Source organism: Amblyomma americanum, chromosome 1 (assembly GCF_052857255.1).
Source record: "Amblyomma americanum isolate KBUSLIRL-KWMA chromosome 1, ASM5285725v1, whole genome shotgun sequence".
Classification (NCBI taxonomy): domain Eukaryota; kingdom Metazoa; phylum Arthropoda; class Arachnida; order Ixodida; family Ixodidae; genus Amblyomma; species Amblyomma americanum.
The window spans coordinates 313,443,255-313,587,433 of NC_135497.1; the positions used below are offsets into that span (position 1 = coordinate 313,443,255).

General features: G+C 43.8%; 4 protein-coding genes across 7 annotated transcripts; 1 reads left to right on the top strand and 3 right to left on the bottom strand.

Moving 5' to 3' along the window:
* Positions 1–7,964: 7,964 nt before the first annotated feature.
* Positions 7,965–52,498, bottom strand: LOC144115359 (aldo-keto reductase 1B-like). 2 transcript variants are annotated; one of them, XM_077649716.1, is made up of 11 exons: positions 52,361–52,498; positions 51,455–51,568; positions 32,893–33,060; positions 30,845–30,961; positions 29,849–29,926; positions 29,648–29,764; positions 25,652–25,758; positions 22,966–23,047; positions 13,760–13,843; positions 9,432–9,514; positions 7,965–8,108 (listed from the first exon to the last, which is right to left on the bottom strand). In XM_077649716.1, exons 2-11 carry the CDS (start codon positions 51,527–51,529, stop codon positions 8,066–8,068), a joined length of 954 nt encoding a protein of 317 aa, XP_077505842.1. In that variant the 5' UTR covers positions 51,530–51,568; positions 52,361–52,498; the 3' UTR covers positions 7,965–8,065. The 2 variants fall into 2 exon arrangements, with proteins under 2 accessions (XP_077505842.1, XP_077505841.1); XM_077649715.1 differs by lacking the exon at positions 52,361–52,498 and adding an exon at positions 51,763–51,902.
* Positions 41,079–71,238, top strand: LOC144115360 (dnaJ homolog subfamily C member 12-like). Of its 2 annotated transcripts, none has more exons than XM_077649717.1 (5): positions 41,079–41,126; positions 57,290–57,368; positions 59,931–60,061; positions 64,909–64,984; positions 71,047–71,238. In XM_077649717.1, the coding sequence occupies exons 1-5, from the start codon at positions 41,094–41,096 to the stop codon at positions 71,136–71,138; spliced, it is 411 nt and encodes a 136-aa protein (XP_077505843.1). In that variant the 5' UTR covers positions 41,079–41,093; the 3' UTR covers positions 71,139–71,238. The 2 variants fall into 2 exon arrangements, with proteins under 2 accessions (XP_077505843.1, XP_077505844.1); XM_077649718.1 differs by lacking the exon at positions 41,079–41,126 and adding an exon at positions 52,361–52,499.
* Positions 41,659–50,974, bottom strand: LOC144116453 (uncharacterized). Its single transcript, XM_077651184.1, has 8 exons — positions 50,878–50,974; positions 48,898–49,097; positions 48,795–48,821; positions 47,785–47,847; positions 47,611–47,682; positions 47,340–47,414; positions 46,763–46,825; positions 41,659–46,298 (listed from the first exon to the last, which is right to left on the bottom strand). The coding sequence occupies exons 1-8, from the start codon at positions 50,961–50,963 to the stop codon at positions 44,035–44,037; spliced, it is 2,850 nt and encodes a 949-aa protein (XP_077507310.1). The 5' UTR covers positions 50,964–50,974; the 3' UTR covers positions 41,659–44,034.
* Positions 71,239–76,304: 5,066 nt separating the features above from the next.
* Positions 76,305–131,853, bottom strand: LOC144115361 (inhibitor of nuclear factor kappa-B kinase subunit alpha-like). Of its 2 annotated transcripts, XM_077649719.1 has the most exons (19): positions 131,757–131,853; positions 131,218–131,354; positions 128,981–129,199; positions 127,262–127,420; positions 124,118–124,207; positions 120,483–120,607; positions 117,786–117,893; positions 116,791–116,911; positions 114,718–114,912; positions 111,283–111,509; positions 108,438–108,539; positions 104,814–104,869; positions 94,446–94,525; positions 91,902–92,014; positions 91,765–91,811; positions 87,447–87,549; positions 84,188–84,335; positions 81,511–81,662; positions 76,305–78,866 (listed from the first exon to the last, which is right to left on the bottom strand). In XM_077649719.1, exons 2-19 carry the CDS (start codon positions 131,320–131,322, stop codon positions 78,797–78,799), a joined length of 2,220 nt encoding a protein of 739 aa, XP_077505845.1. In that variant the 5' UTR covers positions 131,323–131,354; positions 131,757–131,853; the 3' UTR covers positions 76,305–78,796. The 2 variants fall into 2 exon arrangements, with proteins under 2 accessions (XP_077505845.1, XP_077505846.1); XM_077649720.1 differs by lacking the exon at positions 131,757–131,853 and having other exon boundaries at positions 131,218–131,445.
* Positions 131,854–144,179: the final 12,326 nt, after the last annotated feature.

Here is a 144,179-nt window from a genome sequence, read left to right on the forward strand (position 1 = left end):
TCCATCGCTTCTTACATTCCCATCCTTCCTTCCATTTGTCTATCCAATCATGCATTCATCAATCCATCCATCCATCCATACTTCCTTTCTTCTGTCTGTCCTTCCATCCATCCATACTCTTTCCTTTCTTCTATACATACATCCGTCTGTCCATTCATTCATCCGTATACTTCCTTCCGTTCTTCGGTCCATCCATTCATCCATACTTCATTCATTCGTTCGTCCCTTCTTTTCTTCCATCCATCCATCCATCCATCCATCCATCCATCCATCCATCCATCCATCCATCCATCCATCCATCCATCCATCCATCCATCCATCCATCCATCCATCCATCCATCCATCCATCCATCCACCAATCCATCCACCCTCCCACTTTCAAATCAAGGGACATCATTTTTACTTCATCCTGCACTGACCTTTACTTCATCCTGCCTCCTTTCCTTCCTTGTATCCATCCATCCTTCCTTCCTTCTTTCGTTTCTTTCATTCTTCCTTTGTACCGTCCTTCCTTCCATCCACCCTTCCCACCCTCCATACATCCATCCATCTATCCTTCCTCCCTTCCTTTCTACATTTCTTTTTCTGTCCATCCTTCCATCCATCCATCGCTTCTTACATTCCCATCCTTCCTTCCATTTGTCTATCCAATCATGCATTCATCAATCCATCCATCCATCCATACTTCCTTTCTTCTGTCTGTCCTTCCATCCATCCATACTCTTTCCTTTCTTCTATACATACATCCGTCTGTCCATTCATTCATCCGTACTTCCTTCCGTTCTTCGGTCCATCCATTCATCCATACTTCATTCATTCGTTCGTCCCTTCTTTTCTTCCATCCATCCATCCATCCATCCATCCATCCATCCATCCTATTTCTGGTCGCGCAGTTTTGGTTTATGTCATGTGCGGTCACAGAAAATTGTTTGTGCTGCAGCGGCAAGCCCCGCCGCGGTGGGTTAGTGGTTAGGCGCTCGGCTACTAATCCGGAGTACCCGGGTTCGAACCCGACCGCGGCGGCAGTGTTTCGATGTAGACGAAACGCAAAGGCGCCCGTGTGTCAGCTGTGCGATGTCAGTGCACGTATAAAGATCCCCAGGTGGTGGTTGAAATTATTCCTGGGCCCTTCACTATGGCGGTACTGCTCCATTTCCTTTCCCCAAAAACCAAATTTACAATTTTAATTACGGTGGGCTACAAGCCTCTGAGTGAATAAGCTGCTGTTTTGTAAGGAAAATTGTCTGAGATCATATACAGGGCATTTTACTTAAGACTGTCAGCAGTTTTGAAAAAAATATGCTTTCTGAGTTAGAAGAGCACTTATTGCATTGTCAGCGGTGTAGTGCATCAGGATATAGCTGAGGAGTGCTATCTAGCTGGTTAGTTTGCAACTAATACTGAATAGTTAACTTTTTAGGTACTGCCTAACAGCAATAAGTGATCTTCTAAAGCTTATTTTTTTTTAAAATTGCTGACAGTCTTAAATAAAGTACCCTGTTTATCACATCTCAGACTATTTTCTTTACAAAACAGCAGCGCTTATTAAAGCAAAATTGGTCACAACTACCATGGTCGCAACGCTACTGTTTTCTGGTTGCGGTTTCGTTTCTGCTTGAGAACCGGTAAAAAGTTAAGAATGACGTCCTTAACTGCGTCAAGAGCGCGCGAAATAGAAACGTCCTATTTAAAACGAAAATGCGCCTTGGCTAACGCAAAACGAACTGAAAATGTCTCAAAGATACTGAATTTCAAGTTTCCGAAACAGGTACAAAATGCATATCAAAGTAGAGTGCCATACTGAAGCAGCTAGTTAGTAAGAATTTAAATCATGTTGAAGCTATGAAAACGGCTCGCACACAATATAATTGAGGTACGAGTAGAAAAGTAACTTTCAAATGGCGATAAAAAAATTCGCAGTCATGTCGTTCAGCTTTCTATTTTGGATGTTTTTTTCTCACTTCAAGGCGGCGTAATTCAGCGTAGTTCATTAGCATGACGGGTAGAATGGCTCCGCGATTGCATTGAGGATGATGGCCTCCTTCACAAATCCCGCAGTTCTCTCCCCCTATCTACCCCACCCTCTACTCTCCCAACTGCAGATTCCGCGGTGGGCACGCTACCCTATCATGTGGGCGTGCCCTATCACCCCCTTCCGCTTAATCACTACCGAGGACCAGTGGGAGACCACGCTGCGCAGCTCGGAGCCGGGCCTTCAGGCTCGGCTCGCCCAACGGGCACGGGTGCCTTTTGCGCTTCGCCTCCATCGAAACGCGGCAGCTCATCGAAACGAGGCGAAACGCAAAAGGCGCCCGTGTGCTGTGCGATGTTAGTGCACTTTCAATATCCCCAGGTGATCGAAATTATTGCCGGAGACTTTCACTACGGCACCTATTCCTTTCTTCTTTTAGCTCCTACCTTAAAGGGACTATGCAATTAATTAAAAGTCGCTTGCAAATGTTTTCATTGCTTAGAGATGATGCTAAGGAGCATCCACACTATACGAGCACACGTATGCTAGCTCTTCCCGCCCCTCTCGCCTTTCATGCATGAAGGAAGGTAAGAACTCATGCTGAGAAGCGACAGGAGCACCCGACATCCGCGCTGCCGAACGACGCGTGCTCGTAGGCATGACATATGCGCTGCCCGGCTGCATAGTTTCGGTTTCACCCGTGAGCGGGCCCACATGACGCACCTCCTACTAATACTCGAACACCTCGGACCGCTCGTACAGTCCAGCCGAAATGAAACGCGAATACACATATGCAACAATTTTCTACCTTGCAGCGAGGTAACCGGCCATTTACTCAGAAATAGGAATGAGGCTAGCTGTATACACTGCAGCTGAAAGTATGCAGGTAAAATATTTCGTTTTCTTCGCAGGCACTGTTTGCGTTTCATTACGGCCTGACCAGGGGAGGAAAGCGCGAGCTACTTCCGTTCCGGCTAACTGAAAAACCTCCGCTGAAGCCAACTCCGTACACCGTCCGTTGTGAACGCAACTGAAGGAGAAATTGGCGCTAGCGTCTGTAGTAAAGAACATGATCTAACCTCAAGGGGGTTCTGAAAGGAGAAACGGTCTCTCGCTCGCTCTATCCTTTTTGAATTTCTGACCCGCGCGGCCGTTGCAATCGCCATGCGTGTGACTCGCGAACTCCGCCTGTCGCGCGTGCTGTCGCCTGCTTTGCGGTGCCGGTCACAGACACTTTGGCGTCGTGTTTCTTCATGTGTGAGTGATGTCGGTGCTGCGACAACTACGGTGGTGTTTGGGTTTGTGCTCGTGACCTTTGTAACTGCGAAGAGTGCAGCGAGATCGGCCGCACGGATACAACGCGGGAACCGCAACCTGCGCCCGCTTTCTCGGGAGCCACCGCCCATTTCGGCGCCGTGGATCGTGAATAATGATTTAGTCACTGCTGTTGACGAAGCAGCAATCGGGTTTGGTCCGCACATGTGGGAATCGGTTATGCAGCTGTAGGCCTATGTTAACTGAATTTCATTGGTGTCGCATATATCAGCATGGAGAGTGAAGGCAGTTGCGTGATAGGGCTTTTCTTTCACGCGTATACGTAAATACTCAACAATTTTTTCAATTGTCTATGATTGTAAGGCACATCATTCATGAATTAAATTGCATGCACTCACGTACTACATGTGCACAGGTTGAATTATTGCGTGAAAATTATGCAGGAATGATCGCACATGTATTACGTGAATGGTGCACGAAATGATGTACTGAAAATGTCGCTTGCGCCGCTTGAGATAAGCCTAACACCTCTGGTGCGCCTACACACATTATTTGTATTGTATGCAATGCTGTAACGCATATACGTGTAGTGTATTTTGAGGAATGTTTCTTTTCGACTGAAGTAACGGGAAGGATATATGTGTCAATAAAGCCATGAAAAATGTTCTCTGTTCCCCATACATTGGTCCAGCGCTGCGGTTATCATTGTTGACCAGCAGAGCAACCAATATTATCATGGCAAAGAAAGGGAGTACGAAAACCCAAGTAAGCGCGGCGCAGAGACCACGTGCAGCAGGCGGGAGACGATACGTACCCACCCACCTCCCCTAGTGGGCCCGATTGCGGGCCAGTCCGCACGTGAAGCAGATGCCACGCGAACACCCCACGTGCCCGCGTACTGTTGGGGTCGTCCGTTGTCATGGAGATAACTCGCACACCAAACGCTATGAACGTAACTGAAGGAGGAATTGGCGCTACCGTCTGTAATTCGTGGCCGCTGGGATCGAGGTATACGAAGTTGACCCCCACCCCCCCGTTCGGACAGCACATATCTAAACTCAGTCAGTTGACAGCTGACGCTGGCTGTATATTGCTTGCTGATAATGTGTTTAGAGAAGTTCGCTCACATTCGGTGAAAGAATATTCAACGTCGTAGCTATCATTTAAACACATAACGACATTATGGCAAGACGTACGTCGCTGCGTTTCTATATAGTTTATACGATGACGTCGGTGTGAAGGGTCGCATACGGGAGGCCCCGGCATTGTTGAAAAGAACTAACCCGGCGACCAGTGCCCAAGACATTTTCCCTGCCTTCAAATTTATCGACCCAGACATGTCGGCGAAGACGGTGGTGGGGAATGCGGCGGGCGATGCAGGAGACAGATGTGCAAAGATAGACAGACGGCTAAAGAGGAGAGGCTGCGCGCGGTGCCCTACGCAACCGCAGTCTTCCATGCGGTTTGCGCCGTGATCCCCCCCCCCCCCCCCCCCCCCAACCGGCGCGCGAAGACGGGCTCGTTTGTGCGTTTGTGTTGCAGGCCGACAAGCGACCTTACTAGCAGTGGACACACCGGGCTGCGTAATGGCTCGAGGTGGCGGAGGAGGTCGGCGGCTGGCACCAGACGGACTGACTGCAGAGAACCGTCGCCCTCTGAGGGACACCCGATCCCCTTCGACCCATCCCCAACGGCGCCATCGGCCTTCCCGTCGTAACAGCCGCGGATTCCTAGAAGTTTGGCGGGTGCCTTTGATCCGCTGTGTGAGCAGCGACGACGAAAAACCGTTGGGCGAAGATTACCCAGAGAGAGAGAGAAAGGGAATCTCCGGAGAGACGCGGCGGGGGCAGCGGAGACAAAGGAAAGGAGTCGAGCAGAGACGGGCGAGGCGAACGGACGCAAGATATCGCGCTGGTCTATAGTCAGCGAAGCCGGACCTCAGCGTCCGTAGCAAACTGACCGCCAGCCGAAACGCCCAAGAGTCCTGTGGCCTCGACCCGTCACAGCACCGCCAGCCGAGAGACGCCGGGAAGAGAGGCAGACCCCGGGAGAGCCGAAGCAGCCGCGGCCCGCCGACGCGAGACGATTGGAGTGGAGCCCCGATCTGCTGGATCTACAACCAGAGGCTCCTGAAAGCCAGCGGTGAGCGGACCAGCAGTTTCGCCTTCAGGCAGAGAATAAATATTGTTTTGCCGGGTTACCGCCTTGTTGGCTCATTTCTCCTCGCTTCAGCAGGACCCGTAGATTCTGTGACTGACCCCCGACAGGTGGGAACGTCACATCAGTAACGCCTCAGGTCAGTATTTTAGTCCAGTCGCCTTACTTTTTCCAAAGCTTTCGAAAAGATAGGAAGGACGGAAATCGCACGACAGTTGGACAGGTTGTTTTTTCCCCATCCTAAGATAACATAACCTTTAGCATTCTTCATCCCCCATGGAAAAGTGGCCAATGAGAGTGAATTGTAAATACATGCGCTAAGCATGGGGCTATTACATCTGCCACTAATTTAATGAGTTTAATTTGAAGCCAATCTTAATCCACGTTATGCTTTGCATGAAGATAAAGTAGAAAAGAAAAAAATTTCATCAGGGTCTGTTGAATGAAATGCAACTGACTCTCAGGTTCCATATGTTAAGAAATTAGTTGCTACAGCAGGACTTGCACAAGGTTTAAAGCTTGTAAAGAAGCTGTTGAATTCTTCAGAAAGACAGGTGCCTGATATAAGCTTGCCATTTATATTAAGCTCTCCTTATTTTTTTCTGACGAAAAACGTCGTTTAGAAATTTACAGAAAACCTTAGGATTAATTATTTTTATTATTGTTTTGAAGCAAGCACACTCGATAAGCAGCCTTGGCAGTTCTTAGCTCTTTGGACATGTTTTATACACAGCAAAGTCATCAAGGTTGCGCATAGTCATAAAGCATTTGAAGAGCTTACTCTTGTGTTTCATCACCTTCATGTGTATGGGTGTGACCCATGGCTTCCAAATTTTCCTACAAGTGGTCCTTGTTTTCCAAGCGGAGTACTTATCATAAATGGAAGAGCAGAGATTGAAAATTGGCTCCAAGTCTACTGCAAACAGAGATTTTCTAAAGCTGAAAAGGTTCTTAGTGATACAATGAAAGGTGAACACTTTACGATTACATTTTGTTACCTGTGATAAATTGGCTTAAGGCTTATGGGGGTTTAACGTCCCAAAGTGAATCCGGCTATGAGGGACGCCGTAGTGAAGGGCTCCGGAAATTTCAACAACCTGGGGTTCTTTAGTGTGCCCTGACATCGCACAGTACATGGGCCTCTAGAATTTTGCCTCCATCGAAACTCGATCGCCGCAGCCGGGATCAAACCCGTCTCTTTCGGGTCAGCAGCCGAGCGCCATAACCACTGAGCCACCCTGGCGGGATACAAAAAAGTGCAGTGATCACTAATATCTGTTACAATAGTCCCAACACATTTTAGAGGGCGGGCAATATCAACTATAAATAGATCAAGAACACTTGATGCTATTTGAGTAAGCTTTGTAGGCAAGGTAATTACATGAAAGAAACCATTAGACATGATCTAATGCCGCATGCCCTCTCGTTCAGGCCACTTGTATGTTTGCACATGTGCAGTTGGTCAATAAACATATTATACGACCATAATTTGTTGAAATTTTAAACGTAGTAGCCGGGAAATCACGTTTTCCTGGAACGTATTAACCGGGGAGAATATAGTGTAACTCTATGGGACATTTTTAATGTCCACGATTTTGAGCGTACGAACCGGGAACGTATCAATGAGGTTTTACTAGCTCACAGCAATGCAATTTTGATTGTGCATTCAAGATGCAAGCGTGGAAAGGTCACTTTCAGACTGAATAATGATGGCGTTATCATTTTCCTGCTTCCTCACCATGGAAGAACCCCTCCTCTCTTTTGCTAAAAGCACGCCGCGGTGTGGCCACGTTTTGATGGAGGCGAAACGCAAAAGGCCACCCGTGTGCTGTGCGATGTCAGTGCAGGTTAGTCCCCAGGTGGTTGGAATTATTCTGGAGCCCTCCATTAGGGGCCCCTCTTTATCCTTTCACTCCCTCCTTCATCCCATCCTTCAGGGTGCCATTGAAGTGTGTATTGAGAATTGAGACAGGCCATTTCCTTTCCTCAAAAAACAATTTATTTGTAACATATAAGTAACGTAGATCCCAGATCCATCGCTGTGACCGGTGGCCTGTTCATTCATTGTGGCTTTGTGTAGCAGATTTCCTTCAGCCAAGTCATGTTTGAGGGTGCAAACAACGCGACACGGGAGTGAATTAATTGTCATGTGGCAATTTTTAAGCATCGTGAGCATTGTTTTAAGCTCAAAGAAAGTAACCATGCTAAAGTCAATTTGAACTAAACAACTGATATTGGCATTTTTCAACTTGCTGTGCACTAACGGTCAAAAAAAGGCTAGCTAATTTGTGTTTTAATGAACTAATTAGGAGTATTTAAAATGTGCCAACTATGCTCAAGATGAATCTCACCTTGCACTAGTCACATTTTTGTAGAGCACACTTTTGTTTTTTAAAGCTTAGTACAAATTAGCTGAAACACACTGTACATCTTACAACAAAACAAAATTTGTCTCTGGACAGAAAATGATGCAGTTACGAAGGCTGTGTTGCCATGCTACCATGATTAAATTTAGGAATCATACTGCAGAGTCTGTGCCAGATGATAATTCAGCACGAGATTCACAGTAGTTCAGAACTTGGTTTATTCAATACAGTAAAAAGTTGGGACATGAACACAGTATCAAAGTTAAGTGAAAGCTTTGAGAACAAGCACAGTTTCTCATGCTGAACCTTGGAATGGGTAGTACTTGTGGCTGCTGATCCTGTACCAAAGAGAGAAAAAGAAAGTGTAGGTGCTAAAGCATGAACGAACCTAGATAAGGCTGGCCAACTTGCACAGCGTAGCAAGCTACTGTATAAAGTATGCAACATTTTTTTTTTTTTTACCAAAAATGGAAGTGGAAAGGCACCCCTCATGCAATGTCACACTATACCGCGTCGTATAGGTCATCAATGGAAGCTCTGAGCACCAAAGTGCACAGAGCATCACATATCAGAACAGCAGCGAAACACTGAAGGAACTCATCACTGGTAACCAGATATGGCGAAAATGTGCACGAGCGCGAGATGAACGCTTTGTCCGGAGGAAAGCACGATAGAACACGTGAGGTGTAAAACCCTTTTTTCGTTCTATTAAAGTTCCATCCCCAACGTTTACAGCACCGTCGATGTTGCACATTACCGGCCTTCTGTCTTGCCTCATTTTAAAAATAATGCAACCGTTGTAACAAAAAAAAAGACGAGTTTAATAAAAAGTAACTTCACAGCAAATTTTTTCTCTGTACCAAAATTTGCTGACCCATTCATGCCTTAGGCATCACCTCAACAGTTATCAGTCAACTCATCTTTGCGTTTCTTTACCAGTCGTTTAGCTACCTTGGCTTGTTTTGTGACTTGCTGTGCTGCTTGGTCAGCACAGCAGTCAGTGAACTTGATGCTGGCACATATTTCTCAGCCCGCAGAGAGTGTTACAGCCTTGGGCTAGCCCAAAGTCTTCTAGAACCTTGGTTCTTGCTATGGTGCCATTGTTGAAAGCCAGGAAAGCATTCATGCAAAAGTTAGACCTAGCTTTCTGAAGGAAAAAATTCACTAAGGCTGCCACCTATTTTTTTTTTTTTAAGAATATCTTTACACTCTCAAAGTTAAACTACATCAATGCTGACAGACACAACAACTTTCTGAATGCATGCTCCCGAGAGCTGGCTACTGCCATATTGTTCACTAGACTGTCGTGAGTGCCTCGCGCTAGCACGGTGGAAGCAGCACTGGAACCCGTTTCCGACGGACCATAGAGGAGGCGTTTCGACAGTTTCCTCACCCGATGCAATGGTCTACAGCAACTCTTTCCCAAATATCTTTCGCAATTTTTCCATATTAGTATTGCAGGGACAAGCTTGACAAAAGGTCAGAAAAACAAACTCATGTATTACAATGCAAATTTCCCAAAGTCACATGCAATATAAGTTTTCAGTTTTGCCTGCCCAGAAAGCAACAGGTGTTCAATAAGGCTCACAGAAAATTCTACCCTAACAAGCATTTCAGCATACAAATTTATCTCTTTTGACATAATGAAAAGATGTACTTGCCAAGAAAGATGAAGGAACCTATGATTTCTGTTAAAGCCATTGATGGTCTCCATTTCCTTTGGTGTAAGTTTGAAGTCAAAGACCTTAAGAGAATGGCACAATCAGCAGAGTCGACAGAAATCATGTTCAATGTAAATGGTACACAAGCAGAATACAAAAAAAAATCAGCAGAGTCGACAGAAACCATGTTCAATGTAAATGGTACACAAGCAGAATACAAAAAAAATGACAAAGATATAATTTAAGCACTTAGCTAATGAATCACAGATTTTTTATTCCAGATAAAACAAAACCTAAGTACCAGAATAACAGTCATGTCATCACCAGTCTAGTAAAGTCCACATCAAATAAGAGGGTTGGGTTAATGAGTTTTTAGGTTTTTACCTGCCTGAGCAAACCACGGGCTATGAGTAGGGGTTGGACTTTCCGGATTTTATTTTTTGAATATCTGGCGGACTTTTTTTTGGAGTTCATTTCAGAAGCAGTTTTCAGTTTTTTTTTTCGGGGTGCTATAATGCAGTAGTCCTGCGTGATAAAAAGATACTAAGAGTTTGGCTTTGCGTTTTTGTCAGCCTGAGCATTTGATTTATCAGTAATTAGTGCACCAATGGTCGTGCTTAGAGCTCTGCTAGTATGAAGTGCTATCGCCATCAAAAAAAGTGATGGAGCCGTCAGTGCAAGCTGACTTCTAAAAGGCATCGACACGCTCTGCGTGTCGATGACAGCACTGGAACTGCCACTTAACCGTTGCGGTAGCGAAAACATGACACTTTCCATGAAGCTCATGCATGGTTTCGACCATGTTTTGACTTTGTCTCCTAACATGCATGGATAAACCTGCTTAACCAAGCAACCGCCCAAAGTGGGTGACAACAGTGAACAGCGCTATGCTACCGGATGACGTTTGGCGATAAGGCGGTCTGCAGAGGCGTGTAAGGTAACGGAGAAAAATCTAAACTTGCAAAACAGTGCTACTAACCCAACGGTACATGCTCTACGTTCCTGGCTTCCATACTTTGCATTTTTTCCTTTGACTGAGTGAAACTCCTGTTCAATGGTTGGCTAGCTGTGGCATACATACCAAGGATATGACGTTTTATGGCTAGAACCGCATTTTAAAATTGAATTCAGCATACTTTTATGAGTTTTTTTTTATGCTTAAACTGAAAACTCCAACCCCTAGCTATGAAGCACACTGTGGTGAAGGGCTTCTAATTGATTACGATCACTTAGGGCTTGCCTATCCAGGCGATATTCAAATAATGCTGCCCCATGCATGCTGCACACAGCCAATTTATGCAAGAGTTATGCTTTATAACTCCCCTGGATTCTTTGCCATCTTTGCATACATTCCTTTTGCCCGGTGTCCTCTTTTCCACTTTAACATACTACAGTAGAACCCCGCTATAGCAGGATATAGTAGTAATAACTCGGATATAGTAAAGTGAAACAGCAGTCCCATTTCACCTCCCATAGACGACTGTACATTTTTTTTTCAATTATAGTAAAGATTTTTTCAAATAAAACGGCTATAGTAAAGAGGGTCTGGCCGTGGGGACGTACCTCCCGCGGAATGAAGACAACGCGAAGACGATAAAACGGCGCTCGTTGAGATAGCTTTACCACTAAGCACAGAAGCTGTGAGGAGAAGCCAACTTAACGCCCTTGGGGCCGTGAGACAAAGCGCGCATGAAAAAAAAAATAGCAGGCTATGAACGCTGAAAGGAGGAGGCGCGGGTCGCTGAAAAAGGAAAGCCAGTAAAAATGCAGTGACGGGAAGAAAAGGGGCGAACATTCGCAGAACGGCAGCGCGAAGCACAGGGCATAGCACTGCGTGAGCGGTACTGCCTCGCCTCGACTGTGTCGCACGCGTTTTACAACTACTGCCTCTTGAATGACTCTGAGGCTGCGGAAAATGACACCGTGTTCACGCTAAAAATTTTGTTTTCACATGAAATCAAACTCGCGTTATATTCGTAGTCGCATTGTAAATGTGGTACTTCCTCAAGACAAACAAAATCGAACACGTGATTACGTGAAATGTGAGAACTAAAAATAAATAATTATCACATAAAGGGACAGTAAGAGCAGGATGCAAGGAACTTGCGAGTTTTTTTTTTATAAACCAAAACTGTGTTTAGTAAGTAGCCAATGAGTTGCCAGAGAGCATCCTCAGAGCCATGCCATCACCAACAACTGATATAGTAAAGACCCTGATATATATAGTAAAGATTTTTGCTGGTCTGAGTCACTTTGCTATAGAGGGGTTCTACTGTACTAGTTATCTCCCCATGCGCCAAGTGTCCTGCTCAGGGACACTTCAATGTAGTTTCAGCTAGAACGTCAACATCTGTTAGCTCTCTAATCCATGCTGCTCTCATTCCATCTCTTAATGTTACACTTACCAATTTCTCTTATACTGTACTTACTCCGATTTTAAGCTTTCCTGCTAGCCCTACAGTCTTGTCCCAATTTTTCCCTCTAATGTTCTGCTCACAGACAAAATCTACTGTGATTCTACCAGGCCCAGTTAGGTATGTGTACTCATTCAATACTTCTAGTACCTCACACTACCTATCACAAAATGTTAGTCTTTTGTCAGACTAGAAAAATACCTTAGCATTCTTCATACAGACTTCCAAGCCCTTTGTCCTTTGAATGTTGTTTATTCAGGCTGCCATATACAGAAGAATATCTACACAGGCAGGGGACCCTCGGAAAAGGCAGGCTATTGAGGTCCTCAGTAATGTGATGTAATTCACATCCTCAGTTAATTAACAGGCCAATGGAATCGGCAAATCACAGGTCATCAGGACATTCACTGTTATCTCTAATGCCTAATTCTTTCCAGTCTAAAGCCCTAAATATTTTTGTATGCATGCCACATCCAACAATGAAGAGATTGTGTCCTTGTCCCATTTGGTACTTCCCCACTTTCCTCACTAAGAATTACAGTTGATGAGCAGCCCTTGGAGATATATTCAAGCTCTGATATTTACATATGCTTCCCAGGTGCTTTGGTTACCCCCTGTCTACATGTCTGCCGATGTGTCTGCTCACTCAAATGCTTTTTCGTAATCTGTGGAGGCTATGTATATGGGCTCATTACATTCCACAGATTTAGAGTAATGGATTTTTACATGACAAAGTAACACCGTGGTCAATGGGGCAGCCCTTAGTAGAAGGCTCTGGGTTAATTTCAACTACCTGGGATTTTTTAACATGCATAAAATTTCTGTATGCAACAGTTTTTTACGTTTTACCTCCACCGAAATGCAGCCTCCATGGCCAGGACTGACACTGTGAACTTGTGCATAGCAGACAAACGTAATAGCAACTGAGCCACCATAGTAGGCACAGCACAAATTGCTCCATACAATGATTCATAACTTTAATGTGATCAATGGCTGGAGTACCTTTTCAAAAACTAGCCTGTTCCCTTGGTTTACCGACATCCACTTTCTTTAACACACAATGAAACCTCAAGGTGAATGATTGCTTTTGCATTTCACCGCCACTGAAATGCAGCTGCTGCCACAAGGAATAAAAAATGTGAATAAATTTATTCTAAGCAGAAAAATGCTGGACTTGCTGAGACACCACGGCAGGCAACCTTGATAACTTCTCGAGGCCTTCACCGATCAAATCATGCATGATATAAGCCTCTACCTCCATTATATGTATTATGTTAAGCGACCAAATTAAACAAATAAACACAAAAAGTAATGTGCAGTTGTTTCAGAACAGCTCCAGAAACAATCTGCCATCAAAGAGGCACAGCCGCCGAAGATGTGAACTTCTTTAAAAATCACTACGGCAGGACAAGGCGATAGTTTGATAACCGCAGCTGAGCTACATGTCGCACAGAAAGGTTGGTCACTACTACACACTTTCTTTTCAGTCCACAGAAATAGTTGTTAAACAAGTGCATAAATGGGCCGTCAGGGATATATTTGCAGATGTCACAAGTCATGGGAACCATTCAACAATTCTAAGAGAATGAAGCACAGACGTTGCATGACCTGCCGTAACCCTCCAGAATAGCTTGCTGCAGTAGTAGTCTGCTGGATGTAGGACACGTGAAGGAGCACACAGAACAAGTGCTACCAAGCTGGCTAGGTAGCACATGACCGCTGTGCCCTTCCTTCTGTTCTGTGCTGATTTTATGCTCCACCCCTAATGAGTGGCCCTTCAGTAGACTCTATTCAACTTTATGATACGTTACACCTGTGTAGTTAAAATGAGTATTTCAGCTACAATTCTGTGCAGCAGGAGGGAAAGCACGGTCACATGGACAGCAATTAAATGTTAGCGCAAAGCATACATACATCAAGGTTGGAAATGATCCTTTCTTTTGTCACACTTTTAGGGATGACAATCACTCCTCTTTCAATCTGGTAGCGAATCAGAACCTGGAATATGTACAAAAAAAGCAAATGTTGCCAGCTTCCATATAAACAGCTTATTTATGGTCCTACAGATTTCAGAGTAAAACCCTTCCTGCCTCTTCTGAAGCATTCAGCAATACAGCTGAGACTGCTCAATATAAGTCACGTTAAATGCATTATATACAGTACTCTGAAGAAAGGCTTTCTAGATGGAGACTGCCAAGAACCAGAAGTAAAGAAAGTGATGGAGTCTCAGTCTGATGGAAATGTTTCTAGGGACACTTAAAGGGCCACTGACCGCCCTCTGGTCAAAAATATTTTCTACCTCTCTGGTAGCAAGGCATCGTCCCCGGAAGGTGCGGCTGCAAATATTTTTTTGAAGAGACTCATTAATAGCATAGTTACAGCCATCGCAATCAAGCTACTTCGCCATGCTCCCTTCCTTCCGTTCCCTCTCAAGATTTTTCTCTCTCGCGCCTCGTCGAGTAGATTCCGCAAGGAAAATTCGCCTTTCCTCCTTCGATGTTAGCCGGAGGCGTGGTGTCTGGTGGAGTACGTCTCATGTTTACATCACGGGCCTGCCTTGAAACGAATTGTTCTCTTGCTTTTTGCTACCCAGGATATTTCATGGGGGAGGAGGGGGGGCGACGACGACGAGGGTCTCCCAACACCCTAGTTTGCTCCTTGGGTCTTCTCCTGGTGTCTGGTCGCGCTTTTTTTTCTTTGTCCTTCCGCGCTCCAGCCTCCCTTAGCCGCGGCTGAAGGAGGCTGTTCATTGCCTGAAGTAGCCTTGGATCGTGGACGTAGTCATCCGGAGTGAAGTGCCTTCAGCAAGCCACCACGTTCTTGACTGTAGTCTGGAAGGCTGATGTGTTGCAGCCAGACACGACTCAAGGCAGAATCTTCTGGCAGTCTGTGCCAGATCGTGGTTCGACTCCAGTCGCTGTGTGCACATCCAACGACGAAACAGCGTCGTTGCATTTTCCCCGCACACTGAACGATCGAGAGAAGCGATTGGCTTGACCACCTCAACACGTTAGCGAGTGCATCTTTTAGGGATCCCCCTTTTCATCCATGTATTTTTGTTTTTCTGAGGCTTCCTCACCGTTTTACGGCCGCAGGAGCGGGAATTGCTTTTGTTCGAAATGCACAGCTAAGCGCGAACCCAGGAACCATCCGGCATTTCTTGGAAATGCATATTTGGGTTTGCGCTTCTTCGTGTGTGTTTATGCATTCTATGTGTTTGTGTCCTTAGTCTGCTCCTAAGTTCCTGCCTTTCAACGAAGCCGAGAAAAACCAGGACAGTGGCAACAAGATGGACGAGCAGTCTGTGTGTGGGGCAGTCGAGTGTGCGAGCAAGGGAAAAGCTCTACGACGCATGACACGGCACACGTACAGAGCAGCAGGAGTAACTAAAAAGCTTGTTTTTTTTTGGAGGGGGGGCTACGGAAAGCGTGCGCGCAACGAGCAGACGACGCCACGAACCGGCTACGCCCACCCTTCGCCCGTCAGTCAGAACGACGCAAAAGTGGAATGGCTCTCGCGAAAATTTTAAGATGACGTCAACTTGAACCAGCATAGAGGATGAGGAAGTTGGCTTCTCAAAGGAAAGAGCGAACGGGCTTCGATTTGAGTTTTTACTGCTTTTCAGGGCACACATGGCTCTAGTATTTTGCAGAGATTATATTCAATGCCTCATCTCAGCACTGGGCTTGTTTGTACAAAATGCTCAGACCCCTGGTCAGTGGCCTTTTAAAAAAAAAAAAGCTGACGGCAGCAAGAAGCTACACAAGACTGATGGATTACCATTGAGGAAAACACAGCATTTTCCCTGAATGAAACGGCGACTGCATGGCTGAGAAGATTGCGTCCCCACTTTTCTCAGCCATGTTACATCATTTTTATGACTTGCAGCTTTAGGCTAAATCAGAAAAAAAAAGATGAATCTCTCCAAATTACAGAAAATGAACAAAAGTAAAGCTTTTCTCCATGAATTAGAATTTTGTGACAATATTTATCAACAGATGATGCCACCATGCTGTTTGCAATTTGAAGTCCAGCTTACCATCTTTCATGCTAATGGCAGCTTTGCCATTTGGAAAGAGAGCAAATAAATCAGAGCTTGAGCCTGGCTAGTGTTTCTGAAGTTGCCACGCATGCCGGCTTCATGCAGGCCCACTAGCCAGCACATGAAGCGAGCGATGCTTTGCATTCTGGTGTCTTGACTAGTATGTTTCGACAGAACTTGTCAAGCTGTTTTGCAAATTTGGCGGTGTTACAAGAGGTTCTAATAGATGGCACCAAACACACCAGTGACGAGTCGGGTCTACGGCAATTGTAGGAGCCGCGAGCAGCGCGCCAGACGAACGAGCTGTCGGCCGCCGCCTTCCTCCTCACTCTCATGTAATCACGGAGCAGACGACGTCTCACGTTGCAAGCGTTGCCTCTCGAGCTGCTGCGCAGCAGACCCATACCTGTATTCCTTCTGATCATACCTGTGTAGCCGCGGGACAGAAATAAAATCTCAGTTATCCCCTAGCACCAAAAAGTCCTCAGTTTATTAAGCCATCCTGCTGTAAACAGGCATGAAACATGGTGTTAGAAGTGTAAAAGCACTGTCAGCGCATCAACCATGGAGAAGATACCACCACCTGCGAAATTCAACTCCACTGGCAACGCAGTGGAACAGTGGCGAGCCTTCAAGCAGAGCTTCACGCTGTACCTCAAAGCAACGAACACAGCGAGAGCAGCCACCGACCGGCAAGTAGCACTTCTTTTGACCGTCGGAGGCTCCACACTTCTCGACATTTACAACACTTTGGACTTCGGGGAGACGACCGAAGCAAGACCACACCTAGAATTTGACTACACGCATGTGATCAGCCTTCTCGACGTGCACTTCCTCCCGAAGCAGAACGAACTGTACTCACGATACGTCTCCCGATCGAGAATGCAGCATCTGGAAGAGCAGTTCGATAATTTTCTCATGGACTTGAAATTGAAAGCGCCCGTCTGCGGGTTCGGAAACGAACGAGATAAAGTGATGCGCAACCAGATCGTCTGTGAAATTCAGGACGAGAGAGCGCGAGCGGACATCCTAAAGCTCAATGATCCAACCCTTGAGAAAGTCGTCAAAGTGTGTCTTGCTCACGAGGCTACAAAACTTCAGATGAAAGCGTATAAAGAGGGATCAGCTGCAAGCGAGAGCGAAATCAATGCTGTAAGGAAGCATAATCGTCGCACCTTCAACAGTTAAAGCTCTAAAGAAAAGAGAGAACCTCCTTCGATGGCGATTGCAACGAAATGCAAGTACTGCGGAGGAAGCCACGAACGTAAAAGAACAGCCTGCCCAGCTTGGAAGCAATTGTGCATGAAGTGCAAAAAGAAGAACCACTTCACAGCAGTATGCAACAGCACCAAGGTAGTGGCTCGTCTGGAGGTCGATAGCGACGAAGAGGACATATTGGCAGTCAACAATGAAAAGCCCAGCTCAGTCTACACACTCCTAGAAGTGAACGGAAATGAAGTAAAATTTCAAGTACACAGTGGAGCGGCAGTTGACATGACAACAGCCAAACACGTCCGTCCACAGCAGCTGAGAGCGAGCTCAACGACACTGCAAGCATGGAATGGAAGCAAAGTTTGCTCGAAATGCAAAGCCCAACTTGAGGTAAAAGCCGCAGATGGAAAAAAGCATGTCCTGGAATTCGTAGTTAGAGATGAGCTCACACCTCTAATCGGAAGAACAACAGCAGAAAAAATGGGTCTCATAACAACTGACTACAACTTAGTAGCAACAGATGACGCTCCAGAAGAAGACCTCACAAGGCGCTTAGTGGAAGAATACCCAGACGTCTTTGGAAAAGCATTAGGAATGCTACCGGGACAAGTACACCTTGTAACTAAACAAGAAGCAATCCCGAGAGCCATAACAAGCTGCAGAGTGCCTGTCAGCATAAAACCACAATCGGAAAAAACCCTGGCGATGAAGGAAAAAAGAGGAGTCATAAAAAGCATCACCGAGCCAACACAGTGGGTGAGCCGAATGGTCGTGGAAACGAAGAAAAATGGCGACATGAGAATCTGCATCGACCCACAAACGCTGAATGAAGCACTGGAAAGAGCGCCACACGCTGCCTACTCTCCACAATGTCCTACCGGAGCTTGCAAAAGCCAAGATCTTTTCAAAATTAGACCTTTGAGAGGGATACTGGCAATGCTGCCTCGATGAAGATTCAAGCCTCAAGACCACGTTCCAAATGCCCAGTGGTCGATACTAATGGCTCCGCCTACCGTTCGGACTAGCGGTAAGCAGTGAAATCTTCCAGAAAAGACTGCAAACGGCACTTGAAGGCCTCAACGGAGTTCTGTGCATAGCAGACGGTATCCTTGTCTACGGAGTAGGTGAAACTGAAAAGGACGTGCATAAAGATCACGACAGAAAGCTCGAAAACCTTCTTCAGCAATGCCGGCAGACAGGAATGCGTCTCAATAAGGAGAAGACGTGACTATGCACAGCCATAACCATTTTCCTGGAACATTACTGACCAAGGAGGGACTGAAAGTGGATCCTGATAAGACAAAGGCAATTCAAGAAATGCCTCAACCATGTGCAAGGTGTGCAGAGATTTTGCGGAATGATTCTAACTATCTCTCCAGATTCCTGCCAAGAATCTCACGAGTGCTGGGACCACTGAGAAAGCTCACAGTCAAAGACGCACCATGGCATTGGGGAGAAGAGCAAGAACAAGCATTCCGAAGTGCTAAAGAGGCAGTGACAAGAGCTCCTATTCTCGCATACTTCGATACGCGAAAGCCAGCCTAGATACAGTGCGACGCCAGCGATCTCGGACTGGGAGCGGCTCTCTTTCAAAACGGAAAACCTGCGTCACTCGCCAGCAGAGCACTAACGCCGACAGAAATGCGCTACGCACAAATAGAAAAGGAAATGCTAGCGATCGTCTTTTCACTGCACAAATTTCATCAGTACACGTTTGGAACAGCTACAATGATCATCAGTGACTGCAAACCTCTTTAGTCTATCATGAAGAAGAGACTAGATCAAGTCCCAAGACGGCTGCAAGGGATGATATTCCAAACGCAAACGTACATCATCACCATTGAACACTGACCAGGGAAAGAACTACTGGTAGCCGACACAATGTCAAGGGCATTCCTTCCCAGTCAAGACAGTGAGGGTGAACTCGAAAGCATCAACGTAGTGAAGTACCTTCCAGTGTGCAAGGAAACTTTGGAGAAAATTCGCGATGCTACGAAGAGAGATGACTCCCTGCAAAGGCTAAAAGCAATCATCGTGTCAGGATGGCCGCAAGCAAAGCACCAAGCGCCGCGAGACATGCAGGTCTACTACCCATTCAGAGATCAACTCACAGTTGAAGATGACCTCATCTATAAGGGATTATGACTGCTCGTCTCAATGTCTCTACGTCGGGAAACAAAGAGAACCTTCATGCAGCACACATGGGAATTGAGAGCTCTCTTCGCCACGCCCGCGAGTGCGTTTTCTGGCCAAGGATGAATGCAGAACTGAAAGACTACATTGCAAGATGTGAAGTGTGACAAAAGCATTCGCGTTCCCAGCAGAGAAAAACTCTCATGCCTCACCCGGAACCGAGGTACCCGTGGGAAAGAGTCGGATGCGACATCTTCGAGCACAAAGGAAAGAACTTTCTGGTGACAGTTTACTACTTCAGCAACTATTGGGAAGTGGACCAACTAAAGGCAACCACGTCAAACCATGTGATACTCAGGCTGAAAGCCCACTTCGCCAGATACGGAATACCAAGAGTGCTAGTGAGCGACAATGGATCACAGTTTGCGAGCAAGGATTCAAGAAGTTTGCAAAGAGCTGGAATTTCGACCACAAAACCTCAAGCCCGGGATATCCGCGTTCAAACGGAATGGCCGAATCAGCGGTGAAAACAGCAAAACTCCTATTGAAGAAAGCGGAAGAAAGCAATTCGGAACCACAACTGGCATTCCTCAACTTCCAAAACACACTGCTACAAGGACTAAACGCCAGCCCGGCGCAACTGCTAATGGGTCGCCGCACAAGAACGACTTTGCCGATGACAGCAGAGCTGCTGCAACCAAAAACAATAAATTTGACAGATAAGAAACGTGAAAGAAGGCAAAAAACAATATTTTATCACGACAGCCATGCGAAGGACTTACCAACATTGCAAGAAGGACAAGAGGTAACTGTCCGCCCCATCAGAAGCAGAGCATGGACGAAAGGAACAGTTACAAAAAGAGTTGATGACAGATCATACGAAGTCAACGTGGGGGACAGTGTTCTGAGAAGGAACCGAGTGTTCATTAGAAGCCACCAAGAGAGCAAACAGCAACCAAAAGGAACCAGAAAAGAGGGAACCAGAGCCCAAGGAAAGCGTTGCTGAAGCTCAAACTAAGGAGCAAGAAATCCAGCAGCGCCCTGCAGTGACTCACACGCCGGTGCGACCCCAAAGGGCAAGAATGCTCCCCAAGAGACTGCACGATTTTATTGTTGGATGACGGTGAACTCGGCGAACTAAAAAAGGGAGGATGTTACAAGAGGCTCTCATAGATGGCGCCAGTCACACCAGCGACGAGTCGGGCCTACGACAAACGTAGGAGCCGCGAGCAGCACGCCAGATGAACGAGCTGTTGGCCGCCGCCATCCTCCTCACTCTCATGTAAACACGGAGAAGACGACGTCTCACGTTGCAGGCGTCGCCTGTTGAGCTGCTGCGCAGCAGACCCATATCAGTATTCCTTCTGATCATACCTGTGTAACCGAGGCAGAAATAAAATCTCAGTTATCCCCTAGCACACAGAAGTCATCGGTTTATTAAGCCACCCTGCTGTAAACAGGCAAACAGGTGGATTTCTTGTCAAAACAATGTTGCGTGTGAAAGCAACAAGCCAATCATGGCCGGTGAAGAATACATTTCATCAGGTGCAGTTACTGAAATTCTGGAAAAGTGTTACTGGAGTCTTTTGCTTTTATGTACTTTTCTGGCTAATCCAAGCTGTCTACTTGGTAAAAATGTCGTTTATAATCTTGGGACACTGATTTCTCAATATAGCTCAACTTAGTACTCCCCTTTACTATCCTGTAAAGCAAGGGGACCTGACTTTACCAAGGCCTGCCAAAAATAAAGACTCCTTTTGAAACATTAGCACTGGACTAAAGTGCGCCACCTGCACGAATTATTGGCACCCACTGCACTAATTACCTCCAGCAGGGAAAAGCACACATATGTGCAGCAAAAAAGCTTACGCTTGCTTACCCGTGAAAGCTTTCACGTGAAGCCACTGACTTCAAAGGACCCCTTACCAATGGGAGTTTCACTCACGGATATGGGGGTTTCCATGTTTTGGGAGAAAGGATGTGGGAATCAAGGATATCTGAGTCCAGTTCCCTTAACGAGCAACAGTGACCTCCTTGAGGCAGGCAAAGAACACAGTGCACGACGGGGTTAGCTTGCCATGTCTGCGTCAGTGCTGCGAGGACAATGCACAACCACACGGGCGGCAAACATGATGGTTGTGGACCCCGTTGATGCCTAACTGGCGTGTAGTACACTTGGGAACAGTCGGGCTGTCACCAGGCCTAAATGATCTACACTTGTAGTGCTTACATGGCATGAAGGAACCAGCAGGCCATGAAAGAAAAGAGAGTTCCCTTTTTTGTTTGTTTTTCTCTTCCACCAAGAAGAGAGAGAATGTAGCACAGTGTAAAAGCGCAAAGGGCGTAACTCGTGCCACTCGGCCAATCATGATTTCGGGTGACTTTGATTGGGTACAGTCTGAATGTGGGTTGGGCTCTGAGGCTCTAAAAACCGAGCACTAGAGCCTGGTCAGTGGCTTTGGTCTGAGGTTATGCGCTCTGCGCCTTCGGCTCTGCCAATAGGGAAGGTTCTCCCATGTTAGACAGTCCCAAAGTTTTGTTTCTCTTTTTATGTTGCTATATTTACCCCGTAAATAAGCGTACATAAACTTGGCTATTTTATTTACTGAAAAAAACCTTCGTCTCCATGATCATCTTTTTGTTTCTGGCGCAAAGTTCCGTCTAGGATGGGTGTACAATGGGTACAAGGTCTCTGCTACGACTTGGGAGAAGAACCGCAAAAATATCACTCCACCCTTCACCTCGAGCTCTCATGGATGCATTATATGTCTTGCTATCACATTTCTAACAAGGTCAGCAGCAAAGCTCAGAAGAACATCGGTGAGTTTGAGTGGCACATCTGTGAACTGAAAGACATTGGAAATGTCTCAAGAAATAGCCACAGTTTGTTGTCAAAGTAACCATGATGGAGTAAAATGTCACAAGAAAGAAACTGCATTTACTAGACAATATTCATTGTTCAGGCAAAAATGCCCAGAAGCCTAAACTGGCCAAGCACTTATGCCATGCAGCCAGCATCACAAATGTCCTTGATTCTCTAGCATAGTTTTTCTGAGACCTCCCCATCAGTTAAATGCAGGTGAGCATCATTGTTTTAGATAGCAATAAGTGTCACCTTTGTCAGCACAAATTTCGCACCCATTTGTTCCCAAGAGCATCGCCACTGTAGTTGCCTTGTACTCTGATGTACTTGCAATCACAGGGTAGGCTGGAGGCTTGACTGTTAGCCACAGAAAGCACATTTATCCCACACTATTATTCAGGCCAATGCAGCCAGTCATACCAAGCCGCCTGTTGCAGCTGGACACACAGCCTTTCAAGACCACGGCTGCTATCTCTCCACGCTCCACACCCTCGGATTCCTTTCTGCTAAGCTGGTCTTTTTCTTTTCACAGTTTTGCAGGTCAACCGGTTAATCTTCCTTAGCAGCCATCATGCCTGGACAAGATTCACGCTCCCCATCCTAACACCCTTCCCACTTCACGCCCTCCTGCCCTTCACCGGGCCTTCCTCCTCGGAGTTAAGCCCCTATTTAAACACCGCCAATGATGGATGCTTTGCCCAGACGAAGACAAACCCTCTTGATGAAACGTTGGCAAAACACCCTGAGTCTGTCCTCTTCCTTGTTCACTTTGTGAATGTATACATATTTGTACAGCCTTGTATAAAGTATCCGGGATCTTAATTTTAACTGTGGTGGGCACAGGCAAGTGTAATGAATAAACTCATATACCTGAGCTGCAGTCTTTCCGTGAGCCTCAGCAATGGCCTTAATTGCAGGTTCTTCCATGAGAAGTGGGTCTCCGGCCTTTGCCCTAAGAAATGTACATAATTAACCAGTGTCAAGGTATCAGTTTGGTTACATTTCACAAAAAAATCGTTCAAGTGAGGATGCAAAATTGTTTTAACCTCCTATCTTAGCCCCGCCACGGTGGCTCAGTGGTTAGGGCGCTCGGCTACTGATTCGGAGTACCCGGGTTCGAACACGACCGTGGCGGCTGCGTTTCGGTTTGGTTTGGTTTATGGCGGTTTAATGTCCCAAAGCGACTCAGGCTATGAGAGACGCCGTAGTGAAGGGCTCCAATTTTCAATTTTCTCCTATCTTATGTAGCATAAAATATGGACGTGATAAAGACATTAACATATCAGAACTTTCAGTATGGTATTCTGAACTTGAATACTATAAAAGATGTGCTACATTAGGTCAATAATAACCAACAAAAAGTGTGGAAAAGAAAAAAATTGACCCAAAGTTACAGTGGTGTAACTATAAAATCACTGACAGCTAGTGAACAACTTGAATGCAGAGAGGTTAGCACTTGGAAATGGATCCGTTTTGCTGCAGCTTCAGCGGCATGCACTGTTGGGGTCTTGATACGAACGCCCATTGGCCTTGCTTTCTGCAGCATGAAGCAGAGTGTCGCAACTCAATAAGCTTGCCACTCTCGATTACCCGGTTTCGAGCACGCTGGAATGCTTGTGCAGCAGCATGGTTTGGTATCACTGGTTTCCCCATCACATCTGAGGGAGAGAATGCTATGCAGCCAGCTGGTGAGCCTGCCAGCATGTGCTGCCCACATGCTGCATTTTTTCACGCTCACCTCAGAGTTCCTGGTCACTTGCTCCCTCTCTATTCGGCACACCTTTCCACCCCTGCCCACCTTTCCCAACCTTTCCTTGTCACTTGTTCCCTCTCCCCATGGCGTGCCTTCCCTCTCCTCTGTGCTGGCGCCCAATGACGCCACAATATCGTGAGTTAGGAGCACGAACAGCTGTCACTATAGAATGTTTTGCCAGTAGTGATTATGCACCTCTGCATTACAAGTGATTATGCATCTCTGCATTACATGTGAGCATGACCCACAAGTGCACTGACAACCCTTGTGAAGTGCACACTTGCGTGGGTAGCTAACATGAGTACTGTCTTCACAGCCTGCATCACACCGTACTCAACAACCAAAAACAGCAAGAAAGTTTTAATGCTGCCTTTTGAAATAAAAAGCCAAGTGAAAACTAACACTGAAATCTTCTTTACAATAACTGACAACACAGTTTAAACTGTAGGAAACCAGCATGTAGTTTTTCATAACAAGGCATTCAATAAACTATGAGCAGTGTTCTAAACTAGGACAACGGAGCGGGCAGGCAATTTTAAAATCATGCATACTTCTCAATATAAATGGCATAAGGTAGGAAGAATTCTTTCAGCTATACAATTATGACTCAGCACAACTACCAGGTGTTTCAGGGGAGCCTGGCAAAAATTCTTAAAACAGGGTTTTTGAGATAAAGAAAAGCTTTTTGTGTAAGTCATATCAGTGTTGTCGGACGTCAAAAAACAGGCAAATCACGTTAGCTAGTAAAGTGATAAACAGAAAATGTTTAAGGAAATTTAGTTGAGTTACTAAACTCATCTAAAAAAACTCTTGCTGAGAACAGTAAAGCCGAGACAAACTTTACGAATGGTACAGAAAGCTGACGAGCCTGTGACTGCACTAGCCACGCTCCAACGACTCATCCGCTCTGTCCTAGTCCTGATTTGAAAAGCAGATGGCGCTGGGTGTCTGATTTAGGCACACCCCCAGGGCAGCACAGGACGTGCCTAGCAAATTTTTTGTAATCAAGAAAACTGTGTTTTCCTTGACTTTCATTGAAAACTGCCAGTTGTGTTTGAAATATCCCTTAAACATAGCTAGTATATTGTCAATATGCATTATTTTATGAGAAAACTAATAATTGTAAGCCTATATTTTACTGTGTAGGAAGAGAGGGCATGTTTTGGTCCTAGCTCCTGCTTCATTGCCAGAAAAAGTTGTCGCGGAGTATAGGAAGTGTCCATGGAGTCAGGGCTTTAGCAGCATGCGAAATTATCAAATATTCGCACAAGCCTATTAAAAAGACAACTTTCACATAAATGTAAACATTGTAATCGTGGAGTTTAACATCTCGAAACGACACATAGGCTATGAGGGATGTTGTAGTGGAGGGCTCTAAGTATCAATTTAGACTACCTGGAGTTCTTTAATATGCGCTGACATTGCACAGCACAAAAACATTTTTGTATTTTGTCTCGAAGTGCAGCTGCCATGTTGGGGTCGACTGCGCCCTCGCAACCGGCAACAGAATGCCAAAGACACTGAGCCACCGAGGCGAGTCTTTCACATAAATGAAAGCTTGTTAGTGGCCTCCACCATCAAGCATGACAGTTTAACGGTGAAAGTAATCAGAACAAGAAAAACAAATACGTATGTGACAATAAGCATTGCAGGAGTAACGACACAAAAGTGACTTTCAATGGAATGAAAGCCTTTAAACTGCTCACCAGTAACCTGCAGTAGAAAGGCAACAGTGCAAAAAAAAAAAAAAGAAGAAGACAAGGGACCTCTACATGTTAGTAATAAATCATGAATCAAGCTTACCATGGGCGATCAGGTGAACCCAGTGGGCTGTAGGCAGTGACAGCCACATCATGCTCTTTGCAGAAGTTGATTAGATCGCTTTGGTTCAAGTAGGGATGGCATTCAACCTATAAATGCAGTAAAGCAAAGGTTGAAAGTCAAGAAATGATAACATATCTCTCATTACAAGGACAAAAATACTTCAAATGTTTACTGAAAGGCCACACATTTTTTTACTCTTCAGCAGGTGTAGACCATACCTGAGTCAGGCCACGCACAGCACCATTCCAACTAAGCAGATAAATGAAGACAAATTAGTTATTTGCAGACATAATGTGGATGTTTTTCGGCATTCCAATGGTTTGTGACTGGCTAGCAGAGGTCCAAATCAAATAATGAAAGCAAACGTTCAACCAATGAAATCAAAATGTAACAGTATACCTTTGATTTCTGCTGATTGACCTGCTCAGTGATGCTTCTGTACAGCTTCCTTCTCTGAATCTGAATGCTTTCCTTTCTTGAGTGCCACACTTTGTCCACAGTTAAAATCTACCCAAAATTACGTCAGTGTTACTTGCTACCGTTGTTAGACTGTGCTAGCAAGCAAATGTGTTGCCCCAGACCCTATGTGAATGTTGCACGAACATGGCCCTCTACTCACACCGCATCAGAGGGCCCTTCATTTCAAGTTTTCTTTTTAAACTATGACATAAAGATCAGGCATTATTTTTAAATTAAAAACCTGGTAAGGATTGAATTTTTCTTGAAAATGTTCTATATTTTGAAAATTTTTTTCAAATTATTTTTACAATAAAAAGAACTAACCACGAGCATTAAATCTGTTGGTAGACATCAAATTCATCCTATCCACAAAGAAACAGTAAAAACGAGGTTGTGGCCAGAAAATGTTTTCAAAGTGACATGTTGCTTTTTATTTTTTCAAAAGCTCTCTTTTTACTTTCATTGTCATCTACATTAGCAGCTTTCTGTGCCCATTCTAGAACTGTCAAGCCTCTACATTCATTCCCACTGTCAAGACAATTTTTGGGCCTCAAACTTCCCGCAGTATTAGAGCAGTACTGCCACAATTCCGAGGCTTGTCCATTTATTTGCATTGCATGTGTTCTCATTAAAGGGACACTGAGGAGAACTCTATCATTTCTTTTTCGTTAGCAAAATCTGATAGTTCGGCATTTCATGGCTTTGTTGCCGCTTGTCCGGGCGCGAAAGATGCATTTATTTCAAAGAAATTTGGATTCGAAGTTGAGAAAGTTTTTCCCGCTGCTCTGATTCAAACTCGAGAACTCTTATGACGACACGGAGAACTCTTATGACGTCACAGAACGGAGTGACGTGATACGTGACGTAAACGCAGACTCCGTGATTTCTGACGGCTAGCGGTGCGGTGCGCAACCTTCCTTTGCCAGCCTCAGAGATTCGTGGCTTCCATGAAGTAAGGAAAATTCCTCCAAGGTGGCGCCTCTTGTCCTAGGAAGTCATCACGCTTGTACTTGCGAGATTGGCCTGTGGCGGCGACACCTGTATTTTGGTTCTTGCCATTTTCTACATTACAAGAGCTTTGTTTCCAGTAAGAGTGGCGTTATTGTGATCAGGAGCTGCTATTCTATCGATACAAGCCAACTTCAATTTCTCCTCAGTGTCCCTTTAAAAAAAAATTGGAGGAAACACTTAAGCTCCGCCATAAGGGTATGACGCGATAGCACATTTAATGCACATATATGCAGAAGGTCATTTTCTACTTTACATTCATAGATCCCTGGGAGTCCTCATACCCCTCCTGGCACAGCGGTACAGCGGTTAAGTGATGTTCCATTGTCCTGCGATGGCAAGTGCTCTCAGCGGAGGGCCTTGTGCGGCCCAGGTTACTCTTTTGGAGTGACCAATCATTAATTTAACTGCCACCTGCCACGATGGGCAGTTTGCTTTGCTCACTATCCGGTGGCCAGGTTGTGATGACGCCTCAAGGTCACGTGACCTAGGTTGCCCACCTGCCTCCTAGGTTACTTTTGGCACCACCTGCCAATGTCATGCTTGTGATTTTTTTGCTCACAACGTCGAAGCTGACAACGCCAACACTGGATTCCCTGGATAACGGGACCTTTAATGCTGTCGCGTTAAAATGTTCTCATCCGCATATCCACTCCTCAGGAACAGCGAAGCACTTACCAGCACAGAGAACAGGGGGCATTTGTAAGCTCATTTGTTATGCATTAGAATAGAAGCTAAATACAGTGATACTTACTACCCAGCTAGTATGTTCGCAGCTAGTGCGTCTTCCTGGCTGCAACAGTCTTGCAGGCCGGTTACACAGTAGCTTCTATAGATTATCATGTAATACAAACTCAGCTCTTGCATCCCAACTGTGGGAGCAGTCCTGCACGACACATTGCGAACACCACGCCACACCTGCCCGTGCAACGTATGCAAGAAGCCATTTTAAAGTCTGACACGCACCTCAAGGTACGTTTCATGTGTGCACAGCATGGCTACAGCACACCGACCATAGCGAAACCCTGTAGTGCCCATCAAAGCTTCACTCCACTCCACTGTGTTCCAACCCAGTTCCAACACGATGGCTTCCAACATGCTCAGACTACGCTGACAAATCAAGCACTTGCAGGTGGCATGAAATTTGTTGCGGTTGTTGACGGAGTTTCATCGGCGCTGTCAGGCAAGTACAGCCAATTCTAATAGATAAGAATTGAGTAGGATTAAACCGACCGCAGCGAGAACAGAGCAGAAGCGTACATGTGCTGCAGCTTCGCCCGCTCGCTGTGGTCTCCAAACCCGCTATTGCTTCCTTCTATTGACAGCTGCTCTGGCGGCTTTAGAGCCATCACAAGATCTGTGCACACAGGATGATCGCAAGTGTCTTTCGAGAGTGACGATCACAAGAGTCACAAAAATACTTGCTAACTCTAGAGAAGTATGTTGTGCTTGCAGGAAAGGAAAAGAAAGTGGCAGACAATAGTGTACGACTTTTTCATGCGTTGATATTGAAACAAACCTCAACCCAGTTCCCTCCTGCCGCTTTGCTTTTTAATGTGTCCGGCTACTATGTTTTGCAGCTGGTACATTTCTTTTTCCTTCTTTATCAGTGGTCCAATGAAAAACGTGACAGGGGGTTTCTACTGTAGCTGTCAACATTACAGTTGGCTTGTAATGCAGGGAATGCTACTCGTCGCAGGGATGCTGCTTTTTTTCCCCCCCGAGATGATGCACAGAGGCAGTCATGTATACATTAAAAACCTGAAAATTCCAAACCAGCTTATTCTAAATCCCAGTTCATTTGAAATTTTTTGAGAAAATTTGCGACACTATTTTTAACCGATGATTCGGGCAGCTAGCGCACTGCTGACTAGATAATTCGCCAACTTTGATTATGCCTCCGAGACTCCCTATGTGGGCGAGCGCCGTGCAGACTCGGCACCATCACTCATCTCGAAATAACTCGAACACGCTTTCAGTGGGTGCAAAATTTACCATGCAAGTTTCACCGCAGCATTTGTGCAGCGGTGCGGTAATGTGCAGAAAATGGCACAGTACACAATCCAGACCAAAAAACCAAGAACAGCACTTTGGACATCACAAAGGATATATGCACGAACGTGTCAAGCAGACGTTTACTAACCGAAATTCTGGCAACCGCCCGTGACAAAACTACCTTGCTCTACCCATTTTACTTCCTTTTTGTGCAAATCAACGGGCTGCTAAATGGATATTTCTAGCTGCCCGACAGAGTTCAATTTCTTTCCCTGGGGACATTCCTGCGGCAATGGCTGCACTGTAATATGTCGCGCCAGGCGCATACCCTCTTTAGACCTGTCTACAAGGCCTGGCATTACCACCATATCTTAAGATATTCATTCTGGCGCACTTTGGTGCACTTTTGGTCATTTTTATCAGGATGGTGTAACAGACTGTTTGATGCAGAATGGCGCAGTTGGCGAAAGAGTGGAAGCCCTGCATAACCTCTCAAATATAGGCTGTACAAACCTGCAACATTGCAGGCTTGATTTTGGCTGCTCCCAGAAGGCGAAGAAGCTGGTCTTTGTTGAAGTTGCAGACGCCAATGCTTCGAACTAGACCTTTTTCCACACATTCTTCCATGGCCTATGAAGCAGAAAAAAATTGTAACGGTGAAGGCTCGTATATTGCATGTAAAACAGGTTAGAATAACAGGTTAAGATAACTTACCGCCCATGTTTCAAGATAGTCCACGTCGCTAAAGATGAAGTCACCCGCTTCGTTTTTAGGAAACATCTCACCACCTTCCTAACAAATTGGAAAGGAGTGAATAGTGCCAGTCAAAACAGAATAGTGCAAGTCAAAACTTCCCCTAACACTTAAAGAGTCTTGACTATGATACCACATGTTCAATAAGTGCATAATTGGGAAAGGTGACTGCTACTCAAGTCACTGCATTGATGAAGCAGAAGACACATTGAATCAAGCTGTAGAAGGTTCTGCCTCAGCATGTGCTGGCAAGTTTTAGTGAAAAAAAAAAAAAAAATTATACACAACTTAGGTACCTTGCAGTAAGCGGTATTTCACGCATTGCTCTATTAATATCATTACAAGCAGCACAGAAGTGCAATGGTGAGATTCAGTGCAAAGCTCCTACATTTCTTCTGTGCTACCTTGCCAGTTATTGGTCCACATAACCTTTTGAGCAGAGCACAATTTCTATGCCCTGACTTAACAATGCATAAAGTGTTAGACTAAGTTAACAGGCAATGCACAAAAACACAAAGATTTCATGTCCAAAAGAATTGAACCTTTCCCGAACACACGAATTTTGGTTCACCGTAATGTAGTGAGCCACTTCTAGCTTTCAAAAATCCTCTGCCAGATTTGACAATTACCATGAAATTTACATAAACAAAACCAAAGGTAGTGATGTCAATTATGTGCAAAAGCTGAAAGTCACCCTATACTGGCAAGCTTGAAGAAGCAAGCACGTCATTCCTACTTTCAAGGAACCTTGATAGCTTACGGTGAATTATGAGGCTTAAACTTAGCTTTCTGTTCCTGAATTCAGTGGGCTATGTCAGCCAGCTGTTAACGGTTCTTCAACCGATATGTGGGGCAAACTGAACAAAACCTTATTAAGTGTTAGCGAAAGGCAGTGTGGGCTGGGTGCTTTCTCACTGATTTGTGCAACTGCAATAAATAATCACATGCAGACCTTACCTGGTAGCCCATTGGCCAATGCATCAGATAAAGGTCAAAGTAGTCTAGGCAAAGCTTTTTCAGAGACAATTCACAGCACTCAAACACCTTGCTCCTGCTGTGGTAGGTGTTCCAACACTGAAATGTTGCAATACAATCTATTTAGTTCCAAGCAAAGTGGTCGCTATAGCAATAAGGAGCTTGAATCACGCTGTGTACACATAATAGTACTAAAAAAAAAGAGCACTTCAAGCCTCGAGCTCACAGATATATTAAAAGCCCGCTAAATAAGCTAATAGTGTCAGAATTCCCTGCATGCCACTATATGTTTCACCTAAGACTGTCAGCAATGTTTAAAAATAGGCTTTTTGAGTTAGAAGGGCGTTTTTTTCGGCCCAGCATTGCCAGTAATGAGTGCATAAGAATACAATACAGCTAAAACGAGCTAACTAGCAGGCTGGTAAACTAGAATACTGAATAGGTGACTTTTTAACTATTACTGTTAGGCTCCTCATTTACTGAGAGGCTTGTACTGACTGTAACTAATACCCATATCGGGTTTTGGGTAAAAAAAGTTCAGTTCTTGTCACCACTGCAGTGCAAGCGATTCTGGGGCTGCTCATGGCCGAAACTGAAACCACAAGACCAGAAAGAGCACTAGCCAGGCCTGCGAGCATGCGTCGCACATCAGCGCACCTGTCACATACTCTCTGCCCACTCGCTGCTCCCAGTCGGGTCCTGCAAAAGGAGCATGGGACACCCTCACTGCTGTGTGGCGTGCGCTCACAGGCGTGGCTAGCACTTTTTCTGGTCTTGTGGTTTCACTTTTGCCCGTGTGCAGCCCCAGAATTCCTTGCGGTGCAGTGGTGATGAGAACTGCATCTTTTTTAAATCTAAAAACTGATATAGATATTACTTACAGTAGGCTACAGGCCTCTCAGTAAATAAGGAGCCTAACAATAATAGTTAAATGGTTAACTATTCAATATTAGTTAACCAGCCACTGACAATGCCATGCCAAAAAAAAAAAAGCCCTTCTAACTCAAAAAGCCTATTTTTAAAAATTGCCGGAGGTCTTAGGTGAAACACCCTGTATATTTCAGGAATCGGTGAAGCGAATGAGTCCTGCTTCATGAAAATGTGCTCAAATAGTAATTTATCATGTCACTCATTCATAGAAGAAAATGGCAAAAGTTAAGGAAATGCCACTCCAGTTCTGCTCTTCAGAACAACTAGTTTAACAAGACAAATAAGTTCCCAAGTTACAGCTGCTCTATGCAGCTACCTTGTTTACATACAATGGCATGCTCAGTTACAGCTCGCCAAGCATTTCTTCAGCACGAAGTTGATTCATGCCACCAAATTTTCAAAGGGGATGTAAAACTCTACAGACACAACTAGTAAAATATACTGCAAGGATTGTTTCTACATTTCTCACACAAAGCTCCCTAAAAGCCCAGGCAGCTCCAGCTTCCCAGTTGCCACTTTCCAGTCACTGTTTTGCCCCAGAACAACTATTCCAAGTAAATGTAGAAGCTTGAACAAGTTTGCTGCTCACTGCAATGGTAATCCCCACACAAACAAACAAACAAACAAGGATGAACAAAGGAAGCCCAAACACAGTGCTGTGTTCATGTTTTCTCCTTTCATCCGTTCTATTTTTTCACTGCGATTACTACTGTAACACTCCAATCGAGTTCCGATCTGTGGTTAGCAAGAAATCCAATGCTTGTCGAAGCAAACAGCTGATGGTGCTTGAAGTCATGCCAATGCGTGCATAATTTATCACACTCCTCCTCCTTCAAATTTTCTCCAAACTCCATGTCATGCAACACAGGTAAGACATTCCTTTACCTACATAAGAAACAATTGCACATATTACATGTGCATTTATTCTTCACTTCCTTTAATGAGCATTTCACGCTCACAACTGCAGTGTTTCTCGTACTTTACTGCTTAAACAAGACTTGACATTGCTTGGCACCAAATTATTAAATAAGGAATACTTCAGTCAACAAAACGCAAAGATTAGCAGTGCAATAAAGTATAATTCACCAAACAATACAAACTTTGCCAGTGATCCAGAGGTCTTTCCTTTCAACAGTGCCATCCTTAATTTTATCTGCAATGGCTCTGCCAACCTCTTCTTCATTCTGATACGCAAAAGCACAATCAATGTGCCGGTATCCTGCATCAATGGCAATCTTTACAGCTTCGTATACCTGGCCAACTTGAGACTGGAACGAAAAGAAAACGCAGAAAAATGGTTCATTCAAAAGGCCACACCAGCATGGTAGCAGAAAATAAGTTTTCAGACTTTAAAGCCAGTTAAACTGGTTTACATACCTTCACAAATAACTTTAAAACACATCAGCAAGCAGGAATAATGGAATGCATAAGAAGCACACACAGATAGCCGATACCAATTCCAGTAACCATGTCCAGCTGCAGTACACAGGGCAAGGTATGCACAAATTTCACTCAAACAGTTGAAAATACCATGCATTCACCACTTCTATCAACAATGCGAGATAGTAATGATCATCGAATTCACTGTTCTTTCATTGCTACAAGCGATAAAAGGATGAACATATTTCTTGCATAACGAAGTACTTCTTACTTTGCATTTTTAAAAAAGGAGTGGGAAAATTTGCTTAGTGCCAGCTGCAGGTGACATGTCATTCAAGCCAGCCCCTGCTCAGACTGCAAAAGAAAACTGGCGGGTACACTTAAGCTCCGCCTTAAGGGTATGACGCGATAGCTTTAATGGATTAATGCCCATATATGTGGAACTGGCCATTCATAGATCCCTGGGAGTCCTCATACCACTTGTGGCGCAGTGGTGCAGTGATCAAGCGATGTGCCACTGCCCTGCAATGGCAGGTGCTGCCAACTGTGGGGCTTATGGGACCCAGGCTGCTCTTCCCGAGCAACCTCTTTTGACCGGTCATTAAAGGTGCACTAAAGAGGAACCAGTACTTGTCTTTTTACCACGGGAACTCGACCTACATGTTCCGAGCATTCTTAGAAACTTCGATTGTCCTGTGCTGCCAATTTCCCTAATTTAAATCAGACTGAACGTCCCGGCTCCCGCCTTTTTTTTTTTTAACTCAACGCTGAAGGTAGGAGGAGTCAACCAATGCATGGAGTGCCTTTCAGTCAGGCACGTGGTGGCTTCGCTTTCGCTTTTATTTTGTTTTCTAGGTTTCTGCGAAAAAATGGTTTCAGTCACAGACAACATAGCCACAAATTAGGTCCATGGAAATAAAAATACGCGTGGACTCTTTGATTTACATATCACTTTTCCGATGGCAAAGAGGCAAGCCACCACGGCACTGGCTGAAAGGCACGCCACGCGTTGGTTGACTCCTCCTACCTTCAGTGTTGAGTTAAAAAAAAAAAAAAAAACAGGTGGGAGCCTGGACGTTTAACCAATTTAAATTAGGAAAATCAGCAGCATAGGTCAATAATTTGAAGTTTCTAAGAATGCTCGAAACATGCAGACTGAGTTTCCGCGGTAAAAAGACGAGTTCAGATTCCTCTTTAGTACACCTTTAATTTAACTCCCACTTGCCACAGTGCGCAGTTTGCTGAAAACCCGGTGGGCACGTTATGACGATGCCACAAGGTTACGCAACCTAGGTGGCCCACCAGCCTCAGAAATAATTTCCGCCGTCAAGCAACCTTAAATCCGCCTCGTGCAGTACAAGCCCATCTTGTGGCCATTTTTCTCAATGGGGGGTCAAAGATCCATTTCCCAAGCATTTCACCCTAAAGAAGCCGAGCACCAGGCAGGGGAAAGCTTGTACCTGGAATGGGGATTCTTGAAGTGAGAGAATGGTACAGCTACTGGTGTGTTGTTACTTCTGCACGTTGGAGGATATTTGGAGGGTAGTGTAAGCTCATACATTACAATGACTGATTGTGTACTAGAGCTATGGCTTTTTCAGGGCTATCAGCAGGCACTGAATGCATTAACGCGACAGCATTAAATGCCTCATTCACCAGAGAATCCGGTGTCGGCGTTGTGAGCGAAAAATCACGGGCATGGCTCTGGCAGATGGTCCAAGAGAGCAACCTAGGGGGCAGGTGCGTCATCTAGGTCACGTGACCTTGCAGCGTGATCACAACCTGCCCATCGGATAGTGAGCAAACTGCCCACCATGGCAGGTGGCAAATAAATTCATGACTGGTCGCCCGGGAAGAGAAACCTGGGCCACACAAGGTCCACCGCTGGGAGCGCTTGCCATCGCCGGGCAGTAGCGCATCAATTAAACGCCGTACCACTGTGCCAGGAGGGGTATGAGGACTCCCAGGGATATATGAATGTAAAGTAGAGAATGACCTTCTGCATATATGAGAATTAACCCATTGCGCTATTGCGTCACACCCTTAAGGCGAAGCTGAAGTGTTCGCTCCTCCAATTTTCGTCTTCACTGTCGTGCTAAACTTTGTTTACAGAGCGAAATCCCAAGTGGCCGCTTTTTACATTGACAGCTTCTCTAGGAATTACGGCATCTGTTGCCATCCACTGTCAGCATGGCATGCCATAACCAAAAACTTCTCATTCATTTGCTGGCATCAACACTGTGAACAGCCGGGCCTGGGAATAACAGAGCCACAAGGGCAAGTAAGCTGGCACTCTCAGAAATGGACCACCAGCTGTCATGCAATATGGGTGGGCAGCAATACTGCTATTAATGCGATTTTTTGCCCCAGCAGAGGGTCAAAAGTCCAGAAACTTTTCATGGATATTTTTTAGTCAGGTTGACAAGTGCCTTTTTTTTTTTCTGTGTCGAGAGAATAGCTCCACTGGTTGAAAACAAACCACCAACTCCTACTGAGCATGCGCAGTCCATATTAGAGACAGGGACAAGTAACAGACTGCAGCAGTTATCAAGCACACTTTCCACTCTGCAACGCACAGTTGGTGCCACGTGGAACCGGATCACGCATGCGTCTCCCACGTGTATTTGTTTTCAACCAGTTTTCGCCCACTCCTCAGAAGGCATCACACCTTGTGAAGACGGCAGATTAACCCTTATCTACCCATTCTAAGGGGCCGTTGGTTATCTACTCTCTGAATTATGTTCCCTGTCATATGCCTATTTCTTCGTATTTATTTCAACCAGGACATCATTAACTTGTGTTTGTTTCCATTCTGTTTTGCTCTACTCCTGTGTTAACATTACCCTTATTACTACCTTTTCCATACCTCACTGTTTAAGCCTTTTTGTTATTCTCCAAGTTTCTGCCCCACAGGCAAGTACTGCCAAGGCACAACCACTGTATACTTTCTTCTTAAGATAGTGACCTGCGAGTACCTACCCAATGCCCTCCACATACGCGATTCTTATTCTTCCAGCTATTTCATTCTCATCTGGATCTGGAGTCACTACTTGTCCTTAGTAAACATAATCCCTTGCCTTTTCCAATACCTCCCTACCTATTGTAAACTGTTGGTCCTCTTCCCACACTGCTGAAAAACACGTTTTTTTCACAATTCTTAGTCCCACCATTCTGATTTGACGGTTTAGGTCCTCAGTCAAGCACTGAAATTCCTTCCCAGAGTTGCTTGGCAGAGCAAAATCAGAAAATTGGAGGTTACTAACATGCTCTCCATTAACTCTCATCCCCAGCTTTTCCTAATCCAACCCTCCAATTGCCTCTTGTAGACAAATAGTGAATATGAGAGGAATGACTGTGTCACTCTACCTGATGCCCTTTCCTGATTGGTATTTTATCACTTTTCCTGTGCAGAGGTATGGTTGCTATCTAGCCTCCGTTGATATTTTCTAATACCTTTACATATGCCTCTTCCTCAGCCTGTTTACGCAATGCCTGCATGACTGCTGATATTTTGACAGGATCAAATGCTTTTTGGTGATTCAAGAATGCTACATACAGAGGCTGGCTGTATTCTGTGCATTCTTCTACAACCTTACTGATGGTGTGAACATGGTCTATTGTAGAGCATCCCTTACCGAAAACCAGCCTGCTCCATGGGGTGATCAAGTCTGCTGTTGCTCCGATTCTCTTACAGACTACCTATGTAAATAACTTGTAAGCAATGAACAGTTAGTGAGCTAATCGGCCTAATTGTTCAATTCTTTTACATCCCCTTTCTTACAGATCAGCATGATGTTAGCATTCTCCCATGCTTCTGGTACACTTGAGGTAATGGGGCATAGTGTGTACAGGGTGGTAAATAGAAACCTATGCCAGGCTTTTCGCAAAACAATCTCCGAAGGCTACAGCCCAGCAAGCAAGGTTTGAAATATTAAGCATGCGAAGATAAGCTACCAGACTCGTGTTTTATGACTGTAGTGCACATTGTCCTTTGTGGAAACCACAACTGCATTGGTTAAATGGGAAAATCAACCATAATTCTAACACAAATCAATTAACAAACACAGCATGGTCTTGCCACGTGCTTGGTAAAGACATCACTGCCGACACTGGACCAAAAGAAGTCCAATTAGAAATCATCCAAGCCATCATCCAGGTCAGCACCTAATTCACAGGTATAAAGTGTGGCCGTCACTGATGGGAAATTTCCAGATATTGACAGCATAGCTCTACCCTCAGTTAAGCCATGAATGCGTCTTGCTGCACCACATCTTGAATTAACCCAGCTGTGCAGCAAAGTGATGAGCTTTGGGATGCAGCAGACTGCATAGAATTTGAGCAGCTTCTGAAATGAAGGCATTGAGACAGGGTGACCTACAGCAAGCAAAACAACACATTTTATTGATGTCCTTTCACAAGAACAGTTGGTGAGATCTGGAGGCGGCTTTTGCAGGAAAGTGTGCTCTTCTTAAGGGGACACCAAGGACAAATTGAGGTCGGCTTATACCAACTGATTATAACAATCTGATGACAACTAGCTACTTTTACTGAATATAAAGCTTTTTTTCTAAGTAGAAAAGACAAAAAAAAATTAAATCCAGGTATTGTCAACAAAAGCTGTTTTCACTGCAAACTGCGATGTCATCAAGTGCTTTTTTGCACGCAGATATCTGAGCTTAGACCACCACATGACACACTTCCAGTCAGCAATCATGATGTCTGTAATTCTCAGTACATCATCATTGCCGTAAGTTTGAATTGAGCAATGGGCAAAAGTTATTTTCAATTTAAAATTTCTCAGGAACAAATACATCTTTTACTGCGGAACAAATTGCGGAGCAACAAAAAGCCAAACAAATGAATTTCACTAAGCACGAAAATTAGATGCAGTTGTCTTCAGTGTACCTTTAAATTGAAACACTTCATACATCAGTGTGCATATTTGTGCCTTTGATAAAAGATGTGAACTACTAGAAATATGCTTGCTACACAACACTGCTCCTGTGCTGCCTACTATTACAACTGCATGTTTCTGCGGAGATTGATCAAATTCTACTGTTGCGACATCAACACACATAACGGCACCCAGATGTGATTTCTTTAAAACCAAATATTCCGTTTTTCACACTGATGTGCTATGCCCAACAACATGACTAAGCAGTGAAAAACGCCCATTTCCTCAACATAGCAGCAGGCAGTATCATGAGTGGAGCTCAAAATAGCCGCTGCAAGGCCTTTGTAAATTTTTACTGCAATGACCAACTTTCACAATGGGTGGGAAGACAAGCAGGCTTATGCGGCCTGTTTATGCCAAGTTAAATGTTTTGCACAGTCATCAATTCTTTCATGGTTTGATGCATGACGTCTTGAATTTTTTCCTTCAGTCAAAAAAATTTATGTATGGTGGCCACTGAAAACTGGGCAGTATGTTACGCTTGTCACTACTGCCTTACCAAAATGAATATTACAAAACAAAAGAAGACATGCTAAGACAAAAATGATAACTTGTTAGGGCTGTCCCAAGAAATTTATGGTGCATAGACCAGCATGTCTGTCTGCTTTTTGGCATGCTCTTTAATATACTGGGTGTCCCAGCTAACTTGAGCCAAGGGTTAAAAAATAAATTATTAGAGACAGGCGAGTAAAAACAGTTGCATATTGGTGACAGCCATCTTGTGCACCACAGGCAATTTTTTGTTTCACAATTAATAGTCTAATTCAGTTTAATTATCTAAATTAATAAACATTGACATTAGACAACAAATTGCATTTGAAGAATTGTCGAGCACCTTCAGAATCCCCCCTTCCACCATTTACGATAAGGAAACCCTCACGCGTCTTTTTTTCCCAGCTCCAAAGAAAGCCCGCGAAATACAAAATAAATCACGCGACTAATGCACTTGTGCGCCAAACTCGTGCTGCTCTCAAGCGTGGTTTGAGGAAACGAAATCACCTGCAGCCTTGACTCGCCGGCCTCGCACCAGCGGCAGGCAGATAAGTTGGGGGTGGTTTTTCGTCTGCGTCAGTCAGTGGCCCACAAGCCAGTGCTAGTTGAATGATTTATAATTTATAAATTATTTATAACTAGATTTCTATTCTCATGCTTTTCTGGCTTTGGTTTCATGAACCGAACGACGTCTGTGACGTGCAGTTGGTGTTTAGGTCACGTGAGCACGAAAAAAAACTGCCACATAGTCGCTGATACGTAGTTTTAAGTCACTACAACATTTCAAGAGCTAGAATGACATCAAATGATGTATCAGTAGCTATATTACTGTTTTTTTCATGCCTCACGTGACGTAAACACCTACCACACATCACAGCCATCATTCGGTTGATGAAACTGAAATTGCATCAAGAAGAAATTCAATTATGAATTATTTAGCAGCCGCAGGCAAATACCACAGGGCAATCCATGTATACTAATGACTAACACATTCTTTGAAAAAGAAAGAACTCCAGCAAAAATTTGGTGTCTATACTCCTTTAAATCTTGAAAATGAACATTCTATTTGCTGGCAAAGAAGAGCTAGCATACGATAATTTTATGTATTACTTTAAAGATGCATGTTATTCTGGGTAAACATAGGCTCGATCTGTGGCAATTATGCCACTGCAGTTCAGAGGCTGCTGCAGAATTTCCACCAGCACAAACGCTGGTGATATACCTTGCCTAAATTTTGAGCAGAACAAAGTGAGAGTGAGTGAGAGTGCGAAGGCATCGATCGAGTACATCTCTGCTGGCTGTCACGTTGCCTGGCCGCCGCCGCTTGCAAGCGACACGGCGTGAAGATGCCGATGTGTGCAATTTTTTAGAGTGCTGTGGGTATTTTACAACGTCAGAATCACAATTGTGTGCATTAATTTATTATTGTGAATTCTTCATGCATATCAATGGTTTTGGTCACGACTAGTGGGCAAGCTGCTGGATATAGTACATGCACGCGTCTTTGGTCGCAGCGTGCCAACTGCAGAATTACTCCTGGCTGTTTCCATGGAACCATATGAGGCACAAGGGATTTTCTGACACGTGACGAGATCGGCTTCATTCCATGCACTGCTACCCTTACTGGAATACCGAAAGCCCGCCCACCGTCAGTGCGCATGCACTGATTCGTCCCGATGCGGCAGGTGCGCAGCTATTGGGCACTATCTGGCGCTCTCAAAGCAATATGCGCATGCGCACTGACGACGCGCGGGCTCCCGGTACTCGGGCAAGGGTAGCACGGTACACGGTATGCTAAAGGTGTCTGTTAAGCTTTCCTTGTGACGAGCCGTGTTCTCCAGCCGAAAGTCAGTGCGCTCGCACCGTATCCCTGCTCGCATGTGACGAAGGCTGAGCGGAGTCCGTTTGGCTCGCGCTAACTTCGAACCTGTTGGGGCTTAAACTCACGTACGCTAACTTTCGTGAGAAGACATAGCTGCGTGCTGGGCTCTTGCCTAGTCTAATTTGCGCCAGAGTTCCGTCCAGCCGGAACCTAACCCAACCCAACCTAACGTATCCCAACCCAAACAGCCCAACCTAACCCAATCCAACCTAACCAAACCTAATCAAACCCAACCCAACCTAACCTTCCCTAAACCAACCCATCCCAACCTAAGCCAACCCAACCTAACCCTACATAACCATCACTGGACGGAACGCTAGACACTCCGTTACCGGAAACGGATCGTTCACGCTTCTGGCTTTCCGGTCGTTCCCCCGTGCAATACGGTGGAGCACGTCTTTGCCCCGGAAGGCTCGTCGGCCTGTTCACGCCGCTGTACCAGGCGTAGGCCTCAAATCGATTCGACATGCGTTTTCCCATGGCTGTGAGATAGAATCTAAAAATTTATGTGATATACATCATATATGCTTTGTTTTTCGGAGAACATGCATTTCTTACGGATTGTTCTGCGCACGGCGAGATGCGTACGTGTTATGCCGGGTACAAACGCTCGACCCTCTTCACAGGTTGGTGCAAAAGAGCAGACGGCGCAAATGCTATACAGTGATAGCCGGCTGTTTAAATTGCGAGCAAATCGGAGCGACAGATTACGGGACTGTTTACTAATTAACTGGGAACCGAGCAAAAGCGCATGTCTGCTGGGTCACTTCGCTTGCCGCCGTCTCAAATTGGTGCGACAGCGGGGTTCGCTACGCGCAGCGGGGCGTAAAGACACCGATCTATGTCATTTGTGGGTGCATGGTGATGTAAAAATAGGCGAACTTCTCTGGCAACTCCTCGAAAATCGCGAAGGAGCTCCATACGTGCATACGCGTAGCAAGCCGTTGGACGTGACTTTAGCCAAGGGCCTACAGCGACGTCCGTCGTACCTTTTGAACATCGGCAAGGGTGTGACATTCCCGTAGAGCCAATGGGGACGATTTTGAAATGCGACGGTGGCGGTGCCTGGGAGTTGGCGGTAAAGGCATAAATTGCTCAAAACTTTTTGAAACAAGCTCAGCCAAGCCAATCCAGAAAAATCCAATATGGCGGCGTTTGTTTACCCGGCTCGTTGCGGGCGGTTGCTCGCGCGTTCGTGGTGCTGGCGGCCGCTAGCTCGATGCAAGCTTCGTAAATACTGGTGACTTGCTGCTCCCGCGCTGCATTCCCGCTTGATTTCCTAAGTACTTACGACATCTGCTTACCCGCTTTTGCATTTCGATGTGTCTGTTGAGGCAGCACGGTGCATGGTCGCGAGCGGCGCGGCCAGCGCGGCTGATTAGCAGCTGCTTAGGGCGCTCGCTCGAGTACCAAAAACGTAAATAGTTTTCTCCAAAGAACAGTTTATTAAAGGAAACATCAGTAGTGACAATCGATGTACAAAAGTGATTTTAGGCATCTTGGGCATTGCAATATCAGTGACAATCGTTCTAAAAATCAAAATTAAATTCCATTATGGAAACCTAGAACACATGAGCGAGTGCACAGAGAATATATACAGGGTACAAAGAGGTAAGGTACTATCAAGGTAGGTCCGGTACATATAAGCATGTGCTACATTCATGTAGCATATGCTTTTGTGCAGGTTCAGATGAACAGCAGTGAAGTACAACATCCGAGATGTATTGAAATGTATCTGTCTGTGGCTATGCATACACACATACAGAGAAGGGCAGCGAAAAGTTTCAGCCTTTCACTCGTTGCATCAGACTAAGGACAACATAATATGCTGCAGTGCTAAAACTTAGTAAACAGATGCCATGAAAAGAACTTAGGTAACCTTGGGCACGTTTAGCTCTTGGCAGATGAGTTACAGGCTTGCATGCTTTAGGACACAGCTCGTCTGCCATGCCCTATTTTGGTTTCTTTGTTTTGTAGATACCAAGGGGAGGAAGATGCAACCAGGGCAGGCCGAGAATTGTGTGGAGAAGCGACTTTATGAAAATTCTCTGAACAGTTGTGGCCGTGGCTGGTGACGAACAGTAATTGGAGGTCATTAATTCAGCTTGCGATGACACATTGGGGTGTAACAAAATATGCGTGCGTATAAATAACTCATCTGAGAAATGAAAACGCACAGGGTTCGTAACAGGCCAGTAATGTTTCTCTATGTGGCGTTATACTGCATCTACCACAATGTCCAGTTATTATATTACTGAATGGTAAATTGCAAGTGGTCCGTGTACTGTACAGTATCTGCAAACGCTTATGGACGCCACACAGTTCAGCGTAATGCGCCGGCCGCTGCTATTGTGCCCCTCATGACCCATGTGTTGCTCCAAAAGGTGAAACCCCAAACGCTACAACTTCCAGAAGGAAAAAAAAAGCAACTACAAATAGCACCGCAGCATATTTCGAGCACGCTTGTATTGGACACCAGCAAACATGTCAAACATTTTTCATCTTATGCGTACACCCCTCTTAAATGTTACAGAGCCGAGCACCTGAGCCAGTCCGCGTTTGCTGCCTGTGGGTTCTGCTCTCTGTTTCATACATCAGGTGCAATGCTGTCAAAGCTAGCGCTCTTGTTTGCGCTGCCTGCATCCATGACCAAAAAGTAGTGCATTCCTTGTGGTGAGCGAAACATGGTGAATGCTTTGCCTACAGGCTTACTACATGACGCATTTGTCATGAGCTTGATTAAATGCACTGTTATTGCTGACGACACGCTGTTGCTTTGTCAATCCTCAGACCACTCGGCCACAAAACAAGCACGGAATAACATACCTCCCTTCATTTTTCCTTGCTGATTACTTTCGTACATTTCACTGTGTTGTACCTTATGTATGAAATGAACTGTAGCTATCACCAATTTTCCCAGCAGCATAACAGAGGGCAAGCCATGACCAGAGGTTGCCAAGTTATATACCACAAGAACTCCTGGGTTCCGCAGAGCACTTTTTGGTTTTTGCGAGCACCTGAATCGATGTATGCTTCAACATTATGGTGTGCTTCACAAATTTACTTTTTGCACAAATGGCACTGTTACTGATCATAAGAACTATGGTTAGCATACAGCCAGTCATTAACTGAATTCTGGCATTCCTTGAAGGGCACTGAGCCTGTATACTTGTCACGCAGGAAGAAAGAGAAGCCAAAACAAAACGGTTTCCCTAGCACCTCTTGTAAGTTGTTAGCATTCAGCAATATTAATTTGAGAACCAATGGTCATAGCAATGCTCATACTAACAAGGCACACAAGGCTTCTAGAAGGCAAACTTGTACTTTGTAAAAGAAGTAACGCAGCAGGAGCAAAAGCAGTCAGTACAGTATATGTGCAATCGGAGCAGAATTACGGATAAACAGGTACATAAATACTTATATACATAAAAAATAAATAGTACAACAAAAAGTTAAAGAGAGAGCACATGTGTAGTAAGTAGGCAGCATTAAAAATCCAAATACAATAATATCCTAACACAGTGCCTCATGAATTTAGCCGGCTAATTTGCGCCTCTTTCTGGCGGGAGCACTCTGTTTTGTTTTTGACGTCATGCTCCTGTTTAAAAAGGAAAGGTGCCAATGCAGCCTTGTGCGGCAGAATAATTTAAGGAATTTAATTTTGCAGCCTAATGAACAGAAAACAGCTTGCTGGTTAGGCATCCTCTCAACAAGATTCCTGGACACATTGGACAAATGAGCACAGCAAGAGATTTCTTTTCTGAAGGCCGAATCCAATTTCTTTATATAATTTAGACATGCCTCAGAAGTTGCGGCAATTGACTGGAAAAGGTGCTCGAAAACACCATTCTCCTTGAGTAGTGCAAAGAATTGGTGTCGTCCATGGAGAGAGCCACCGTCTGCTGCAAGGAGTGTTCCCTCACATGTGCATTCTGTGGTTCTCTGGTCAAGAAAGCTCTTCACAAGAGTGCCAGCGACATGGTACACAACATTTTCGTATACTATGTCAGGGGCATCTTGTGAAGACGCCTGCAAGTCAGATGAACCTGAGCCTTGCTGCCTGCTGTGGCTTGTGCTTGGAGTGCTGCTTGGTGACAATACTGCAGAAACACTCTCCAAGTTGGTGAGGAACGCATGTGTTGTCACTTCGCAGTTTCCTTGCGAAAGTTGGAAAAGTTGGCCAATCCAAATATGTTTTACAGCAGCCACGAATTGGTACACATTAGGTGTCTCATTGCAGCCATGTTTTTGACGAACTATTGCAAAAAAATTTTCCAACGGATCCTGCTGCAACCGACGAGTGAAAAGATGAGTGTAATCGAAATCTGCCTTTAGATCTGTCCACAGCAGAAGTAAGGCTTTGATTGTAATCTGCCAACCTTTGATGGTGTGTGGTTGCTTGTCCAGAGGACCACCAAAATGCCATTGGGCGATCCAATCTATGCACGACTCAAGGAAGACATGATGTTCCGAGCCTTCTGTCATTGCGTACCGCAACTTGTCGTCCTGCTTTTTCAGGGCCGAACTGTTCAGGCAGTCAAAAAGCTTATCCATCCTTTCCGTGAACTCTGCTGTAAATTTTGCATCAACAGGAAGCTCTTGAATGGCAATGAGAGTGAGGAGTGCCACAGATACGGATTCGCTGAACACTTGTGTGGCGTACTTCACTCTCATGTCAGCAAAGGGCATCCTGTAGATGTGTTGCTCTTTTAGTTTTTTTGCCAATCTGCTTTTGAGATGCTCAACTGGTGTTTTGGAGGCCCAATCAATGTGACGAGTTTTTTTGTAAAGGGTTTCGATGTGTGTCCAGTCAACAACCTCAGAGCCAATGGTGAGCTTATGTCGTCGCAAATTATTTCTTGTGCATTTGATTAGGTGTGGGGTGTCAAACATGAAGTATATTTTGCGGTTGTTGACAACAAAATATGGTTCATGGATAGAATGGATGAGCATTCTTGACAGACTCACATTGTTCGACCCTTGATCACAAATGACCGCTTTCACCAGAAGACCTTTGGTTTGAAGCTGCTGAATTAAATCTAATAGCAGCTGGCGCATTGCAAGAACTGAAGTTGCATTGTGGGACGCTGCAAAGGCTACTGGCTGCATCCAACTTCTTGATATGCCAGACACCGCCATAACAAGGGCTATGTTTGCCACACGAGAAGTCCTAGTATTCCCATCATCTGTGAAGCCAATTACAATATCTTTTGATTGATCATACATCAAATTTTTTTTCAAGGATATTTCATCGAATAAAAGACAGCATGCTTTGTCTTGTAGTGGCCAATCTTGTGTAATTGATTCTATTGCATCCATGGCACCTGGAATGATACCAGGTGTCATTGGGATGTCTGCCAGCCAGCGCCTTAGCGTCCTCACATGTGGCAAATGGAGCATTTCTCTGAGGAAGCGATAAGCTTTTGGAGAGTGAAAGAACAAATTGAGAGCGAATTGTTTCATTTGTTTTGACCAGTGCTTTTTGGATTTCGGAAATGAGCAGAGCCTGATTTCAGCTTTAACCAATTCAAAAAGGTCTTGTGGCAAATGCGGTTCAAGCTTGTTGAGAGCCTCCTGCTGCGTTACTCGCCTTGTGTCGTGCCTTTTCCTAATCCGACTCAGTGCCTTTCGGTACCTGTCGCTTCGAGAATGCAACTTCTCGAAGCGCTTTTTGGTGCGAGGGGTGTACACAACTGCGCCCTTCCTCCGCCGACTCTTGGGCGTTCCTGATGCTGGTGTCATCACTGGCTGTCTGACACTCTCTTTGGCACCGCTGAGGCCACTAGGACCAGCTTCAGCTGCAAAAAATATATAAAAAAAGCATATTTATGTTTGCCTCAGAGCGAGACCTACATCTACATCCCTCACAAAATCAAGATTAGGGTGCAGTCACAGGGCTACAGGTTGCCAAACTTGCAGGGCAATGTTTTTGTGTGAAATGATGAATACAGTCGTGCCCCGTTAATATGATCCTCGCTGATAGGGACAGTTGCTCGTAATACAGACAGGGTAATAGTTAATGGATCTCATTGTTATCCATGTGTTTTGCCTGCTTAATATTCAGAGCAATTTTTCATGACAAGCTTGAGTTAAGCAAATGGAAAAAACCAGAAATATTTATGTGCAGTAAAGCGATACCTACACGCTGTTACGGGCCTGCCGATACCCATCATGAATATATCAAGGTTACCGATGCATACTTTTTCATTGAAGTGGAAGGTTGTAGTTTGCAATAAATTCTAATGTTTTCTTGAGTACTTACCATAATCAGGTGAGTCCCATGATGCTGATGCAATCACTCTGATGGGTGTGCTTTGGGCAGCACCTGTCAAATAAATAAACACACTGTGGGAGGCTTCAACCAAGTATTTTAATTCTCAGGTGCACATTTTTAGCCTGGCTACGCAGCGTGTATGTGAATGGTAAGCAACAGGCTAGTGAAGCAATTTCCACAACAAGTACCTGAGAAGGCTATCCAATGTTTTCATTGAGCTGAATGAAAAATTACCTGTAAATATAATTCTGTACAGATAACACAGGGGTCCACCACGTAAACAATGCATTCATACATATGCACACAGAAAAATATATGAAATACTAGTTGGTGAGCATAAAGTTAACACTTGTTTCTTCTCTTCTGAAACAAATGTCTGGCATCCGAAGTAGTGGTACAGTAAGATGTGCCGACGTGCACCTAATTATTGCACACCACGACATAATTGCACACTGCTGCTATTGCAGAGGGTTAATTTATTACGTGCAAATCTGCAGCAATAGTGCTGCAGTCCATTGTTGAATTTTCATAGATTATCACTGCACTATTAGTGCATTGCACCTACCTTCTTCGTCAGCTGGGGGAGGGGGCGTAGTCTGCACATCAGTGAGCTGCGGGGCACGTGAAGAGTGTGGGTCGTCTGCAATTAAACGACCACTTAGACACTCCCAATCTAAAGAAATCAGCCAGCAAAGTAATTACATATGTTTATTTTTTTGTGCTATGACAGAGCCCTCAGCATAAGTAATACTGCATTACAGGGTTAGCCTGAACCAAATGAAAAGTTCTTCATTTCAAGCTGTAATGTAAAACAGATCCTGACTTAGTGCACCTACCTGTGTCATGGACAGCAGAATCTGCACCAGCAATTGTGCCTAGCCCAAGTGTTGATGGCAACGGCAAATAGTCTGAAATATAGGTACCACTTAGTTACTCCCAAGGAAAACAAACCAACTGGTGTAGTGAGACATTAGGAATGTTTTCCTATGCAAGATTGCAGGAAGGCTTACCGTGACCAAGCATGACTTCCACTGGTGCAGCAGTGGACTGTAGTGGTGAAGCGGATTCAATGCCTATGCGAACAAGGAAAAAAAGATAGCCAATCAAGCTCTGCATAGCAGCACCTTCTGCTCAGTGCACAGTATGGCCTTGATGTTCTATTTGGAACGGTTTCTCTTGCTGGGAGTTAGTGTGATCTTAAATTGGGTTTAAATCGTTTTTGTGAGTTTGTAGGCAGTTATGATTAAAAAGGAAAAATTTGTGCGATCAATATACCGCGACATACAAAATAGCGCAGCAGCACACAGGAAGAAGAATGAAAACACACAAACGAACACTTTACTGTGAACCACGAGGCCATAAATTCACTTGATGTGCATTGTAGGAAATACAAATCAAACTGCAAACCTATCTATGAAGCGTGCAATGTCACCACTATTAATGCTTGCAAACTTATTCCCGAAATCATTCAGGAAGAAATCAGATAGCCTAAGTGACATGTGCATCGCTAAATATCCTGGCGGGTTGCTCCTCAAAGAACCATTTTTACCTTAGAAACCGGTAAAATGTTTACCCTCCATGCTTGCACAATATGCGGCCACTTCATGTATAATTACCGCCTCTTGTGTCACAATAAGCTGCTGGCAGTTTGTGCGTGTGTGTGTTCTTTCTTGACCCTGTGTGCTATTTTGGAGTGAATTCGCGCAGTCTGCCCTCTATTCACCGCAGCGAACAGTAAGTAATAATGACAAGAATACTAAACATAGAGTTGTAAAAATTATTTTCCTCACTGCTGCTGGAGTGCACTATCCAGCATCTGATTGTTAATATGGTTGAGAAATTTAAGCTACAACATGGTACACAACTGCAGTCTGATGCAACTGAAACAATGGCCACATGACATTGAAGCAGGAAAGTTTTGTGCCCGGGAAGTGATGTTTGCAGTTAGCCTCTATGAATGCAATTGTTCCCTTTGGTCTTACATTTACAGGATGGGTTTTTCTGAAAATAGTGCCCTCACCTTGTGCCGCACCTTCTTCATAGAAATCTGCAACAAAAAAGCCACAGGATATACTGAGGGATCAAGCTTGGGAAGAATTTACTGGGAGAGGAATTTTGCTTACCCGGGTGCACCAAGGCTCTCAGACGAGGCTCATGCACCTTCACGGAAGGGACTGCTTCATGCGTGAGCCTTGTGCAGGCATCACTAGTGAAGCAATCCCTCGTGAAGTGCTTTGAGCAGAGCCTGTATGTTTTGTAGACCTTTTCCCTTGGTGTCTCCAGGAGTTCAAGCCTATTGGCATATTTCAGCCAAATGGAGAATCTGAAAAACAGCCAAATAACATGATTTCATACATTTTAAAGGTTTGCATACCTCACTTCAGGAATGCTTATTAGCATCTCCTTACACAGCAAAGGGGTACGAACATTATATAACATATATGCGTGAAAACTGTGGCAGGATGCAAGCAAAATAAGACAGCAGTTTGTAACAATGTGCCACAGCCTGCTAGTCTATTGCTATGCTGGCCAATCGAAACGATGAATGAAATCACCTTTTTAATGTCTGGCTATGATCGACAAGCCAGAACCTTTAAAATTCTTGAGCTTATGTTTTCTTTTGTGATCTGCTTTTGGTTTAGGTAACAATAACTAGTTCTTTGTTCCAACTGCTTTTTGGGTGCGGCATAATTTTGTGCAGCAGATAGAAATGGGGACAGAGCTTCACTGCAGACTTAAGCTCTATCTGATCATAGCAATTATTCCACTCACACTTTTCTCTAGGTAACTGCATACTAACCACCACCCATGATTCGTTCTTTTCTAATTCCTCCATTAAACACAAGTGCCAATGTAGCTATGCTATGGCAGACAGCTGCTTGCCCACACATTTGAAGTCTGGATTAAGAACAGCAGGTAAATGAACCAGTAGGCACAGTTTTTCATCTTTTGCTTTCACTGTGATCAAATGGGAAGTGTGAAAGGGATGTGAGCAGAACATCAACAGGAAACACTGCTCTTTCAAGAAACTGAAGGTGCAGGCAAATAGCATGGGTCCAGAAGAAGGGGAAAAAAGTGCTTAAGCAAGGGAAATGTCCCAAAAAAGACACAGACAAGAAGAAAGCGACCTTCGCCTTCCCCTCACCCACCCGCCGGAAACGAGCGTTTCCGGCGTACTAGGCGAAACTATTTGCGAGCTTCCCAAAAGCTGTCAAGGACAAGGCGCGAGATAAGAGACATATGTGAGGAGATGGGAATAATGCGGAGAGTTCAGAGCCCTCCAAGGTCAGTCGTGCGCCCCGCGAGCGAGCAGCGTAGAGGACAGCCGGGGTGGAGTGTGGAGCGAAATTTACAATGCTGGAGCGGCAGCACTACGGTAGGCAATAGTTTCGAGAAACGCTTCCACGGAGTACATGGGTGGTTGAGCGCGGATATCGCGAGGAAAAGCTCCGGTAAAAGTAAGAAAAACAAGACCGGCGGACTTTCTATATGCGGCTCACGGCGTGCAATGGACTTTCAGCGCGGTGTCCAACACTAGTGGTGTTAGTCTGAACAGCTCGATAATTTATGTGACGTGCATCACTGCTGCAGAAACCATGCACGAACACGCAAGAAATAATATTCAAGCGCGCTGAACTCCGTAAAGAAACAGCCAAACTGAGCATTACAATTACTCCGCTGACGACGCTATAGGCACAGAAGTTAGAATATTCATATTTAAAATACACTCTGAGGGCACCGGAATCTGCGGGGAATAAGCTTTTAAAGGCAGCGAGAAAAGTCAGTGAGTCAGACACACACACACACACACATGCGAACAAGCAAGCAAGGTAACTAACGGTCCCACGCTTATGAGAGGCAACGGCTGTTGGGCCATCTCAAACTGCAGCACCTTCCCTTAATTTTGCTTTAATGTCCTTAAACGTACTTATCAAACTCATCTCGCAAAACCAAAGCCACTGCAGTAAACAGCGCCAGGTAAAACTAGTTCTATTCCGTCGGCAATTTCAAATGGTAACGACCAAGGGCGGTCAAAACAAAGGCACAACGGTCGCCAACGGCTATGCAAAGAGGGATACGATAGTCAGTGAATTCATAAATACCTGTGGTCAGAAGGAAATCTGAAGAGATGTTCTCCACTCTTGCCGGATGTGCTGCACCACTTCGCGCAACAATACATATGCGACATGACGCTGAGGACGGTAACCACGCTGGTCCAGTGCGCACGTCGCGTCGGCAGTCGCTCGCGTAGTTTCGGTATGCTTGCGCCGGTCGCTGTCGTCTGCTGCCACTGCGCTGCAGCGTTGCCCGCGGCGGCGCTGGCGGCGCAGACGCGTTGTGTCATTTTCGCAATTTATTTCTTTGATATACTATTTTTAATGCTTACGACTGGTTATATTTTCATTCATAAGCATGTTTGTGTTGTCTACTATGGTCGAGAAATTTTACTTTTTATTAGGCTTGACTCCAGCCGCGTTTGCCGCCAGATACCAGGATCGCTGCAATCGTTCCGACCGTGGCGACACTTACGGCGCGGACGCGCAACTTGCAACATGCCACAGCACTGACATCGGGCAGACACTTGATATTTTTGCCCACAAAGTTTTACAACCTTCAGAGGCTAGTTGAAAACGCGGCACTACATCACGAGGAAAACTGACGTCATGTCCGCGCGTTTACCTTCCAAGTTCCAAGGCCAATGGTAGGAATCTTGTAACCCGATGAAAGCTTCACGAAGGGAACCTTGCTCGTCATGTTTCCGTGCGTGCGTTAAAAATGCCGACACCGAAGGACCTGTCAACACGTCCAAAGTCAGTTAATAAGTGAGGTACTACGTACATTCATTAGTTATCAACTGGCAAAACACAGCATGCGCAGTAAAAACCGGTTACAAATGCAACGCGAACAGCGAAGTTCTTTGAGCAGAAAGTCTTGATCATTGGCGAAAAGTTATCCTTCGAAACAACGGCTGAAAAATACATTGGTACCTCAGGGCCACTACGTTTTCTTCCAATGCCCCTTGAGCGCAAAGCAGAAGCAACGACAAGTCAGTCCTCAAACCACTCAAACCGCCCAAAACCGCCTGCAAACTAGCAGCAGTGGGTTGTAACTGGTCAGCGCCTCAGTGGTCAACTGGTGGGAGCGCTGTGAGCGCTGCGGGGGCGGCGAGAGTGCGACGGAAGTGTGCCTCGATGCGCGCTTACAGCTGAGAGTCTGCAGCATCAGTGGTGTCGTTGGACGGCTGGTTCATATAGCAATTGGTTCAGCAGCGCTTAGGGAGTTTTTTTTTTTCCCCTTTATGATTGGAACTTTGTCGTTTCGTTGATTGTGGTTCCAGGCGCTGGTGGTTCTCATGGCGTTGCTTGTAGCCTCTCTCGCATGCTACTCGCTCCTTGCTCGCTCTCTCGACTGGACGGATAAGCTAGGGAAAAAAATCGACCGTCTTCGGCTCATATCCCTAGACTAGGGCCCCTGCCACCAAATAGCGCAAGTGGCGCAGCGAAGACAGTGCAGCTGGCAATTTAAAAACACGTTCTGGGTGTGGTTTAAAGTATGCCATAGATTAATTAACCACTTTTATCTTACCTGCTAGAGGTGAAGGAAAAAAAGGAGTTGATAAAGTTCGTGTCATGCAATGGAAGCCTTCTTAGAAAATGTTCTGAAGGGCCCTTGCAAGGCGCAGGTTGACTACTACGAGGTGCTTGGATGTGATGAACTATCTACGGTACGTTCTCTCATTGCATTTATCGAAATGATTGCGCTGCTTCGCGTCGTGTGAAGGTCTGTAGAAGCGGCTTTATCGACTTCGCACAGATAGCGTCCGCGCCACTGCTGGTCCTGTGCGTAAAGTGCTCACAATCGATAAGCGAGCGAGGTCACGGAGGCAATCAACAAGTGTCTGATCTCGGAAAATTCTGCTGCTCCTTCTTGCCGCGTCTCCTTGCACATTTTGTCCTCCAAAGTTTTGTATGAAGCGACGCATTTTGCATGCATGATGTGCGCAAAATGTCATCAGTTGCGGGATTACGTACAATTTTACGTTAATTGATGGAGATGCGATGCCTCCGTGCGTAAAATGGATGCGAATGTAAAAAAAATCGTTACATAGAGGGCCTTTAAAGGAAGTGCAGACTGAATTGGGTAAAGTGTTGTACTTGAGTGGGTTTTGACTGTTTCCCATGATTGAAGATGCGCCGAAAAGTGCTAGCTAGCCCAGCAAAAAAAAAAAAAAAGGTCCATTTGGAATCAAATCTAGTTGGGTAGTCCTGTTGGCGTCGTTACTTCCAGTTGGGCAGTCCAATTGGTTCTGCTGTCCCAAATGAATAATCCAACTGGGAGGTCCAATTTGAACGTCCTTGGAACGTCCACTTGCACGTTCCCTTTGGAGCTTCCAATTCGAAAGTCCAGTTGGAAGCTAATGATTTCCTTGAGTGGGATCTGCGTATTTGTTTCTACAAGCACAGAACAGTGAACTAAAAATAAGTGTGTTCTTGTAAAAAAAGATGTTGGAATTATGCTTAATCTGCTATGAATTCTTTTACTTTTTTTTGCCATCACTGCAGTTGTGATAAATACAATTAGAATTTTGTTTTTTGGGTCATCAAAAATCCTGGAGCCGAGAGCTAAAGGCAGATAAGACTGCCTGACAGGTGCACCATGTAAAGATACAGAGTGTAGGGATACGTTTATAGCAATACTGTGGGGCAATGTGCACAAAAGACACACACACACACACACACACACACACACACACACACACACACACACACACACACACACACACACACACACACACACACACACACACACACACACACACACACACACACACACACACACACACACACACACACACACACACACACACGCACGCACGCACGCACGCACGCACGCACGCACGCACGCACGCACGCACGCACACACACACACACACACACACACACACACACACACACACACACACACACACACACACACACACACACACACACACACACACACACACACACACACACACACACACACACACACACACACACACACACACACACACACACACACACACACACACACACACACACACACACACACCAATGCATTTGATGGAATGAAAGAAACAACTCGAATAATGGAATAAATAAGGACATGAAGCATAATGCACCTAGCGGGTGCCAAGTCAACAATGTCAACATATGTCAAGTACCAACAGTTGACAGTAACTTTGCCCAATAGACATGCTCCACTGGTTCTGTGAGGATCCAGTGAATAGGGTATGTAAACGCAAAGGAAAAAGTCTTTCAGTCACATATATTGAACTCTTCTGTGTTTGTCACCTCTTCAGGCTTGTAGTGTTCCTATGGTTGGACTGTCATGCATTCTTACCTGTGGACCACTTAGAGCTGCCACTTAAGTTGAGAGCCATCAGTTAACCTAATATTGCAGTTCGAGCATCAAATTGGAATGCCCTTTCTTTACCAATTGGTTCCAAATACACAATAGGAAATGTTTACAACTGGAAGGCCCAATTGGAAGCTAGTGTATTTTCTTTAACTGGGTGGACATTCCAATTATAGCTCCAAATTGGTTCAAGTAACTGTTCTTTTATCTATAACTATCTGCTATAACTGTCTGTTCTTTTATCTATAACTAGGAAAAAACACACATCAGCTTTTCAGTATATGCTTAATAATATTCATCTTGCATCTGTCCTTGAGCATAAGCACCTTGGTGTGACACTAACCTCTGATTTCAGATGGGATTCGCATGTTAACATCATCACATCTAATGTACTAAAACAATAAAGGCCGAGTTTGGGCGAGTTGGTTTTCCATGCTGAACGTAAAAGCGCAAAAAACAAGGACGTAGAATAAGCACACAACACGAGCGCTCACTTCCAACTGATCTTTATTACATGCAAGAAATAGATTTTTATACTCTCGATAATGCCGGCAAGGCATTACCACCGAGTGGTGAAAGATAGAAGACAGTCATCGAGCGTCACACTTGAATGATAAAAGATAGGACATCTCTTTTTGTGAGAGCAGAATTGACGGAGCACTTACGCAGTCATCCCCAGCTCGCGCTATCTCCAACGCCTCAACAATTTCGCGCGTAATTTGACATTTGTTCCCGTAAAGAATTTTGCACTTGTGAAAAAGAGGACGACAACCCTCTTCTTCTTCTTTTCCTTTGCTTTTGCATTTTAGACAATGAATGCTCATGTGCCCCCCTTTTTTTTGTTCACAACATAGTCATGCTCACCCAATCGCTCATTTAGGCATCTTCCTGTTTGGCCTATATAATATTTACCACAGGATAATGGCACTTTGTAAACAACACCTTTCGTGCATCTCGCGAACGGCTTTTGATGCCTGATCTTGCAACCAGTTTTTCCTGGGCTTTCTGATGTGCTAAGCTTGCATAGTGAACTCAGCTTATTTGGGGCAGAGAACAACACGTCAACGTTTACCCTGTTGCCAATTTTTTTAAGACTGTGCGAAAGCTTATGTTTTTGCACTTTTACATTCAGCACTAAAACAAGTCTTCTTCTTTAATAGGCACCTTAAACTAGCACCCTCTGAAACAAAATTACTAGCATATAAAACTAGTGTAAGACCAATTCTAGAGTACGCCGACAACGTTTGGTTTCCCTTTACTAACAAGCTAATTAAAAAACTTGAAGGGGTACAGAAAAAGGCACTAAGGTGTGTATATAATAAATACTCCCTTACAGACTCACCAACACAATTACTAAAACGTGCAGAACTCCTAACCCTAGAGAAAAGAGCAAAACTTGCAAGACTTAAAATTATGTATCAGCTAATACACAACCAACTAAAAGTGCCCGCTGCAAAATACATAACGACCACAAAGGCTAGATCGACCCGCCGCAACCTCACACACAAATTAAACGAGTTTCCATTCCGTACTGACATATTCAAATACTAATTTTTTTTCTTGAGCTACATGCGAATGGAACAATATAAAACCAGATATTACTAACAGCTCATCATTAGATACGTTCAGTTCCCTGGTTATAGATCACCTGTTTGTTTCCCAGTAGTTCAAATTCAAATTAAAATTCCTTATTTATCCAAGAAAACACAATAAAAGTGTGTCCAGCACTGTTTGGACCCATGGCCGTAGGCTAGTTATGGGTCCAAAAAATTGAAATTCTATAATGCAGACACTTCGTGACATGCACAATAAAAACTTGGAAGAGCGGAAAGAGGAATATGTACATAATAGAAATCACAAGGAAAACATAACAAGGAACGGTGGCTTCAATTAAAAAACATGGTGCATGTTCAATTACAATAATAAATGGGATGCGAACAGCAGATACATGTACTTTACCGCATTTAATTCATGCGCTGCAATGAGAATGCATTTAATGCATTCTCATTTTCCACACTTTCCTATTCTGTCCTGCTTTTTACTGTTTTGTTCGTGCCTAGACTGAAATTACAGCACTAACAGCAGCTGATTTCCTTTTTTTGGTATACTTGTCACCATGTTTCCAGCCTATTATTTGTACCTCAACTTGAATTCTCTAACCGATTTTGTAACTGTTTTTGCCATATGTTATTGTTCAAGTCGTTTTACTTACCAATATGTGCACTACACCTGGTTGTATCATTCACAGCCCTTCCTCTTACAGTCCTTGATGGGACTTACAGTATCAGATAAAAAAAAAAAAACACACACACAGTTGGGAATTTTTTATTTGAAAAGCCCAATTGGAAAACCTTTTTTTTTTTGCCTGGGAGGGAACAAAGTGTGCCCAAAAAGATGAATTTCTTGGTTATTTCTCTAGTTGAAAATGGCTTTTGGATATTTTACACCAAGATGACAACTAGTTAGAAAACAGGAAAAAGTCTGTTTGTCACACATAATACTAATAGAGTAATCATGAAATGAATACTCAAACTTTGTTCCCTTTCATATTGGAGGGACCTGTACTTGTGATGTGTGTATTTTTTTCATTTTAATATTGCATATTCATGAAAATGCATGCCAAGATCAGCGAAAACCTAACAGCTATGCTTCTGTTTCCCTTATGTGATATCACTTGCACTGTCTTTTTATATCTGCATTAATTATGACAGCGTACTGTTATTTAATCGATTCCTGCAGCAAACTACAACTAAACTGCTTGAGTTGGGCTTTTGAGTGTAGGGGTGTGAAGTTGTAACATTCAGCTATGTTGTACAAAAGCACATAAAATCCACTTTTTTTTTTATGAGACGTTTTAAATGCATGGTTCATTTTGACATGTGCAGCTCGAAGTGATAACAAGGTTACTATTTTGCCATTACACATAAATTCACTGTAAGTTTACTATAAACTGTATGTGAAATTACTAAGCTAGAGTAGAAATTCTTCTCCAATACAGGTGGCCAACATTGATCACGTGCTTGCTATTTTATGCACTTCTGTACAGCTGTTTTTCAAATTAACGAAAATGCATGTAGAGAAGGGTTTGCTCCTAATTAACATTGCTTCAATTTGCAGGATGAACAACTTCTTTGTGAATATAAGGTGAAAGCCCTCAAGTTCCACCCTGATAAGAACCCAGGCAACCCAGAAGCAGGTAACCTGGAGGCATCTAGGCTACCCGCACTATTAGTTTGCTGGATGGGGTGCTAAATTTTAAAATTTAATTCTGTATCATTGCATATGGGCTGTGGTGGTTCAGTGATTAAGGCTTTATGCAGCCTATAACATAAGATTCCAGGTTGGACTTGTGACTGTAACAGCTACATTTTGATGAAAACAAAATACATAAATACCTATGCTTTTGTGTACATACAACACACCATATACCGGATGATTCTTTCAACGTTTACAGATCTTTATTTTAAAAAAGTGTGAGATACGTCAGTGCGATGCATGCAGGTAGATTGTGCAGCAAGGCGGACATTATGTACATGATATAGTTGCATTAATAGATGATTGATTAGCTAAAATTATCCCATGAAATTTTTATTTTAGATCTTAGGGGGCAAGATTATATTGTGAAATTAAAGGTCGTCAACATCGAAGGTGAGCCTAGTTTAAAAGGGGCCCTGAAATGATTTCGATAGACATATTCTAGGGCAACAGATCTGTAAAGGTGGTCCTTGTGGGTATTTGAGTCAAATTTGAAAGCTCTCCATGGACCATATATAATTTCGAAATAATTTTTAAAAATTGCTGCTTGCAGTAACTCGCAACCGATTAGGGCGACACCCCTCACCATGTGTCCCTTACCCTGATGGCATCAGTGGGCAGAAGAGCCAGCCTTCAAGCTTGCCCCGTCTGCCCACTGATGTAATCGGGGAAGGGGATGCACAGTGAGGTGTGTTGCCCCATTCGGTAGCGAGCTACTGCGAACAGCAGTTTTTAAGAATTCATTCTGAATTGTAGGGTCCACGGAGAGCTTTCAAATTTGACTCAAATACCCGCAAAGACCACCTCTACAAATTTGTTGCACTAGAATATGCTCATCGAAATCATTGCAGGGTCCCTTTAAAATTTTCTAAATTGGAAATGTGAGTTGAAATGTCAAATGCCAAAAATGCACATTTGAAAGCTCATTGAGTTGGCTTTCATGCATTGCGTGTTTATACAGCGGTGTTGCTGTACATGGTAACATCGCCAAAATCAAGTTAACTTCTACATCATCAAATACACAAAGCAGGAACCAACTCAGTGAGCTTTCAGATGCATATTTTTTATGTTTGATGTCTCGAACCACATTGCCAATTAAAAAAATTTAAAAACAGGGCTCGCCTTCGATGTTGATGGCCTTCAATTTTGCAGTATGACCTTGACCCCTAAAATAAAAATAATAAACTAGATTAGTTAATATTGGTTAATTAATAATTAATTATTGATTGAAATCAGGTACGTAATGTCCACATTGCTGTACAGTCCACCTGCACAAACTACACTGATGTATCTCCCACAGTTTTTAAAATAAAAATCTGTAAATGTTAAAAAAATTGTCCTGTACATGCATGATGTTCATAATAAGAATAAACCTGCAAACCATTCTAAACTGTTCCAGTTTCAAGGAAGTGGGGAAAAAAATAAAAAATTGACTTTCAAATATATGTAAGCTTTACAGTTGTGCCTTATCCAAGTTATCATATTAAACCAAACATGCAGCGTGTAACTGTCAGCTAGAGTTGCAGTGGTGGCTCAGTGACTGTGCCAAACTACTACTCAGCATGAAGTTGCAGGTTCAATTTGTGGTTGCATTTCAAAGGAGGCAGATATGTTTCTGTACTGAGGTCATGGTACACATTAAAAACTGGGGGTTCGAAATTAATCCAGAGCCCTCCATTATGCTGTACCTCGTAGTTGCTCCCTTAGCTTTTCTTTTTGATGAGCTTAATTGTAATAACTGTTCTTTGTTTGCTTTTGTACTCATGTGTGCTGGATTGGAGAGATGCACACTTTAGGAGCACATAGGTAGCATATGTGGTGGCTGCTGATAGTTTTGAGTTTTCATAATGGGTGCAGCAGTTGCAGTGTAAATCGCTGCAGAGCTGCATGTGAAAGAAGTGTGATCATTTTGCTTTGCAAGGACAAAGCAGAAATGAATAATTTGAAAAAAGGCAGCTGCGTCTTCTTGGAAGGTAGTAGGTATTGTGGCTAGATGGCGCAGTTGCCTGGGAACCACTGCAGCTATTTTGCCATGCGATATGTATATTAATAGCCCATTTTGGGTGGAACAACGCAAATGGAACACTGCTCCACTAAAAATGAAATATTACCAACTAGCTCAATTGTCCAACCTACTATACTATTAAGTAAAACACGTTGTTGGGCTAGTTGATGAATTGCATTAAGGAAAATAAAACCAGCCAAAAAAACAGATGTATACAGGAAACTGAGAAGAAGACATGACAGAGGCTGTCCTGCCTCTGACCTGTCTTCTCCCCTCTGTCCTGTCTTCTTCCCAGTTTCCTATATGTGTTTATTTCTTTTTTGGCCGGTTTTATTTTCCTGCTACACTATATTAACAGCTGTAGTATGGGCAGTCTGAACATGGCAATGTTGTTTGGCATACTTTGCATAGATAGACAGGTTCAAGTGTACTGTGCTTATGTGTTTAGCACTGTGTGTTTCACTGTATTGAAAGATTATTCTGTCTTGTCATAAACAGCTCAAGAATTCCAAAGGATCCAGGAAGCACGAGATGTCCTGCTGGATCCTCAGAAGCGAAAAAAGTATGACAAATGGAGGAAATCTGGGCTCAGTATGCCGTTTCAGCAGTATGTCAACCTTAATGTGACGGTATGTTTTTTATGCCATAAACTGACCAGTGGTTTGCTCTTGAGGTTGCATTACATTTAAAAAATATATTTTGAGAACCTTGTCAAAACCTTGCCAGGAGTCTCTCAGCACAAAAAAGTGAGTGTGTACTGCACAGAAGACATATTTCAACTTAGTAAGGCATGTTGCCGGGCTAATTGGTTAAGCATTTTGAAACTGAAAAAAAACAAAAAACAAAGAAACCCTGGTGCAAAAAAATTCACACGGACAAAAGAGACAAGGAGACAACGGAAAGGCGCCAACTTCCAACTGTCTATTGCACAAGAAAAGCATGTACATTTCCGCAGTGCTAGAATTATAGCTCAGTAAGGCATGTTGCCGGCCTAGTTGGTTTAGCATTTTGGAACTTGGAAAAAAAAAATATATTTTAAAATGTATTTTAAAACATATTTTAAAATGAGTGGGTCACTGTCATGTATTCGCAGGTAGACTAGAATTCTTTTTTTTTTTGTGGGCTATGAGGTAAGACGAAATATTAAAGGAGGCCTGAAAACACCCTTGCTAGTTTTTTCATGTCATTAAACATAATTTGTGGCATCTGTTTGTATTCATGTGGTCCGGTTCATCACTGAAGATGAAACGCCACTGTTGGCTAGTTTTCTTGTGTGAAAAAAGACAAGGGCACCTTCACAGGCGTGTTGGCAAAAAAGAAAATTATAAAGGTGCAGCATGATGGCGTATGATTGCCCGAGCACAGAATTGCCACTGCTGGCCTGTACAGGGCTGGAAATGTGCACCTTTAAAGCGGCCTTGAACCACCTCTTGAGCATGAAAAATTTATACATTCAGCGAGTAGAGTACATCACCTTGAACATTTCAGCCAGGTTGCACATTCCTATGTGCCACTTCATGCTCAGAAATGAAGCTCAAAAGTAAGCTGTCCATTTCTCAGAGTGACACTTTTACTGCTATAGCTGTACAAGGGACCTTCTCTGGAGTTAACGATGTCACTGTTGGCACAGTATTTAGGAACTGAAAACTGCCACATTCTCCTGCTGACTGAGGAGAGTGTTGTCGAGGTGGCTGTGAGACCTAAGGTACGGGAAGGGGAAGGCACTTTTGAGAATGTGCAATGAGTGGTCTAGTGATCCAGGTGTGGTTGCAAGTGGATGCGCTTATGGAGCAGAGGGGTGGCAGCACTTAATGCTGTCACCTCTTTGTCCCAAGGGTGGTGAAAAGTAAGGTTTTTCTTTCTGATTCACATAGCTGTGGGGCAGCTGCTGTGTAGCTTTAGCACCTGTACTCTTCTGTGCTGCTGCTTCTCCTGCTACCATTGCTGTTCCTGGAGGTAACAATGATAGTAGGGTTATCCAGGGCAGCGGTGACCAGATTTTCATTACAAAATAAAATAATTGTTTCACTAGCAGCAGACAATTTCTATCGGCTCTTTGCATGACACAAAATTCTATGGATCTATGCACATAGTTTTTTTCCATATTCAGTTTACGGTGTCGTTGAAAAATTTTTGGTAATGGTGACATTCACTAAAATAGTTCTAAGCATGCTTTTGTATACCTGTATTGCCACTTAAAATTAAAGACAGGAGAGAATGGAGGAACAAACAAGGTGGGAGGAAAACTTTCCTTGGCTTTTTTCATTCTCTTGTTCCATTTGTTGTGTTGTTCTGCTGCAATGTAGCCTTGCAGAGGCATTTTAAGTTTCAAATGGAGGCTTTGAGACTTAATCCAGTTTGGCTAAAAGATGCATAATAATGCAAGGACAATGTCCTATAGTTTGTTCATTACAAAGTTCTAGCATACTGTGCAGTTTCTGTCATGTACGTACCCGGTTGAAGAAAACATTTGGGACCAATTGAGTTCTTCAATTGGTCTCAGTGAGTAGCAACTGGAAATGCAGAAAACCAACTGGTTTTAATTGGATTTTGAGTCCCAATATGCCACCCCCTTTGGCTGCTCCAATACCAATTGTAGCTCTTTTAAGTTCCAAATGGCTTTAGAAGTGCAGTTGGCATTCCCAAATCGAGTTCCAGCTCCAGTTTGACAGTACATTTTTCATTTGAATTCCCAATTGGAATCTGCATTCCCAAGTGGAGCCCCAGTTCTAATTACACAGTCTTACATGTTTCAGTTGGCTTTTCAATTGCATTTCTGGTATCAAGTAAGTCTTTCAGTTTCCAATTGACCTCCCAGTTTCATTCTCGGTCCCAACTGCATAGTTGAAACAGTTTGTAAAGTTCCAATTTATTTTTATTATTGGTGTTAAATTCCGCTCGGTTGACCAGTTAGAGTTTTTACTCCAAGTAAACCTTCAGACTGAATAGTATTGTCCATATGTGAATCATACTTTATGCACACTAAAATTGAAATTTGAATTGCACTCCAAGAGTGCAATGTGTGTGCCAGCTATGATGCCAGCTAGGGTTAAGAAATCCAAGCAAGCTGGTGGTCACAGAATAGTCTGAAGCTGCAGTTGGCTTCCTAGTACAAAAAAATGACAACATTGGATAGTATACAGTTAGACTTTGCAATTGGAAAGGCCATTTGGAAGTCAGTGATTCCTTGAATGGGATCTGTAAATTTGTCTCTACAAACACAGAACAGTGAAATTTAGATTAATAAAAATACTAGCAGGTTAGTCTGTTGAATTGTTTGCATCATTTCCATCATCAGTGTGGTGTGAATAAATGAACTGACTTCACTCCATGGACAAATGCCACTTGTTCCAGCAGCAGTGTCCCATGAATGGGGTACAAGTAGGAACAGGTTGTATAAAGTTCTGTTGATATGAGCTTATGTTTGTAGTGTGCGACTGTGGTGTTCATTGAATGAATGTTCAAAATCATGCCATTTTCATGATTTAAATTTTCTTATAAAAATGTTGGCACAAGGCAGAGCATCTCTCAACAGTCCAACTGGACTAAATTTTTTTTCACTGGGTATCGCTCCGTTAGGTCAGCCTGTAACAAACTGTGTGCCAGCTTTGATAAAACCAGTATATCCCTGAACTGTTTTCATTTGAATGTCATGTCCCTAAATGATTGTGGTCGCTGCGGTGGCTCAGTGGTTATGGCGCTCGGCTGCTGACCCGAAAGACGTGGGTTCGATCCCGGCCGCGGCGGTCGAATTTCGATGGACGCGAAGTTATAGAGGCCCGTGTACTGTGCGATGTCAGTGCACGTTAAAGAACCCCAGGTGGTCGAAATTTCCGGAGCCCTTCACTACAGCGTCCCTCATAGCCTGAGTTGCTTTGGGACGTTAAACCCCCATACACCAAACTAAACCAAACCTAAATGAATGTTGCAATGTGGCCAGTTATTATTCAGATGTTCTTTATGTGCTTAAAAGTGGATGGTATTGAGGAAGCAGTTGCAACTGCTGCTAATAGCACATGTGAGTTTGTGGCATGCACTGCAGTCTTAATTTCTCTTAACTGAAAAGCTGCCAGGTCAGGTGGGCACCTTAACAAGCGGTACATTGCAGTTTAGCTGCTGCATGTAGCATTAGCTGTGGCCACAACTTCTGTATACCACTTGTGGTGGTTCCCACCTGAAATGGCAGCTTTTCAATGAGAAAAAAATGCAGACTGTTCCTGCTGCAGGATTTTGCAGAACTGCTCCAAGTGATAAAAATTAGAGTCGGATCATTTTACAGCAGTCATCAGCTCCCTCTGTGTTGGAACCTGCAGAACTCATTTGCATCAAGTAGAAACATCACTTTGTGTTTGGGTACAGAAAAAACTTTAATGGCCAGGGTTCTATGGCTGTTACACTTTTCAGTAAGGCTTCAGGAAAATTGAAAAATCTTGTTTGTAAAAGAAAAGATAAATTTACTCTTTAACACCGAGCGTCACAAATTCAAGACATACCATTTGCACACTCTTTACTCATTACCACATGGAGCCTGCATTACAGTGTTTGATGTCATCATGTTCTTAGTAGCCAGTGCTTTCCGATCAGAATGTTTGGCATCTGTATGAGAAAGTTATGTAAAGAAAAAGGGGGCACAAATGTGTGGCTTTCAGCCAGTGTTCGACAACTCCTCATTTCTCATTTTCTGATAAGTGTTGCATAAAAAATAGGTAGACATTTGTTGGGTAAAAAATTTTGTACTGTCCCTGGTCCTTCAAGGTGGTTCAAGGCCTTTGAGTTGGTCTTTCAAGCAACTCAAAATAGATGCACAAAATGGGCCAAATGCTAATTGTTTCTTATTGCCGACATACTGATTTCTCAAATTTTAGCAGCACTAACAAGGTTTTGATGTTGGCCTTTGAATGGATGTACTTTAACTAGCATTATTTGGAGGTAATGAATTTTTTCTTTGATTCCTTCATAATTTGGACATAAACGGTTAATGGTCATCCTACACAATAAAAAACATAGGTCCAAAATGTTAGCAGCAAGCAGCTCATAACATTACTGTATTTACTCCCATAAAGGACCCACTTTTTTTTCTGGAAGTTATGAAAATTTTGGGGTGTGTTCATTACTCAGGGATCCCGGCCGTGGTTGCTGCGCTTTGTTGGAGGCAGAACGCAAAAGGTGCCCACGTGCTATGCGATGTCAGGGCGCATTAAAGAACCCTGCAGTTGGTAAAAATTAATCCGGAGCCCTCCTCATAGCTCGCGTGTCACTTTGGAATGTTAAACCCCGCAGTTTGCATTTGTTAATTTATATTTTGACAACCAAAATGGCAGGCGAATTCATTATTTGAGTGTGTTTGTTGTGTGAGTAGGTAAATATGGTTGGTGCAAAAAATTAGTCACTTAAATGAAACTTTTACTTGTCAGAAATGGAACAGTGGTTTGTGTTAAACTAACTCTTTTTACTGTTTCTCTCTTTTTTTAATCAGTCCCTGCATTGGGTCACCAAGAAGACTAAGGAGCCCATGCTAATGGAGCATGGGTACCAGGTGCCTATGGAAACACGTATGCAGCTTTTTTTGCTATTTTATGCTGCATGACAAATGTACCGCTAAACGATGCCACAGAATTTGTCTTTTTGGTTGCCCCTCATCTACAAAAAGGCCAAAGAATAGAAATGAATGCTAAACTGTGAAGAGCATGATAGAGGTTCCCTTTGAGCTTATCATTTCCACCATGGCAACGGAATAGTGCAGTGGAGCCCAGATGTGTTTGCTTACAGGTATCAAAACGCTCAAACCATGAAAGATGCACAGACGACAGCTAGAAAAGAAAAAAAAAACATGTGGCTGCTGCGTAAGACTCAAAGGGAGCCGCTTGTTACCATTGTGTTTCATACGAGAAAAGTTTTGTGTGTGAAAACTTACCTCAACATAAAAAGACCCCTGTGCATGCCCAGGTATATCATCTTGCCATTTCGGCCTGTTGGGCCATTGGCTACAACTACCTGCCAGCCTCGCTCATTGTCTGGAGTATCTTGGCAGGCATAAGTGCCACAGGCAGTGATGCTACTGGTGAAATGCAATTTGAAGCACATTGGAGCAGAGGAATGCTGATTTAGGAGCAATCTGGAGCACTAAAATTTCCAATCTGGAGCACTTTGGAGGTTATGTTTGCCTGAATCAAAGGCACACGGCACCACCCAATGCAAAAGCAGTAACTTTGGAGCAGTTTGGCTTATTTTCCTCAATTTTCATCAGGATGGTGCAGTTTACCTGGTTTGGCGCATTTGGCACAACGCTGGGGTCAATGCACAGGCCATGCTGCTGTGATCATTGTAATGAAGGAAACTGAAGTTAGCAAGGCCATGCATGCTGACGATGTTCTTAAATGCGATACCTTTCCCCTGTGCCCTACATCATGGTAGATGAAATGGTAGATGGAAGCTCAACATAGAGGCTGTTGCAGGGTCACTGCAGTGCTTAATGTCTGGCTTCATTGAAGGGGGTCTCTATTGATTCGAGCACAGGTGGAGAGGGAAATGAGGGAGAGAGAGAAAGCAGCTGGCAGCCTGTTTTACGCATAATTTTAAAGGTTAGAAATCATTTTTAAAGATTGCTGCTTGCTTAGTTTATGTCACAAACTTGAAGCAAACAATCCCCACACTATGCCAGTGTGCTTGTTGTTGTGTAGCCTTGGAGCTGAGCAGCAACTCTGGACTGATTTGTGGTGTGAGGGCGTGGGTCTCCCTTTTTCTTCCACATTTTGTGTAGTGCTTGTGGTGTGAGGGCGTGGGTCTCCCTTTTTCTTCCACATTTTGTGTAGTGCTGCCAGATTTGTATTTTTCTCCAGCTCGGGTTTTACAAAACACAATTTAATGGCTCTTACTAAAAATAACAGCAAAATTTTCGAAACGATACAGGAGAAATGTCTCGACCACCACTGACAAAAAGAATAAAGAAATGTTTGCAGCTTCGGATTCATGCAGTCTACATTCTAGCGTGGGGGGTCACAGATTCCTTGCCAATATTGGTGGGGGGTGTGAAACCCCCCTGACTTTAAGCACTGAGGGTCAGCCAAGGTTCTGCCAAGGTACATCTTCCATCACCCCCATGCAGGAGTGGTTTGCAAACTGTGCATTTGAAATCGTAGACTTCGAGGTGTGTTATGGAGTAGCTGTCTTGTGAAAAGCAGCAGTCAAGAGTAAATCCCAACAAGAAAACAGTGGAGCATACCTGAATATTTTTCTTAGCGGACCTTATTGGCCATGGTGCAGCTGTGTCTGGAAAATTTGGAAGCTGTAATGAAAGTGAAATGCAAAAAATTGTCCTTCAATGTATTATGTCCAAAGGTTATTGGATGAACACTACTGATAAATTCTTGACGCTGTGTTCACAGTCTGTGGAAGTGTGCAGGAAGAGTGGGGGGTCATAGCATCGTGGTTAAACTTTGCCTTGCATATATGCGGCTGATTTATTCTTTGCTACATGTTTTCACCAAATTTGAGAATGTGTTGCCATGCCATAGCAGTTTTTCAATACATTTCCAGGGACTCGGCATTAACCTGTAAGAAATTCTCCTTCTTTTGAATTGATGGGGTTAGTTTGAAAGCTCTGTAAAAACAAGCTGCATGATTAAAACACTTGACTAAAATGAGAGATGACCTAGTGATAGCAAACAAAGCAAAAAAAAAAGCTGTATGTAAATGTTACTAGAAATGCATCATCAAAACGTTAGTTCCTCTGCACTCCATGTTCATTTACTTTCATTAGTTGAACTGTCTTTCAAAGCAGATTTATTTGGCTGCCGTTTGCAGAGGTAGAGGCCTCTCTCTTCTGTTCATAATGGTAGCTAGAGGCTTGGCACTAAGTTGAAAAGTGTGCGTGCGGGTACTAAGATATGAAAAATAGCCTCGCATTATATGTGGTGTTTTACAGTACTTTTCTGCAGGCAGAGTTAGTGCAAGTGCAGATATTGCACTACCTTTTAACAGGTTCACCGCAGCAGCGATTTTTGGATGCCTAATCCCCGTGTGTCATGGCCCACTGGTGGACCACCCAAAGGGGGGATGCGGTTTTCGAACAAGGGTTTTGGATGAGAAATTTTTAATTTTTTGTTGTAAAGCGATGTAATTTGGCACTTATTGGGAAATGCTCTAAATGAATAAATACAAAATTTCACATGTACCTTGAGTAGTTTTGACATTGTAAGTTTTTATGCGCTTCATTGCTATACCAAACTTGCAGAAAGCCTGGTGCGTAGCTAAACATGTTGGGAGCCTAGAGTCAGTCTTAAATTTTAGCCAAAGGAATGGTTCATGCCATGACATTCTCCAAATATTTTTATCAACCTAAGTTTTTCCTATACAGAACATTATATCCATGCATGCATAATGCACTGATTGCCATCATGTCAGATTATAGTGACAGTGTTAAAAAATAGGAAAATAATTCAGAAATCTTGAAAAAAAAATGCAGCGCAAAAACCGAAAGATGTAGAAAGAACAGACACCAAAAGCGCTTGTGGTGTCTGTTTCTTTTTGTCCGTCGTCTTTTGCGCTGCGTTTTTTTTTTCTTTCAAGATGCTGTACCAACTTGCTCAAATGTCAGTATTAATTCATAAATATAAGAACATCACTCCATGAATAGTCTATCAAGGAACACAATGCAACAAAGCACATGAAAATCCATGAAGTCATTGTAATGCTCTGCTTTCTGCAATTAGGGCAGTCAGGTCAAAAAAATTTTTCAAGAAAACTGACATTTTCATGGAGATCTCAGCCAGTTTTCGTTAAGGCCACCAAAAACATTTTGTAAAGTCACTTATGGGCTGTTTTTGGGAAAATCTTTCAGGATATAATTAAGAAGTTCTTATGATATGAAATATGAAATTTGATGTTTTCTGGTGTTGGTGCATATGAAACCTGGTGTTTTCTAAAATTCAATTTTTTTCGAGATTCGCGTGATTTGAAAGCCGTGTCAGCCCTTAAATTTCTTAGGCGCAGCATGACGCAGCAGTGAGCCACTAACAAAACAAGCTTTAATGAGCTGTCAACAGATGGCATTAGCAACCCTGTATGTGGCCTTAAGCATGTGTGCTTTCCATGGGCCCTTTGGAACTTACTGAGCTATCTCACGGCTTCATCGCATGACTTGGTATTTGTCGCCGTGAAGCTTGCATACATGACATGATCCACTGGTGACTCACAATGCAGTGACCAATTTAATGAACTTCAAACAATGTCTGCGAAGTATCGGCTGCTCCACTTTATGGTCATTTGTGCTGCGTTAAAATATGCAGGTGTCATTATAGTTATTGTGGAATATAAAGAGAGCTCCATTTGGAGCCATTTTGCACAACACAGGCAGTTGAAGAGGAAGTCTAAGCGAAATTTGATGGCAACAGTTTAGTTTTCCTGTTCGCTTTCATAGGCAGCACCTTGGCATGAAAAGTGGTTTAAAAAGGCATGTCTGCATGTCCAAATAATTCTTGGTGGTAGTGGTTTGTGTTTAAAAAAAATACAAAGAAAGAAAATACAAAGAAATGGAAGGAAAGGATATGTTCAGGGAGTGGACATACTCCTTTGTCATTGCTTGCTTTTTTTTTTGGAAATGATGTTGTGACCCGGATTATAACTTAGAATTTGCCTACACCAAGTGAATACTAATTTTTAATTTATAGTTTGTTTTGGTTTCAGCCACTGAACAGTGGTTACGACGTCAGAAGCAGGTATAAGATCTTGCGAGGCATATAGAAACTTTAATATAATCACTGCTTTATCGTCTATTTCACTCCATCTCTTACGCTAGCCTGCTTCAGGAACCAGAATAACAGTGAGTGAAGGAATGGCTGCTTTATTGCAATTTTTGTGTGCCTCACATAACCTCAGCCTTACCTATGACGTCACAGCTGCCATTTGGCTACTGAAACCAAAACCAAAACTACATGGCTGGAAAAATTCGATAAGTTATTTACTGGATTTAATCGAAATTCACCTTGTGATCTGTGTTGAGTAATGTCCTGCACATCGTTCAAAAGCAAGAAGCAAAAGTACACTTTAAGAAATTTGCTGTCTAACCTTTGAAGTGCCTGATCTGCAGCCAGCAGAAATATAAAGGGACAGGTGAGAAGATAGGGAGGCGAAACAGATAGGAGGGGAAGGAAGAAAGGGTAGGGGAGAGAAACTATTTACAACTATATACAAAGTCACAGTCACACGAACACATTCACACGAATAAAGAAGGACATAACTGTTCGTGTACTGCTGTCCTGTCATTGTTCCGCACCGTGCATGTGTGGTCACTGTAAAACAGTGTACACTACTTACACACACTGTACGCAAGCCATGCATACCCTGTCTCATCATGGTGCGTCGTGCGCAGCTTAGTGTTTACTAGCAGCCGAGGTTGGGCTTCCGGCTGCTTTTTTAGTGTACATGGAGTGTCCCGACATTGCGAGGCTACCAGTCTAGGAGTAGATTAGACATCATGCCTGTCTGCTCTATGAATAGATAAAGGCCAAGCAATTCTTGAGTACAAGACCTGTTGGGCTTGCTCAGTGGCTATGGTGTTGGGCTGCTGAGCTCAGGGTCATGGGATCAAATTACAGCTGTGCCGGCCACATTTCGATGGAGGGAAAATGCAAAAACGCCCATGTGCTGTGCAATGTCAGTGCACGTTAAAAGAACCCAAAGTGGTCTAAGTTCGGAGCTTACTACTATGGTGTCCCTCATATCCCATGCATCGCTTTCGGATGTTAAACCCCACATACTAGTTTTTGCGTGTGCTTTTGGCTGCAATATGTTGTTGGCATGTGGAATGTCTATTTTACAGCGAGAGTTGTTATAACTTTGGTTTAGCCATATATCCCTGCATTCTGCCGTGAAATCTGCAGCACCAGCTGTAAGACCCCAATTACTTAGTGAATTAATTTAACTTAATTGAATGCAATTTAAGTTAGTTCCATTCAGGTAAATTCAGTCTAATGGCAGCCACCTGCCACAGATTGCAGGTAGCAGAGTGAAGAGAGGGTAATCCCCCTTCCTCCACAATTAGGAAAGAGGACAGATACAGAAAGTGCGAAGGGGCAGAGAGAGAGGGGGGTGGAAGGTGACGAGTGGCCAGATCAGAGTTCGCTGATTCACTCTTACAGCCAATGATGTAGATTTCACGGCCAAAAGCAGGACTAAATGGCTATACCGAAACTATAACAGCTTTCGTCGATTAGTGCGCTGAGCCGCTGTAAGCTTAGCTCTATATATTTTTCTGTTTTGGCATTGTGCAGCAGGATAGCCTCATGTAAACACTTGTACTTGGCTTTAGCAAGCTTGGTGCCTTAGTGACGCACAGTTTGAAAAACTACAAAAAGGTGTATGAATACAGTTCGTGCAAGAACAGATTTTTTTGCTTGGTTACATATATTGTGAACTCTTGTTAATTCAAACTGATGCTTTGCTCCCATCAGCATTATGCGTTAAAAAGGCTCATCTTAATTCAAACTCTGCATAGTCCAAATAAATTATGGTCCCCTTCGAGTTTGTATTATTGAAAGTCGACTACACTTGTTATAATAAGCAATACTTTTTTTTTTTTTTCAAATGTTGGGTACTTGTTTGTTGTGGATTGCAGGTGTGGACAGCTCAGGCGGTGCCCCGTCAAGTTGGAGGAGCAAGGAAACTGCCGATGAGCTGCTAAGAAAATTTCGAAATTACGAGATCTGATATTATGTTGCAGGCCAAATTGTGCTTCCCTGCAGTAAAGGTCACAGTACCTGTGTGTATATGTATTATGTTTGCCGCAATAAAAAAAAAATCAATGACACTCTGCTGTAGTCTGCAAATTAGCTAGACAGCGATGGCTAGCATGTTCCAGTTTTGACAAGCCAAGTTGCTTGTACAGACACCAAGGAACCCACTGTAGCAGGGGCTCACTGAACTAGCTTCATTTATTGGCTGCAACCTTGGGTAAACAACTAGCATTCTTGTTAACTTGAACAACCTATACTGAACAACCGATGCATCACAAGCCCAGTAAGCCTCTGCACCTGAGTGCTTCCGAGACGGCTGCATGCTAAAGACAGTAGCTGTGCCATGTTGCCGCTCGTTTCCATGATTGCAATTAACTGGCAAGGCCTTCTCATAGATGAACAGGAAGACTTGAGACCAGGTGTGTCAGAGGAATACCTGCCAACAGTGAAACTTTTTCTTAGTATACCCTATACAGCTGTTATTGTAAAATGTTCTTTTTATGTATATTTACATACAAGTGCTACTATATTCTTGTAGCTCATGTATGCACAATTCCTATATGCAATTTGAAGCAAGAGGTGTTAGTAAAGGAAACCATGCCTAGTTGTACTGTGCCATGTGTGCAATGAGTAACGCATAGTAATACAGCCCCACAAGACTCGTTGCCTATGGAGGGAGCTAAAATTCACGAAAATGTGCCCTATGCTGCTATCGCTAAAATTGTATAACACTGCAGTGTGAGTGAAAACCATTATGCGAGCTTAAAATCTGCAAAGTTCAGAACAAAGGAGCTTTGCACAAGGATACTATATTCAGGCTATTGGAGCCAGAAAGAATGCAGGTGGACATAGCAGTGTAAAGGTAGTGTATTTGCAGGTTTATTAATAAATCGCTTCCATCATTTGCAAGCAGCAGCAATACCTTTTTCAGCAGCTGGACCATATGAAATTTCCTTTCGAGTATTCTGTACACGGACAAACTGCCTGCCATTCACTGAAAGATGGCACAGTGTGTGGCACCAGTGGGGAAGGAACACTGCCGTTCATTTTATGCATGGAATGGAGTATAAAATGTCTGTCGTACTAGCCATGAAGGCAGTTTTCTTGTTTGTGTGAATGGTGAGTGAAAGGCAGAATGTTCAAACTGTGTTTCACTGAAAATTAAGACAGGTGTTCGGTGTGCCCAGCACAAAAGCAGACGTTAGATTCTGCAAGAAGCCAAAGATATTAATAATATAGATCTTGATACAGAAATTGAAACGATTGGCAAGTTTTTCATTGTAACCCACTTCTATGAAACCATGTGTGCTTTTTGCTTATATGTTTTTAAATGCTAAAAGAAGCGCCAATTACAACGATTTATACATACCAACTGAACAACATTCTGTAGCAGATTTCAAATGACTATCTCACTTCATTTAGTGATAAAATGCAACGAAACTGCACTAAAATTATCTTTGTGCAAGTGTTGCAGTCTGTGAAAACATGTAATTGCATGAACTACAGCAAAAAGGTGCTTAAAAAGCACGTAACTGGCAGGCTAATAGCTCATCGGGATGTTAAATTACCACTGGCAGTGCTCTAAGGAGCTTTCATGCAGTGAGTAAAACTGAAACCTGCAGTGCCATTGAATCTGGAGCTGGCTACCGTATCAGTTGGATAGCGTCCAATGACCATGTCATGCTAGATGAAAAACACCCAAAGAAAAACATGAGTACTTTGCCCAGATGGACTGCACAACTTTGAACTGCATCCCGCTATAATAAGAAAGGGAGAAGAGGAAGGCAATACGTTTGAGCACATCTGGGACAGAACCGCTAGATGGCATAGTTGATAGGTGAAACTCTTTAATAAGACAGGACTAAACGCCAATGCCTTGCAAGGAAATTCTATCCTACTAAGTACAGCCTGAACCCTGAAGTGCACATACCTTATGTGGTTATACTTGGAGGTTGGACTTTTCGGTATTTATACCGAAATTTGGAATTATTCGGAATTTATACCAAAAATTCGGCGGACTTTTTGTCATGGTTATTGCAATAGAATGCAATTTTCATTTTTTTTTTGACAAATAGTAGTTCCCAAGGAAAAAAATTTTACTTTTCTGGTGATATATGTGGCACCTTTCAGCACTCAAAAGTCAATCTTAAAGATTATCTTGGGTGGTTTGTTAGCAAACGTTGTCTAATACAAGCTGCTAATTAACATACAAATGGTCCATGTTTAGAGTAGTGGTCGCATGTGAAACACTATCGCCGGAAAAGAAACTAAGTGATCAGGCTGCAAGACAAAAACGTAATTGCAAGCTTATTTCTAAAAGCAGGGCTGTGCAGCAACCCAAATAAATATTTAAAGAAAGAGCGAAAGCAACAAGCAAGCAACATTTTCTTCCTTTAGGCAAGTGGAACTAGGCCTTTCTTTCTATTTGCCTTCATGTCAGGATAGCTTTACCTGGTAGTGATAAATGCAGCTGTATTTGTTGCTTACGTCACACTGCTCACTCCTTCAGTCATGGAACGAACTATGAAAGCAGCAAACTCCTCATAAGAACAACAAAGTTTCAGATTGGAAAGAAAGAAAAACAGACCGTGGCCAAAATCCAGGAGACGGAGGGTCTCTGATCACGTAGACCATGTGATGACAGCAGCGATGGAAGTGCCGGCGGATCGTCGTGGAAGCCAGAACATGGCACTTTTTTGTCATGCTTGTGCATGCCTTTAAGTTGATGGTGGCTTATTACAGTTATAAACATTGTAAGTGTCCTTGGGTGCCATGCGATGGTTTGGTTTATGGCTTAGGAGGGTTTAACGTCCAAAAGCAACTCGGGCTATGAGGGACGCCATAGTGAATGACTGGAAATTTTGACCACCTGGGGTTCTTTAATGTGTACAGACATCGCATACTACATGGGCCTCTAGAATTTTGCCCCCATCGAAATTCGACTGCCACGGCCGGGATTGAACAGTCTTTCGGGTCAGCAGCCGAGTGCCATAGCCACTGCAGTGGCTGCATGTCATGCGAAAACTCCTTACCCAAGTAAATTCTCCGATAAAGTGGTGAAAATCTGTGAGCAGAAGGCATATATGAAGCTTGGCGAGGTAGTGGGGCATTTTTCTAAAGTAGTGGAACGATGCTGCAAAGTGTACCTCTACACTGCTTAATGCAATGATCCTGTTGAGTCACCATGCTCCTGGCTTTCACACTTCGTTGATTCTCTTTTGACAGATTGTAGCTTCCAAGCCATGAAGTACATGTGGCGGACATAGACCCTTTACGGTTAAAACAGAATTTGACAAATATGGATTCGGTATACGTTTATCATCTTTTTTCAGTAACTGAAAGCTCCAACCCCGAGTCATACTCTAAAAATGCACAAGTTTTTTGGTAATGTTCACTAATTGTTCATCCTGACAAGAATTACTCTTTATGATAAAAGTTTGTTAATATACTTTTCATCAATTCACATAAGGCATCATAGGAAACTTTACTGTTTTACAATTCTATATCTTGTTTGGACAGTTTGTTTAAACTATGTTTAAACTTGACCGCACCGGCATGTAAACATCTATACTATCAGGTTGGAATGAAATGTGAATAGCTCTATGAACAGAACAGAACATTTTGACAATCTACTTTCAGCTAATGTATTAACTAGTGCGATTAATGCTTATGTGTAATGCAGCCAGCGAAGTATATATTTGTAAATCGGTTCCAAAGGATTGTGTTGGTGCACAGTAGAAAAAATACGGCATATGCTTGCTCACGTTTCAGTTTGGCCAGATAGTGCATGGGAAACTACTGTAAATCACTTAATCATTGAATGAATGGTCCAAGCCAAACAGTTAACACCAATAAACCTAAATGGTTTTCATTTCGGCGACTTACCTTTTTAGTTAACACTAGGACTCCACTCTTACTCGGTAATGATGAGACCGAAACTGCAAACACATTTAAGTCCCATGGCATTGTTTTTGACACATGGACGAGATGGAATAATTGCATAAACCATATCTTCAAAAATTTATCCATGTCAGTTGGTTTTTTTTCAAGATGTTGGCATGAATTTTCTTCTCGTCTGAAATTGATACTTTACCATACAATCCTACATTCCTGCCATCTCGTATTGGCAACATCTAGAACTAAGCTTAACAAATGATTAGTTATGCAAAAGAAAGCAATTTGGCTTGTTGCTGGAGCTGATTATATTGAGTGTGCACGAGGGTTTTTCCCTAATAGAGGTAGAGGCCTGTTGATTGCCTCTATGACAACAGTTAACTGTTGTTTTTTCTCCGCTTAGTCTCTGATTTTCTCGGTTCTCTTGCCAAACTAGCATCAAAACTGGAATACATTACGAGAGGCTCTGATAAAAAGGATCTTCTGTGCACTCCAATTATGCATTCATTGCAATTGCAGCAAGCAATGCAGTTTTTAAAATCACATGTACTTGAAAAATACCTGAAAAATTAAAGTAACATTTGTTCCCCTTATATTAAGGATTTAAAGTTTTATTTTCCTAATAGAGTTCAGCAGCCATTGCTCTGCGCTGACCTGCACTTTTTCTCGTGTAATTTTGTATTACCTTAACAGTTTACCTTGTGGTCATGTTCCGAGATTGATTGTGAGGCGGTTCCAGCAGGTTATTTTGTGGTGCGTTGCCTGTGTGTTCAGTCAAATGAATGATCATGCTGCCTCTGTACTAGCTACAACTCCCCCCCCCCCCCCCCCCCCCCCCCCACCCAACAAGGGTATCTTTGTTTGTAGGGCCCCAAATACTCTCGATGTGCTTAATTTCAGCTTTTTGTCTGGGTGCCCAACTCCACCACACGTGCTTGGCTACTGATCCGGAGTACCCGGGTTCGAACCCGAGCAAAGGCAGTGTTTCGATGGAGGTGAAACGCAAAGGCGCCCGTGTGATGTTCGCAGCTGGCAAGGGACAGGGTTAATTGGAGAGACATGGGAGAGGCCTTCGCCCTGCAGTGGGCGTAGTCAGGCTGATGATGATGATGAACTCCAAATGCACAAAGCATCAGCTAACCAGAAATGGAAAGTTTAGTAAATCACTGGAACACCATGTTGAATGTGGTTCTAGAACAGTGAAAATGACCACGTGCACCAAAAATCATCCACTCTATATGCACCATTGAGTTGAGTGCATTTATTGGCGCACAACCAAAAAAAGGAACAATGCTGAAAAGCAATAGTAGAGTTGCTTTTTAGCAAAAGAAAACATTTTTGCGTATGCAACAGCCCATCAGCATCTCTGTACAGGTTATAGCAAAATGGCATAAAACTACATGGCAGCACAGCACACACAGTGTTATTTTTGTGCAAGTCTTGCAAATACCTACATATTAGCATCTTTGTACAGGTTCTAAAGAAGTTGTATATATAGGACCAATGGCAACATAAAATAACTGCACATAAACAGAGGTAATGAATGCAGCTGAAAAAAACTGTCACAAACTCTAGACAAATACTGAAGAAACAAAAAGCCTTCTAATCAAAACATGGCCATTATGCACTCTTGTGGAGCTTGCTACTGAATTACATTAACATCTCCCTCACACAATAAGTGCTAAAGGCATAACATCACACATCTTCACAGTGCTGCTGACAATTGACACACACACAAAAAAACATCCAAAGAGTGGTGACAAAATGACTTCTCATTCCTTCCTTACACAAAAGCATCAAAAATTTGATTTTAGTTGAAAAACAATTTTGTTTGCACACTTGAACATAATAAATTGTACAGCAGCAACAGAACAAATAAAAAAAAAACAATACTGTGTGCACACCGGAAGATGATAAAATGTACAGCAGCAATAAAACAAAGTTCCGTGGCAGGCAGAGCAGTCCTCAGACATCAAAGTAGGTTGTGCAACCTCTGCCTGCTCATGCTAATTAACCACATGCATCAGTGCCTCACAAGTGAGTGCTTGAGTACCACATCAGGCTTTTTTATGCTCCAAGTGCTTGGCTGACTGAAACCCAGGCATTTTACATAATGCTTAAAAAGCTTTCATGGCCCTATTGTGTAGTGTGAGAAACATGAGCCATGCACTATGGTGTGCCAAAAGTAAAAGGCCTATAAATCAGGCTGGTTGCACTACACAGTAATAGGCAGACCCCAGTGTGCAAATTTGATGTCCAGACAGCATCAAATACAAGTTTCTTTCGATCACTAACTGCGCTGCTTCCTTCATGAAATACCTTCATGCTGAGAAGTGATACCGAAAACCCAAAAGTGCTGCAGACACAGTACACACTACTATACTCCATTTCATACATAGCAGTCAATGCTGCCAAAGTTAGCACGCCCATTCGCGCAGGCTAAGTCTGCGCCCAAAAAGTAGTTCGCCATACAACCAAAGTGAACACAGGCATATTACTTTTCAGCAAATCTCAAGTACCATAACTGGCAACCTCCTCCACTTCGTGTTACCTCTTGCCACATTTTCGTATTGAGACTCATCTAGACTGAAAAGTAAGAATGACATTTGGTGCTATGATATGTGGTTGGTGGGGTGAATCGCTCTTACTTCATCAGCACCTAAAAAGTAGTTCACTCTGTGAGAATTATAGCCAGAGGGCCTGAACTTGAGTGCCTCACTGCTTTGACCAATAATTCCAGAGCTAGCACTTTGTTTTATACCGCTCTTTGTTTTCCTCTAAACACTCACTGAGGCTTTGAGAAGAACGAACGATAGGTGGCTGATTAATATGCTTTCAAGGATGCACTACCCCGCAACTTCTGCATTCTTGCCTGCCATGTATGAAACTGAGTATAGTGCCTAGTGCACACAACACCTACTCCAATGACAAAAGTGACACACAACTGGTGCCTTGGCCTAGAAAAATAGCAGCAGCAGTTCACAAGAATGGCTAACAACAAAAGGTGGTCTTGCTTAAAGGGGCTCTGAAACGCCTTCCGAGGAGAGCACATTAACTCACTTAATCACTGCACTTTGTTGCCATGAAAACCGGAGCCAAATAATACTCTTCTACACGCAGCAGACGACCCACAATCGCACGTCAAAGTTGGAGAGCCCTTCCCTGCGACCTTTTCATGCTCGCACCCTCCTCCGTCCCCCGCATCTGCGTAGACAAGGTGAGAGGTGGCAGCTACCGTGGCCGCGGCCAATGAGCCGCTTAGCTCCGGCGGGTCGGGAAGCTCCGCTCCCAGAGGGGGGGTCGGCGAAGGAGCGCCTACCTTCCAGCGTGCAGAAAGTGACGAGAGGAGAGGGAAAGGTGCGAAGACGCTGAAATTCAAATTTTAACTACAGATAACTCAGCTTCTACAAAGTGCATTTAAAAAATCCTTGCTGGACACTATTCGTGAAGCGGCGTGCTTCAATATCCCAGGCGTGCCGCAACTTTATTAGAGCCCCCTTCACAGCCCCTTTAAGCACAGCCTCAACGATAGTTGCTACAGCAGTTTCTATTCAAATAATTAGAGTCAGTCTCAGATTCAGACAACTGTTCTGACTGAATGCATGACAAGCAGCTTGACGTTTAATGGCACTTGGGAAATATCTACGCAAAGGCCTATGCAAAGGCAAGCCACAGTGACCGAAAAGAGGAAGGCAGATGGGACTCCAAGCACAGGGAGGAGATGCAGATGTTCCCTTTTCATTTTGTGGTCATGCTCTTCAATAGCTCATTACATTCCTTCTCCAGCTTGGCAATGTTTGCATCAGCCCTGCAGAAGAAAATTCATTATCAAATGCACAGTTGTACAAAGTAAAATCCATGTATGAAATTGCAGTACACCAAAGCTTTTGATTCAGGCTCTAAACTCGGAGACCATTGTGCTGTGAAAGTGCTTAACAGAGCGGAAATTAGCGAAGCACAAAGAGAAAAATAAACGCATGAAACTCATGCACTTGCCGATTCTGTCCTTGTGGTTTTGTCATTCCTGCATTACACTTTTTCAAAATGTCGCACCAACTCGCCCAGACCTACATTGTGTTGTATACAGTGCTGAACCAGTACACTCCCAAGATGGAGACGCAACATAAGAAAAGTTAAAAGAAAGTGAAAAGTCCAACAGCAAACTGCGTCAGAGGCAAGCTGTGGTGGCTAACACACCGTCAAATTTGTCATGAGGCTTGCACCACAAGACTGGTACAAATGGGTTACTACTATCACAGCTCATCGGTCTTCTTGACATGACATACCAAGGTCGTGCGAAATGCATGTATAGAAAATCAGCCACACACAGCAACAGACTAGCACGAAGAGTAAGAATGCACTGCCTGAAGCTCCCTTTTATTAATGTGAAAGCATTAGATGGCTCAGTTCAAAGTTATTTGTCCACAAAATGAGTTCACCATAAATGGTACTGATTATAGAATAAAAAAAAGAACAGAAAATTGGGATCTAAGTGGGAACCGAACCCAGGCCGCCAGTGTGTGGAACAGGAACACTGCCACTCTGCCACGACACTTCCACTTTTTAAGTTGAATAAAGGCGCGTCTAGTGAATGCACAGTTCTTAAAAACGCATCTTTGGGATATTTACTGAAACTTATATGAGTAATTATGAGCATGTTATTTACAGATGTTGCACTGAAGTGAGTACCAAATTTCCTTCGTCTCCAGTAAATTTCCTCCGTGCTTGGAGTGCAGTCATAGCGCCATCAAGCAGTATCTGCTGAAAACCCCCCCTAGCAATGTACGGCAATGGCCCAGCAGATGGCGGACTGCACACAGCTTTCGCATTTCCGCACGTAAGGAGACTTAAATGCACCTCATAATTTTACAACATGCAGTACAACCTAAGCACACAACATTTGTTTGTTGAATAAGCGTCACAGAATTAATTAAAAAAATCTATGGCACATAATTGCCATCTATTAAGTTATATTATATGGTCATGTACAGATTTAATGCAATGGTAACTGTTTTTCATTTTGATTCCTTAAAAGATTACTATAGACACCAAATTTCTGCTTGCGTTTTCTTCTTTAAAATCATGCGTTAGCATGCATGGATTACCCTGTGGTATTTCCCTGCGACTGCTGAATAATTTATAATTGAATTCCTTCTTGATGCTGTTTCGGTTTCAACAACTGAACGATGGTTGTGATGCATAAGGAAAGTTTAGGCCACATGAGGTATGAAATTTCATTTTAATCACTGATACATAGTTTTAATTCACTAAAGCGCTTAAGCCAGCCTGCTTCAGGAGTTGGAATAACAAAAAAACAACGTATCAGCATTTACGCTGCAGTTTTTTTTCACGCCTCATGTGACCTAAACACTTCTTATGCATCACAGACATTGTTCAGTTTATGAAACCGACACTGAAACAGCATGAAGGAAGAAATTAAAATATAATATAAATTATTTAAAGGTTGTAGGCAAATACCACCTGGTGGTCCATCTATTCTAACATCTTACGGACCATTACAAAGAAAAAATGCAACTAAAATGAGGTGTCTACAGTCCTTCAACTAATCTGCATATATTTTCATTATTTGGTCAGGAGATACGCTGGTACTGAAAATTTACAGCCAGCCATTCTATAATGATGGCACAGTTTTTCAAAACAAGCACGATTTCAAGTATTTGCCAGGAAATCAGTCTCAGGTTTGGCTGAATTATGCATCCCAATGTTTGAATTGGGTTCCATGGCCTCAGCACCCCTTGATATCAATGGCAGGCATGAGAACGATTGTACTTCACAATGGTATGGCGTGAAAAACATGTGGCAGCTGGTAGCAATAGTGCTTTCTCTGTCCACATGTGAAAACAAAAAGCTATCTCAGTATTTCAGCTGCCCGTACCTTGAACCAATAATGTAATGTTACCAACAATTTTTTTTTTCGTTGGCAGGCAGTAATATATAATTGTCACAACTGTCAGGGTTGCATGTTGGCTAAGGATCTTATCACATTCATCCCCAACAAACAGCTTTTGTTCACACATATGCCACTGAAGCAGTCACTGATGAATACCTCACACTACATCTCAGAAGAGATGCATGTATGCATAGTGCAGCATGAAAGCAATTAAAGGCCGACTAAAATGTTATTTTGCTTTCTTCAGGAAGTTTGTGATTCAGCCCATTGTATAACTGCATAGCTCTTTGTGAGCAATTACTATATTACAACAATGCCTTCAACAATGCCAGTGCAAACAAAAGGCACTCTGAAAGCATACTACCAACACCATAAGAAAGAAAAATCACTGCATCTGGCTGGTAATAAACATATGTTAGTATGTTTGCAAAAGGTCCAAAAAGCAAGTGTGGTTCTTGCGTAAGTTTTTATGGCATAAGCACAATAATAACGTGGTTATGCTTTGCACTTAGTGGCAGTGACAAAATGAAACATGACTTACAATTCACATGCAGCGTCAGCTTCGTTACACTGCTCTCTGCTCTCTTTTACCTGCTCATCCATTTGCTGGCATAAAGAAAGCCAAGACAAAGACTCCCCAGCAGGGACTGCCACTTGGTTCTGTGCAGATGATGCAACTGGCAGTGAACGCTTCTGCAAAAGACCCATTAAAAATGTATTAAGCACAGACCCATTAAAAATGTATTAAGCACACCCGGAACAACTGGTAAACGCACAAGTATCCAAGTTTCCACAATGTTAGCATTGAAGCTTTCAGTTCCTTTGAAATGGAGCAGAGCACAACATGCTAAAAATAAGAACAAACAATGACAAATACATGAAGGTAAAAAGCAAACAAATAATTACACACTAAAATACACAAAACACTTGGATCTGCTAGCTCAACATCAGGGTTGGATGTAGAAGTTGGGGAAATGGGCCTCTTCCTGCACTATTAGCAAAATTTATACAGTGACAGCAACATTGAATTTAGCCTACTTCATATTTCAGCCCTTTACAAAAATACTGCACAGCAATTTTATTTCTGCCACAATACTCTTGACCAGTCTGGTAGTAGTTCACAATGCTATCTAGCCCTTAACAGTTCTGGGCTAAATTCTTTTACTGGTTATTCGTGCCAGCACAGCCTCAGTATATCCTCAATTATTTAAGATGGTGAATATAACCTTGAAAACTCTACAGCACAACAGCACATTTCTTAAGAAACAAACACAAGAAAATATGCCACTAACCCAAAACAGTCAGTGGCATAGTGCTATTGAGTACAATACACATAAAACTTCTTTTCTAGAAGTCTGCCAAGTATCCTTAGCTGTTTTGCCTGAAATTTTGTTAACTTTAGTGCTATTTACACACAAGTGCTCAAATCTGATGCAAATGCTCAGAACAAGGAACAAAATTCTTGGTCACAAGTCTCTGGGCTAATGGCACTAGGTAATCTCAGAAATCATGTCTTCGACAGACGTACAGCTACATTCAATATGACTTGCAACATGATGGAAATGCAACTACAGTAGATGTACGTTCAAACAGTGCACACAGACGAGGACGGACAGTGAAGAAGACGAACACAGCGCTGTCTACCTATCTGTCCTCACCTGTGTGCGCTGTTTGAACCTACGACAAGGAATACCAACTAGCCTAACAATAGACTGTTCTGCAGTACTAGTTGCTTTACAAACAGGATACTGTATAGCACACAGCAACAAGCATGTGAGGATGTTGCAGGAAACCCCGCTTGTTTGATTGGTAGCAAAAAGCTTATCTTTTCAGTACTTGCACGGCCAGCAATGTTTTATGAAGTGTGCTCCAACCACACAATCTTTTGTTGCAGGCCTTAGCCCAAGAGTACATGTGATAATTTGACTGCAGGTGAATTGGGCGATTCTTCAATCTCACCCACGGCCACTAAGAGGCAAAAAACCTAACTTCAGCGATATTTGACACCTGCTTGCTAAAACTTCAAAACTGCGCAGTTTAACCATCATTATCCCTGCAACCGCTTCCTTGCTAGTTCAGTTTCCAACCAATCAAGCCCTTTTTTCATTCTGTACTCTAACTTCCCAAGGAAAGGCACAAATCCCAGAGCAAAATTCGAAGCAGCCACGGTGGTATCAATAAAAGCTCTCATTTAGACATTACTGCCAAGCAATGCCACTAAATCTTATACTGAGTCTATCATGCCACAGCAGATTTTGTGACACAAATTCCAGATTTTTTTTCTTTGAGATGGTGCTTGAAACATTGGTATGCATATATCACCTAGTGGAATTCGCCTGCACCCACTAAATAGTAAATACTAATCTATAATTAAATTTTTTTCTCTGACATTGCTTCACTTTCAGTTTAAACCATTGAATGGTGGGCATGACATCACAGGCAACTTCAGACAATACTGAGGTCACATGAGGCATACGAAAACTGATAGAATCGCCTCATTTGCCATTTTTATTCTCTCCAGCTCTTATGCCAGCCAGCCTCAAGATCCAGAATGGCAACAAATGACATTACATCACAACTTTTTGTATGCCTCGCGTAATCTCAGTGTTGCCTCAACTTGTCTGCAATGCTATAGCCGCCGTTTGGCTGTTGAAACTATGGCCAAACAACATAAGAGAAAAAAATTTAATTACGAATTATTTACTGGGCTAAGGCAAATTCCATTTGGGAATACATGTTTATCCAAGTCTTGCCCATCATTAAGAAATGAATACACAACCAAGACTTGGTGTCCCTACTCCTTTAATTAAGCATTTGACAAGTCTAGCAACCACACTTGCTCAAATGCACAAACTTGAAAACACAATGCTTTCACAAAATATTTAAACATGACACCACGTGTCACTCAGGCAAAGCTTTTGCAAAGAAAATAACATAAAAATAAAAAAACATGGCGTATTTCACATGGACAAAAGCAGTGCAGTGTTATTTGCAGCTGCATAATTTATAACCGAGGGTGTTTCTTGCCTTCTACCTAGTTAACTAAGTCACATGGAACACTCTGCACAACTGCCAATACTGATAAACCTTCTGGCAAAAATAACTTTTACAAAACAAATCAAGATCCCCATGACACTGTTGCACAATGTCATATAGGCACAAATAGGCAAAGAATGTCCAGACTAGAACATATGAGAAAGTCCAAGATATATGCTCACAGTCTCCATATGAAGCAGATTCCAGATAGACTGCTGGCGTTGCTCTTGCTCAACAGACAAGGCTCGGCTGATGGACACTATCTTGTCAGACAGCTTGCCAACAGAATGATGCAGGCTACCAAGCTCATGAAAAGCCCACAGCATGCTCCTGGAAATCAAACGGATAGACATTCACAAATGTTCTCCGAAATGAGGTCAGGACAGGCTATTTACTTAACTGTTCTATGCTGCATGTGCAAACACTGCAAGCAAGCTACCGAAATAGGTGTGTGCAACAAAGAATTTGGGTACAACAAATTTTTTGTTGCATAAGCCAAACCCTAACATAAAAAACACAAATTAGGGGTTATTGGCTGTATCGAACTGCTCCTAAACATTTTTAACAAACACATGCAGTTCTTACTCTATATATGCAACATGGTTTGCCATAGAACTGATACATTAAACTGCCGAGCACCAAGCTGTACCTGCTCTGACGGTAAGCAGCAGGTTTTTTCCTCACTACACGAGTGAGTGGCGGCAGTTCGGCAAGCTTTCGCACCATGGTTCGGGCTTTATCTCGCATTAGCCAGCAGCGCCACGGAAGATATAGCAGTGTGAACATTTCGTAGCCAGGTGGTCGCACCCTTCGGTGCCTCTCGCACCCACCGATAGTACCCCAGAACCAGTGGCATGTCGGCTGTAGCCTTCCAGTCGCCATCCTGTGCTCATGTCGACTGTCACAGTGATAGTTTTTGTTCTGGCATACCACTTTTCATATGACACTGCTATAATGCAGGAAAGCCACCACAGCTGGCATTCGACCTGCCGTCGCCGTGCGATGGCAGAGCTGTGTGGGGAAGCCAACCTAACTGGTGTTTGGTGCTCAGTTTTTTGAGGCTTTCACAATCGCTAGGAATGGCTTTGAAATGGCAGTCACACTTTGAAAAAGGTCTGTCCCAGTTGATGTACTTTCACTGATTAAATTGTGCTTTTCCTGCACGAGTTTTTGGTGAAATTTTACATTGTAAATTTCGGCTATATTGAACTATTTAACAATTTTTTTACCTGTTCGCTATAACAAGGTTTGGCTGTTTTACTCTACTGTGCTCTTAACGTTACCGCAGCAATATGGCTTTAAAAATTTGATTATAACAGGGCCATTTTTCTGTGTGAGCTGTCAGAAACAAGAAAGTGCACAAAAATAAAAAAGGACTACTTCATGAGACCATCCATTTCACATCCCCAAAACCCACAGAAATGACTTTGCAATAAGGCATGAGATTATGCCTGTTGGCATGCAAGAGCAAGCAAGTAAGAAAGCAAGTGCAAAAAAATACTGTGTACTGTCACCCCATCAGCTTATCTCGTCCCTGCCCTACTAAAAAGTAGCTGTTTATCACTAAAAAAAAAAGGTGGTTTCATTGAGAGTAGTTTAACTTCAAGCTAGGGAACATGCAAACATTCTTGCAAGGCTTTTCAAGTTTAGCTGCAGGAAAATTATCTTAGACACAAAAGGTGAATAGCATACGTAACATGCATACTCCGTTTCAAACATCATGTGCAACGCTGTCAAAGCTAGCGCTCTTGTTTGCGCTGCGTGCATCCGCGACCAAAAACTAGTGCGCTATTTGTGGTGAGCGTAACATAGTAAATGCTTTGCTTGTAGGCTTAGAACATGACACATTTGTCATGAGCTTGATTAAATGCACTGTTATTGTTGAGAACAAACTGTCGCTTTCTCGTGCCATAAAGCACTCGGGTACAGAACAAGTTTGGAGTAACACGCCTCCCTTTACTTTCCCGTCCGAACTACTTCCGTACCTTTCACAGCGTTGCACCTGATGTATGAAACGGAGTATAGTGAGTATGAATAATTAGTGTGCATGGTAGCACCAAATAAGTAGCATGACCTGCAGTACTAAGTTTGTGTGCATCCCAAAGAAACACCGTTGAATGGCATATATTTGTCTTTGAATACCCCCCCCCCCCCGCCACTTCCACCGTAGTGCCCTTGGTGCATTCTAATGTGGAATAAATGTGGTTTCATACATTCATTCATTCGCCTTTATAAGACCTAGTGATATTTGTTATACTGGCCAGTTTTGCTTAAATTTCAGAATTCTTGTTTGGGCAAGTTGCTTACGTTTTACACAATACCGCTACGCTTTGCTTAATTTGTGCAATAACATGTCAAATTCATAAAATTAATATGACCATGCTTATTTGTGGTTCTCATCCTGTCTGTTTTGTGCACAACGTGACTATAAGCATTACTAATGTTCAAGCAAAAAAACTAGTGTTAAAAGTAAGAGGGCTAAAAGACAGCATTACTGCAGCAAATACTTCGTCAAGGGGCTGCCATGTGTGTTCTCCCACGTTTTCCCACCATTTATTTATCCATGGTTAGTACAATACATCCTTTACAAAGTAGAAACATTTCTTTACGCCTATGCTTGCATGAGTTTTATAAGTCTGTTCACAGAAGAAAAAGCACAACATAGAAAACGAAATGGTGCTAACAACAGTCTCAGAAGACGCTGGTATATTCAGCCAGTCTCAAGCTTTAAATTTAAACGAGAGGCCTTCCAGCTCCAAAACTCTCAGAATATGTAGGACAATGTTGAAGACTGGTTATCAGGAATTGAAAGGCGCAGTAACCCTCTTACTAATTGGTGAACATATCAACTGTGTCTTGAGGGAAGGGAGGAAGGTGGGAGTGAAAGAAGAAAAAGAAATAGAGGTGCTGTAGTGGAGGGCTCCGGAATAATTTCGACCACCTGGGGATCTTTTAACGTGCACTGACATCGCACAGCACACGGGCACTTTTTGCATTTCACCTCCTTTGAAATGCGACTGCCGTGACCGGGTAGAAGAATAAATCAGAATAATGTTTATTCTTAGGAGTGAGTCTAAGCCTATTATACAACTCATAGTGCTGTGTCTACTAGGTTGAACTAAAGCAAGCACCATACCCTTAAAAAACAAGCATTCAAATTGATGTTATTTAAACTGATTTTTGACATTTAGCCAATGGTAAAAATTTGCAGTCTGACAAGAGTTTCGCCAACACAAAATGTACCACTTAAAAAAAAGCAAATGTTACAACCAAACATTCTATGTAGCAGGTTTCTTCAGAATAAAGATAGCTCAATTTAGTTAATCATTTTTGCGAAGTCAATCAGGTACATTTGTGACTTGCGGGTACAGAATTGCACAACACAACCTGATGAGAAGTTGCCCTTCATGGGTAACATTAATATGCTCTCATGCGGCAAACCTCATATAAGGGCTGACATGCTTCAGGACACGTTCTTGTTCTTGGTCGAGTTCTCGTATAGTTCCACACATATCCATGCAGGTTTTGGACACGCTGTCATAATCTGCAATAAAAGCAGCCATCACAGGATCATGTGAATCATATGTTTTAGGGCCAGTTTTACAATGTGTTCTTCAATGTGACCTAAGGGCTTAATGACATAGCTGAACCGCTGGATAGGCAATGACTACTAATGTCTTGTCAGGCACAAGAGCTGGAATTAGCGAGGCAATCAGAGATGCACACTATGTTTTATGATTGAAAAGTAAAGAGCATGGAAACATTGCAACACACTGTCACATTCAAGTGTTTCCCTCAATAATAATAGCAGAACTCCAAATTCAGAGTTTTTTGTTTTAAAATATATCGATCGAAAGTTTCTACACAAGACTAAAGGCACTGAAGTAATGCAGGTGTCACTACCATTCTATCAGTTTTGATACTGGCAGGTAGCAAATTATATATCCTGCATAAAAAAAAAAAAGACTAATCAATATAATAGACCGGAAGAACCAAGCAGAACATGAAGCAGTCCAGAAATTCCTTTCTGCAAAGTAAGTAGCAGGAATAAAAGGCAAGAAAATGTTTCATTCAATATTGTACCTCCAAGTATTTATTGAGCAAAATGCAGAAATCAAGGCCTGTCACTATGTTGAACTCTGATGAACACTCCAACAATGCCAACACAAGGGAAATGGTTTATTTTGGTCTTTCACCATTCTGTGTTGTATGATAGTGACCCTTCCAAAAAGTTATGCACGGTACCCCTGCCTTTCTCTGTAGGCTTCATTTCTCAAGGGGAGAGAAGAGGAATAGGACAAAAAGGTATTGTCACCCCATTTCTACTTGCTGCACAAACACAAGATACCATGACTGCGAGCACCAGGAAAGGTTTTGAGGAGCAAGTTTTGAAGCAGAGCAAGACACAATGTGTCTTCGTGTGCCTGTTCATCCATGCATGTTGCTTGTAAACATAGCTCTCACATTGTCCTTCAGAAATGACCTTACTACCTCAAATATAAACACACTTTCATAGCATGCCACCACAGAGGACTATACACAAGAGGCTAGATTTGTAAGCACTCGAAAAAGTGCTTTGAAACAAAAAAATATGTGCCTAAAACTTTATGAGAAGTAATAACAGGGCCAAGAATACTACTAAAAATTATCTAATTGCATGCAGAAACATGCACTTCCTGCACATTCTCAATGGAAACACTGGCACAGGGATGCAATGTGTTGTGAAAAAGGCATCAAGGCTGTAAGAAACCACTGTGATCAGTTCTGCCACCAGCTGGGCACACACAAATGAAGATACCGCTGGCCATTTATTTATCTCATTTAAGCAGATATTTGTGTTAGAACATAAATATCTGCTTAAATGATAATAATATCATTAATACCATAATATCAATGGCATAAATATCATTGCACAACTGTGAAATTGATGTGTAACGGCCTTTAACATCCCTTGAAAGAGGGTGTGGCTTTCAGCAAAAATTTTTTATTTCTTGATGGATTTGCTTGAAAATATTAGAAACAATTTTATGACCGCTCACACAAAATTTCACTGTTACAAATCTCCAGAAAATTGTTTTCTAATATCTATTTTTCCTCCAAATCTTGTGAAAAGGCTGCAGAGTTAAGAAAATGCGGCAGAAGGCTGGCTTGACATTCAGTGCATTCCTACTGGTGTACTACAGGACAAAACAGAGAGATTTTTTTTTTTTTGCAAAGCACAAATTTTGGTTTTGAATTTTTTTTGTCATGCAGTGTCCGTTGACATATCTAGAGTGAGAAGAAAATTTCATACAAGACATTCAAAAAACAAAATGTCTTGGCCTGCACTATGGTCGTATGAGTGCAACACAACAAATGAGGTCAAAAGAGATAAAAGTCATGAAGAAATCTGCTCCGCAAGGCGAGCATCTAGGTAGAAAACCGTAATAAAGAAAAATGCCCATTGTTCGAGCATTTCCATAACGCAGAGCCACCACAATTTACGAAACAATTCCTTTAGAGCGCTTCCTGGTTGATTTCAGCAATGAAAATTCGGGACAGCATAAAAAAAACGAGGCATACAAGCGGATACAACTTTCAAAAAACCAATTTTTTGGCCACTTTTTTTTTCGATTTCAAAGCCACGTCCCCGCTTAAATGTTTGCAACAATTTCTTGCAAAAATCTGCACTATTATAACAGTAGCAATTTTGTATCAAGCAGAAATAAACAAACATGGGTACTATTCTGAAATAAAGGAGAGCAAACTATGCATATTAAGGTATTCCAACAACCGCAGTTAAACGGTGTCATTTTAGTACTGCGGCTTCCACCGGGTGATAAATTTCTCACAAAATCTAAAATGGTCCTTTGGCGGCAGCTTCAAATGTTCTCTGTCCGTATGCTGGCCCAGTGTGCCACCATGTTTCCCGGTAGCTACAGTCCATACTGCGCCCTCTGTGGTCAAAGCGCCAATACAGCCCACATCCTATGAATTTTCCCCACTGATCTCTCTAAACCAGAGCTGCAACTCAGCACTTTTCAGCAGTGGGAGGCCGCAGTGCTCAGCTTGGACCTGGCTGTCCAACGCCGGGCCCTTGAGTGAGCCACCGAGGTCATCATGAAGCAACGTCTTCTGATCACCTTGAGTCAACCTCAAGTTCCGTTTTTCTTTTTTTGAACTAATAAAGTTTTTCCTCCTCCTCATTAAGAACGTGAATTTCAAAATTATTAAAGAATACCAGAAAAACCAAGTATGGTATGCTGGTTATTGGAATGGCAGTTTCTAATGAAAGTGCAACAAAATCACCTTAAATAACTGTGAATGCAGGCTTGCTGTGCTTTTTCTCACTTGCACGGCTGAAAACCATGTGCAAGTGATGCATTCATGCAATTAGTTTGGTTTATGGTTGATGGGGGTTTTAACGTCCCAAAGCAACCCAGGCTGTGAGGGACGCAGTAGTGAAGGGCTCCGGAAATTTCGACCACCTGGGGTTCTTTTATGTGCACTGACATCGCACAGTACACGGGCCTCTAGAATTTCGCCTCCATCGAAATTTGACCACCGCGCCCGGGATCGAACCCGCGTCTTTCGGGTCACCAGCCGGGCGCCATAAGCACTGAGCCACCGCGGCGGACACATTCACGTAATTAAATTTATGAATTGATAAGTGCATTTTGAAGCAAGCTCATACAACAGTCTTCAGAACAGCACAGAGGATCAAGAAAGGCTTTCTTGGAAAGTTGGGCCTTGAACAAAGACCTGTCCATATCCCAAGCTAAGCACATCCTTTACTGTAATGTTAAAGCTTCATATCTTGGCACTCTCTATGCTGGAATGAACATAGCTGCACAACTGCAATGAAAAATGACCATGTGTGGACACGTGGGTAGCGAGAAGACCTTTGTAAGACTTTACTAGGCGCACACACTCAGTGCAAGGCTAACTTATCAAAAAGACAAATAAACAACAGAAGCCATCCAATTTCTGAATTAAATGTGGGCTGGTTTGCACCACCTCACTTTTGCTTGTGAATAATAAGGGCAATAATTCATGACCTGAAATACCTCGAAGCAAGCCCCATGTAGTGTGCTTCTAATGTTGAGACACTCATCAAACTAATAAATTAAGCGTGCAAGTACGAATGTGCCAGTTGTCTCCACTGCCAAGAAAGACAATTCGTCATGAACAAACAGATCCAATCATACAGATTCACAACTTGCTCACATGTGAAACTAAATTAATATTCCCCACTATTGCCATGGTAGCTTAAGGACAGCAGTGCCACATTCGCCTCAAGGTGCAATATTAAAAGCGTACGCACGTGCAAACAGTTTACCAACAGCTTTAATAAATTCTCCAGACATTTACGGAAACTTCTCAGCCTTATTTTACAGTAGACAATAACATGGTAAGCTTACAGAGCCAAAATTTTATTCAAGCAGACAGCAAATGCAAGGGAAACACCAGCATTGACCGCAAACATCAAATGAATAGTTTGTCCGAATGATAACACATGACATTCAATGTACAAGATATTTTTTTTTTCTAGAAAGGTTACAAGCACTTCAATTATTTCTGAATTAAAAGATACTTACATGTGTTACTGCTGTTGTAACACAGTGGAAGTAAGACATTAGGCTTCCAACTGTACAATGGCTACATTATTTCTTCAATTAAAAAAATACCCATGACAGCTGAATTAAATTCGGTTCTCAGTTTTAATCATTTTCTCCTTGTTTCTCTCTGTGTACAATAAAAAGCAATATTATTGCCATACCTCTTTTCTGTTTGCCTTTCTCGTAAAGTTGCCACAGTCTCGCCATGCTGGAATAAGCAACAGTTATTTCTCAGGGCACATATGAACAAGCAACAGTACTGTTGAAATGATCACACTGTTTACAGATGTAAGCTCACATCTCATCAAGGATCTCCAGCGGTGTGCCCTGACCATACGGGGTCCTCTGACTGTCCTCAAGTATTGTGCACAGCTTGTTGAACTTGTTGAAGCAATACTCAACCTTCTTGCGCTTCAAGAAGAAATGCAACAGAGTCACAACAGTACATATGTATTAACACTGAGTAGGTTAACTCATGGTGCACATTCTGCTCATTCAGTGGCAGCACGTACACCGCTTTCTTGCAGGGGTGGCTACACCCACCCAAGTACAGTTCGAGAAGAAAACATTTTTGGACAATGTTACTACTTACAACTTCTATGACTTCATGCACAAGTGAACAGAGGCTACACCTACTCCTGCACTAACACTAACAGCAAGGCTCATTCTGCTGTATGCTATGATGGACCCATGGCATAAGAGCTGAGGAACAAACCTTGCTCCTCTCGTGCCTAACGAGACTCAGAGTCCCAGTGCACACTGTGCGCTGTATTTCTCATGCCAGCAGTGATGCCCGACTATGCTTGGCCACTGCACATTGAACACAAACTTGCCCAAACATTTCCTCAAGGTGTACTTCACACAAATGGTTTGATATCATCAGTCTGGTGGGTGGAGGTAGGCAAAGAATAAGGGTGCGTTTAGGCAAGAACTCCTTCCAAACAACTGCAAAACTGTCCAATAAGAGTAGTGTGTTTGGATGGCCCTTAGGTTCCTTTCCAAGTGTAGTTGAAGAGAATGCATTGCACACAGCTTGGTCACTTAAGAGGGGACGTGGCTTTCAAATCATGACAATCTCGAAAAAAAAAAAAAAGAATTTTATAAATCACATTTCGCATCTAAAAGGTCTTTCGAATTATCCCCCGAAAAAGTTTCTCCACGAACAGCCCAGAAGTAACTTTAAAAAATAATTTCTGGCGGTTTAGCTTTGCTAAGCACAAAATATTGTGCGAAAGCAGGTTTTTGCACGTGGACACCACTGCCACGTAGCTGAAAGCATGATTGAGGTGTCCACTGACCAAAAGAGCATGTTATGCAAGTTTGCTTTCCTTCTGTGACTTTTGCGCACAGATGGGAGTTGACAAAGACAATGACATGCAATGCACAGCGCAAGAGTGTGGCAGTTTAACACGAGGCATAATTGGCTGCTGTGATAGCATAGTGCTCTCGTGCAGTGGCCAACAAAGCTGCGGGTTCGAAACCCACTCGCGGCAATGCTTATTTTATTTCTGCAGGTATTTTTTGTGTGACCATAGGTAGAACAAAAATAGCTGACATCTCCGTGAAAATTCCACTTTTCTCAAAAAATGTTCGATCTGGCTGCTCTGTTTGCGAAAAACTTAACACGACAATGGCTTCACGGATTTTCATACGGTTTATGCCATTGTGTTCCTTGTTATATATTTTATGCAGTGTTGCTCTATATTTTTGAATTACTTGCTCATTTTTTCATCCCGTCATCAATTTGACATGACGATAATGAGTGCATATGCAAGCGTCTATATAACATTTCTGAGTAGAAAAAACAGGCTGCTTAAAGTATTTGGAGAATGTTACTGCATCAACCATTCCTTTGGATAAAACTTAAGAGTGACTGCAGACTTTTACCTTGTCCTGCTGTCATGCCAGGCTTTCTGTAAATTCGGTATAGTAATGAAGCGTACAAAAATTTATTATGTCCAACCTACATAAAATATGTTAGTAAAATTTTGTATTTAAGCATTCAGTGGACTTTCCAGTAAGCATGCCAATTTTCATTGCTCTACACAAAGAAATAAAAAATTTCACCTCTGAAACCCGTATCACCCCTTAAGGGTCCCCGCATCTTTCAGCAAAATTTTTTCATTTCTTAACGTATTTATATGAAAATTTTTAAAACATATTAGGAATAAATTTATGACTACTGTCACAAAATTTCATTGTTATATCTCCAGAAAATTGTTTTCTAACATATATTTTTCTTTTAAATTTTGCAAAAAGGCTGCAGAGTTAAGAAAGGCTGGTTCAATATTCATTGCATTCTTACTGGTGTACTACACGTCAAAACATTCTTAGATTTTTTTTTTCACAAAGGGGAAACTTTGGTTTGTAATTTTTTATGATGCAGCATCCGTTGATATACCTAGAATCAGAAAAAATTTCATACAAGAAATTTAAGACACAAAGGTCGTCTGGACCTGCACTATGGTCCTACGAGTGCAACAGAACAAATGGGGTCAAAATAGATACAATAGTTGTGAAGAAATCTGCTCCACAAGCTATCTAGGTAGAAAACTGTAATGAAGAAAAATACCCATTGTTCGACTGCTTCCCTGCAGTGCACAGCCACTGTGTTTCATGAAAAAATTTTTTTGGAGCACTTCCTGGTCGATTTCAGTAATGAAACTTCGGGACAAAAAATGAAGCACACAAGTGAATAAAACAATTTTCAAAAAAATCGATTGGGATTTCAAAGCTGCGTCCCCCCTTAAGGGCAAAGCTCTTTCAGACAATACACACTGGACAGCAGAAAAATGTGTGCTTTGTTTTAAGCGCAGTTGTTTGTAGATAAAAACCAACATACCTGCTTGTAAACGTCGCTGAGCAACTCGTCACAGTTGCTCCAACTTTTAAGTATGTTGTCTGTATCTGCTGAAGGTCCACCTAATAGATGTAAGAAAGGAGAAATATTAGGGCAAGTAAACATGGTGGCACAGTGAAGCTAAGCCTGTTAACATGTTTGCAAGACAGTTTATCATGGCAACAAACACAAAATGTGAATTTTTTTCCATGACAAGAATGAATACATTGCAAGTTTTAATGAGTGCAACGCTGAAAAATGTTGAAGACTGTTCGACATTGAAGGAATAATGGATATCATGTTTCCAGCAACTTGGTATTACTTGGGAGATGAGTTACCGGTGAAAAACACTACAAGCCTGGAGAGTAGCAGGTAGACTGAGAACCTGTATAACAATGTTTTTCATGTACTTTAACATCCCCAGTCTTATTACACCGCAAGACATGAGCGTGAAAAATGATAAAATGCATGGCGAACCACGTCTGAGGTCCGACTGCTCAAAATTGTGATGGCGCAGAGAAATAATAAGCAATAAAATGGTCAGCTAGCTGGTACGCACAGTTTATTTTCAAGAAACAATGTCAAAAGGCCAACAGTTTTTGTAATAATGGTGCAAAACTGCACACTCTACAAAAACTTGATGGCTGGAGACAGTACGCTCTGCCTATTGCTCTGCATATTGCTCCAAATGCATTTGCTACATTTTATGCAAAAACACCATTGTCACTGTTACTTGAGGTGAGCGAGCCACCAAATAGGAGAAAATGCTGTGTACCACAATTCCTCTTAGCAATAGGTGGAACAAAAGAGGGAGGAGTGGGGATACTAGTTCTGCCAATGGTATCTGCGACACGAGAAATGGATGAGTGCTAAAAAAAAGAAAGTGCACAAAAAAAAAAGAGTGGCAACTAACTGCACCACATAAGCATCTATAAATGTGGTTCCCCTGCCATGTGGGTGAATTGAATGCCCATTGAGTCTATGAGCATTGAACTCATTGCAGGTCAGCAGGTGCTAAACGGCAGTTTGCAATGACCATTGTACTCGATCGACTCAACAAAGGTTCATGACTGGCCATTGCAATTGTGTGTGTGTGTGTGTGCACATGCATGCGTGCATGTGTATGTGTGTAACTAAAAACAAATAAAACCTTTTCTTCTTCTCTCGTGTCTCGTAGACCGACGATGATTATGGATTTTTATGGCGCAAGGGCGTCTAAGGCCAAAGAGCGCCATGGCACAGGGTATTTTTGACTTCCCAAGCATTTCACCCTAAATAAGCCGAGCACCAGACCAGGGGAAGCTTGTACCCATTGTATCACCAGTGGGTACCCGGCGGCACTGGGGATCGAACCCCGCACCTCCCGCATGCAAGGCGGATGCTCAACCACTTGGCCACCGCTGCTGTCTCTCATAGACTAGGCTATGCTGAATTATTCAAAAATAAAAATTTTACTTTCCAGTCATAGTGGCTGCCCTGAAAACTGTCAGATGTAAACGAACTAATGCTCTTTTTGTAGTACACTATGTCCCCCCACTTTGCCTATTTTTGCCTCTTCGCATCCTTTGCAATGATTGAAAATGAGAAGTGCCCAACCAGTGCTGCAGTGATAGTAGCTATGGGCAGGCATCTGTCACTGATATATATGGGAGCTTCACCAGCGAACAATGAATGCTTCCAAAATGAAGTGCTTAGTGTTGCCCATAGGTACCCCACCATCGCTGTATGTGGATTATGCCAGATTGTGTAACATTTGTACTGTTTTCCCAAACAACCTTCAATTAAAAATAGCACTCAGTTTAGTATGTAACTTTTGGTGCACTTACTGCTCCAGTCCAAATGTTTTTACCAAACTTTACTCGGATAGTTTGCTGTGCCATCTGCCAGATGGCATGCTCATTTCTCAGTAACCAATGAAACTTGCCATGTGGCAGTAGTGCATCTGAATGGCTTTTGAAATTTCAATGAACAGTGAAATTGCCTGTATAACAGGGGTACTAAACACAGTTAGCACCAAAACAACACGTTTAAATAAGCTTGATTCAATGGTTACACAAAGACTGGTATATTACGTGATATGCTGATACAAGCATAACAAAGCATAAGACACTACAGAATCTGCTGTTCAAAAATGCCAGCGGTTAAGGAAAATGAGTGCTTATTTATTTCTGAGATCTTTTATTGGCGTACTAATGCAACAAGTAGCTTAAACCAGGTGTTTCACCTAAGATGTTCTGCAAATTAAAAAAAATGCTTTTTGAGTTAGAAGAGCACTTTTCTTGTCATAGAATTTTCAGCGGTGTAGCACATCAGAATACAGCTAAGATGTCTTAACTAGTAGGCTGGTTACCTGTTTATTTTTACAATGAGTGGTGGAAATAATGGATGCATTTTTGCTTCAGATGCCACATAAATTAATGAAGCCTGACTGCAGTAAATTTATGGTTAGTTACTTTTCCTTAACCTTTCTTTTTTCTGTGTGTGTGCTGCACCATCTACAAAAATGCTCAATGAATTAGCACTTTGCTGGTGCACTTAAGGTTTCCTCAGAAGAGCAAAGTGTACTTGTCTTACTCTGTGACCATTTCAAACTCCCTCAAACTGTTTGACACAATCCCCAGTAAGGTGCACAATTTAAAGTGTCTAATCTTTGTTGGCTTCAAAGTCTTCAAACAGAAAGGGACTCTGCCAACAGAGACACCGAAGTAAGTCGTACATGTACTCGCCAAACAAAGATGTATTCACAAATGCAAATGCAGAATATACAAAATGAACAGTCTTGTGAAGTTCCACAACCTTGTTCAGCACTTGGCCCACACAGACAAGCCCGGATATATTGAACCTGGCTACTTAAAATTATTGGCTGTATCGAACACACAGATTATCCTCTTGAAAAACATATGTAACAGTATAGGAATGTTGCACTGTATATTGAACTGCAATTTCGCCGGTTGTTTGATATACTGAACTGTGCGCCGTGCCCTCGCAAGTGGCATTTCTCCTAACAGTGCTCTTTGATCACTTTCTGCACGCAGGAACAGGACGGCTGCGAAAACTTGGGCATCTACTGGCAGCGCTAGCACTGTGAAACCGAGTGACAAGGTAAACATGGGATGGGCTTGAGGTCAGCATTCGGCCTCTTTTAATTTGCATGCCATATCACCCTCATGTGGTGAAACCTGCTTAACTAATGCCTAGCCCACTCACGTGACATTGTTCACTGACGAAGGCGTTGCGAAACCAACGGCACCTTAATTTTAAGAAGCAGCAAACCTATTTATAGTGTAGTGGTAACATCATTAGACATCTTATCGTGGGCAGTGGAGATGGTTTCAAAGCACTGACTGCAGTGCTATCGATGTGAAGTGGGCTAGACCTAGTTTCGCCTAGCACGCAGTGCACTGTCAGCACACCGGTGGGTGGCTTGGCACTGCAAGAAGTGTGTCGCAATCGTGGGTGCAAGGTATTTGTGCATTTAGGTTACAGATATGCTTCTATAGCCATTTCTTATATACTGAATTATTGATATACCGAACTCTTTTGCAATCCCCTTTGAGACCCGGGTTCGACTGTTTTCCTTTCATTTTACGATGCAAAAATTCCCATGCCAATACGCATGACATGTGGCCGTTGATAAAACAGACCCAACAAATATTTTTAATGGGCTTGAAGTTGACAGCAGGAGCCCTCCTCGGTACTTAACCCTAAAAATCAGTAAGTAGCAACAATCAATGCATCACTGTGAGGACAGGCCCCACTTCAGTCATAGACACTGCAGCCTACAATAGTGTGACAAGCAATGTATACACCTGTGTACGGGCCGCACCCTGTTTTTAAGAAGGATACACATATGTAAAAAAAAGGTCCATTCCCGTTTCATGAGGCAAGGTTTACGTCGGCCAGACAGGTAGATGCCTGAATGAGCGCCTGAAAGAGCACTGATACAAGACCTACGAGACAGGCACAGGGAATCTGGCGCTGCATCGTAGCAATTCCAAGATTAAAGATCAAGCTTCCGAGAAAAAAAAAACAGTGCGCCCTGGACCTTGCCAGCTGTTCTGCAATCAGCAGGCACTCGGACCAGATAGTACAAGAGATTGTGGAGGCTGCCAAGATGGCCAGGCTGCGTGAAAATTGCGTTAGTGAGGCTTCGATCACTCTGATAAATGCAGAATTGTATTTTTTGAAAGTAACCCGCTAGGATTTTTGATATTTTTTGGCAGGGGGGAGAGGAGGGTTGGAGAATCTGCATATATGTAGCGTTTCACCCATTAAATATCAGTTGGAAGTTCAGCACTTGTGTGTCCTCTTGTCTTCATTGTGTCTTTTGCTGTGCTGCGCTGGTATACTTATACTATGTAAGGGCTGCACCCGAACTTTCCATGACCCACATGGGAATAGCCTTAGAAATGCAAGCGCCGTGGCCTTCACGATCAGCTCCGACTGCAAGCAATGGTGAGCTTGGTCGTGGAGGCCACAGCTCATCATCATCACTGTCAACTTTTTCCTCCGCCGTGAGACCCCGCTATCCATATCGGGATATTGGCATCAGTATTACCAGCTCCAGCTTTTGTAGCTGTCTATGGCTGTCAAAGGCACAGGAGTTGCGATAGTGTGTTAGTTCACTGTAGTTGTGGCTTTCGTGTGCTGCCGTTGAGGGTTGCAATTTTAGCACAATGGGCAAGCACCTTAATAGCTACACGGCTGGGAGTTTGCCCTCGAGCACGGCAAGAGTGCGGCAGGCAGGAAATTTGTTGTGGCTGAGAAGTGCATCCAACGATGGTGCAACCAAAAGGATGTATTGAGGAACAGAAGCTGCAAAAAGCGCACTTTCCGAGGCAAGCCGTGCAAGTTTTCCGAACTGGAAGAAGAGCTGCTCTGCTATGTGAAGGAAGTGCAGAACAACGGCTACGCATTGACAGCAGACATGCTGCGCAACTTCTTGAGGGATGAGCGTGTACCAGAGTACAGCACCCTCTCGGTGTCGGAAGACTTCGCCAGTGATGATTGAACGTAGAATAAATGCCGCTCATTGCCTGTTTGGTGTGTTTTTGCTTTTTTTTCCCCACACATCACGTGTACGGGCCACACCCCCAATATTGGCCCTCAAATCTGTAAAAAAAAGTGTGGCGTTTACACGCAATTATACAATATATTCTCAATATTATCTAGAGATAAAAGTGACACCACAGCCTTGCGAGTTTCTTAAACAGCACTTTATCCACTGTGGGAATGCCGGGAAGATGAGGTTTCGTATTTGGCTTGGCTAGTGTGTGGCGAAAAACGTGAATTCTGCCAAGGAATTGGTAGCCGCATCGCGATGCTGTCCTTTGTGCAGAGGTTAAAGTATTTTAAAGGGACAGAGCACTCACCAAACCGTGCCATAAGGTTATAGCAGAAATGAAAAGGTTGTACCTCATATAAGAATTGAGCGTTGCAATATACAAGAAATGAAAATTTATCATTTTAATTTCGCACTGAAAACCCCGTAAAACAAACTGAGGTGCCATCTTGTGGTGAAACTTTTCCATTATCAGTATATCCGACCATATGACCACATCTCAGTAAAATGTTACTGATTTAAGTGCACAGTGTTTTTTTTATTAGGCGCCTTCCTCCTGTTTTATTAGCTTACGCTCTGCACTGCGCACTTCGATGAAAAGCAACTCTCCTATCGCATCGCCAATGATGTGCTTTTAGCTTTTAAGTTTAGTGGTGCCACAGTTTTTTCCATTTCTTGGACAGAGCGGCAACCATAGTCCTCTAAAGCATTCATCAATGAGGTGTACATCACTGTGCCATAGCAGCTTTCAGTGCGGAAACTATAATGGACACTACTCTATACTAAAAAATATCTAATTACTGTCTGGTAGGTGAGATTTGTATTAGTTTTTGGTATATCATTATACCATCGTGCTCGCTGATCATGGTTTCCAGCATTGGGATACAGTGCAATCCACTCATAACGATATTAAGAAAACCCGAAAATCCGGTCATTAAACCGATTATGATTATATCTGGACCGGCAAAAAAAAAAAAAAATTACACACCCACATATCCCCCCATGCATGTAACCACCACGACCCCTCCTGTCAAGGGGGCACAGCGTCTTGGCGCTTTGCCAAGCCTGCAGAACGAGCCACCCGAGCCATCCCCTCTGGAGCTCCCATCAAAAGATAAACACGTCTTGATGTTATGGCGGAAAATCTTCAAGCGCCGACCAATCGTTAAAAAGATGACGTTTCGGCCCCGGCTTACGGGGGCCGATGACGTTTCGGCCCCCGTAAGCCGGGGCCGAAACGTCATCTTTTTAACGATTGGTCGGCACTTGAAGATTTTCCGCCATGAACATACCCGACCAGACGGGTTTCCGTCGAACCCTGGATTTCGTCTTGATGTTATGCGCACAGCATCTTGGTGCGCTGCCAAGGTCTGCACTGCAGAAAGTGGGAAATGGGAGAGAGTGCCAAAAAAAGCTAGCGCTAAAAAAAAAGAAGTAAATTCTCAACCATCTGAATGACAAAAGTGGGGGAAGGGGGGTTCAGAGGTATCCCCTTACACTTAGCCAGTGTCACTTTTTACCCAGTTCAGGAACGCATACAAATGGGCAGAAACTATGTTTGTGTGAGGCAGCATTGCCCAGTGGGCTGCCAAGCAAGCTCCCTCCAGCGATTGTGACAATGACAGCGCTTGGTTCCCAAGGCCATAGGCAACGCTCCCCCATGGATTTAAGGAGTTAACCATACTGGTCTGTTCCTGGAGTTTTTACAGTTTTTACTTCATTTGCTTCAAAGTATCTTTTATCAAACTTTTCAGCAAATTTTGATTGCAGACACCTTCTGGGCAGCCAGAATCCTATTGCTGTATCCGTTATTTCGCCGATAATTGTATCGTTGTATACGGTTTATTTTTACATAGGGGCAATGGGAGAATTGATAAATCTAGAGAACTTGATCGTTATAAGCGATATATCGTTATATCTGGTATTGTTGTAAGTGGATTACACTGTACATAAAAGAGGTGCATGCACAGATAGAGAAATTCCCAGTAAGAATCTTGTACAGTGTTTCTAATAAAAACGTAGATTCGAGCCCCTTAGACCTTGAGCTTTCCATTCTGTTGAGAAAAATTGGGCACTTAAAATTCAGCATTTGGTCCTTTTAATACTGTGTTTCTCTTTAATGCAGTTAATGCAAGTGAAAGTTTGGTGTTAAGCTGGTATGGAAACTTTCACCGCATTTCTTCGAGGTTTGTCCTGAGAATAGTCGTACTGTTATGATTGAATCCATGTTTCATGCCCAACAATAACCAAGCCTCATCTTCCTGGCGTTCCTGTGCCGCTCCATGCTGGATGAGCCATCCCAGCACCAGTTGTCTCCATAGGTAATATTGAGAAACTCTGTGACAAGTGGTACTTGTTCACTGGGCACAAGGCTAGCAGGGACAATTTTTTATGGCTGTTGGCATCCTCAACAGAATAGCTTCAGTGCAAAGCACAACTAGTTTACTAAATAAACACTAAAGTGATGCAAGTGAAGTGAAGAAAAAAAAACAGAAGAAAAATAAAACTTAAAGACCCGCTGATCAGACTGCCCTTCGTTTATCAATTAATCAGTATTTATCAACGGATAGAGCGTTCATGCCGTCTACCACCCTTCATGCTGTGCACTCGTCATGTCGAGACAAGGCAACCTCACCATTTGAAAAAAATGTCAATGACCAAAAGCTTGTGCTAGCCTTGTTGTTCTGAGCTTGCCATGCATGACAGCTTCGCACAGGGCGACTGGATGGAGTGCAAAATGAGCAACCTTAACACTCTCATATCTTAGTAGTAGCTCTTGCCATGCTGCCTTCTTTTTATTTTCCAGCAGTGTTGCTTGTGAAAGCGATGAACCAATTGTGGCTGCCAAAGAATTGACTTGATCATGCAGTTACCTGAATGGTCAAGGGGCACCATTACTATCTTTTGCCTTTACATAATTTTCTGGTGTATCCATGCTCTGTTCCCAGTAAAAAAACACATCTGCAATCTTGTGACACCAATCTCTCGATACAGTTGGATTTAGCATTCCTCTTTTAAGCATTCCTCCTCAAGAAAAGGCTTTGCAGCTGCAGCTGATGCACATCAGTTTCAACACTATAGTAGACTCACAATACTTCAAACTTGGATAATTTACACTTTAGGTTAATTAAAACAAATTTCAAAATCTTGGTTGGCCAGTTATATTTTGAATGCATTTTAAAACCGGTTAATTCGTTAATTTATACCACGGTTTCCATCAAATTCGCTTCATCCAAACTTTCCGTCTTGCTCCAACACTCCTAGCACGTGAAAGAGTAGTGGCTGAGGTTGAATATGTCGTTTCCGGCGCCCTGTGAGCTGGAAATTTGGCCCTCCAACCAATTAACTTGGATGTGGTCTGAAGGGCCATGCCGAGGTCCAATCGGCACTCCAAGCGACTATAGGTGCCCCACTGTCGCATAGTCTCATTTCTGATCTTCACTAACAGCCCATGAAGATAGCAGCTATCGGCCACAGATCAGCGAGCCAATTCCAGTTGCGTGCCGTTTCGAACTCTCACTGGTGTACTGCTGGTCATTTTTCTTTTTAGAAGGCGCCTCGCTGTTCCAACACAAATGTGTGTTTCCCTGGCTTCCATTTGCGCGGGCCTGTGCACCGAAAATGTGCGCTCATCACGGACTACTCGCTGTTTGTGCACTGAAGCGTTCTTACATGGAAGCCTGTGAAGAAGGCCACAGAAGGCCTTACTATTTTGTAGCAGTTCTTCTTTGATATTACCAACAGTTGACATACAGTAAAGCATGACAGGATCGTGGAAAAAATGTCCTTGTCACGCAATTTTGACTCAAAAGCAGATGACCATTGCCTATTTTTTCATCAATTCAATTTGCTTCGATGCAAATGGTTTTTTGAAAGTTTTTTTTTGTAGCAATTTGATGATACAACCTTTGAATATGTCACATGCTTGTTTCAGTCTCTTGAGGTCTGGAAAGTGGGAAACTAGTGCATTACTGACAACTTTTCTCAACCACACACCCAGTTGGAGACTGCTGGTTGAGTAAACATATCAGCACCTTTCACCCATACTTTATGCTGTGCTAACGCTTTTAGCTACCTCTGCATAGACAATTCCAAAATACTATTTGTATGCATACTGAGCAAACACGGGTAAGAAAATGTGAAACTCATTATGATATGCGTATGGAGGAAGTCAAGTCATCGAAATAAAGCAAAGCACTCGGGAACTGTTATGATGCTTTTAGTTCCCGTTGTCGGCGTGCCGCGGGCGACCTTGAATGAAGGAAGAACAAGAAGGCAACCTAAAATGAACTTTGGCGAAACTTTCAGTTCACCCGACCCCTGGTGCTATGTGTTGTGCTGCCGCCAGAGCAGCGCATGCGCAACAACAGCATCTTCATGGTCCTGTGGTGGGCGAAGCTATTGCACGATGAGAAGGAGCCTTAGTTCTGCCCTGCAGCTCCAGAGGCGCATGCAGAGTACTGGTGACACTTAAAAAGTAAGGCAGCATTGCCGTGTGAGTTGCCATCATTACGTAATGCGAGCAAATCCTAGAACACAGGTACCATGGCATCATCAACCACCACAACCAGTAACCAGCTCTAATTTGTTGTTCTCTGACATGGAGGTCGGCGAGGTGGTGATGGGGCAAATGTCCCATTGTTATGTGAAGCACCTGCCGGCACCATACCCTCTTCTTCAGTACATGGCGAGCGCTGGTTGTGCAGGTTGCCATACATAAAGAGTGGCAAAGAAAGCCGGGCGCACTGTCGTTCGTGAAGAAAAGCCAAGGAAAGAAAAGTGGCTGATGAAGGACAAACTCCAACGCTCGTGTGTGGCTATCAGTATCTATGAGCCATCCTAGAATAGGATATGCCTTTTCTGCAGTGCACTTCATGCCTTCACCTACCATCTACAAAGAGATAGTCTCTGAATTTTTTTTTTTTTTCAATCTGTGGTCTTGATCAAAGGGCAATTAGTAGCATAAACATTTTATGACTGAGAGATAACTGATAGGAAGCAGAAAAATGAAATAACCACACGCCCTCAGTGGGATCCGAACCCATGACTTCCATACGTCACATACGGTGTTCTATCAAGTGAGCTATAGATATCCATTAAGCAAATCACATTTGCTCTTGGACGACATTAAGGTGCACTTCCGATAATTGAAACAAAGATCTCTGGTCCTTCAAAGTCTGAATTACTGAGAGTCTACTGTTTTACTTGAATGAGAGTTCAAGTGTCAGTTGGTCAGTGATTTAATGATGATAACATAATATAATTGACAAAACTTTGCACAGATGCAGTAAAAATAATGACTGACGAACCTTTGACTGAGCATAGATTGATCCACTCCTGCAGGCATGCCATGTCTTTAGTGTAGCTGAAAGAGGATCACAAAAAATAGCTTACGACAAAAACATGCATATGATTTATACCAACACTCATCCGTGCATCTTGGAAGCCTGCAGTGTAGAAAGACAAAAGAACTAGACGGAAGAAATTCTCGGCAGAAGGCACTATTAAAGGGACACTGAGGAGAAATTGAATTTGGCTTGTATCGATAGAATACCAGCTCCTGATCACAAAAACGCCGCTCTTACTGAAAACAAAGCTCTTGTAAGGTAGCAAATACCAAGAACCAAAATACAGGTATCGCCACAACAGGCCAATCTCGCAAGTACAAGCGTGGTGACGCCATAGGACAAGACACGCCACCTTGGAGGAATTTTCCATCCTACTTGATATCGCGAATCTCTGAGGCTGACAAAGGTAGGTTGCGCAGATCAGTAGTGAAGTAAGTTTTGTTTTAAAACCAATAGTGCACTTTTATCACACAAGGAAGGCAGGCAAAAGACAACCTGAATGTTGGAAGCAAAGAAAACGGATGCTTGGCGGCGCCACAGGCGGCCAGGAGAGTTTCGATTTGTTATGGCGCTTCGCGTCTATGAGCTTTGCGAGCCCTGTGGTTTTGTTTTTGACGCGCTTCGATTTACAAGCGCCGAACAGCAGAGGAACTCCAAATGCCGCTTCAAGTGCTAGTTAACCTTTGAAGGAGCCTGTTGAGGCTTGTCAGATTATCGCCACGGTCGATGAAAAGCTATGATGGCACAATGGTCGGTGATCGCACAAGGCAGCACTTGTGTATTCGCACGCTTGCACGGCGAAACATTCCCGGCTGTGCCAGTCAACTTCAAACTACTTCACGGAAATCGTTTGTTAGGGATGGGAGCCAAGGTACAAGGCAGTTCAGAAAAATTGCTGACGGCCTTGCTCTGTTAGGCCAGGATATACCTAGCGAAAGCGCGGAGATTTCTGCATTACAAGAGTGCATTCACTAGATGCGCCTTTATTGACGGCTGTAACTTGAGCCGTCGTGGCGGAGCGGTAGCGTTTCCGCCTCAAACGCCGAAGGCCCTGGTTCGATTACAAACCTCGGCACTGGAATTCTTTTCTTTTATTCAGTGAGTGGGCGGGGGGTTTCAGTGGCTCCCATGGATGCCGCCGCCGAATACGTTGGTTAGCGGTTAAGCGCAGGCTCTGTTAAGGCGCGTTTATGCTGCGGCGAGGCGCGCGCGCGCGCTGCACGGCGAAGTCACGTCGGTCAAAGCGAGACCCTCTATACTCTAACTGCGCTTGACCGCCGACGCGTTCGGCGGCTTCGGCGCACTCTGTCCGCACTGGCGGGGAGATCTGAGCATGTAGTGAGATTTGAGCATGTATCTATTTCGTGCCGAGTGCGCCAGCTGCCGCCGGCCCGGCCAGACTGATTTGGCTCCGCGGCGAGCTGTGTGTTATATTCAATAGCTGCGGCAGTTGGGCGGAGCTGTTCTTTTCGAGCTCGGCTATTTTAATCCATTCACAGTACATATCTGAAGGTACATGCAAGTTGGCGAGAGAGCCAGATCCAGTGGACCCGTTGGATCTAGCGGAAGCCGTTGAAGCGTCATGCGCCGGCTTTGGTTTCAAGCCGCCGACTTTAAACACGACCGCCCTCGAGCACCCATTTGTTTTTTTGTGGCAAAAAATAAATAAATAACTTGGCCCTTGCAACCGTGGGAGACCTCGACGCCGCCTGCTGCACCATGCAACCACGCCATTCAAGGAATCACAATCCGTTGGCCCCAAAGCCCCGGCCAGCCTCGCCGACCTTGTCCTGGCCCCTTGCGATTCCCCGTACTGGGGTTATGATATTTAGTTTGCAACGCCTGCTCTCTGAGGAAGGGGGAAACCACCCACCGGCGCCTAACCTAACCGTGCTCCCTCAAAAACATCGCACGCTCTGTAGGGCTGAGGTTGCTGAAATGCAGGCCAGAGTTTTTGCGAGAACTACGTCGTCGGGTTCAGAAACGGGATCCATCGTAACGCTGGCAAGACGCCGGTGCAAACGTAAACGAAGCGACGGTGGCGACCCCCGATAGATGCCTTCAACGTGCGGCGGCGGTAGCTTTCATTTCGGCAGCTGCTAGATCGCACCGCTAGCCACCAGAAATCACGGAGTCTCTGTTTACGTCAGGTTTCACGTCACTCCGTTCTGTGTCGTCATAAGAGTTCTCGAGTTTGAATCGGAGCGGCGGGAAAAAATTTTTCAACTTCGAATTCAAATTTTTTTTAAATAAATGCATCTTTCGCTCCCCGACAAGCGTCATCAAAGCCATGAAATGCCGAACTATCAGATATTGCTAAAAAAAAAATTTTGATAGGGTTCTCCTCAGTGTCCCCTTAAGTAACTGAGTACGGAAGGCTATCCAAGATATTTTGTACTGCGAACTTGTGAAAGAATGCTGAAAAGCATAAAGAAAAAGTAGCCAGAGTCATTGCGTAAGCAAACAAAATCCATGAATAACAGGACACCTGTTGTAGTGCTGAATGTACACTGTCTTTCATACAGCCTGAAGAATGCTTTAAAAAAGTACACGGCTGATGTCTTTTCAGTGCCCTTGAAGCTATGTTGAGCTGTCAATCTATCCAACAACAGGCTGAACAATCGGCAAGGTGCGCATGCGTACACAGTAAGATCAATGAAATTCATCGACAAGCATGTGCATTGGTCATGTGGCACTATGCTTGCCAAAGGAGTTACACGTTAAAACATGCACATGTGAAGATAAAACAGTCTGAAGGGTGACATGCACTCCTATCTATCATCACAATGCTGGGCATATGGCTGTCCACAGTGCTTTGATGAGACACAAGTTTCATTTACACACAAGGACACTACAGCACATGTGCTTGTCTAATTATTTTATACTGCTAAGGGAAGAGCCACTTATGCAAACCAGGCATTTTAAGCCAAAAAAAATCTTGTCACGAAAGGCTAGTGTTCCTTTATTTTCAGTGGCCTCCATCCCCTCTCAGCAGCACTGGCGAGTTAGAGGCTGCAAAGGCCATCTCGGTGCAGAAAGTGCAATGCTACTGATGCTCAGCCAAGTTCTATTTTTTTTTTTATATTTAAATGACACCCTCATTTCTGCCCTTTTTTTCTGAAATGTGGAAGCTGACCACTAGTGCTAGTGGCACCTTTTGAGTGATGTAGCGAACGCCATCCCGAGTGGATAGTGGTGGAGGACTGAAACACACAGACCTGCAAATAACGTTTTGTGACCCTTTCACAGCCATCAGCGACCATGCCAAAACTGCTCTGAAGCAAAGACAAAACTACACCCTAATGCATTATTCTAAATTAAAAAATAATAATAAAGAAAGCAAAAACCAACTGTGCTAAAGTGCCTGTGTCCTAGACTTAGAATATGACACATGGACACTGTGTGCCTATGTCCATGAATTAAGGGCATTAAGGTACTTACCGCCACTAAAAATGCAAAAAAAAAAGGACCAGATATTTCTACAGAAATTCTGCACAAATTCTTTTCGGACAAGTTGACAAACAGAAAAAGTCGGACTATCTGGAGAGCTGACAAGCAGCGCATTTTTGAGAGAAAGTAACTTGCCTTTCATGCACAATTTTCATCATGGCTGTGAGCTTGTTCACTTCAACATGAATGCTTGACAATGCCTTCTGCAGTGCAGGAATCTCTGAGCTCAAGTATGCCCTGTAGAAAAAAAGGCTATTACATTCCACACCTCATTCCTGTAAAGAAGCCCTTTCTAGCCTACCTACACTGATTGCAGAGTAGGGAGAGAACAAAGTGCAAGCAACAAGGAACGCCACAGGCCATGTGTTGTGCACAATTTTTCTATTGCTGGTGGGTTGGAACGATTGAAGCCTAAGCGAAAGGTACTATGGGCACAGCCGAAGAGACAACATGGTCATACGTTGGCACCCCATTTAAGGAATCATTGCAATTCAAGGAGTGAATTGCTTCTCAATGCAGCAACTACATTTCATTCTCTCCCAAAGTGAGACAACAGGGTAACAGGTACAACTGCTGCATTTCAAGCTAAAATCATGGTCCTAAAACAGAATGGGACAGCATAAAATGTCACAAATGGTCAAAAACGGCAGCAATGAATCATCTATCACACAACCCTTCTTTCATAACGGAATGCCATTCAATCTGATGCCACATAAAATACATCACCACACGAGTGTATGCTTCAAGTGACAGCAAAGCAGTAGAGCTAGTTTGAATACTCCAAAACAAGATATTCTAATCCACATTTATGCCGATATGCATAGAGCAGATGAAGATCATGCAAAGAGTAATGTTAATGAGTGGCGGACACAGTACATGCATAGTGATGTGATGACACACCCAGAATATCTGCCATAAAAATAATTTTTACCTGCTTATCCATCAGCTCTTCTATCTCTCATGACATCAATAGTGTCGTTAGCAACATGACAATAGCCTCACTCTCTTCACAACATTTCTTTTTATCACATAAACTTTCTTGCAGACAGATAAGATTACAATAGAATACCATCCATAAACTTTCACTCTACCAGCACCCAGTTCTATTCAACCTGTGCAAAGTCTGGGAACATTCTGCAGACTTCCACTGATGGCATATTACTCTTCATACACCCTCACTTCCCCATGAAGACTAAGCAAATAATGTACAAATCCTTACAGTGAAAATATACTGCACTCCCGTTAATTAAAACTTGCTTAATTAAAACATATGGCACATTTGAATTTATACTTTGGTCCCATCAACAACAAGTGTATTAAAAAATAAAAAGCCTTCTGTTAATTTGATCTCAATATTGAAATAAATTTTCAGTCCCCTTCGAATTTGAATTATTGAGAGTGAACCACATGAAAATGAAAAATATGACACTGAAAAACCAGAAGAGAAACTGTATGTGGTACCCATGGACAAAAGACTTGTGTTATCCTTAGCGTGTTAGCTCTTATTATCAGTTCTGACCCCCACCCTTACACTGATTACAACAGCATTGACAAGTTTTTGCAGACTGCATTATCTCTGAAAATTAATTCCCCATGTTCACACATATAATGCTTGCTATCCTGCTCAGTGGTCAGGGCGCTCGGCTACTCAGCCGGAGTCCTGGCCGCAGCGGCTCGTTGTGATGGAGGTGAAATGCAAAAGGTGCCCGTGTGCTACGCGATGTCAGTGCACATTAAAGAACCCCAGTTGGTCTAAATTAATCCGGAGCCCTCCTCTATAGCGTCCCTCATAGCCCATATGTCACTTGGGGATGTTAAACCCCATAATTTACAATTTTTTTCTGTTTTAAAAGTGTATATTATTTTTAAGAGGCTCCAAGCTCAGAAGTCATGAAGACGAAAAATTGAAGTTGACCTTGTGGCACAAAGAAATTGCAGGCTTCTGGGTGGCTGGTGGCAGGTGCCAGAGATGAAGTACCCCCTAAAAATCTGTGGGTCAGAGACTTTTGATATTTGGGTTCATGCATGCCCTGACATAAAGCTTTGTTCTCTCAAAAAAGCAAATAGAACCGAAAGTGCATGTGGTCCTTATGAATAAGACCCTGAGCTCAGGACTGCAATGATGCCATCTGGGTCAAATTTCAAGGTCACTGCTTACCAGGTAAAAACAGACAGCAAGTATGTCATGTAGTGGATGGTCTGTTATGCTTATGTTTCCGTTTTTGAACTTGTATGTGTCCTTTTTTTGTAAGTTACTTGTGCAAATCTGTTCAGTTTTCTGTGCTGTATGAATTTTTGTGGTTTTGGGGGGTTTAACGTCCCAAAGTGACTCAGGCTATGAGGGACGCCATAGTGGAGGGCTCCGGAAATTTCGACCACCTGGGGTTCTTAACGTGCACTGAGATCACACAGTACGCGGGCCTCTAAAATTTCGCCTCCATCGAAATTCGACTGCTGCGACCGGGGTCAAACCCGCGTCTTTCGTGTCAGCAGCCGAGTGCCATAACTACTGAGCCACCACGGCGGCAGTGCAGCATGAATTGCCTAGGTTACTGTTCTCTTGGCAGAGCTGCTTTGAGTAATCTGATCATCACCTGTTAAATCTGATGCATGTAATGCCCACCTGCTAAGGTCTCAACCAGAGACTGGCAGTAATACAAATAAATAAATAAAAAAAAGATAGCAAAGAACAACTATGAAAAAAAAAAAAAAAGTTGAGCCACAGACATTAATTTGTGTGGTTTAGCAACAAAATGGCCCTTACATAGGGGCAGCCATAAGTGTCTCTTCCTGGCATAACTAGGCAGCGCTCATATGAACAAAACCTCGTGATCACAGTGCACTTCCTCCCCTCCCTGTGCCATCTCCATTGCACTGCATCTCCCTCACACAACCATTGTCGTCTATAGCAAGACACACCATCCCACCCTCTCTCTCGTGCCTAGGAGAAAACACACAAAAAGAAGACAGAAATGCTCACTGAAAACTGTGGAAGGCACGTGGAACATTCTGGAATGTACGCATTGACTGACGCATGGTGTGGACAGCCAGAGCCCACTCCCGCCTGACCTCTTGGCTTTTCAAGTAGATACGGTTGTCTGACAGACGAGTAGTGCAACCATGAAGCTGTTCCAGCCATGCTGACTGCTGCTCCTTGCCAGAGTCATCCGAGGTGTCTATGAGGTAGAGCATCACGTCTGCAGATTCCTGCATGCCAGAAGTCCGACCGAAAAGGCATGGGGCTTAAGGTGAATAAATCAAGCCTTAAGGTGAGTAAATGTTAGGGTTTCAAGCAGAAAGTGTTTTGCACTCGGCTGTTGAATAAACCTGTATGATGGCTTATTTCCCTGCTTTGTTAGGACTGCATGAAATTTGAAGCATCCAAGGCACATTCGCTTTTCAGGTTGCCAGCACAATTAACACTGTCATCATTCTTAGCCTGTTTCTTTCTTGGGCTTCTGACAACTTCCCTCTCATACTGGAAAGATAATGTGCTGGGGAAACCAAGCTTAAGCACTGCCTTGACTGGCAAGATTAGACAGCAGCCTCTAAAAACATTACTACGGTACTGTAAAAGTACTGAGTCACTACTCCTGTTTTAAATGTGCTGATCTGACAGCAAGTACATGTTTGTTCATCCTTGGTTCAAATGGCCAGCATATATAATTCAAGATGAACTGCAAACCAAAGAATAAGATTCTTCTATATAGCTTTCCTTTGTAGCCATATGGCTGTGCTCGGATGGATGCTAACGAGTAATTACTCTCTCATTACAAATCTACTCCACATTGGGGGTTCCTCAAAAACACTGGATTATCGATATAGACAGGAGGCACCAGAAACAAAGAAGTGACATTAATAAACTCAAGACCACAGCGGTGGCCTAGTGGTATGAGCGGCCGCATCACATGCGGGAGGTGCGGGGTTCGATCCCCAGTGCCACCGGGTGCCCACCGGTGATACAATGAGTACAAGCTTTCCTCTGGTCTGGTGCTCGGCTTATTTAGGGTGGGAAATGGGTCTCTGACCCCACCTTGAGTAGAAGAAAATACCTCGTGCCATGGTGCTCTTTGGCCACAGATGCCCTGGCGCCATAAAAACCCACCACCACCATCATCAAGAATAAACTCAAGGCCATGCGCACCTTGTGCTTTATACTTTGTGAGTGCAGCATAGGTATCACATAGCTTGAAAAGATTGATAAAATGCATTTTGTTCAAAATTTCAGTCCCCAATGGCTATAGTTGTCGCTTCATATGACTAAAATAAGCTGGTCAACACAGGTTCCAGCACTCAGCTAGAGAGTGCGTGCTTGGGGTGTAAATTTTGGCCCCATAATGGTGCTCATCCAGCAGGGTTGGTGCGATGACCTTCCATTCCTTTGGTTTAGGATAAGAAACGATGCTCAGCCAGTGCGTCACTTATCTGCATACAGATAAGCCAGCGCTGCCTACCTTGGAGTGGAGGCATTAGTGAAGCATAACTAGAAAAGCAGCCAACACTGTGAGGCATGGTAGCTTCTTGACTCATCATTAAGCACTGCTGCTCACACCAGATCCAGGGAAGAGAAAGCCGCCACACATATAAGGGGGAAGAGGGCCATACAAAAACATTTTTTAATAACAAAGTCACATTAACGAAATCTAGAGGGAACAAGTATTTTTTTTTTGTGACGATTCCAAATAATGCTCTATAATTTTATGTAAAACAGGTCCTTGCACAATTATGTAATATATTATTTAATTTTCTGCCAGAAGCATTTAAAAAAATTTTGCTGCTGGGAACTCTGTAAAATGCATGTCATTGGTTTCTCTTGCCATCAAGGTATAGAATAAGGCTAAAATTATCATCTTACCTATCACACAAGTTAGCTACAGGGTTCAGAAGTTGCGACTTCAAAAATGGGAAGAAAATTTTGTATTCCTGTTCTGAAGAAACAACTTCAAACAAACAGCTCAACTTCTACGATAGGTACAATGATAATTCTAGCCTTATTTCATACCTTGATGGCAAGAGAAACCAATGACATGCACATTACAGAGCTTCCAGTAGCAAAATTTCTTGACAGCTGTCGGCAAAAAGCTAAACAATATATTACATAAGTGTGCAAGGACTTGTTTTACTTAAAATTAAATGACATTTCGAATTAGAATGCAAAAATATATGTTCCTTGAAGATTTGATAGTTGTGACTAAAACAAAAGTAAACGTTTGTTTTAAAGACCCTCTTCCCCCATAAGCTGTCAAATGAGCATCCCATGACCACGAACTAATAGTGCCAAGTGTGATTTTGGCAGCACGATGCTGGACTTCTAGGTGGTAAAGTGATGCAACTCAGGTGGTGCTAACACATTCTGGAAACTTTTGTCTCCAGTAGTACACATTAGTTATATACAAGGCAAATTCTATGAGCTTTTCCATTTCAGTGCAAGAGGTATTCTAAAACAACAATGTTCCCAGGCTGTCAATGTAGCTTAAAACAACTTCACAGTAGCCTCGCAGCTTTGTAGGTTGATGATTTGCTTAGAAATTTACACAGAAGTGGATGTTCAAAGAGTGCCTGCCCTAGTTGGTGCTGGAAGAACCTGGTGTGATTTTTGTAATCAATTTTTTTCTCACTGTAACAACACTCAATGAATAGATGTTAAAAAATTACATACAAACTACAGACAGCATGAAGGTAAGCTATATTAGAGCTAGATTTCCTTTCATACCTGAAAACTGAGACAAGTAAGGAAGTCTATCCGGAGGTGAGTACACCACTGTGCATTAGCATTATTTAATGTGTGTGTGCTTAGAATGTGGTAGATATCTGCCTCATTTGTGGCAAAAAATGTATAGGGAAGACCACAGAATGCATTAATAAAAAGCTTTACGAACTTAAATGAATCATGAAAGTGACCATCTCTGCAAATCTACGTATCCATTGGAAAGAATACGAGATGTACATTATACATAAGGCTATGTTGTGTGCGTTGTAAGACACACCAGCAGGACCAATCTTAGAAGCAGAATTTAATGTTGCCATCACTGCCAATGGAATAGTTTTAGACTGTAAATACTTAAACAAAGACAGTTAGCAAAAATCACAGTCATCAGTCAGTAAACTCCTCAGTGCTTTGTACTCTTCCATAGATTATGCTACGTTGAATCATCCAACAGTACGTTTCTGACTTAATTCAGAGATGAAGCATTTCATGCACCTGAGTTCACTTAGAAATAAATTAGCATCTTTCTTTTTTCTTTTTTAGGCTGTTTCAGGGCACAGACAGTATATGATGATTAAATCCAATGTCCTCATTCAACACAGGAATCTCTTTAGCAAAAGAGTTAAAAAATGTACTGTATGTGTATGCTCAAGCACTAGCCCAACACTTTCATCTCTGGCAGTGGTGAGGAGACGAGATTTCACCTACCTGTAACCGTGCACAGTGATCTTTTATATACTGGATGTCTGCAACTTTTCCGCTTTCAGTGAGCAGCAACTGGTCGGTAGTGTGCACGCCAGTGGCACGTTCAAGGGTTTGTGACAAGAAGTCCGTGGTCGAGGTGTCACTTTCGAATGAAGCTGACACAACTAACATATTTGTAATGCAGAAGATGTGTACTGTCTGAAAAAGGGCAATAACTGCAAGTTCACGAGCAACTTTAAAAGACTAGCTTCTTTGCGCTAAGTATATATTAAGACACGGCACATTTAAAGTAAAGAAAAAACCATTATTTCTTTTTATTCAGCTCCTAAACTAGCTTTGGGTCATAAAACAGAATAAAAATATAATGAAATAAGACAATGACAAAAAATCTGATAGCACCGACTATATAAAATACTTTATCGCTGTATAAATTCTGTAAAGACCAAAATCATGTTTATAACACGGGGCGTTCACAGTCAGTGGAGGTGGCCACGGGTATCGTCTCCACCATTGTCTGCTACGGAGCTCGGTAAGCTTATTATGCTCTTTGACGACCGTCTTCCATGCAGCGCCAGCTAAGATGTCTAGATTAAATGAAAGTACCTGTGAACAAATGTAATGCACACAGCGGCATGCCAGACTACATGAGAAGCTTAAGCGATTCGGAGAAACCCTAAGCTGACTGAGTGCCTAGACCCCGAGGCAGGTATGTTCAACAAATAAAGTTTATTCTCTCTCTCGGCATGGTTTAAAAAAAATTCCAGCTCTGAAATGACAAATACTTTTTCATACCCTTTTTAAAAGTACTTGACAGTAGTTAACGAATGGCCACCTTCATAGGTGCACTGCAATATGAGAAGAAAACTTTAGAAAGTTTTGCTTACATCTATATCTATGTGCCGTGCTCCTACCCGGTGCCCCAACAACTCTGGCATGCACATATTGTAGCGTTTTAAAAATAAATTGGCTTTGAAACGAAGTTCTACACCTGAATATTCTGCTTTGAGATGTACTTGGCCGTTGTTAATGAAGGAATGACCTCATAGGTCATTCTCTCTAAGTAGTTTTCTGAACTGAGGAAAACTACTTAGAAAGTTTTTGTTTACATGCATTCCTATGGGCCATACCCCAGCTGTTACCTCCTAATCTAAAGTGCCTTTCTTAAGCTGGAACTCTCCTTTATTTCATTAATTTTCGAAGAACTTGTGGATGGGCTGACAACATTAGACTGAAAACTGAGACAACCCCAATTACTACACACGCACTAAAACCTCTCTGCTGCTTTGATAATGGTGGGAATATTTTCACTTCTTATGTATGCAGGGTGAAGCCAATGGCCATATTAAGCTTCAAAACAATGCTGCTCCCTGCTGACATCTAGGACTAGATGAACTGACATTTGAGGCCATAAAATGCGTTTCTGAGTGGCAACACAGTGGGCTAGTGGTACTGCAAATGCTTGCTGCAACAGTGCAACAGGACCTTTCCTTACTGTTCAGCTGGAAGTAGCATGCATTTCAGCATGCATAAAAATGTCTACCTTTTTGCGAAGCACTCATTTGCACCACACATGGAACATTTCCTTTTTTCATGCCTCCTTCCAACTCCCCAGCTAATGCTGTTCTTGCTATGCATTTATTTCCAGCATTATGTGGTCATAATGCTCTCATTCTCTGCATTAAATTAGGAAACAGTTCTATGCTCTTGGGGTTTTTAGAATGTGTACTTCTGATTCCAACTGCCTTTGAATTTGCTGTTTTGTACACATTCATTAAAGTAAAGAAAAAATCTCCTTTATCTTGGCTTCTGCCACTGCTTCAAAACTAGAATAACTGAAGGACCAAATCCAAGTGCCTACACAACATACAATAAGTACAAAAAATTCTAATGCTCCTTGAAAGCAAGATATAGCTATCTTCTTGAAATGAGGCTTTAATAGAATAGTATTATACAGCATAGCATTTGTATGTTAAACTGAAGACCAAGAAGCCACATGTAGCATGACACTAAACACTCTTCCCATGAGTGCCTAAACACAACCAGGCAAAAAAATAGAGACAGAGAGAGGAAACACACCGGTCGTGCAAGCAGCCTTTCAAGAATTTCGAATATTGTTAAACCACCACGGCGACTCCTTTTTTCTGGCTGTGACTCAAGTAAAACTTGAAGCCACTCTTCAAGATCCTCTTTGAAAACACTGTGCCGAGAAGAAAACAAAATGCAAGAGTGAACACCAAGACAACAGTAATTTAGCAGAAACTGTAATGCTTTCAAGAAGTAATGCTTTTCCATGACTTGATCTGAGCACCACAGTACTGACATACTGCCCACTGCCTCGGAAAGCAGGTCCACTGGTGGAGACAAAAACTATGTAATTTTGCTTGTGTTCTACGCTGAATGGGTCTTCAGCAGCAGCTGTAAACTGCAAACAGCTATTGCTCAACTGAAGAACTAGAAGGTTTTTTAGCATCCCATTAATGCAGAACATAGCGAAGATTTTGCCCATGTTTAAATATGCACTACTCACACTTACAAATAGCAAAGAAAAATTCAATAAACATGGCAACTAACAATTACAATTCAAGCAAATGATGACGGCTGCTTCAGTTTCTTTGAAAACATCATCAGAAAGCTTTGAAACAAAGGTCTCAACCACTTTAGGGACCCCATGTGCAGAACCCAAAGTTCATGATGCCAAGTAAAACAATGAAAGTGTAAGCCACTTGCATTTTTACGAGCACTCATGCATTGTGTTTAGGTTCAGAGAAAAATGAAGGCTGCAAGAGGTTTAACTTTTTCGAACTTTACCTTAAACAAAATCTTCAGTGATTTCTTGACAGAAAATCATGTGGAACAATAATGATGTCTGTTCTACGGAACACATGGGGACAACAAAAATCCTTCAACAGCTGTAATTGCAATAAGCTTACTGCAGTGCTTCAACAAGCTCCTGCCACTACTACAGATGACTGGCTACAAAAAACCCTAAAGTACTGTTATTTGTTCAGCGTTATCTATATTTTCACAGCACCTAGAGCACCCTTGTCTGTTACTCAATGAAACTTACTCACCTCGTTAAGCAAGTTTCTGCAGGCAGAGTCCTCCAGTAGACTCGCTCTCCAGTGAGTGCTATGTCTCCCCGTATATCACCACTCTTCTTATTGTGTACCAGAGGAATCCTGAGGAGAATTAAAGGGGCCACGACAGTCTATTGTCACACATACCATGCTTATTGAATTTAATTCCCAGCACGCTCAATTGCAATTCCCCGAAGTTTCTGTTGATTCTGTGTAGTAGATACCTTTAAAACGATTTTTTTTTTTTGCGAACTTCTTGCTGGTCTGGCAACCTCTGATCGTTGACGTCACTAGGGCATACCCACCCCTCATCTGATGCACGCTGTTGGCTGCATTGAAGTGCTTGCATGCACACCATGGGCGGCAATCGCTCGAAGTTTTTTTTTTTTTAGCTTGGCAAAAATGCATTTTCCGTGTTTCCTTTCCTGAAGCCTTCACCTCACTACATGAGCGTGGTGAACATGGGGAAAGCAGACTTGCTCGTGATGGCAGTTTTCTGATTGTTGAGGAAACAAATCGATGGACCCCTGCTTTATTACTTAAACTTAGAAGCATGTTATTTGTACCTTACGAGTGTGGTTTCTTTTGAGCAGTCAAGTGTTCCCATGTGTGAAAAGCGGCACACGCCATGCATGCCTTCGCCGATGTGCGCCGTGAACGGCGCGGTGTTTTGTTGCTGGCTACCAAGTTCTTGTCCGCTATTCGCCGGCTTGATAATTAAACTCAAATTATCACAAGGTGGCAAAGTAAGCTTGCGGCACAAAAGGAGCAAAGGAAAGGGCCGAATGCGATGGCTTTCCCGCTGCATGTATGTGCGTATAAGTCGAATATACGTTCCTTTCGGCCCACAGAACCCTTGCAGGAACCAAAACGCTGGAAGAACCCAACGTGACTCGAATGTTTCACTGCCTACACTGACGAATAGTCACCAACGTTGAAATGAGCGCTTCAATAGTACACCATTTAGCATTTCCTGTGCATGCACAAAGTCCCACAAGAAAGCGACAATTATGACAAGTGTAGCCCCGCACTGAGGTTGTTAGCTGTGCACAAACAGTACAGGTAGTCTGCTTGGCATAAAACACAAGGTGGGCTCCCCTTATCTTAAATATTATCTACTCTTGCTCATAAATTGTAGTTTTACTCGTTTACACACTACAATAGCACAGCAATAAGCGCCAATGATGCCATCGCCTGCTTGGGAAACGCTTTGCGTAGGATTGGTGTTTCCCACTAATTTTATCTGCTTCCTCCGAAGTCACCAATACTTAATTTTAAATTGCTTTACCAAAAATACGTTTGGACACCACTTGCATTAATCAAAACAGCCAAATTTATTGTCCACTGTCAACACCGACGATTGCTGCCAGCTGCCTTCAGCCCATGCTCTGCAGACCGGGTCACATCGGCACTTCTCCCTTATTGTACGTAAGTCCTGCATTGTAGGCAGTCGTCGCTTTGAGGTCATTGTAGCTAAAACTATGCTAGACGGCTATTTGCATGTGTTAAAACGTGAATTCGCTCTCTGCAACTGCTGAAATTGCACACACGAATCCTTCAGACCCATAAGGTCTCGTTATTAATGGGGCCGGCGGTCCACCGTTGGCCGAAACTCAACAATCTGGAAATTCACCACCCCTTAATATTAAAGTGTGAGGATATAAAATGCAGCCACTCATTTCACTCGTATCACTTTTTTCAATGCATATAAGGTACACACAAGCCAAGGTGATGGCGGCGAGCGACAAGTGGCACCATCGTGCGGTGTTTTTTGCCTATGTCGCTTGCCTCACCGCTCGGTTCTATGCGCAGGCGCCGAGTGAAAGAACATCTTTGCTGATGCACGCACGTCACGCATGTCACCGTGGCTAGCATGAGGTCCAATAGGTTTTAAAATTTTGAAGTTTATAGAATGTCATCCCAATTAGCCCCCCCGCCCCTCTCCTGGTACCCACTAAGCTCACTCTTTACACTACGATACGCAGTCATTGGTCGTGCTGGCATCGTCGTTAGTCTAGTGTGATAGACAGGTGTGTCAGTGACGGCACCTGCATACTGACCAGCCCACTAACCACCAACTGGCGGTCTAGTGTGACTGGACCCTACCTATACCGCAAAAAAAAAAAAAAACTATGTTACTGTAATCGCTTTTGCGGCACCAGTCACTCACATATGAGGAATGACTACTGCTTTGATCGCCCACGGAAGTACAGGGGACAAGAGACCTCACTGCACGTATTGCAGCAACGATAGCAGGCGACGTTGCTCCTTGCATGCCCTTGTGACGCCACGAGAGCGCTCAATATGGTGGTCACAGTCAGTGGGAGGAGTTTCCCAGTCTGAATTTTGGTCGCACTTTTTGGAATATACAGAGCGTCCAGGGCACTCAAATTTCAAATTTTGAAAATTGAACCATAGGCTCTTGTATTAGTTACTGAAGTACAAAACTGCAATATGAAGAAGGACCATGTCATGGACCCTTTAACACTGGTAGGCATGTAAACTAGTCACTCAGACATGCAGCAATACCCTGTTGGATACCTAAAAACAGTAGAAACACCAGCCAAACAATATATACTGTGACAGTGTGGAATGTGACATGCACGCATGCCCACTCACACACACACACTTTCACCCACGAACCCACTCCCTTACACTCCCAAATCTGCAAGTGGCAACCTCTGCACCTACCATTGTGCAGGTGAGGCAGTAGGAGAAAATGGGCGCTGTCCTGTGATGACCTCATAGGCAAGAATTCCCAGGCTCCAGAGGTCCACAGCCCTAGTGTATGGTTTCTTCTCAAAGAGCTCAGGTGCCTGGTAAAATGGAGCAAGTTTGCCAGCACACACTCTGCTAAAGAGGAAGTTCCACTGTCACTTAGGCTCAAGTTTCTAGGCTATGCAGGGGCACCTGCTTCCTGATGCAGGCAAACTGCAGTAATGCCAACCCGCTGAGAGTAAATATCAGTGAACTCGAGGAATCGCCACAATACCAATCTTTTTAAAAATACAGTGAAGCACTGCCAAATTAAATCCTGCTGACTGTCTTTAAGATTGCTCGTCATTAAGACTGCTTGGTTAATCCCAGTTAGGTTAGACCTCACCTCAGTCCATGTTTTACGAGGCACCCCAGAAACATTACCCAAAACACTACTGACACTGAGCCCTTTTGAATGTGACAGGCTGCAAATTTTGTTGCTACTAGTTTTGGCTTGCACAAGTGAAAGACAATGAATCTAAGAACCAATGGTAATAATAATAAGTGCACTATTCAACACTAAAAAATTATGTTGCTACACCCATGAATTAGAAGTCTTTTCTTACCACACCTATAACATAAATGTTTTTGATGGATGCAGGCGCTTGCACAGTTCACAAGTAGGTGAAAAGTCTTGCAAGGCCAGGTCTGTTCTGCAGTTAGAGATCACACACACTAGCTCTTAAAATACTCTTAGAAGTGCGAAAAGAATCACATTTTCCGAAACAATCTTAATGTGAATTCTATAAAAGCCAAGGTTCTTCCAAAATAAAAAGTCCCCTGATCAAGTGCTGTCAGTTCTGTTGCACACAAACCATTAACACAACATTGTCTTTTTTTTTTGCCACAGATCATCGCGGCTGAAGAAAAACCAAGGGTATAGAGAAGGGAAGATAAAAATCTGAACTCTGAAATCTGAAGATGAAATCTGAAGTCTGAACTAGGCTACTACCAGTATCAGCCAGGAGACACTAGTGCTACCAGTAAAGACATTATGATCAATGCTAGAGTCATGTGTGCAGGGAGCCTTTACACAGGATACCCATCATACCATATTTACTCATGTATAGGTCAATCTGTTTTATTAAACAATGCGCTCTCCAAACATAATGAACGACCAATATGCAAATCCCAGCCTGTGCAAAAAAACAAAGGCATGAACATTGAAAAGGAATGGAGAATGACGTCAAAAGATGCTACTGCGCAAAGACCTGCATTTTCACCTTAAGTCCTCACAGACTGCTGCAGTTGCTAACATTGTTACAGCAGAGATATTTCACATGCCCCTCTTTTTTCAAGACAGCCCTGCAAAAAATTCTCACATAAGGACAAAACAAAGATAATAGAGCCCCACCGCGCCATCACAGAGTTCGCCGCACAGTTCAGAAGCCCCGTTGTAAAGACACAACCTCTCCTAGTTGCTCCGCTATGCAGCAAGTCATGCCTCCCGACCATGAGGTCATAGAAATAACTCAGCAGCATTTAAGCCAGCTGTCATTATGTCATATTATGTATGAGGAGCTAAAAAACTTAGTGACAGCACGCGACTTCAGTGCAGTCGAAAATTAGTGCATCATATACTGGGGAAGGCAGCAGCAGTGCCTCTGCGATGATCAGTTTCTCATGGCACCACTGCAGCTCCAGCATATAGTTCACTGTGCCAGCTGCCTTATGTGCACAAGGTTATGTTACAAGGAAGAGCTTCCGACAGTTGATGAATACAACATTCTCTCCTTTTTAACGCGACAGCGTTAAAGGGGCTCTGAAACGCCTTCCGAGGAGAGCACATTAACTCACTTAATCACTGCACTGTGTTGCCATGAAAACCAGAGCCAAATAATAATCTTCTACACGCGCGTAGCAGATGACCCACAATCACGCGTCAAAGTTGGCGAGCCCTTCCCGGCGACTTTTCCATGCTCACACCCTCCTCCGTCCCCCGCATCTGCGTAGACAAGGTGAGAGGTGGCCATTGGTTAGATTTTTCCAGACATCAGGCAGCTACCGTGGCCGCGGCCAATAAGCCGCTTAGCTTTGGCGGGTCGGGAAGCTCCACTCCCAGAGGGGGGTCGGCGAAGGAGCGCCTACCTTCCAGCGTGCAGAAAGTGATGAGAGAAGAGAGGGAAAGGCGCGAAGACGCTGAAATTCAAATTTTAACTACAGATAACTCAGCTTCTACAAAGTGCATTTAAAAAATCCTTGCTGGACACTATTCGTGAAGTGGCGTGCTTCAATATACCAGGCATGCCGCAACTTTATTAGAGCCCCCTTCAGAGCCCCTTTAAGGGTCCTGTGTCGCAGAAAAGCCGGTGTCGGCGGCGGCATTGGCCGCGAGCGAAAAATAGTCCTCCTCCTCCTCGCAATGTACGACACTGTACCAACAGATAGCGCGCGACGGCAGCGCCTCCCGCTCATCTCGTTCGGGCGCAGTGGGGCCGCGCGGGCATGCAGGAATCACGCGGTGAGCGGCGAACAACGCAGCGCACATCCAAAGCGCGTTCACCACGAAGCTTGCGGCTTGCTGCCCGCTCGTTCAGCGCGGAAGCTATGCTGCTATTTCGAGGCATCGGGTTTGTCGAGAACGATGTGCCGATGAACTATGACTGCAACTTGAGTCCCACGCATTTCGGCAAGGCGCCTGGCAGCGCTTCTACGTGGTTTGCCACTCCGCGTGCCCGTTTCACCGTACGCAGCAAAGTGATTTGTCTAACGGGCAAGGCGTCGCACCGAACGGGCGATGGCATTCCGTGGACTCCTTGGCAGCGCTGCGACACGCTGTTGCGTTCCGCTCTTAAAGGCGAAGCTTAAGTGTCCTCTAATTTTTTTTTTACTTTCCCGAATACTGATGTTAGAGGGTTGACCTATACAATGTATCAAGCAATCAATCTGCGAGTAAATATAGTAGCTCTGAGTGAAGTGTCCACAAAATTTAAAAAGTAAAAAGGTACTTCCTGAGGAGGTGAAACCAACTGGAATCGTAGCAGTCTACTTGCACAAGCAGCCTTCCTTTTCAGTTCCAACTTGTGAGTTATAGTTGACTACCATCTTACCATTACTATAAAAAAGCATGTTTATTTACTTCTATACAAATCTCTTGGACATCAAATTAGGTTTTTTGCAGCGTAGACCATTCTGCATATGTATGTTTACTTTTTTACACCGGAAAGAAAGTATGTAATAAAAAGAAACCTGAATGACTACAAGCTTGCTCGTCCAGCAGTGTTAGTGCGATTGACCATCCATTCCTTTGGTTTAGGGTGAGAAATTATGCTCAGGTTTCAAGAAAAAAAGTTACGTTCCTCATGAATGTACACAATCAGCTTAAGCCAAAACATTAAAATTATGAGCTCAATAGATCCCACCAAAAAGCCCTAATTTGGTGCCAGAGATGCTGTTCTGCAGAGTCAACTTTTTAGACTACTGAACAAACATAGTGCTATTATTCCTCCATCAACAAAGAAATTAATAGAATTCAGTAGCCTAAATAGATAACAATGCAACAACCGACGGTTTACCACACATGAGGAATTAGACCAACAAATACACTAAGATGCCAGAAATGCACTCACCAGATACTGCAGGGTTCCAACAAATGAGTTGCACAAGCTACTCTGATCAAACTCCTTTGCATAGCCAAGGTCAATGATCTTGTAGACAGTCTGGCAGAACAATCAATCAAGCAGGACAGTTGAGAACTGAACTAGTTGGCACACGTTTGATGAAGGAACCAGTAGGAAAAAAAAACAAGACGAAAGAACTTATGGTAGGCACACACCACAAGACTCTGTGAGCATCCATTGTGGTCCTTTGTTCTTTTTTCCCAACTGGTTCCTTATCAAACATTAAAGATGCCATTTTTTTTCATAGACACACAGAATTATATATATAAAAAAAAAACTACACTGAAGGCAGCCCAAATAGAGAATACATCTGCATGTATATAATGTAACCATGAACATAAATAAAGGCAAGAAAGAAACAAAAATGCTTGAAAATGCAGGCCTCTATGCCCCTCATTGTATTCATCTGCAGTGGTCAAGTCCTTACTACCCGCAGTTGGGCACTGCAGCTGAACAAAAAATAATCCAGCCCGTTTTCACCTTCTTGGCACCATTGAGCCATCCTTTGCGGCTACTGTTTCTATTCTTTTGTGGTGTTAAGCACTGCCTTCCAATGCTGCTTTCAGGGCCATTTTTTTTGCACATACATTCAAAGGTGCACCAGGCCTTGCACGATTTGGTATTGTGTAAGTGGACTTCCCCGCACACCCAGAATGCCACAGCAAAAAGAGGCCAAGCTGTCGTTTGATGCCAGATGCAAGCTTAACCCCATGTGTGTATGGAGAAGCCTGCCTACAAAATACTGACTAGCGTCTTACAGAATGGGCCCTTGATTTTTGAGACTGAATAGCAAAAATTGAATAAAAAAGAAAGGTGGGAGGAATAAGCAATGGAAGGTGAGAGAAAGAGAAAGAAACATTAAGCATTTATAAAATTCAGCCTCAGAAATAAGGATCTACTAACAAAAATAAGTTTACACAGGGCAATGAATGAAACACGCTGGGCTTTGCAAGTGACATCCTGTGCAGTATTTTTTTGTGTCTTTGCCACCATTCCACCAGATAATGTGGCATTCCAGGGAACTGTCTAAAAATGTTTCCCACTGTCACACTTGTAAATGCAATAGTGAAGACAGCTATCATCCAGGCAAAAAGAATAAGTTTCTGTTAATTTGCATGGTGTGTGAAAGCATACACATTGAGGACTGACTAATGAAAACAAGAACATAATGCACAATCCGCCTTTTTTCACGACGCGACTGCGCATGCGCCCATCCCCTGGCGGCGGTGTCGCGAAACATATTGGAAGTGTCGCGCGCTCCACTCGAGACCGGCCGCGGAAGTGTAAACAAACCAGCTTCCTACGCGGGGTGCGTTGCTGCAGCCGTCGGGCGTTCAGCGCGACTCATTTGGCGATACCTACGAAATGTGTTGCATACGGCAGCAATGCCCAATATGTAAAGGGAAGTAAACTCGGATTTTTTCGCTTTCCGAGCGCTTCCCGGGACAGCCTTCGACGTGAAGCGTGGATAAAAGCAGTTCGCCGGCTCGACGATCGTGGCCGCAGTTGGGCACCGTCAAGCACGTCAAGACTTTGCGAGAATCACTTTGTGACAGGTACGGACGAGGTACTATTGTGTTTAAATGCGTGTGCAGTCCATGACCGGCTTTATTACTTGTAATAAAGCCGGTCGTGGTGCAGTCTATCACGAAATGTTTTATTCATGGGCAGGAAGGCCTCGAATGTCACCGCGGCACCCAGACTTCGTTCCGACGCTTTTTGCTTTCTCAAGCAAGAAGGCCAAATGGGCAAGTGCTGTGAGCCACTTTCAAAGCGCGATGGAGCGGACAACGAAAAAGAAGCTACGAGAGCATTCACGCATGGTGCTAAAATTTTGTCATAATCTCCTATGGAAATTTCCTTGTTTATGCCACTACACCCTGGCCAATCCCCCCGTGTGTGTATCTGCCATGTATTAAGAGGCAGAAGAAGAAGAAGGTGCGTTATGCGTGTGTTCGCATCATATCCATGATCAAGAGCTCTACGTGGTATCGCCGGAATGGATCAATGCGCGCCTCTCGCGCTCGCCTTTATGGACGCGCATGCTTGTTTAACCTGTGCAGCGGTGTGCTGTGGGAAAATACAGTGAAATGCTAGCACAGCTGCTTTGTTGCGAGTCCGCTTGTGCTTTTATAGCTCGTGTAGCCATTCTTCAGCGCTTGAGCACAACGATTGCTTGTGCAAACGTGTCTCCAGTCGTTTTCTGTGCTATGGCGTGCACGATGTAGTATCCACCTTTCATGGATGGCAGGCATATACAGCGGAAAACGCCCACCTCACTGATCGGGGATATTTCATTGAACATTGTTCCGAATGTAGCCTTCATTTCTGAAGCGGCGGCCCTTGCTCAGCTGGCGTTCGCATCGCATGCTGGATGATCGGAGATACTGAAGAATTTGCTCTTCGGTGGGCACTGCAGCCTGCCTCAGACTTCGCACCCAGCCATCAGTCAATCCTAGAAATCCTCCAGGTACCAGGTGCTGCCCAGGACACGCCATCATCGACAGATTCCAACAAAACGTGCTCCGGAGCGGCACTCAGCCGGCCGAGTTGGGCGCGCAGTACCCTACCAGTGAGCTTCCAGCGTTGTACGCGAGGTGGCAGCACAGGAAAATGAAAAAGGCGGATTGCTACATCTTCTAAACATTTACCAGGCAATGTTACCCCTGTATAATTTATATCTATGACTAACGGCAATCATACACTTAAAATATGAGAAACACAGGTATGTATAACAAAAGGAAGATGTGATAGCCATTTTTTTTTTAAGCTTATGGGTCTTGATCTTAGGCATCACAGTAGAGAAGATACTACTGACAGGCTATTGAAGGCTGCCAAATTCTGTGCCTATTGTCACCAAAATGTGCATTCTCTCTGTTACATTTTTAAAAAATTATTTGTGCCAACCACAGAATTCAAATCTGTGCCAACATGCCACAATGCCCACACCGTTATAACACCAGTGCCTCATCATCAATCTACTGAGGGTGCTAGAATGATGTCTGACTTATCAGAGTTGTCAGTGATCTCACATGAAGACACAAAAACCTTAAGAAAAATGTCTGACTACAATGAGGAAGACAGAGTGTTTACCTTTCCATCAATGTTCTTGAGAACTATGTTTTCAGGCTTCAGGTCCCTGTGAATGACATGGTTGCTATGCAGGTACTGTAATCCTGACGTGACATCACTCAGTACACGGCGCACATCTTTCTCAAGAAGGCCACAGCAGTTCTCAGGTTGTTGTAGTACCTGCCAGTAGAAGCCAAAATGGATCGCCCATTTCTCTCCCACACTCATTTTCAAAATTGCCCAGAGGCACATATATATACTTACACATGCTTCTATAATGTTATTAAGCCTGTCTTTCAATTAAATGAGAGTTAAGGAGATGTTGACATCCTTCCTCAAAGTCACCTACTCCTTTTGCATTGTAATAAAGCTGCAGCAGACAAAAAAGTATGGTACTGATCAAATTACTTGTGACAACTTATTATTCAGCAGTTCATCCACTGCACAGATAAGAATGTGATTTTAGGTGACCCAGAAAGAAAGGAACACCATGGTTGCAGTTATCAAGTAGTTACGTAAGGATCAAAAAGCCCTGTTACAGGGTCACGGGAAGAGTTAAGGTGCCGCGAAAAGACTCCGCAAGTAAATTTACAAATTACGTACAAATGGAATCAACTAGTTGCTTTAAATAACAAACTGACGAATGCTGCAAATGTGTTCCACTTAGAATGACTGAGAATCAATACATGAAGGCTTTAATATTAGGAGCAACAAAATGAACCCAACTTTACTTGCGCTACTCTTGTATTTTGGCACAAGTTACAAAGGATGAATGAACAAAACGCCAGCCACAGATATGCTACTACATAGCTACGTGAAAGTAAATATTGGAAATTAAATTTTTGTAGTGCACCTTAGCTTCTGAAACTTTAGCACAGCATCTATCCTCCCTTTTCACACAGCTGAGTCAAAGCACCTTCCCTCAGCACGGGGCAAAAAAAGCCCATGCTGTAACTTGCTTTATGCTTCCCAGCGCACACTCACAGAAGTCTGTTTGCTATACCAATGCTCAGCAACCTCTTGTTAAATAAGGTAAGTGAAGGGCAAAAAGAAACACTAACAAAGACACTGAAAATGAAAACATATATTTGACATCACATATCACCCAGGTGCATTGACACAGGAAAAGAATAGCAGCATTTTTGACAAACCTTTTTTTTTTTTTATGTAGTCAAATGACCACTGTTTTGTGAATCACACATTCTTACAAATCAGTCTTTACAATTAATATTAAATTACTACAGCCCTTCAATCTTTTACTTGCCAACGTTCCAAAATTGAAACATAAGAAACTCAAATTTTTTATTTTCCTTCAAAATATACCCTTCTTAGAAATTTTTGTTTTTGCATACTGTATAATCATTGAATAAAACATCAAAACTGTAATGTTTAGGAACCTTGAATTATACCTGGTAAACAGACATTTATAGGCCTAGTCAAAGCTGACTGTTTGTGAAGCCCTTTCATAGGACACCACATAAAAATGTTGAAATGAACAAAACAAAAGTAATGCCAAATAGCTGCATGAAAGCGATTTCATGAAAGAAAAATAAAGACCTAAAGCCTATGTGTCTTTCACTGGCAGTGAGTTTTAAGCAAAAGTTCCTTTTTTGGAACATTGGCATTTGACTATACTTGGATGTAGTTCAGCCACAGCTATTGTAACCCGCCAGCTCTTGTCCACACGTGTAAACCATAAATTCAAACAGCTTTCAAACTGGTGTTTCAATGAAAGCTTGCCTTGCGAAGGTTCCCACCACTGCAGTACTCCATTGCAAGAAACGGCAAGGCCGAGGCAAGCACTTGCAATGGTTCGGGTGCTGGAAGTCCCTTGACAACATTTGGATGGTCCAACTTCTTGAGGATTTCAATTTCTTGAACCCAGCGTTGCTGCAGTTTGTCTGTCATCTCAGCCGTGCCCCGCAGGCACTTCTTGAGTGCTATTGTTTCCTGGGTATCCTAGAAAAAAGAACAAATCCTATTAAAAAAAACAAAATCGGATGGTTTTGTGCATACAGACTATGCATTGCTTTATTTATTGCTCAGCAGTCCGAATGATGCTTGAGGAAACGGGCAGCCACAAAAAGCAGTAATCTTCCTGTATTTGGTTTGATATGGTTTATAGAGTTTACTGTCCAAAAGCGACTCCGGTTATTAGGGATGCCGTTGTGGAGGGCACAGTACAATTTTGACTACCTGGGGTTCTTTAGCATGCACTGACAACGCACAGTACACGAGCCTCTAGCATTTTGCCTGCATCGAAATGCGACTGCCACAGCCGGAATCGAAGCTGCGTCTTTTGGGACAGCAGCTGAGCACCATAACCACTGAACCACTGTGGCGGGCTCTTGCTGTATCTGGTGACTACATTGGCCAAGTTTTTTTTGGTAAAAGAAGGAAATTGAATATACAGGGTAATTTTTTTGAACACTTTACAGATTTTCATTTTAAGAGCTGCAATAGATAAATGTTGGTGCGATCTGTGCAGGTGGATTGTACAGCATGGTGGACATCATGTACATTATACAACTCAATAATTAGATGAACTAAAATTAACTAATGAACTTTTTAATCTTGATTTTAGGGGGCAAGATTATAATGCGAGCAGGAAGATTGTCAACGTTGACAGACAGTTCAATTTTAAAATTTTCTTTATCGGCAATGTGGTTTGAAATACCGAATGTTAAAAATACGCATTTCACAGCTTGCTGAGTTGGCTTTTCGGCGCTGCAAATCTGTAAAACGGTTTCACTCGCATTTTTAATGCGCAAATACAGACGCTGTTTGTGCATTCTGTTACATATAGAAGCAGTTAACATGATTTCGGTGACAATAGAGTACACAGAGACACCATTCTATAAATATGCAACGTGGGAAAGCCAATTCAACCAACTTTAAAATGCGCAATTTTGATGCTAAATTTTTTAACCACATTGACGATAGAGAAATTTTAAAAACTGGACTCGCCTTCAATGTTGACAGCCCTAAATTTTGCAATATCACATTGCTCCCTCAAGTCAAAAATAAAGTTATTTAATAGTAGTTAATTAAACATCTAATTACTGAGCTCTATAACATACAGAATGTCAAAGTGGCTGTACATTCCATTTGCACAGACCGTGCCAATGTATCTGACATTTTTAAGATAAAAATCTGTAAGTGGTAAAAAAAAAATTGTATGTTAAGCCCTGGTGCCTCTTGACGTGCTTTTATTGACCAGACAGAATGTTGTTTCTCCTTCCAAAATAATGACACGAAAAAGTTGCCTAAACATAATTTTTTTTTTATGGCACAAGGGCATCTATGGCCAAAGGTATTTTCGATTACTCAAGGTGGGGCGTGAAAGACCATTTTCCAAGCATTTCAACCCTGCTAAGCCAAGCACCAAGCCAGGGGAAAGCTTGCACCCAATGTTACACCGGTGGGTACCCGGTGGCACTGGGGATCGAACTCCGCACCTCCCGCGTGGGAGGCGGATGCTCAACCACTTGGCCACCACTGCGGTAAAAAGAACGCAATTAAAACAGTAAAATTACAGAAGTGAACTTTGAGCTGCAAATAATGTTTGCAAAACACCTCAATTCTCTTCATATTTTAACGGTTCCTAAACGATAACAAACTAACTGTTCAGATCGGCGCTCTGGGCAGGCATATACAAACATGTTGCAGGAGCCGAGACTCAGGCTTCAATGCAGCAGCGTACCTATTTCGGTCATGAATGCAGCCTATTGAATAGTTGTCCCTCCACACTTTGATTACACCTAGTTACGAATAAGCGGCACCAGAGCAACGAGATATCAATACTGTGGTTCAGACTCACAACAGACAGCAGATATCAAGGCTATGACTCAGTTTCGTGAAAGCAGCTTCGATGTCAACAAAAACAGTCGCAACCGCATGGTCTTTTGAGCGTTTCAACTGAACTGAGAAGCAAGGAAGTGAATGCGCCTCAGTCAGTCGTGTATGGTAGAACTTGCCGTGTTGTGCCATAGCGTTATGGAGCCGAAGGTGCCTCGGTCCAGCACCCTGCCTTCTCTCCAGCAACCGATGACAACATTGTCCTCTTCTGTGGGCTTCCCCATTGTAAATATCTTGCTCTGCAAGCTGTCAGCATCTGCAAAATCGTAGGGTTGCTACTGACGGAAAGGCGTTGTGACAGTTGCCTAAAAACGTCTGCCCTACGTATCCGTCGCAGTAACACGCTATCTTTCGCGGATCCACTTTATTTTTTTTTCCCCGTGGGCGTTAGTTTGTTTGTTAAGAGCGGACGTTTTGATAATGCAATGATAACCTGTCCTTAAAGCACCCATGCACCCATGCGCAGCACTGCCCTTCGTGTACCACTCAAAGCCAGAAAGTGAAAGCCCAACAAAAGAAAAATAGAAACAAGTAATGCTGCCCGTACGATGACACAGCTTTAGTGATCAGTCCGACAAAGTGGAGTTCGCGAATATATGAGGGAGTATCAAGCCCACACATATCCAAGAATTGGCTCACAAAACTGTACACAACATACCTGCTCCAGACACCAGACGGATGCGAATGCGACCAAGGCGACACTAGACGGGAAGCACGGCACGGCTTTTTTGTCACGTGCACGCAACTTCCGGACATAGCCTCCTCTCTCCGGATCTGTATTTGGCTAGCAGTGCTGCCAACCCTAGGGATTTTCCCCTAGATCTAGGGAATTTGAACGTTGTTTAGGGGAAAAGGGATTTTTGTTGTAATCTAGGGAAATTTTACTTTCCGCATGGACCTTTTTATTTTTCGATGTGAATCGGTTCCTTATTCACTGTTTCTTCACCACCTTGATTTTGAGAATCTGGCTATGCGCCATGTGCACGAGGGGAAAGCGTTGTTTGGATCGAGGTGGCGTGGTCGGGCCGGGAGGAGGTACGAGGTACGGCAAGCCAGATATTAACCGGATTCCCATTGGACAACGTCCGGATGAAGAGACTGGAGGCAATTGACCCGCAAGTTGTCATCGAAAAGCGGACTTATTCAATAGCCCCACTTGCCACCTCATTTCCTTCTCTGGTGCCAGAAAGAGAAATGAACAAAATTGACGCAGAATGGAGACTGCTCCGCAATACAGAAATGGACCTGCCGGCAGCTGCTAGCGTTCAACGCTTTTGGAAACGAGTGAGAAACGCCAGGCAAGGAGACGGGAGCCCAATGTTCCCTCTCTTGAGCGACTTCGTCTACAAGCTTCTCTGTTTGCCGCACTTCAGTGCAACAGTGGAGAGAGTTTTCTCTCTGATCAACCTGATGAAAACAAAGACCAGAAACAGCTTGGTGACGCAAACCCTGGCAGCTACGCTTCACACCAAGCGGGTTCTAGGAGGGGCCAACTGTTATGACTTTGCAGTGAACGAACGCTTAATTGGCCTCATGAAAAAAAGAAATGCATATACAGGAGTGAAACTCAGTCGGGATGCCAACCGAATGACGTGTCCTACGTTTTAGCGTTTGTTTGTTCACGCCCACATTTGGGCACAAAGTGGATTTCTCTCGCTCTTTGACTGCAGCCGGTGAGCGTAAGTGTTCACTGCGAGATTTTCATTCATTTCAGGGCTTAGGCCAGGATTTATTAGGTTTTGGTATTAACTAATGTTTTCCTTACCCGTGATCACGTGGTACGCGAGTTTGCATGGGAAATCAATGTGTTATTGTATTCAAAGTTGCTGCCAAAGTGTGGTAAGAGGGTCTCTGCGAAATAAAAGAGTTCACAATTCAACTACGCACCTTTTTTCCATGCCTGAATATTAATTTTCGGATCTAGAGAAATCTAGGGAAGTTTGAGTGAAAATAGAGGGGAGAAGTGGCTTTCGAGGTTGGCAGCACTGTTGGCTAGTCGCAAGGCTGCGCTGGCTGCGCTGGCTGCGCAAGCGCCGCAAGCCCGACGGAAAGCGAATTGTTAGGAGTGGAGGCAGTGGCGGATGGAACCAAGGGCTCCAAGGGTACGAAGGGCTGATTTGGGCGTAGCGTGGAACCTGCGTGAACCAACTGAACCACTCAACTGCGCCCTTACGCGGTGCACGTCGTAGCCAAGGCATACGGTGGTCGAGGCTGTGCGCTGAACCAGCGAGCGCTGGACGTTGTCGATAAGCGAAAGGCCCGTCCTAGCTTTGCCATGAACCAAGGCGGACAGCTGGGCTGTGGTGCAGGTAAAGGTGGTGGAGCCGGAGGCAGCATACGCGAAGCCGGCGGTGCGCTTGGTACAACGGGCGCTGCCAAAGAAGAAGCTTTCTTCAGGAAAAGGCAAGCCGAGCAGTTGGAACAAATGCGCAAGGCGCGGGAAGGTGCTCCGAGTTCAAGTGGCGCGCAGGCGCCTAGACCGGGCACTTGATTACTTTCCGCCCTGACCGTGTCACCTGCCTGCATATCTGCTCTGAAAATTACTGGATGGATATTCAAACTTTTATTGGATGTTGATTTTTGAGGCATGGCATGAAATAAAATGTGTCGATACTTAATATTATGCGTCTAACCTGGCTTGCGCCACAGATTGCACGCTGCAAGGAGTGCTATTCTAGTTGTTAGAGGTGTGATTTTGTTTGCGAGCACTGGAAGTTCTGATTCGCCAGGTTTTTTTTTCTTTCGCTGTCTTCTGTCGGCTGGCCACCACGGCCATTAGGAAGCTGCGAAATAGAAATGGGTGACAACTAAATACAGGCGCCCTGAATCAAAAGTTTGTTTGACAGAAGTACAGTTGAACCTCGTTGTAACGAAGCCGAAAGGGGCCCCGCGAGTTCTTCGTTGTAGCCGTTGCTTCTTTATAGCGGTACGACGCAACCTTGGCTGCAACTGGATTACCTGCCATTGTATATACAACGAGGACAACAAAGCCGGCGTGTAGTGAGCATTGCGGGAGCCGACCTCCCACCACATGGCCAAATATACGTGCACCATACCGAATACGCGCACCACGCTCCTGTCTTGCGCACCCCGCATGGACTTCAGAGCATGTAGAAAACGGGTCTTGGAGGAATAGTGTCGTAGAGGGCAGCGAGAGACCTATTAAAAATATTTAGCTCCGTCTTCTTGGTGCTGAAACCGATTCGGGCCGCTGTAAAAGGGTGCGTTGCGGTGATTTCATCTAGAGTGACTTAATTTCGTTTCCAGTACCTGTTTTGGCTTGCTTTGCCGCAAATCTCACGTGCACGCGGGCCATAACGCTTCTCCGCATGACAAGAATGGCTTGTGGAGAGTGCGTACGCCAGACCGAAGGCTTTGATGATGGCCGCATTCTGGTCAATGGGAATTGTTTCACGCTTTCGTTTTCCGTTGCTTGCCCTATGAAACCAGTGGGACCTCGATGTTGTCAAGCACACCAAGCGCACTGCAGAATGGTTGTAACCATGTGGCCACGCTGTGAAAACAAACAACACTGCTCATGAATCCAGAGAAGCAGGCCACGCTCGCAGTTGGCCTGGGCGCACAGCACTGGAGCACAGGGGAACTAACTTGCAATATCTATTCGGTGCAGGAGTGCCGCCACATTTACAAATTGATATGCTCAGCTCTAATGGCCAGGGGGGCTCAGCCGTCGTCTTGGGGTTCGACGCACGAGGCTACGGGGTCGCATTTTGATGGTAGCGGAATGCATAAATGCCTGCATTCCGTCAGCGCCTCGTCTATTCTCTCTGGTACTGTGCGATGTCAGTGCACGCTAGAAAACATGAGGTGATCGAAATTATTTCGGAGCCCACTACCTACCGCAGCGACTCTTTCTCTCCTGCGCACTGACATTGCACAGTGCACGCGTGCATCTACATTTTGCCGCCATCGAACTGAAATAGTTGAAAATGAAAATTGGTTTTGAGAAAAGGAAATGGCTCAGTAACTGTCTCACATATCTCGGTGGACACCCGAACAGCGCCGTAAGGAAGGGATGAAGGAGGTAAGAAAGGAAGATGTGCCATAGTGGAGGGCTCCGGAATAATTTCGACCACCTGGGGATCTTTAACGTGCACTGACATCGCACAGCACACGGGCGCCTTTCTCCACTTTCGTCGCCGCTGTGTTATCTCTCTTTGTCGTAGCCACGAGCATGGACTTGTGATTGTTGTCTGCCAGGAAAGACGCGCTCTCGACTGCATGCTCTTTCGGTACCAGCACCGTAGCAAGTACTACTTGGCACGCCACGTTCGCCACTTGGGGGCTAGGCGTGCCTTTGACGCAGCTTTCTTCAGATATGGCCAAGATATGCAAGGTTTGCACGCGCCGTCCGAGGGCCGAGGCTAACTGCCGCAGCGGCACGAGAACGAACACGGACTCAGGACCGTGATAACCACGCACGGGGACCAGAGGGCGTACGAAAAACCCGTGACGACATCGAGGTCCGCCAACAACGCGGGGCAAGACTGCCTGAGCCCCATCAGGATCTCGACCTTCGCCAAATTACGCGCATCGCTAGGTTAACGCAAAACAATACAACAAAAATCCCAGCAAAACATTCTTTAAAAGCATCCCTCACAATAAATTTTCACTATGATCTCTCAAATGCTCCTCTGCAAACGACTAGCTGCACCGCCATTCACTTCGAAAACGGCGATCAGAAGAGTCCTTTTCGGTGTAGACATCGCGAGCTTGAATCGAGTGGCTGAGAAATTTTTAAATGCCATTTTCTCGAGAGAAAATGCGCGCCTTTGCTGCCGGCCAAACATCAACACACCCACGAGAAAGAGATAGAATCGATTTTTAGAAAGGCCAAAAATTTAGGGGAGCTATCCTCCGTGTCCCTCTGGACGTACCAAGTTCGAAACTGGTGCGGAACAACGAAAAGAAATTGTCCACCTAACCACCCGCAACCACCTCTATCACGGAAACTGAGTTTCCCAATTTTTTAGGTCATCATATATGTTTGCCGCATGTAATTTGTAAGACAAGTAGTCACCGCCTGGTTATGGCCAATCCCCCTTGTGGGTATGTGCCATTTTGTGAGGCAAACAACAACAAAAAACTCTGGCAAGTGCCACCGCTTGTGGCCACAACGACGACAAAGAAGAACCAGCCTGCCGCGATTCACCCACGTCTACCTTAATTCGTAAACCACACACTTTTCAAGAAACTTGTGCGTTCCTCGTTCTCCTCCATTGCATCATCTGATAACTTGGATCGCGCTCAGCAAGTTCTCTGTTCCGTGTTAGGGGCTACTGAGCGTTCCGTGTTCAAGGTGCATTCTACGGTCAAAAACAAACAGCCCTCCCTGTGGTGGAATGATGAGTGTGAGAGACATGTCGACTGAGAAAAGCTGCCTGGAAGAGTCTCTCTCATAACCACTGCCCGCGGAATGGGATAAATTACAAAATTTTCGCGGTTTCTTTTAAAAGCACCGCTGGTAAGGCGAATGCGGAGTACAATGCGAATTTGAATAGTTATTTATTCATTTCAAATAATCGCAAAGCTTTGTACCTGTTCATGGAACGCAATCGTAAATCGCCGTCGTGTCATGTTACGGAGTCGGTGTTACCACCCCAGGACGCAAAAAAAACAACGACCAGATAGCACAAGGCCTTGCTCTGCGCTTTCAAGCGCGGTTGGTGGTTCCATTCGTACCCCCTCCGCGCGCAGACTTCATTGCTGTTACACCCTCTGAGTTATTTTCCATTGCTACTGGCCTCAAACCTGCAGCTCCCGGATGCGATGGGATCTCTATCGGTATGTTGAAGTCTCTTGTGGAAGAATTTACCTCGGATGTATTGCATATTGTTAATGTGTCCCTGAAGACAGCTTGGCTGCCTCCTGAATGGAAAATTGCGAAAATAATCTTACTTCTCAAAGATGCAAAGAAGGGTTTTGTAATTGATAACGTTCGGCCAATTTCCCTCTTGTCTAATTTAGTAAAACTTATTGAACGCATTGCTCACAGCCGTCTTACAGATCACGTTCTTGCAATACAAGCCTTCAGTGCTTCTCAGATAGGGTTTCGTCGGGGGTACTCGATCTGTACTGCTCATTTATATTTGGAAAGCAGAATTAGGGTTGCAGTGGAGAAGAAAGAGGTCGCGGCTTTTGTCACTTTGGATATCGCTAAAGCATATGACAGCGTAGAGCATTCAATATTATTGAACAAGCTTGACGAAATTCGGCCCCCTTTTTACATTCTTGCATGGGTTCAGGAATTCCTAAAAAATAGATGTTTCTTCTGTTCTGACGGTTATTTCCGAAACCTTTTCACATACTATAGAGGTGTGCCCCAGGGATCGGTTCTGTCTCCTTTACTTTTAACGTACTTATGCGGGACATACCAATTCAGGGTGATATCAAATCGTATGTGTATGTGGACGACAGTCTTTTTTGCTTCTGCTAGAGACATTCGTTCACTTTACCAGCTATTGCAGGCCTACCTCAGTGCCCTGGAAGTATGGCTGGGCAAGTTACATTTAATTCTCAACGTGAACGCATCTTCAGTTCTCGTTTTTCCTCCAGCGTCCCCTCTTGATATCTGTATACTGTATTGTGGCGCCCAAATCCCGCAAGTTGAGTCCTTTAAGTACCTAGGTGCAATATACGATCCTCATCTAGACTGGCGACCTCATATCAGAAGTGTAGTCCTCAGAGGTGAGTGAGCTCTCGATCGCCTGACGCGAATCAGCAATAAGAAATTCGGTATGCGCAGACACACTCTCTTATTTCTCTATAAGACTTACGGAAGACCAATTTTGGAGTTCGGTTGTGTTCTGTTCTCCGGTTGTCCTAGATACAAAATTCAACCTCTGGTTCTTTTAGAGAGACGCGCTCTACGTCTTTGCCTGGGTTTACCAAAATCAGTGGCAAACTGTGTCCTCTTTCTGGAAGCTCGCATACGGGACTAAACTCTCGCTTCCAGCTTCTCATAGTGCGCACCTTCCTACGGCGACTTGAGCCGATGCCTGGAGTGGCTCCTCCATTTTTTTTACTAACCCAGCTTTGTTTCTAGATAAACATTGACCGCTTTACAAACTGCCTCAGTTTGTGTTTACTGAGCACCTCTTATCTAGAATTGCAGTCTGGCTTAGGTTCGTGCAATGCGCTAACAAGGTGCCGGGGTGCTCCAGCTGTTTGCTTCGACCGTACACGCTGCCGCTATATACAAAGCACTTATCTGCCAATGTGCTAAACGGTCTCCTGGAGGAATATCTGTTCCAGTATTCGAGCCATGCTGCAATTTTCATAGATGCCTCTGAACATGGCGAAAAGGCAGCAGTAGGTGTTTATTCCCACACACTAGATTGGGGTTTTTCTGTCCGGGTCCCTGATTATACTCCAATTTCTCGCTATTGGTTTGGCCCTTCAAAAAGTTCCGCGCAATATTTCTCAAGTTATCATTCTCTCGGACTGTCTCTCAGTCTTGGCAGCGCTAGAAAGTTCGCAAACTACTCTCCTGTACCGATCCCTAATGTACTTTGTGCCACGTCATGTCCTAGAGGTGCGTGTTCAGTGGATCCCAGGGCACTGTGGCATTACTGCAAACTCAATGGCCGATTTCTTAGCGAAAGCAGCCATCAATGGGCCTGTTGCCCATGTCGTTCCGAACCTCACACTGCTGACCACGTTCTGTTATGAATGTTACCAAATACACCATTACCTGAGCCATGAGCCAATCCTTCGTACAGCGGATTTCGAACATTTGAAATTCCCATGGAACATACGTTCTTGCGCATCAAGACAATGTGAGGTTTCCATGACGCTGTTGCGCTGCAGGATTCCTCGCCTTAATCTTTATTTATGCCGTTCTGGGTTCACGCCGTCGAACCTATGTGCGTCATGCGGGGACGTTGAAACGATAGATCATTTCATCCTCTACTGCCGGCGGTTTTCACTGCAGAGAATTCTGTTTTTGCAAAATCCTCTCGTTCAATTAGGGCTGCCGTTTACTTTTCCCGTACTCCTCTGCTTCAGTGCAGCCATGAAAGGGCATGCCATTACGCAGGTGTGTAAGCTTCCTCACAAGTATATTATTGAAATCGGGAGATTTTTGTGCTAACTTCTAGACGCCGTTACTTTCCTCTCAGCATTTTTTCTTTCTGATTAATTCTTTAGAATTTAGTTATGGAACCCACACCGCTTTGTTTCCTCGATTTTCATTCAGATCCCTCAAAATCTCTCAAAATTCGTGATTTTCTTTTTCTCTCAGATTCCTCAATATTTATGAGCCGCTTGAGATAAACCTGAATGAGTTTTTTCCTGTTTAGATCTGCACCAAACGCCGGCCAATCCCGCACCGTGGGTGTGTGCCATCGTTTTTGAGGCAACAACATCAACAACCTTAATTGCGTCAGTGTGTCACTTCTGTGTGAATGTGCAAGGCACCCTAGCCAATCAACCATTGTGGGTATGTGCCACTCCACCTGAGGCCAACGACGCGCATTAGAATAAGTACGCTCGCTCGCGTTTCTGAGCCATTTATCGAGGGCTCAGCAGCAACGACTTGCAGACGCCGGCTCGAGCTCTCAGATGCGCTCTTCGTCGCGCTCAAAGCGCCACAAGGCTCCTGTATCACCTGCCATGCAACCTTCAGGGAAAACGGTGTGGCCCTACAAGCCGCCTGAGAGCCTGGTCTGGTGGACGCCTGAAGAAGCAGCCCCCCCCCCCCTCCCCCCGTACATTGCCTTTGAATGCACGGACGCGGTTGAAGAGTCCCTAGTTTCGCGCAGCGGTTACCGCAGGTAAGATTTGACTCAATTATTCCGAGATGGGCGCGAGAAAAGCGCAAACGCGAGAAAGAACAGAAGAGGGTTTGAGGAGGCACTGGCTGCCGAACGGCGTCTTCCTGCTGTCATCTGTTTCAGTGACACGACGCAGGGCACGGTTAGCAACATCAGGCAGAGGCATAGCTGCTCCTGCAGCGGTTTGGTGGCAGCTGGTCTGAGGCGAGGTTTTGGATGCAGGCGTTTGGATGAGGGGAAGCCTGCGTTGGGGTTTCACTGCTTGGTGACGAGCCTCTCATGGAAGCTGCAAACCACGACCACCTGGGCAGTGTGCTATTCGAGAGCGCGCCGCACTTGCACGCGCAAGAAGAGGTCATGCTTCCCTATTCTAATCCCGATATGGTTGTGCACTTGGTGCCATGTAACTCTCGCTCCTCCGGGGCCTGCCCGTCGATGACGTTGTAGGCACCATTCGCAAGGAACTCGGCGTATCTGCGGTGCCTGACTGTTAAAATGTATATTCAGTGTGGTGTTTGCCTTTATTTTTGTCATGTGCTTATGTTGAGTAAATGAAGCAACGTTGATGAAAGAAGAAAAAGTGTGATTATTGTGAGGGGAAGACATACCGCACTGATCACTTGAAAAAAAAAGAAAACATTTCACAGAATATTCATGTAACACGTTACGTGGAACCTTAGGGGTAGGATCAGCAAGTCAGACTTCCAAATCATACAGCAAGGCCCCACGTCCGACATCGGCGAGCACAATGTGATTTGGACACCAGGACACGCCGGCCTGGCTGGGAGCCGCGCGGCGGATACCGTGGCTCGAGGATACGCTAACCGAGCTGCGGAAGGCCTGCTAGAACCGAAACTAGTAATTCTGACGTATAGCGGTATCTCGGAACAACATTGACGGTGGAGGATGACCCTATCCCCATCTCATAGCCAGCTCACAAAATAACAAGAAACCACTTGGAGGCGGCGCCAGACAAACACTTACGCTAGTTCACACATCTTAAGCAAAATTCACCCAACAGCCTAGAAGGCTGCCTGCCCGCTTTGGGGAGAGGTGGCCGCACTGTATCACACCTCGTGGGGCTGCCAACGCAATACGGCAGTCCCCAGTATACAAAGCCCATCACAGGACCTGTGAGGAAGGGGCTTTGCCCAGCTCAAACCTGGAAGACCAGCGACGCCTCGGGGACCGGGCGAGAGCTGTTGCAGTCTCCATAGGGGCCCTGGACAGGGGGTTCTCCCAAACGCCAGAGAAGGCTTCACTCGATTTAATAAACGTTTTTCACTCATTTCCTCCTTCCTTACTTTTGGTGCCCACGTCCCTCTAAGTTGCATCGAGACTTGTTTTAAAACGTTTCTGCGGTGCCGCTAACAAAAGAAGCCCTGGAGGGAGTTTGTGAAACAACGTGGTGGTGACCCACTGAAACTTCCTATCGGTTGTTGTGGTATGCTTTTTAAAAGTTGTTCTCAGACTTTGTCCCCAGCTTGGCTCTGAGCCGCTCTTAACCGAATGGTGCCGATAGGAGGGACATGGAGGTACCAAGAAAGGAATGAAAAAGCTGCACAGGAATCTTGTGAGAGGAAAGCACTTCGGTTTTGGGTCCAGGCGAGAAAGGAAAGAAACCTTCCAAGCCCGTCCAATGCAACGTTGAAATGAGCTAGCTGCGGTATATTCAATGAAGTTTGACAGCCACGTCACGTGAACGAGGGCAGGGTGGCGACACGAATGCAATGCCAAACGATTGTCTTATTTACGCGCATTCATTGAATATATAGCATTTAGGAAGTACCAAAGGGGGAAAAAGCGATCGTGCATTTACTCCTTCCTGCGGTGATGAATTGGTATCTCCGGGTTGGGATGACGAATATGCGTTTATGTCGCTGCACTTACAATAGCGCCACGGGGGAGCTACACTATTTTCGGGGAGCCTTTTGCTAGGGGAAAGGGGGGGGGGTGTAGGTTGCCGTTGAAAACATTTATTGAAAAAAAAGAAAATAAAAAAATGAAAGGGTGGTGTCCTCATTTCAGGACCCCAGTGGCTGCCGCTGCCGCCCGAGCTTGCTTGATCAGCTGTCGCTGAATGGCAAGCTCCGAGCTGAGCAGACGGGCCTCCAACTGCTGCTTCGTTCTAGGGAATTTTATTTCCAGTGGTTTTGGTCCGACGCACCTACTTGTAATGCGGTATGTTGTGGGACGTTCTTCGCACCACGGCCAGGTAGCCTCCGTAACGGTCCGGGAAAAGAATGTGGTAGTTATATGGATTGGGAAAGATGATGTCCGTCTGGAGTTGTCTCCATTCGTTCGCCTCCTCATTTGAGCCTTTTATGCGTTAGGGGGTATTGCTGGCGAAGCGTTCTAAAGTATTGGAGCCGTGCACTGTAGGCAGTGGGGAGGATATCAGGGGTGGTGTCCTGGTCGGGGGTGTCTGTCGTTCGGTTGGTGGGCCCTCGAGCTGACAGGTTCACAAACTCGTTTCCCTCGAACCCCGAGGGCCCCGGAGCCCACGTGATTTGGTGTTATAGGTTGTGATGGTGGGGAGGGTGTGCAGTGTGCGACGTACAGGGGCACCGACGAGGACGACTCCAAGATTAAGCCGAACGATCCGCTACAGCTGGTCGCCGTAAAAAAAAAGGCTGGAAGTGACTAGGACATGGGAAGTGACAAGGACATCCGTACAGTACGGCTGATGTCCTAAAGAAAAAGCACATGCCAGAAAGGGGTCAGTTCTCTTTATTCCTCAAGGCCAGTCTTGAAAGTGACTCTGAAATCATTTCGATAGGCATATTTTAGTGCAACAGCTGGGTATAAGTGGTCTTTGTGGGTATTCGAGTCAAGTTTGAAAGCACTGCGCGAACCGTATAGTTTATAAATAATTTTGAAAAATCGATGCTCGCAGCAGCTCGCAATAAAGTCACTGGAACTCTGACTAGCTCGTAACTTATTAGGGCGACACACCTCATTGCGCGTGTCCCTTACCCCGATGACGTCAATGGGCAGAAGGGCCAGCCTTCAAGATCGCCCCGTCTGCCCACTGACGTCATCGGGGAAGGGGACGGGGTGAGGTGTGTCGCGCTAATCAGTTGCGAGCTATTGCGAGCAGCGATTTTTAAAAGTTATTTTTAAATTATAGGGTCCACGCAGAGCTTTCAAATTTGACTAAAATACTCACAAAGGCCACCTCTACAGATCTGCTGCACTGGAATGTGACCATCTGATTCCTTTCAGGGTACCCTTTAAAGTCTTGCTGCATCGAAGGGGTGTCGCAAGTGATTTGAGCACAGGTCCTGAAACAAACGATGCGCACGCTCTGCCAGTGTGCTCGTTGTTGTTTTGTATCCTTGTAGCTGAGCGGCCAGCTCGGGACTGACTCGATCGTGGTGTGAGGCCACGGATTTCCACTTTTCTTCTACCCTTTGTGTAGTACTGACAACTTTGTATTTTTCTACGTCTCGGGTTTTAGAAAACAAGTTAAAGGGACCCAGAAAGGGGGTCTCAATAAAGGTGTGATATGTCTGTGATGTTAAAAGACGACGGTTGATAATTATCCCCCAGCAAGATTTATTTTAATGCGTTTTGTGGAAGCTGAGTTATATGCCGACAAAATTTGAACTTCCGCGTCTTTCCCTCTCCTCTCGCACGCCAAAACGGCGGCGCTGCTCCGCCGGCCCCACCTAGAGTCACTGTATAATTTTTTTTTAATTTAATTGGTTTTGGGGGAAAGGAAATGGCGCAGTATCTGTCTCATATATCTTTGGACACCTGAACCGCGCCGTATGGGAAGGGATAAAGGAGGGAGTGAAAGAAGAAAGGAAGAATAGGTACCGTAGTGGAGGGCTCCGGAATAATTTCGACCACCTGGGGATCTTTAACGTGCGCTGACATCGCACAGCACACGGGCGCCTTAGCGTTTTTCTTCCATAAAAACGCAGCCGCCGCGATCGGGTTCGAACCCGGGAACTCCGGCTCAGTAGTCGAGCGCCCTAACCACTGAGCCACCGCGGCGGGTCAGGATAATTTTAGAGGACCGCGATCCTTTTATCCTTTTCCCCGCGCCGCTGCGCCACCGATTGGTCAACGCAGGTCACGTGGTTTGCCGCCGCCCGCGGCCTCTCGCAAGCTTCCAAACAGACGAAGCGTGGACGCCTCTCGCACCAGTGGCAGTGTGGGAATTGCTACGTTTCGCGCTTGTCACTCGGGTTTGGAAGAAAAAATCGCTTCGAGGCAACATGCGCGTGTGTGCGTGCGTGTGCATAGTCTGTGTGTGTTTGTGTGTGTGCGGGCATGTT

What these genes read in the sequence shown, in the direction of transcription:
- LOC144116453 (XM_077651184.1), bottom strand. Translation starts at nt 50,963, where the DNA reads ATGTCGCATATGTATTGTTGCGCGAAGTGGTGCAGCACATCCGGCAAG. An exon ending in GGAAGTCATGCTTGGTCACG is followed by an intron (nt 47,683 to 47,784) that starts GTAAGCCTTCCT and finishes CCTATATTTCAG; the next exon opens with ACTATTTGCCGTTGCCATCA. An exon ending in ATGGGACTCACCTGATTATG is followed by an intron (nt 46,299 to 46,762) that starts GTAAGTACTCAA and finishes TATTTTTTGCAG; the next exon opens with CTGAAGCTGGTCCTAGTGGC.
- LOC144115360 (XM_077649718.1), top strand. Translation starts at nt 52,410, where the DNA reads ATGGAAGCCTTCTTAGAAAATGTTCTGAAGGGCCCTTGCAAGGCGCAG. An exon ending in GATGTGATGAACTATCTACG is followed by an intron (nt 52,500 to 57,289) that starts GTACGTTCTCTC and finishes TTCAATTTGCAG; the next exon opens with GATGAACAACTTCTTTGTGA. An exon ending in ATGTCAACCTTAATGTGACG is followed by an intron (nt 60,062 to 64,908) that starts GTATGTTTTTTA and finishes TTTTTTAATCAG; the next exon opens with TCCCTGCATTGGGTCACCAA.
- LOC144115359 (XM_077649716.1), bottom strand. Translation starts at nt 51,529, where the DNA reads ATGACGAGCAAGGTTCCCTTCGTGAAGCTTTCATCGGGTTACAAGATT. An exon ending in ACCTCTGGATCACTGGCAAA is followed by an intron (nt 30,962 to 32,892) that starts GTTTGTATTGTT and finishes GCAACATTTCAG; the next exon opens with TGTTGGAACACCTACCACAG. An exon ending in GGTTCACCTGATCGCCCATG is followed by an intron (nt 23,048 to 25,651) that starts GTAAGCTTGATT and finishes TACATTTCTTAG; the next exon opens with GGCAAAGGCCGGAGACCCAC.
- LOC144115361 (XM_077649719.1), bottom strand. Translation starts at nt 131,322, where the DNA reads ATGGGGAAGCCCACAGAAGAGGACAATGTTGTCATCGGTTGCTGGAGA. An exon ending in TAACGCTATGGCACAACACG is followed by an intron (nt 129,200 to 131,217) that starts GCAAGTTCTACC and finishes TCTTTTTTCTAG; the next exon opens with GATACCCAGGAAACAATAGC. An exon ending in GAAAGGCAAACAGAAAAGAG is followed by an intron (nt 87,550 to 91,764) that starts GTATGGCAATAA and finishes CTTTTATTGCAG; the next exon opens with ATTATGACAGCGTGTCCAAA.